The following is a 144,179-nucleotide window of genomic DNA, read 5'->3' on the forward strand; positions in this document are numbered from 1 at the left end:
ATCGCTCATCAAAAAAAGTTGTGTCAAATTGGGTGCGGGCGGAAAAAAAGACGCAGGTGACAAAAAAAATGCGTTTTGTGGATTTTTCACCGTTTCGCAAATTTTCAGCCAATCAAAACTGAAAGGCAATTACTGAAAGGCTTACCATAGAAGGACTGCCATGGCTGGACAGTTTTACAGGACCGGCTGCACATTCTTCAACTAGACATAGGCAGCAAGGGCCAGAAAATGCTAGAATAGAAGACTAGCAGAGAAGGCTAAATAAGAAGACTGGAAGAGAAGTCTAAATAAGAAGACTGGAAGAGAAGGCTAGAAGAAAAGGCTAAAACCTTTCCCTGAAGGCTGGAATAGGATGTAAGAAGAGAAGGCTAGAAGAAAGGGCAAACTGAAAATTAAGGCTAGAAGAGAAGACTAGAAAAGAAGGATAGAAGAAAAGGATAGAAAATAAAAGACTAGAAAACAGGCTAGAAGACTAGCAGAGAAGGATAAAGAAGTCTAAATGAGTAAATTGAAAAAGATGGCTTGAAAAGAAGAGTGGAAGAGAAGAGTGGAAGAGAAGGGTGGAAGAGAAGACTAGAAGAAAAGACTGAAAGGAAAGGCTAGAAGGAGAAGACAAGAAAAGAAGGCTAGAATAAAAATAAAAATGGTGTTTTTCATCTCTAATCACTTCTGAATGAATCATTCACATAAATATACACTGTGAACAGCCCATATCTCAGGTTCCTATATTCAGCTTGGGACACATGCCCAAAATAATAATATCTATTACACAGTAGTAAGCCTCTCTATAAACATCATTAAATGGTGACAGTTTCATAGCAAACATGCATTTAAATGGCCATGTAGTAGCACCACCTTGTGGATCTTCTGAGTTTTGCAACTTTCTTGTTAATACATGGGCCTATTTTTAGCAGCTTTTCAATTGTCCTTTACTATTTGTTTTGTATGTTTTTTGATTGATCAGCTTTCCTTACTTTTTCCAGGTTGCAAATAAAAATCCTGCCTGGTGGTTGGGGATCACTGACCCCAGCAACCAAAACTTTGTTGCATATCCTTATCCCATTTTTATGCCCACTATTATTTATCTCCTGGCCATCTCCCATGCTCACTATATTGCTGTAATTATTCCCTAGCAACCAGATAGCAGTTGCAATTCCAAGCCCGGCAGTTTTGCAGGACAAACACACACAAAAATAAACTATGGCAAATAGCCTTGGAATTCTGCAGTCTATATGAAACATTTTAAGGTGAACTACTTTATGAAAATAATTCCAGGCTTTACTGGGAGGTGCAAATAGAATAACATGTCATCATTACGGAGCTGGAATAAGTGTGACATGTTTGGCACCACAAGGTGCTTTATCATAGACATAAGCTCCTCTGTGATTAGCCAGCTCATGGTGTGAAACATGTCAGGATAATTCCCCTTCCCTTATGTCATGTACCAGTAAAACTTTGGATCGGATTCATGCTGAAATGGTGCAGCTGCAAAGTCTTCTTCCCACCCAGACTGCTGGCAGATTTCTAAAGAAGCAACAAATGGAGCTGCCCTGATCCTGCCCATTGAGCTCAAAGCTTCAGGAGCTACATAATCTGATTCCTATGGCCTGACAAATGGGATTTTCCTGTGCAATGGGGAAATCATACACTACTAAAATTGGGGGTCATTTATTTCAATGCTACAACATCACATCATATTTGTCAGTGGAGGGAACCTAAAAATGTATATAATAGTATTTGTACCCAGCCCTTACCCGAATTCTGTGTTTTGCAGTGGTGTATGAAATGGCCTCAGTGTTATAATAAAGAAAGGGCACAATGCCTGGGGCGAGTACAAGGCAAAAGTAAGGAACAAAAACACTGACCAAGTGCTGCAACCCAGAAGTGGCTCCTGTCTGGGGCCAGAATTTAGTTGAGAAACAGAACACAATGCAGAGCCCGCAGACAGCACCGGAAGCCTTGCGTTTTGAGAAGCTTTATATTTCTCTTGAACCCAAAGTCCTGCCGGTGACTAAGGAAAGTTAAGATGCATCTATTTGTGTCAATACTACGGCATAAACATTTATATGACATCCATTTCTTGGATGCTTGGTTCTGTAGTATAAAGAATAAAACAAACACTTAAAAGGTGCATAAATGCATCAAATGTTATTAACAGCAATCATAAATATCATCATTATTATTATAAAGCCACACAAAAAATTGTGAATGTGAGAGAACAAAGAGGATCATGTTGGGAGACACAGCGCTGCTCAGAAACATCACTTGGCTAAATGCCAGCATGGATAAGACTTGCCCAATTCATATCCCAGTCCCTTTCTGACTTTGGTGTTACAGTAACAGTACAGTGCCCATTTGTCATCCCCAGCAACTGCCACCGACAGAGTTCTCCATCCAGTAGTTCCATACTTGTATAGCACCAATGGCCATAAGGAAACCATAAATGCCTTTATTTAAAGCAATAGCATTGACTCTCAGTAGCTTGAAAAAGAGCCCCACATCAGCCGGAAACATTACACCTGTTGGAGTAGATGCCAATGAAGGCAATTGAAGGCATCGTTATGGCAACTGGTGCCCTATCATTGTTCCTATGGGGTTTTGGGATCTATAATGTTTGTGCTGCAGCTGTTTATGTGATCTAATAGCAGGGGCTATTTTTAATTACCAGATAGAGGTCAGCTAGTGATTTTTCTGGCCTAACAATCTGGCATGATCCAATGATTTGAAATGTACTTACAAACAGCAGCACTGAGTTGGTAGCAGCAGAAAAAATATTGGGCTGGGAAGGTAAAGAAATATCTGAGCAACAGATGTAACATCAGGAGTCTGTATAAAAACAGAAAGAACCGGCTGTAGCTCACCCTTTCTGTGTCCACCGGGTACCCACTTTCTCCAGGGTCAATTACTATGAAATGCAAAACACTGGTGCTAAACCATAATGTACTAGAATATGGTGCATTCCAGTTAAAGGAGCAGTAACAGCAGTAAATGAAAGGAACTCACAAATGATTTGCACATAAGCCATCAATTACAAAGCATGTGCAAGGTGCAAAATTTACACTTCAGCTACCATGTTTTACCCACAATGCAAGTGTAGTTGCAGGTGCCCAGCATCACCGGAGTTAATGTATGACTATGATTAATTAGAAGGGCCTGTACTTCGCACCTAAGGTTTTGAAAATAAATACTTACTATGTTTGTAGCTTTCACTCCTATTAATAACATTGGCACCAAGTACCATTTCTACCGGCCAGATGCCAACCGTATTTACGCCTTGTTCCTTATTCCGAAAATCTGGCTTTAAGAACCATCTGGTGCAAGGCCCAGTATAGGGGAACATGTACTTATGCAGGTACAGTTTTTAATAGCACTTGGATGGATGCTGTTTTGCACACTGCAGCTTGCATTAGTAAATTAATATAGTCTGCAGTTTTAAAAATTCAGCAATATTTCTAGAAAGCGTGATACAGGTATGGGACCTGTTATTCAGATTGCTCTGGACTTGTGGTTTTTTGGATAATTTGTCCTTCCGTAATTTGGATCTCCATCTACAAAAAAAATAATTTTAACATTAAATAAACCTAATAGGATTGTTTTGCCTCCGATAATTATATCTTAGTTGGGATCAAGTACAAGCTACTGCTTTATTATTACAGAGAAAAAGGAAATGTGTTTTCAAATGTTAAATTATTTTATTAAAATGGACTCTATGAGAGATGGCCTTCAAATAATTGGGATCCCATACCTGTATTTGTCTGTGTAATTGCCTGTGCTTGTTTTGAGGAGGAGATGAATGTGTGTTAGCTCACAGGGCAAGGTCACACAAGGCAGGTTTTAGTCTGCAGATAAGGCTGACAATCCGCCATGTGCTTAAAAATTCTTCTACTTGTGCCTGTACCTGGAAGCATTGAATCCGCCCGGGGTGCAGGCACATTCAGCTGATATCCGCCAACAAACGCCAAGTCTCATGTTAGTTAGTGTATAATGGGTGAGTGTGCCTGCACCCCGTGTGAATTCAATGCTTTGGGGTGCAGGCACAAGTAGAAGAATTTATTCTGAAGACTGACAACCTGCCTTGTTTCATACACACAAGAGACTGGGTGGCAGTTTGTTTAAACAACAGTTCATATATAAATGCACACAGGATACTCGGATACCAAATTACTGCAATCAAAACCAGGACTTTATATTAAAGGAAAACATTTTTATATATAGAGTAAAATGAAGCGGTATGTTAGTTCACATTAAAGAAGTAGGGCACTCAAACTCACTGGGGGGGGGGGGGGGGGGGGAAGGTGATAGGCACCTCCCAGTGTCTGAAATTGCTTGTGTTCTACCCAGGGCTGGTGCTCTGGTGGAAAGTACCATGGGCCAGAGCTTTTTTTAAGATACCGTAATCCCCAGCAAACATATAAAGTAAGTGACTTTATTTAATGGGGTTCCCTAACAAATTGGCTCCACCCAGTGAATCTGAGTGAATTCTCCATTAACAATTTCCAGTTTGGGTGTTACTGTTTCTTTAACCAACTCCAATTCCTTCATTCCGTTCATGGATTTTCCAGAAAACCTAAACTGTTGCTGTCAGGCCTCAAGCTATCAACTCATACAAATGACTTCCCATCACTTGCTGCGCCCCCTGGTGTGTGGTCAGTTTGGTACATGGTGCTACCCTCATTCACTGAGGGGAAAAATTCTTGCTGTGTTCGGTTGAGATCCTGTAGAATCTCCTTGATGCAGCTGTTTAAATCCAATCCTGTCCCCTCCTGGTGGCCAGCAAGGTTGGAGGGTTCAGCAGCTGCATCAGTTGCAAGTAGACTACTCATTATGGTTGCATCAGATGCATAGGGCAAAGGTTGAGCATGCAAGGAGTTTGAGTCAACTTTTTCTTTTGTTTCCCCTTTAGAGAGTATGACAGTGACCTCAGAGTCTGATGTGTCTGAGCTGCAAGAGGTCATTACTTCCGCATTGGTTGTTCCATGTTCTACTGAACCAGAACCAGAGGAATATCTGTCTAAGTCTTCATCTGTGTCAGAGTCAGGGGCTGTGTGGCGCCGAATGCGTGACACGGCTTCTCGCAGATCCTTAGCGAAGTAATTGTGCTTCTTTACATAAGGTTTTTCTGGGGACCTAGAAGGGGTTAGCAGTTTGCTTTGGCCCCTCTGTGCCTCATTTAGATCAGCAGATTCTGCAAGCTCAGGGACATTTACAGACTGCACATCACTGGGCCACTTTCTGTTATGTATCTGCCCAGAAGCAGCTGAGCAATGCCCAGTGTTCCCTCTCACAGAACTAAGGTGCTCGTCATGGAGACTTGGAAGCCTTGCACCCTCATATTGCACATGTTGCTTAGCAGGTTCTGAAGCTGAACCCACATTTTCCTTTGATGTCACTTTTTTCTCAGTTATCAGATTAGCATTTTCCATATTCACCCCATTTCTACGAATTGTGTCGGTTTCCTCTGTGTTGTGTGTGTCACAGTGCTTTATTGGGGATGCCTTGGGTTCCATCATAGCTGTTGTGTTCTCATTTACCTGAGGGGTGCCTTTGGGACTAGCTTTTATCTGAAATTCTACACTTGCTCTGTCAATCTCATCTCCTGCCATATTTCTTATATTGGTTTCTGGTGTCAGACTATGAGCATAATCGCCATAGCACATATCCCGTGCACTATTACACACCTGCTCAATGCCATTGAATGACAGTGGACAAACCTCTTGGGTCTCTCTATTACCTACAGTCTCAGAAGAAAGAGTCTCCTCATAGTTTTCAATATGATCTCCTTTTGTCATGTTGCATTTAGCAAGTGCCACTTGGCTCTTCTCGGCACAGGGTGCTTCCACTATAATTTTAGCTCTGTTTTCTCTTTCCACATGGCACTGAGTATCATTTAGCTCATCTGCAGACAGCCCCAAAATCCGTTTTGCTCTTTCCTGCATATTTGGAGCTTCTCTTTTAGTTGGCACAGAATGTCCAGGCACTGGGTCAGATCGATTCAATGTTATACCACAGTTGGTTTCACACTGTTCTGCCAAGTGGGATAATTTCCTGTTCCTATATGCTCCTTGAAAATCCAGAATGCCTTCTGTTCTCTGCCCTTGACAACCTTGCTGCTCAGTTAAAAATTTTACTTGCTGCATTTTTGGTGGGGGAATATACTGTGCCCTAACCACTACACAAGTAGCATCAATTACAAACAAACCATTGTTTTCCTTGGACCCTTGTGGTTGATTCTGATGTGGAACAGTCTCTGTTAATTGGACATTTCTGTCCCTGTGCTTACTGTCCTTGTATTGCCTCCGGAAATGCTGATCACGACCCCTTCCTGGTAAAGTACTTATTTGTCTAGGTTCTCTCCATTTGGGTAAATTTGTGTCTCCATCCCACACTCTTTGTTTGCTGGAGTGAACAGGATCCTTCCTATGCTGCATTGGGGTTTTCATGCCATCAGACACATCCTTCTTCCAGGGCAGAGTATAGCTATACCAGCTGTATGCACCCTTACTTGTCATGGGCCCAGGATAGTCTCTAGATCTTGATTGCTTACTAGATACAACTCTTAGGGTTCTTTCCTCCTTGGGCCCACAATCCTCTTCAGGCTGTATAGAAGGTTTATAGCCTGCTCCCCCTCTTTTACTTAGGTAATTGAATTTGTCACTTGTATAGCTGAATCCCAAATCCCTTGACATCTTTAAGCCATGTGATGGAATAGGGGGGCGGGATACATCAAAAAGTCCAGGATAATGTTGCTCCCCCTTAGTTACCTTATCTCTCATCATTTTTGTTGTACCCTTCCTTTCAGTCAATGTTTTCTCGCTTGTCCTTGGCAATAAATATTGCTGGGGTATGATCATTGTCCCATATGTCATTTCATCTGTGTGCAAACCAGAATTATATTTTTGAGCATCAGACAAAGTAGGAGTAAGTGGATAACCTTCACCTTCAACAATTTCATATATATGGTCACTAAATTCATTAGCTTTTAGGGGCAGTTGGCTGACCTGCCGCTGGGAGTGGAAACCACCCCACGTGTTATGGAACAGGGGAAGTTTCTCGTCCCACTTAATGTTTTGGTAAGCCTGTAGGTCTTGCTTTTGCTTGGTTGCTGCCCATTGACTGCCTTCATGTAGGTTCATGTGAGATGATATGGTTAATTTGGGGTTTTTTAAAGATTCTGCATTGCACAGTTGGACTTTATGGTCACCTTTCTCACATTTGTCCATACAAGCCACTGCAACACTGCCACGGACAGATTTATTTCCAGGAAGGGTATTTGAAATGTTTGTATTCCTACAGGTGGAGAGAATACGATGAGATGAATTGTATGAGGGGGGTGGGACATAAGGAGGGAGTTGTTTTTGATTTCTCTGAACCTGATTTTTTTTTGTAAACTGGATTTTGTAGAATTCATTACTTATTTTAGTGCCACCTTCTGTATATATGTTGTCTAAGGGCTCCTGGTACTTAGCAGCAGGTAAGTCTGAGGCTCCTTCTTTAGGCTGCTTTGGACTCTTGAACCACCACCTCTTCTTTTCTTGATTGTGCTTTCCTTCATGTTGTGCTGCTGCCTTTTCTTTGTCCAACTGTGGCTCAGAACCCCTTAGAGGTATTTTTGGAGTGTGAGAGGTCAATTGATTAAGTAAATGTTTTGGTTGCCAGGAGAAAGATTCAGTGTCATCCCGTTTGGCTACCTTTTTTTTCTCCCACGTAGAATAATCAGGTTCCCATTCTCTATATACACTGTAATCTTCCACGTGCTTGCCCATCAGTCCATCTGAAGAGGAAAGTTTCACTGAATCGGCTTGTGCTTCTCTAAGCATCTTCCGTCGTTTTCTATCCTGTTCCCTGGCTTGCTTTCTAATCATCCTGTGTGCATCCTCATACTCCCTCTCATCTCTTCCCACTGCCCTTATTTTCTGATCTGTTCCCAGTAATTTAGGGCCTCTGGCTCCTTGTGGCAGAGAGGAAGTCCAGTTTGTAGAGTCCTGAAGTATTGAACTTTGGGGAGGCTGGGAGACAGGCAGCGCCCTGTATGGATGTTTCATGGGTCCTCTCTCAACTGACCTTAAATGTAAAAAAAGATAAAAAATAATAATAAAATGTTACTATAATGTTCCCCTTTACCAGCAAGGAACACCAAAGGTATAATGTACATTACAGTAGAATAAAGCAGGTGTTTTTCTCACAAAATATATTGACCAATTGGGTATGATTTCTTTCTTGATGGTTCTGTGACATTTGCTCAGTATTTGGCATAACTATTCTGATTCCCAGTGCAGACCTGATGCTGATTGTGTTTAAATGATGTGCAGCCATTCTAGCTGGTTTTCAAGTATTTCTAATTTATTAAATGATCTGGAAATAATACCATGCCACAACTATACATGAACTTAATCTTTGGTTTATTAATTTAATGGCAGGAGTACCTGGGAATTGGCTTGGCCTTTTTGTATTTTGCTGGGAATTACTTATTGCAGCACAGAATCCTGAGCTGGGCCCTGGACTGATAATGTGACTGATAAGGGTATGTGCAAGGCCCTGGCCCTTCCAGAGAGGGCTGTCCCAGGAGATAATATCACGTATGTATGGAGGGGTGAAGAGAAATTTGGCAGGAAAATCTCCTTAAGGCAGAATTTTACCTTTAAATAAAGCTAGATCTATTGTGCCTCTTTTCAGAATAAAAATTTCTAATGGGTGTCACATTCACTGACCCCAACAACACACTACTTACTATGAGAATTTCATTTTATTATTCACAATACCTTGAAACTTCCTGATTGCTGCCTGGTTGTAAGGTAATGAAGCCCTAGCAGCAAGATATTGGTCTATAATCAAAGCCAGAAAACTGCAGCACAAACAATACAAATAAAGGATCATAAAAAAAAACAAATTCCAAACTGTCTTATAAAATAATTCTCTACATGATAGTAAAATATGTATGTATGTATAACCTTATTTATAAAGCGCCACAAGGGTACGCAGCGCTGTACAGTCTCACAGAATACAAAAATACACACAGGGAGGACAAGTGATATAATACATAAACACAATAAATACATATATGTATATATATAAGTGCCATGTGGTATGAGACACAGTAGGAAGGAGGTCCCTGCCCCGTAGAGCTTACAATCTAAGTGGTTGGGTAACATACAGGCACAAATTTCAAGGTAAGAGTGCACCAGATATGGGCATTTGCCCTTAAGCGCAGGACTTCTTAAAGAGAGTGGGTGAGTTTTCCCTACGGAGGGATTCAGGGATAGAGTTCCAAAGGTAAGGAGCAGCGAGATAGAAAGAGATAGAAAATATGAAATACATTGCCTTCATGTTGATACAGCAGTTACATGACATGGCACAGACCTAAGAATACAGGCTTCAGCAGGTCAGGACTGGGATTCAAAATAGGCCCTGGCATTACAAATACACAGAGGCCCAAACAGCCCCCACCAGCCCAATAAATAGTGACTGTCTATGGCATCTTACAGCAGCCCCTCTGGCATTTGCCAGAACCCACAGATTGCCAGTCTGGACCTGGGCTTTTAGTCTTAAAATAAGGTCAAATGCCATTGATTCAGTAGACCAAGAAGCGGGACTTCTACCTCAGACTCTTCACTTGTGAATCTTCCAGTCAGATTAACTTACCTCCCTGGAATTGTGCTGTATAGGCCTCTGTCCCTGTGTGGCCTCCTGGGTATTTCCATATCCTGAGTATAGGTTTTGTAGTCTGGCCCAGGCAAGGTCCTGTGCTTTCCATGGGAGTCAATGTATCTACGTGGTGCTGTGTTGTAGAACCAGGCACCGTCTTCATCCCTCCATCTGCGACCATCCATTCTAATGCCTAAAAGGAAAATGAGCCACAATCTAAACTTCACCACTTTTGAAATGCTCAATATATAATATCACAAAAAAACATAAATGAGAATAATTTACTTAACTAAATGATTTATTGACTAATCTGGTTATGGAATTTTTCAGTAACATATGTGTGTAATGACCAATTTACCCAAAGCTGCCTTTCCGTATGGGCAAAACACAATTGCCCAGGATCCACCAGGACATCGGAATCCACCATATCTTTTGAACAAAGCATCCCAGAAATGTAGACACTGTAGTCATATAGTTAACATATATGTAGAAAGACGAAGAAATGTGCCTTGTGTGCTTTAATAAAGATGGTGGGATCTTTGCTTTGGGACTACCAGTGTCTCAAAGCAGTCTTAGATTGACTGGTGGATTATTGCAATGCTGGGGTGCCTTTTTAGCAAGCAAGGGCACAAACAATAACGATTAATTAACCAACCAATATAAGCTAGAACCCTAGAATTGTCAAACTGCCATATAAGGATTATAGGGAGTCTTTCACCATTTTGTATGCTATACCTTAAACCAGGGGTCCCCAACCTTTTTTTATACCCATGAGTCACATTCAAATGTATAAAGGGAACAACAAAGTATTTATTATATTATCTATTTAAAAACATTCATTAGCTTTGTGAGTTTACATTTCCTTTAAAGGGGAACTCCAACCAAATAATGAAAATATGAAACCTTGCATAATGAAAACATGTATAGTTTCCAGTATACATTAAAAATGATCAGTTTCAGTAGTTTAAGTTAAGGGTAATTACAGAACATGGAAGGCGTTGCTGGAATTGATACTTTATTGTCTATATTGTATAGGAGTGAAAATGTGCCCTGCTTACACACCTACATGCCCTACCCCAGACACACAGGCTAGTGTCACTTGTATCAGGAATCAGCTGACCAGTAGCAGCAGCAGAACTATAGCTAGTGGGCCTCACAGCAACATCATTCTTGTTTCCCTAAACTTTGAGAACAAGAATTTTTATTAATGAAACTACTTAGTTAGTGCCCCACTGGGTCCCCTAGCAGTCGCAGGGTCTGCTTTCCCTGTAGATATTACCCTGCTGATCAGTATATTTGTGGGCTGTGTGAGGGGATTGGTGCTGCCAGAAGTAACCTATGCAGACATAGGAGTCTCCTTGATTATAATGCCCCAAGACCCTAGGACTGTGCCATCACCCTGCTTTATGCTGGTAACTAAGTACATATATATTTTTCCATATCCAAGCCCAGGGACTGGGAAGAGCAAATGGCATGACTCAAATAGATGCAGACCTTCTTAAAGGAACAGTAACACTACAAAACTAAAATGTATAAAAGTAATTACAATATATATGTACTCTTGCCCCACACTGTTGAAAATTGTGTGTTTGCCCCAGAAAGACGACTATAGTTAAAGAAAGCTGCTGTGTAGCCATGGCGGCAGTCATTCAAAGGAGAAAAGGCACAGGTCACATAGCAGCTTACAGATAAAACACCATTATATTCTACAGAGCTTACCGGTTATCCTTTTTTCCAATTTGAATGGCTGCCCCCATGGCTACACAGTAGCTTATTTATGTAAACTATAGTAGGGTTTGTGTAGCAAACACACAACTCTTTTGCCAAAATCGCCTGCACAGCGTGTGCCATCCCACCGGCGACTTACATTTTCGCAGGTGGGATGGTAGTTCGGGGAGATTAGTTGCCCGTGACTAATCTCCCCGTGTGCCAGAGCCCTTAGCAGTGCAGGACAACAGCACATGACACTTTAATTATTTTAAAGCGCTTTCATTTTTTGGTGATATCATTCCTTTAAATTCCTGCTTGGAAAATCAATACATCCAAGGCCTCCCAGTTACCCCAAACCCACCCTAAGCCCTATCTGCTTCTTTTCACAGCAGGAAGCTATGCAGATGAATTCAATGTTTATCTTCTAATATATATTTTTATGAAATTTCAGCTCCAGTTATAGGTTATGTAGGGAGCAGACATTGCAAGTTGTGTGAGGGCTGGTTGGTAACTATGCATAAGGTAACCTAGTAGCTTGGTTCATTGTTACAATAATAATTCCCTATGGCACTCTTAAATAATAGCATCCCCCACCATTTATGTGTCATGTATAATGTGAATAATGTGGCAGTTGCAAATCCCACGGTACTTTGTTATTACTCTTACACATACACCTTACACATACCTCCCAACATTTGAAAAATGTAAAGAGAATATAAACAGATAACTGCTTTCAATAGCAATTACATTCACAGATAACACTGAAAATGTGTAATGAATGTATATTAGGAATTACATTTTCTTTCATTATGTAAAAACAGTTTTTGTGGTGGAGATGCCCTTTAATATCAGTCATGACTACTAAAGTGCATGTTTTGGCTTCTAGTAAGGACAAAGTGAAAGTTTGGAGTTATGAGCGGTATGTATAACTAGTGGTGATTTGTGGAACAATAAAAGACTTTGCAATACACTGTATGCAGACTAACATGGTGCTTACTGAGAAAGCTGTGTCTCTGTATTTACTTTATGTGAATTCATAGCAGATTGGAAATGGCTGAAAGACCAGTTGCACAGAAAGCAGTGCTGCGGGCTGAAGCTTTTTACTACACTTTTTGCTTTCTTGCCGGAATGAAAATTTATCCCAGTGACTTTAATAGGTTAAACCAGGTCTAGAATGGTGCCATTTTAGAAAGTAGCTTGACACAAAGAAAAATACACCCCTTTATTAATATACCAATTAGCTCTTTGTAATGTATTAATACGTCACACGTTTTAAAACATTTTTTCCCAGAATAGTACATCCTGCTGCCCAGCCTGGCCACGTATCCCAATAAAAATACTACACTAAGGAGCACATTTACTAATCCACAAATCCGAATCACGAATGGGAAAAAATCGGATTGGAAACGAAAATTTCTGAAGATCGCAAATATCACGAAAATGCTTACGAAAAAATCGTATTAGTCACGAAAATATCGTATTGGCGATCTGAAAGTCACAAAATTTCCATACCGAACAATTGTAAACAGTGGTAAAACCTTTCCGATTTTTTCGTGCAAGCGTCCGAAAAAGTCGTGCAGCGTACGAAAAAGTCGTCCGGACGCCCGAAAAAAAAAGACGAAAATACGCTCAGAGCGTTCGCACGAACGCTCGAGCATTCGTGCCTTTGTAAATGTGCCCCTAAGGCACCTTATAACAAGCTCTCTGGCAATTGCTAGAATACCCAACCTGCCAGTCCAGGCCTGCTCAATGCACAGTTTCAGAATCACTGCTTTAAAGGGATACAAGCTCTGCTGTTCCATCATCTAACTTAGAATCTACCTTTCTAGTGAGTCACCACTGAATTACATTGGCTAAGGAGCATTGCCTCAGTGTGGATCAGCATGGACAGGATTGGGCAAAGTATTCATTTATGGACTTGGTTCAGCCCCACTGACACTGCTCCTATTGCAATAGACAATACACTGTTTAGCAAACATATAGTCAAGTCCAACTATAACAGGATTGGGTAAATAATCTTCACACAATTTGCCCACCAAGCACAAACGTTTACAAATTTACATTGAAAGACCCAGGGCCTAATTTCCTAACAGGGGCGATTCTACCATATTTGCACCTTCTGAATAACAATGAATTTGGGTGCTAAATATCACGCTGATTAATAATATTACATACAACTGCATGTGACAAAACACAAAAATGCATCATGTGGAAGAAAAATAGGCCTATGTTAAACACCCCTCAATTACACCTGAGCTTAAATGTAGCACTCAGGAACAGGTGTAACGTATAGGTCTCCCCTGCTTCTCTGCATGCTGCATCTTGTGCCCAACAAACAACTCAATGCATAGGCACAGGGCCACACTGACACTAGGTGCAGTACAATTTAGAGATTAGTGCTAAATGAATGGCATTTAAACACATATTGCTTTGAGTCTATTTTACACTCCAGTTAGTGCCAGTATGTTGCCCACCCACTCGCTTCCTACTGTGTCTCATACTACATTGCACTAAATCTGTGTATTTATACTTATTCACTGTATTTAATATAATACATGTCCTCCCTGTGTGTACTTCTGTACAGTGCTGCGAATCATCGTAGTTCTGTATAAATTTTAGTTATATATACATACAAAGGAAGCTGCCACATATTTTACACTGTGCTTTTGAATATGCAGGTATGGGACATGTATACAGAAAGTGTGGGTTTCTTAATTCGGATCTCCATACCTTAATTCTAATAAAAAAAACTCATGCACATTAAAAAAAGATTGTTTTGCCTGCAATAAGGATTCATTGTATTTTAGTTGGGATCAAGGACAAGGTTATGCATTTTTATTGCAGAGAAAAAGGAAACAATTTTTAAAAATGTGAATTATTTTATTAAAATGATGTCTATAGGAGATGGCCTTAATTTGAAGCTTTCTGTGTAATGGGTTTCCAGATAAAGGATCCAATACCTGTATAAATAAAACCCCATCAGAAACAGTCTCTATACTATTGGCTATTCTATTGTCTACTCTTCATGCCTTTGCAAGTGCACTTTGTTGCAGTGAGTAATAGTGCCCTTTTGCCCATAAACATCTGCATACAACTCCAGTGTATGTCTAATATTGCTGTAATATTTATTAAGCTAGTTTCATAAATAGGAAAACAGTAGAATTATAGTGAGCACTGTCCCTGGGATTGATGAGCAGAACCTGCCCCACACACACTCACCTGGAGACAGCAAGCAGCCCAGGATTCTCTGTCAGGCTCCAGTCTTCCTGTCCAAGGGAATTAAGTTAATACTACGACCCAGTGGCAGGTTATATTACTGCTGACAGCCCTCCTCCAACTTTAGGAATCTTCATTATGGCCTAATGTTTGAAAGAAAAACAGTAAGAGTGATTTTTTTTCATTATTCAGGTCACCACAGAGTGAGACTCCTCCGCGCACTTTTGTGAGGAGTCAACAACATATTAAAAGCCAGTACTGGAAATATAAATGTGCACCATTACAGCATCCCATCGATTTAACCAAGCAATTTTAACAATGCAAAAAATCATAGAAAAGCCACATTTGGACCCATATCAGATGATATACATTTATTTTGATACAGTCTAGCCGACACTGAGCCATATGATGGTGGCGAAACATTTAGATTTAGGAAATACGCTTACAATACAATGAGAAAACAAGAATGGTAAACGAACGTAAATTTTTAAAATTATTTATTATAGGATAAAAATCAAAACATTCTGACAATAGTGTCTTTTTAAGGCATTCATTATCATATACAATGTTACCATTTTTATAGTACACTGGAGCTGAACAACTAGAAGACCAGAGACTAGATTTACCAGAGGATAAGCAATTGTTTTGCCTGATAGGAGGTCACCGACAATTAAACCCAGGCCGCTGATTAAATGACAGAAGGTGGCCTATATATAAAGTGATAATAGTTTAAAAAGTATATACTGTACATCAAAAGCTTTTTGGAGATAGATGCAGCCAAATGAACAAATAACAGTGAATGCATGTGAAGCCCACATTTACCCCATGTTAGCCAATGGTTAAGTGCCTCTGAAAAGCTTTAGATCATGTTATAAATAAAATAATTTCCTTTTACTGCAATTTAATGGTCTTTGTGGATTCCTATTGTAAATTCCGGGTTTTTTGCTTCCCTAACTTGAGGGTCTGCGCATGCACCTGGACCATTGGAAGTTTTCAGCTATTGGTTCCCGTGTCCTGCCTTTAAGTTTAACACCAGCTGTTTCAACTGTAATGGTGAAGACAACCAGAGCTACTAGTAGCAGCTACTTGTCATGGCTACTAAAATACACAATGCTGGTCATTTACTGATAACTGTCTCTATGTGTGTTTTAGCAGAGGCAATTCTCAGTATTGTCTATGGCAGGGGATTTTCTGGTGTTTAGTAGCTGTGAAAAAGTAGCTGCTACTAGTGCTGTGTGTCTTCACCCTTAGGGAATAAAGAGTTGAACCAGAATTTTACACCCAGATGAGGTTGGTAATAGAGTATTTTGAGACAAATGGCACAAAAGCAGAACAGTAATATAGTAGCCTGTTCCCTTGTTCACTTTCCATACCAAATCCATATGGGCAGGTCGTGCCAACCCAAAGCTACTTGGTTATGGTTCTGTAGTCTTACCTGAACAGAGATTCTTCCTCCCAGTGCGCAGCCTTGCAGATATGTGCCCTCAGTCCCATAGTGTGTGTGTTTGTTTGTGTGTCTCACAAGCTTTGCGGAAATCCAGCCCCACACCAGGGCTTTTTATTTTTTTGCTAAGTTCACTGAGCAGAACAAACAGGGATTTTTGCAGTACAAGAGCAGTTCACACTCAGCAAAATTGTGCTGGCACCTCACCCCATCAGAGCAGAAAAAACAACTCCCTGCTTAATAAAACAGAGCACTAGAGTAGGAGGAGGGGTGTCATATTATATATATATATATATAAAAATATATGCTTATCGATATAATTACATCCAATGCTTGCCCTTAAAATTCTGCTAAAGCAAACTTAGAAGTTAATTATAATATAAGTGCATTTAATCAAACACTACTGTGCAGCCTACCTGGTAAAAAGGGTAATTAAAAGACATCTAAGTGCTGAAATATGCATGGATTCTTTTAATTAGCTTTACTATGACTGGCCTTAGGCCAACTGAGTCTATTTGAATTAGCGAACCTTGCACAAAGGGGGGCCCACATTACTTCTCTCTTGTCCAGATTTGAAAAGGAAAACCCTTCTTAAATGGTTGGAGCAGACAGCAAAATGTATAACTATATATCCAAAATCAATAGATCAGCACTCTACTATCTGCCAGCAAAAACAACGTATATTAAGTTAACATCTAATTATTGCTTTGACCAGTGATGTAAGGAGACCCCCTCCTAGTCTGGCTTTCCCTTTGCCCACCACCCCCTTCACAGACACTCTGCTAATAGTTCCCAGTTTCCTCCTGCAGGCAGTGGCATAACTAGGGGACCAGGCACCCTGGTACAAAAACCACACCTTAATTTTAGGGCTAAAATTATTCTGCTTTACCAGAACAAACAGCCCTCATTTTATTACTATTATTTAAACAGCCTATATACCTTCAGTTTTCATTTCCCCAATGTGTTTGCATAATGCAAATATTAAAGTTTATGGTGAATGTGACACTTTTCAGCTGGCGGAAAGGGCATGAAATGACCCCATGCCACCTCCTGTGGCAAAAGCTTGAGAAGTCTGTGCTTTGGGCTGAAAAGTACCAGTCAGGAGTTTTACATTCAAGTCACAGGATACCCCCCCCCCTGCCCCATATGCTTAAATACTGTATACTGTATATACTCGAGTATAAGCCTAGTTTTTCAGCACCCAAAATGTGCTGAAAAAGTCGCCCTCGGCTTATACTCGAGTTGGGTGCCATGGGTCCCTCCAGACTAGCACCCTCTGTCCTTTGTGTGCAAATCACACCCCAACCAGACCCTCCAGTGCCCTGGCCCACTCCCAAATTCATCTTCATCTACCATCCTGGATGAGTTTTTGAAAAGCAGAATATCCAGGGCTATTGTGATACTAATATCTACAGTTAGTATTACTGGTTGTATATATATATATAGTTTATGTATGCGAGTGTATAGATTGGTTAGTATAGGTTGTGTGCTGGGTTTACTCGGATGGGTTGAACTTGATGGACAATGGTCTTTTTTCAACCCTATGTAACTATGTAACTATCCTCACCTGTCCCATTCTGCACTTGTCATTGCACTTTATATTCTATATAAACCATAATTTTGAAGGATTTTAACTCTTGATTGAGCTAAGGGGGTAGTACTCTTAAGGTATCATTGTTGATACCATATAGTTTCCCACCCTAGGCTTATACTCGAGTAAATACGTTTTTCCAGCTTTCTTAGGTAAAATTAGGTACCTCGGCTTATATTCGGATCGGCTTATACTCGAGTATATACAGTATTTATTTTCCTTTTGCCTTAGTTTTTGTGAAAATGTAGAGGTTGCCATATGGACCAGTCTAATTAGCATGCAGGCTGAATGGATAGATTATGTACATACACGGAATGATCACCTTTACATTGTTTTGTTTGCTTAGACTGCAAGCCCAATTTACCTGAGAAGCAGGAAATGAAAAGGAACTGTGGGCTCTTCTTTACATCCTCATCTGCAAGTTGAATAATTTCTCAGGATGGTAAACTGAAGATGGATGTGTAATCTGCAGAATGTATGGATGCCCATAGACACTACATGGAATATGCATTCATTGCAAGTGTACAATACATTTAGTATCTATGATATTTTCTCTGTGTGCATTTTATATGTTATATTCAGTATATAATAGGTATGAATAGGTGAATATTCCTCTGCGTTTTTCATCAACTTTCCTTGTGGAGGGAAATATAAGGCTGGCTTGAAAGCAGTTTGATTAGTGCATTTCCTTCAGCATACAGTGCAGAAAACGGAAATCATTTGCATTGGTAATGTTGGTTAATCTCCTAGGTATTTACATGGAAGAATGCTTAGATTGTGTGAAATAAATAAATATATACATATAGGGTCACACATCTACTTCCAATTCATCTAGATCAGAGGTCCCCAACCTTTTATATGTGTGAGCCACATTCAAATGGGAAAAGTGTTGGGGAGCAACACAGGCATGGAAAAAGTTCCTGGGGGTGCAAATAAGAGCTATAATTGGCTATTTGGTAGCCCCTATGTGGACTGGCCAACATGGGACTCTGTTTGGCATTAAAATGGGTTTTTATGCAAACAAACTTGCCTCCAAGCCAGGAATTAAAATATAAACACCTACTTTGAGTGAGCAACATCCAAGGGGGGTGAGCAACATGGTTGGGGATCACAAATAGTGTACAAAAAACCTACATGCATATAAATGGGCCCAAATGCACTGTGCTTTTGCCTTCATTCACTAGCAGACACAGGGACAATACTTATAACTACTGATGGAAGTTGGACACGTTAAGTGCAACATAAACATGCTACCAGCATTGGGAAAACCCTGCATGTATTGTTATTCTGCATCTGATTCCAGAAGACCATCTCCAATGTAATGTCCACCTCCTGACTGCAAGGATACCCCATCATATTCACATTACTGCATCAGTTGTAGTATAAACATTCTTCTTGTATTAAAAATAAATAACATCCAAGAAAAAAAACAAACAAACAAGGAAGAACCAACAAATTTACGTGAATTTTATTCAAATTCTGTATAATTCATGGACATTTATTGTCCCAAATCTGAAAATCTGATGGACACAGGAATGTAATTAGGAAGTCTCAGTTACCCTGTACTGTGACAGGTACCTGGTATTAGAGGAATCTAATATTAGCTGCCCATAACAAATGCAGCATTAACAATGATTAAAAAACTAAATCCCATCTGGGAGAAGAAGTCATCTTCTGCTCAAGCAATGGAATTGTGGTGCTTGTTTTACATCCCTAGGCCTGAAGCTTGAACAGACAACCATCTACAAAAAAGTGATAATGTGGTACAAAAGTTACTCAGGATTTTCCTTTTCTGGAAAAAAATGAAACAGGCATCCTACTCTCTGTCATGACCATTAAACTGGGCATTTTAAGACAAATTCTTCCAAATTGCACGTTAACATGTACAGAGAGGGGAAGAATAGTGTGTTGCTGGGGTTCTTGTGCAGTGCATACATATTTAGGAGGGCTTAAGCCCTAAAATACTGAATGTGTGCAAAAATATCCTGTGTTCTATGTCATTTCATAGTGCTGTAGATCTCTTAGAGAGAGTCTATGCAAACAGTAATAATGTTCAGTCTGAGGATTGCTTAGAGGTGATATGTATGGAAACAGTATTGCTTTTATATATCCTGCTAGATGTCACACTCTAGTACTGCCAGGACTCTCGCAATGCGTTTAAGGACTTGCTGGTATATTGCAGCTTATTCAGTATTGCATGTAAATGCTGCGATTTGAAGGGCTTCATACAGATTAATTCAGTCTTTAAATTAAGCTCTTTTCACCTGAAAAATAAAGGAGAATATATACATATAATATTAGATAAATTACTCTTGAATGCCCCCCATCAACATAGAAACACTTACAGCAGCACCTGTGGAAAGACCTCTGGTTTGTGCAGTTCATACTTGCAAAGTAGAGGGGAGAGACTGCACACACTGTAGATTTTTGGCCGTATTTTTTACCTCATTTATTGTGGCAAAATAAATGGGGTAAGCTCCTTAGCCAAAAATCTGGGAATAGAACTGGTGATACCAATGGGCAAAAAATAGATACAATCTATAATACTGGGTGCATGTCCCCTTTATCAGTAAATGTGCATGTGAAGGGGACTGTCATCTCTGCAAAACAGAAGTCACATTATACGTCCTATTTCTATGAGCACAAAATTAAAACAAATCAGCAATCCACTGAGAATCCTGTGTACTGTGAGATGCTCCCTATCAAAAAGCCCAACAAGCTGTAGCAGGGAGGGGTTTGTTTTTACAAACAGTTTGTAGAATATGACTTTATATTCAATTTCTACTTCTGCCCTGATTAGTGCAAACGGATCCGCCAGCTTTGGTGGTTATTATGAGCAACTGCAGGTGCTCTTCTCTGTGTGTAAATGGACTAACATTGGGCATTAACATGGGCCCGCTCCACACTACGGAGCAAATGGGTAGGGCGCACAGTGTGTGTAACCTTACGAGTGAAGTGAGGTGCACATCCTCACAAACTTTGCGATGTTTTCACCCTTACAGCCCAGCAACAGTAACAGGTCCGCTCCTCTAAGCAACGGGAGGGACCATGCCTATGACAACTGAATCTGCCGCGTAAGTGGTAAGTTGTCCGTCTTTTTTTAAAAAATACACGCTAAGTATAGGACATGTAATAGTCTCGATCTGACAGAAGGGGTCCCGCTGGTATTGTGCGGGGATTAGGTACCGTGAATGTGTGACCGGACCATTATATTAATGTTTATTGGTTTTTTTGTACGGCCCAATATACGTGTACATGGCTTAGTATGGGAGTTGCAGTTTAGGGATACAGGGTATCTCTTTTCCCATTTCTTTTTCCGTTTTCCCCTTCTTTTGTCTATATGCTATATTATCTTTATGTGTTTATTCTCGGGTGTATATGCTTTCACATTTTTTCACTAAGTAACTTTATATATTTCTTGTTTTTGATGTACACATATGGGGGAGGACTCTGGCTGGCCTGAGTGACATCATCAGTCCAATTTTGGCGCCACATTTGGTTTATCAGTGGGTTTCTGTGTGTGCTTATTCACTTTGAGAAAGGCTGTGGAAGCAGCCGAAATGTTAGAATGACGTTGGAATAAACAAGCTTATTTTTTCATCACTAAGCCCTGAGAGTGCGGCATTCATTTCCTTGCATGTTATATATATATATATATATATATATATATATATTATAAGTAAATAATTCAAATTATGAAATTAAATAATTCAAATTAGAAAAAAATGGAAAATAGTATAGTATAATATCTACTCACCCCCAGCCGTCAAAACCAAACACTGCAATATGTCTGAAAGAGAGACAATCCCTTTGGCTACATCATTCTCATCAACCACAACCAGCCGGTGAACCTTAAAAATAAACAAGAAGGCAATGTGTAAGGTGAGTCTATGCTGCTGTTCATAGGAAGCAGAATGTACAGAAGGAACCTGTTGCATGCAGTAAGCCAGACAGTTATTTTCCTTTCTCTCTCAGTTGACATGATGAAGATGAAAGCAACCAGCTCAGGAGTGTAATTAGTTACTCTGGTCCGAGTTGTATAAAGCAAATGGGCTAATGATCTTGCTGCCTACTCTTTGCCTGGCTTTCTGGCTGCCTCTTTATGTCCTTATTCATAAACTATTAAAATGCATTTACATAGTTACAGCCATGCAGAAAGCACTTTGCATTACAGCATTACGTAACTATTCAGGGAAATCAGACAATAATACCTCTGCCTCTACTAGCCGGTTGATGATAGTTTCAAGCGTTTCATGCTGGTAACATTTCAGCACACCTTCAAAGTAATGGGAACGATGGCCCAGAGCTTTGGTCACTGTGATGTCAAGATTATTGTACGTCTTCTCAGCCGCCAGATTCTAAGACATTTAAAAGAAAATTACAGTAGAAGTCCAATTAGGACAATGCATTAGGCATTATATATTAGTGGGACCACAAAAAACGGGTAAATTGAGGAAAAATTAGGGTATGTAAAATTGAGCTTTCACTGTAGAAGTATATAGGTAGCTGGTATAAGGAATGCACTTTGGGAACATGGACATAAAGCCTGTGAGAATATTAGAAAAAAATAACAAGAAACAAACTCACAGGAGTCAATCATACACAGCATAACCTTGCTTATCACATACAAGAATATATATAGAGGGAGGGAGACATTGCAATATGTGGACAAAACAATCCCTGTTTTGTTTAAAGGGGATGGCAATTTTTAGTAGAAATCTCCAGCTCCATTCCTCTACTTCCTGATACAGCACAAAGCCCCATCCCCATTTTCCTGCTGAGCTCTCTTTATCTCTTTGACTACAGGATAGTCGAAGAGAAGAGCTTTTTGGGCATGCCTGACAGAGAAGAGGCTTTCTGGGAATGCACAGAGAAGCAGGAGCCAGATTGCAGCAGCATTTTTTTCTGTGCCTATTCATGGCTGCATGGCTCACGGATAGGGCTGCCATGTCACGGCCTGCCCGGGATCTCTGGACATAGAGGCAGGGCGTGACATGGCATTATAAAAATGCACTTATGAAAGTGCTTCACAAAAAGAAAGTCTATGTACTCAAATCATAATTCATATCTGTTGAAAACCACATACCAGCATTCCATGTTCAACAATACCTATAAATTGCTTTAAAATGTACAAAAAGTTTGCAACTTGACAGTGCAGTGAGTTATAGTTCAACGCCACAGTTAAATCAACAGGATTTTAGAATTGGATTAAATCACTGTATTGATGGATTGCTTGCACTTGCATCTTAATTGATTCAATGGTGGTGTTGAACTAGAACTCACTACACTGTCAAATTTTTTTGGGGGTACATAGATTTTCTGTTTGTGAATATAAGAAATAATGAGAGCTAAGCAGGAAGAGGGAACAGGGCTTCACGCTGTAACAGGAAGTAGAGGAAAGGAGCTGGAGATTTCAATTTATAAGTCAGAAACCAGATCAGACGGCATGCAGGATGTTGTTGTTTAGAGTAATTTTAAAGATTTTTTTTTTTTTTTTTTTTTAAAAAAAAGGTTATTTCTATACACAAAATGTCTCAATGTGCTTCATATATTTATTATAATGGATATGTGCAGAGAGTCTCTTGTCTTTGCGCACAACCTTCCCTTTTTGCTATAATTTATACAGGAGCAGTGACCAGTGCCACATTGAAATTCCCTTTACCCCCAGCTACAGTCAGGTGATCCCAGTGATGGCCAATAAAAGGGCAACCATTTAGAAATTTTAACCTTAAAAGCAAAGCAAGTCTCTGTGAAAAACGTACAATGAAGCAGTAGAATTCTTAATGAATCAGATGAAATTGAGTGTAGGACTGGCCAGACCGGGGATGGCTTTGAATATATTACAATATATGGAAAAACAATCCCTGTTTTGTTTAAAGGGAAGGGCATGTATTAGTAGCTTAATGCAAAAAATGCCTCAATGTCCTTAATATACTGATAATTTGATATTATTTTTAGATATTTATATACACACACGCACACACTTGCTTTTCACATATTAAACACAAAAGCAATAGCTTAAGTGGTACTCACAATGACATCAAACTTGGAATATATATCAACAACTCGTCCTGTAAGGGAAGAAAAAAGTGACTAAATTCCTGGCCAATACAGTATGGCAAGAGGGCAAGTGCTTGAATATAAGAACACTACTTAAAGATATGTGTTAAAATGTGGCTATGAATAGCAGATTCCTAAAATCCAAGAGACTTTGGGGATTGTTTAGTAAAATGAGTGCTACAACATCTGACTAGTTACTATAGGTAATGGCATTGTAGTACTTTATTGGGGTTTTAGCAAATCAGCCCCTATAGTAGAGTTTGACTCATGAACATGGGTTTGGGTTTGGCGAACCCCTGAACCCACTCTGAAGGATTTGTGCGAATCCCGAACCGAATCCAATCCTCATTAGCATATGGTTATTAATGCTAATTAGCATATACTAATTTATGCTAATTAGCATTCAGATTCGGGTCGGCCGGGACCGCAGATTCGGGCAAAACCGAATCCTTAAAAAAAAAAAAAAGCCTGGATTTGGCCGAATCTCGAACCGAATGCAGAATTCGGTGCATCCCTAGAAAAATTTGACGGGGTGGCTGAAAAACAAACATAGGAAGTTGCCAGGGGACTGGAAGGGACAAGAATATATTAGATGACACTCACTTGTGTGCTATGTCTTATACAGTGTCACCTGTTAAAGGAACAGTAACACCAAAAAATTCAAGTGTATGAAAGAAATTCCAATATAATGTACTGTTGCCCTGCATTGGTTCAACTGGTGAGTTTGCCTCAGAAACACTACTATGGTTTATATAAAGAATGCAGCTGTGTAGCCATGGGGGCAGCCATTCAAAGGAGAAAAGGCACAGGCACTTAGCAGATAACAGATAAAACACTATTGTATTCTACAGAGCTCATCCGTTATCTGCTATGTAACCTGTGCCTTTTCTCCTTTTTTCCAGCTTGAATGGCTGCCCCCGGGGCTACACAGCAGCTTGTTTATATAAACTATAGTAGTGTTACTGTAGCAAACACACAACTTTTACCAGTGCAGGGCAACAGTATATTATATTTCATTTACTTTAAAACTCTTTCATTTTTTGGTGTTACTGTTCCTTTAATGAGATAGTATACCCCCCCTCATATATCTTTGCAAAAAAAATGAGAACTATAAATAGGAGATTTTTCTTATTCTTATTTTAACAAAGAAGCATTAATGAAAAATTGGTCTGTTTTTCACTGAACTCACTCCCCCCTAGAGTCATTTGTTCAAAGTAAGATAAGGAGCCCTGAATAAACAAACACCTCCCTTCCCTAAGCAGCTCATTAAAAGGCTTTTCTGTGGACTGATAATTCATTTTACCAGTTTCTGATCTGCTTGGCAAAACCAGGAAACGGTTTATTTGTTAGAGAAATTTAGAAAGTGATGTTTCTTAATTATAAAAAGGCAAACAGTATTTTTAAGTACAAGCCCTATACTGTATATATTGAGCTTTTGTTAAATAAGGACGTATACCTCCCCTAAGCAATTTAACAGAGTTACAAATTAGGAAGCAAGGAGAGTTACGGTAAGGCCCCACAAGGCAGACTGTCAGCCGGCATATAAGCACAGACTGATAATTTGCCCATACACTTAAAAACGTTTTCAAATAGTGACTGCACACGGAAAAACTGAATCTGCCCAGGTGCAGGCACACGCAGTCGATATCCGCCAATTAATGCGAGACTTGGCGTATGTAGGCAGATATTGGCTGAGTGTGCCTGCACCCAGGTGGATTCATTGCTTCTGTGTTCAGGCACAATAATAAGATTTTTCAAGCGTAAGGGCATATGTGTCAGTGTGTGCTTATATGCAAGCTGACAATCCGTGGGGCCTTATCCTTACAATGATTTAATTAAGCAGAGTATATATGACATGCTACAGCATTTTTCCAGTTTTCTAAGTGCCCTGGGAGACAGGCATTTTCCTTTACACCTTATATTGTTCAATATCAATTACTTCTTTATTGCACCTATAGAGGAAGTGGATAATGCTAAATTCAGAACATTTGCTGGAACATTGTTGTACCTCATGTTAGCTACAAAGCAACAGGAGGAAATGACAGACTGTAACTTGTCTCTGAAATCCTTCACTAACCTGAGTCATCCACAACTGGTAAAGCAGACACCCGCCGTTGCACAAAGATGCCCAAAGCAACATATACAGGAGTGTCCGGGCGAACAAGGGCAATATTTTCATAAGTGCCAATGTGCAGATCTTTTAGGGATTTAGTCACAAAAGCAGGTTTCTCAACTTCAGACATCTTCTCATTGAAAATATAAAATAAGAAATTCTGATGAAATGAGGTCTGTGTGTAGAAGCCAAAGGAATAATACAAATAGAGCAAGACTTACAAAAAGCTTAAGGAATTTCAGGATGCGTTTGTGTGTCAGGATGTACAGAGTATTCCCTGAGTCAGGAGAGATTACAGGAAGACGGTGTATACGGTTCTTTATCAGTGATGAGACAGCATCAAACAGACTAAGGACAAAAGGAAGAAAAAGATAGACTTTTCTCAGTGCATTTACAATATTCCCTGCAATAGTCTTATGGCACATGGTAATTTAATAGTTAATATGAAACATTGCAATTAGGCTCTCAGATCACGGACCATCCCAGCAACAGTGTCTTGGCTCCTACCTGGCACTGGGTGAAATGCTAACCAAAGGCTTAAAGGAATCCTGCAAGTAGAGCTCTAGGGGAAACAAAAAAAAAAATCCAGATCAGAACATTAACAAAACAAAAGCCCTTGCAGACTGATCACTTCACAATGCAAATATATGATTGAACAACTCATTTGCAAGCCTAAAATGAACAGCCACTTGCTGTTATCTAATATGTTGGCTGTTATAGTGGGTCCTCTTGGTAAATGCAGGAATAAATACAGTACCTTCTTCATGAAGCCTAGCAGTACAACATGCCAGATATGTAAAATAAGTGAAAAGTGGAGGCCTATCCTGCATTCACTAAAAATTGTATTGCTCATGTGTATGCGCCTGTATCCAGACTCACCTCTCCATGTCTCAATTTTGTGTTCCTCCAGCTCATAAATCTGCACCTGGTTTGAAAAAATTAGATGAAACGAATAACTCCAACTTAGATTCCTTTGTACCTGTACTGAGAAGGGCGCATTAAACAGTGTTGCATTCTTTGAATTGCTAAAAGTTCTAGGTACCATCTTTAAGGAATTGTTCTCTCTACCTTCTGCTCTGTGAATTACATTACATTAACATTTATTTATAAAGCACCAACATATTCGAATTACCTATTTTCCTTACAATATGAACACAGAATTTCTTTCAAAATCATTTAATGTACACCTGTAAGCAAGTAATTTAAAGATCAATGTAAACCTGACAGAGTGTTCTTTAAAAAGTTTAATAAACATATAATAAATATTATAATATATCATATAATGTAAGTAATGCACTTGAGGATCTCTTACCACTGTAATGACAAAGAACAGATTGTAAAATATACCTAGATGCACCTTTTTTAACTCACCATTGGTGACTTGTAGTAGCGATGGAGAATATTGATGAAATCGGTTATGGTTAGCATACCTATATTAGGAAAGTTAAAAAGATGAAAGGTCAGATATAAAGGAGAACTAAAGAAGTAGGTTAGAAATACTGAACATTATGTTCTGGGCTCCTATACCAGCCCAAGATAACCTCAGCCCTTTATCATAGAAGATCTGTGCCCCTGAGGATGCCCCCAGTAGCTCCCCATCTTCTTTTCTGCTGATTCACTGCACATGCTCTGGGCTGCTGTCAGTTACTGAGCTTAGGAACCAACGCACAATATACTGTATATATACAATGTAAATGTCACAATATAGGCTGATTTGTAAATAATACAGATAATTAGTGCATGACAGCTCTAAAATCAGTGCAATTAGCATACAAATTTAATAATCAGCCCTGTAGCATCAGCTTATATTACAGGTGAACCACATTTTGTGCTTAATTATTTGCAACAACCCCTAAGCTTAGCTTCTCAACAGCCGCTCAGAGGACAAGATGGGGAGTTCCTGTGACAAGTTTGAAGCCCTGGATCATTGCTGCTATTGAGATGCTGAAACTTAAGGATGGTGCAGTAAGTTCAGTATATAAAATACAGCATTTTAAGTCATATTTATTTTTAGGGTTCAGTTTAGTTCTCCTTTAACCAGGAGCGCTGATTAAATGGTGAAAAGGTTACCAACACACAATAAAGAAACCGATGTGATATTTTATTTGAGGATAGCATATGCCAAATGTTCATCCAAAGAAGCTGTCTGTCTATAAGGTACAATTATTTACAAAGATTTATCATTCTGAGACTGCAGTATCCCATCAGGGTGATCTCTCATGAAGCATGTTAGTCACCCGCTCCAAAATGCCTGTCCACTGGCACAAATAGGAATTGCTGATGGAAAGGCCTTTGCGGTTTCCTCCTGCAGGCAACTTTGTGCAACCAAAGCAATTGCCTTTCCACTATGGACTCCTGTTGTTGCTGGTGGAAAGATCTATCGCTCTGCGAGGCATCAGCCTTAACAAAGACATGCTTACCAAACACTACAAGTAAGAATCCACCCTTCAGTTTACAGAAATATAGTTAAGTCTGTTAGGAAACAGAATGGAAGGTCATATGAGCAGAGCAACTTTCAGAGAGTTCTCAGTTTCCCTTCTGAACTCTCTCTCTAAGACCATACAGAGGAACTGACCAGTAGGTGGCACTGTTTGTTTGTTTTTTAACAAAACTTATTACAAGTTAAACAACAGCTTAATAGCTTTGAAACAACAAAACAAACCATGTAAATTAAAGAAGTGCTTAAAAAAAGCACCCTGATCAATGTTACATTCATTTTTAAAGGTTTACATATTCTTTAATATTACTAATAAATACACAGACCTACAAAACACATTTTAGTTGTAGAAATTACAGTTACACAGATGATATCCAACATGTACATTTGCTTGGCTAGGTATGATCAGCTGCTGCCGAGAGGTTAATGTGAGAGCTATAACTGAAAATAACAGAACACCTTTGTTTTATTTGGTGATTTGTGAACAAATCAAAAACTTAAGCCATTTTGTTGATTAAAGAATACTCTGCTTCCAAAAGAAAGACAGCTTAGTAGAAATGTTAGGATATTCATGTCTCATGCTAACATGATACTTTTATTAGACACTTACCTACAAAGCCTTGCTTTTTGCTATCCCAGAGTGGCGCAGCTCTTACTCCATTAGTGACTAAAGCAAAGAATGCTTTCTTCACCTGCAAATTTAAGAGAGGTTTGAATAATTAAAGCAATAGATTTGTGGCCTTTTTATTATTCAAGCTTCCTCATTACAAGGTTACAGATACTGGTATAGGATCTATTAACTTTGGATCACCATACCGTAATATCTGCAAAAAGCATTCAAACATTACAAATATTAAAAAGGCTTATTTTGCAACCAGTATGGATTTATGCAGCTTAGTTAGTATCAAGTACAAGGCACTGATTTATTATTACAGAGAATTATTATTATTACAGGAAAGAGATGGCCTTCCCAGCAGAAGCATTCTGCATAACAGGAAACCAAATAAGGGCTCCCATACCTGTATATGAATACACCGTTGTATCAGTCCTTTAGACACAGTTCCAAGTACATCTAGGGCAGCAAACAATTGTTTTCTTGCCCTAATTGACCCTGAAGCAGGACTTCCAGGAGCAACTAGGAGACCCTTACTGTCCTTCAAGCTGGGCCCCCTTAGCCGTCCCCCCAGTTTGGGAAGCATCCAGCTAAAGCCAAGGTCACAAAACACATGATACTGGTTCTACTGCAAGAAAAACAAAATGATCTCACCTGCAGGGATGTATCAAACACAACAAGCTTTGAGCTGATGGGAATGAGATCATAACATTTGTGATTCTTCATAAACCGCGTGTAAACTCCACTGTCTGATTCCAGAACTATGTATGAAATAGAGAAAAATTAAAAATAAATATGTACTACAATTAGAAAAGTTTCCATGGCCACCCTACTCTAGTTTTTGTATTGCTTACTACAAATGTACTTACCATCTGAAGCAGGCTCACATTTCTCCTGCATATTGCTTTCGATCATAACAGAACCCTAAAACATTAAGAGATATTACAATTCAGAAAAATGTAAACATATATTAAAAGAAGACTATAGAAACATTACTGTAGTTACTACCCTACTGCAATGTTCCCTGTGTGCTGGCCTAACATTTTAAGGTCAACACACACAGTAAATTGTGGTGCACACAATATGGCCCTAGGGGTAGTATTAATTGTACTTTGTCATATTTTTTTTTTTTTTTTTTTAATCTTAGCACTTTATTGTTTTGTTTTTCTAAATCAATTAAATTTGAATATCGACTGTTTGCTTATTTATTAAAGTGGTAAACTTGGGCGATTAAAAAAAACCTCAAATTCTTGAGTTTGAACCCGAATATAACCCATAATCTCGAATTACAAACTCAAATACAACAATATGGCTTGACTTTGCCTAGGACAACTCCCATTGACTTCTATAGAAACTCGTAAGCTAATAAATACCAGACATTTGCGTTTCTAACTCGAATTTCGAACTTAAGTGCAAAAAACCTCAAAATAAAAAAAAAACCAAACTCAACAGTTTAGAAATCACAGCATTAAAGTTTAAAAAATACATTTAAAAAGGAATAGTCCATGTGCACAAAAAAGGGCACAGACATCTTTTTCCTTTTTTTCTTATTCAGCAAAGAGTAATTACATCATAAATATCAGAAAATCTCAATGGCCAACCAACGAACACAAAAAAAGTTAAAAAAAAAACACAGCAAAAATATCCCATTCAACTAACAAATAAATAGCATGCATATTTGCACTTATTTCAAAGTACAAGGTTTAAAATAGAGTAACAATAAAAAGGGAGATACAAATAATAGTGTTTCATTATTGAGGCAAGATACTGATTTATGGAAATAAAATATCAATAGACTGAAGGCGCAAAAAGCATGACAGTACTGTGGGAGTAGAACTTACATTCTGGGGCTCATTTATTTTGAACCTGGCCAGTTACCCATGGCAACCATTTGACTATTTGTTCTACCTTCAGCTGGCTGAAGAAAAAAAAAAAAAGCTAATAACAGATTAGTTGATATGGCTTACTGCCCAGTGTTGATAAATGGCTCTCTATCAGTTTGGCCTGTTAAGTAAAGAACTGACTCCTTCATTTAAGGGAGTTGAAACTGAAGAACAACTGAAAATATTTTACTGAGGGAAACGAAAAAAATAGACACTTTTCATTGAGGTGAGGCAAAGCTAATGAGTACTCAGATGTCTGCTATATACCCTTTCTTGTAGGGTCCAGGAGATAGTAAAAAAAAAAAAAAAAAAACAGCAGGGCCACTTTAAAAAGAAGTATACATAGTAAACTGAGCCCCTTTAAATAAAACACAGCTATGTTGCATGCTCCCATAACCCTATACACCAGACTTGCTCTTTAACTGTCTAACTACCAGTGGACTCTACATTACAGACACCAAAGTTAGAAGTGGATAGTGTAAATTTGATGGTCAAAGCAATACCCACTTACAGCCATCAGGCAGTCAGAGGGTTAGGAAGTTAACTGTTCGTTTAGAGGGATGTCCTCATCTGATGGTCATTAGTATTCATTTCTCTGCCTAAAATAAGTTACTTCTCCCATGTTCTTAATATGACACTAGGGTGGATTACCTAGCAATCCATAGGGCAGAACATGAACAATTGTTGGATGAGACTCCAGTCCCTCAGTGGCATCAACAGATTGGAGCTAACTGTTGGCAGAATACATTGCATTCACATGGGGGACTGCCAAAATGGCCTCTCCAATTTCTCCAAAACAAATTTGGGTTATAGTTTAGCACAAATAATCAGAAGTATACGGCTGTGGATTCCAGGTGAGCCACCCCAACAGTATATCATAAGATCAACTCAGAGCACAGGAAGTTTAACTTTTGCATTACATAGCCATATTGCTCTCCATATAGTCTCACTATCTAGCAGTGCCATAAAGCATTTCACATAAAATATTACAGATCTTCCCATTAGTACTCTGTGTTTGTATGTATAAGGCATGGCGGTTACTTAGTTGATAAAATAAGTACAAACTGCTATTGTGTTGCCTCATGCTCAATCTCTTCAAACAAACACTTGGTTCTAATTCGGACAGGTAACCCACCACCCCTCCCTTTCCCAGGAGAAATCTCTCAAATGGTACCAGCTTTATAAAAAGAAAAAGCTCAGGGGACAAATAAGATAAAGAGAGACTGAAAATAAATAGCTGATAAGTAAAAAGTAAGTATCTAGGAATGTAAAGCAAAGAATGGTGAAGGTTTGGGGAATATATTAAGAAAACCATAGTTCCTTTTTTTCTAAATTGGTGTGAACATCTAACAGAAAAACAAAAAAACAGGAAAAAGGAAAGGAAAAGGAACCAGCTGGGCAGAGGGACAATGTAAATAGAGGAATGAATGAGGGCAGCCAGCACATTAGTTGTGCAACAGGACTACTTATGATACATTAATACTTGCAATACAGCACATGCTGGTGAGGTGTTTCTATAGAGAAAAAGGCAGGGGAATCTATTGCCTATGTACAGACTGATGGTGCATTCCAATGCAACTGTACATGCAGGAAAAGGTGATGTACTGTGTTAGCCAGTCAAAAAATGTTTACAGGGTAACCCTTTTGAAATAAAAAATAACAAAAGGGGTATAAAGGTGATACCTTTATTGGCTAACTAAGATAATCATAGCAAGCTTTCAGAACATTTTCAAGCTGATATAATGCAACTGTAGGCACGCTTGTACCAAAGGGCCATGGTCCAACAAATGGCCCGTTTATAAGCAGGAGAAGCACACATTATATACAATTATATATATATATATATATATATATATTATATATATCCATTTAATTAGCATTTGGACTTGTCACGTATGCAAGCGAAGAAACCGTTATTAAAGTGCAATTCTAACTATATAACTTCTCCACTACCAACTTGAGCTGATCGGTAAACCTAAGGATCAGACAGACCGATGACGCGGATAGTTGCAATTCATTTCCAACAGGACAGCAGCAAGCAGTACATTTCTGCTATTCTCTATTACACTTCCATGTTCTACTGCTCTAGCGTTTCCTCATAACCCTGGTGTTTTTACCAAAGCCCACAGGGATAAAGTGACAAGCATCCAGGCTGTGCCTAGCAACGCCAGAGCCGTAATATTACATGTAGCCTTTAAAGCACTACAAGACAGCTAGAGCTACGTTAATTTCTATTTAATACAATACATGTTTCAACTTTCATGCCGCTCACCGGTTCCATGGCGGCCTCCGCATCCGTGACTAATTTAGACCACTTCCGCCCTCTTTGTACGTTCGCTTCCGCCCACAGTGCGTCACGCTGCAGAGGAAATGCTCTTCTGAGTTTCCGCAGAAGCCATCTTTATTTGGGGCATCATAAAATGACCGTCCTTACTGTGTAGAACGCTATATTATGTTTATACAGTACTTACCGTACACACGATTTTCTTTTTACCATATAATACCGTCTATTTTTTTTTTTAGTGTATACAAAAGCAAATTATATATTTTCGTTCCTATATACCCTAATATAGCTTTATATGGATTAAAAAAACCACCCTGCGTGTACAATATATCTATATACATCGCAAATTTCATAATGAAAAATTGCCCATACTCTGAGGCTTCCCTCCATTGAAGACCAGCCCTGACATTTTCTATGCCCATTGTGTACTGATGTGCCCTGCCTATACTGGCCTCCTTGGGCCTACAGTAAAACTACATTATCCAGCATGCAGCCGGCAATTAACTTTTTAAATAAGGGACCAGTAAAATAAATTGTTAGCAGAAAATACAAAATAAAATTTGGTGTATTTTGAAATTGTGCAAAAGTAGCCCAAATTAGTAGACAGGCTAGAACTTTAATTTAGCATTTAAATAAAATTGGCCCAACTTGACTGAAACCCCACCAACCTGGTAAAACTCTGCAGGCCTGCAGATACGCCCATGCTAAAACTAGTATATTAGCAAATGAATGAATAAAAAATGCAACAGGCCATAATGTATTTAAAATGCATTTTATTTGTCCTTTAAAAACAAACCAAAAGAAGCAAATGAGACTTCTCTTACTTGCCCCCTTTCACATAAATTATATACATTTCAAAATTATATTCAATACAAAACATGCCACGTACAAGTTTTTATTTTCATTTTTTTTTTTAAAAAAAGGAATAATTTTATATTTTCTACCAAGGACAAATTTTCTGTACAGAATTCTCACCGCACAAATTACAGCTCCTCATAGAATTGTCAATAAAAAAATGGAAATGGCAAAAAAAAAAAAAAAAAAAAAAAAGGAAATATATATATATTTATAAAATGAAAACCGGATATTTGCAAGTGAAGACCAAAATTAAAATCAAACACAGCAAGTTTTTTTTGTTTTGTTTTTTTTTAATACAAGCAGAAAAAAAATCAAGTATTTCAAGCTTGGGTCTGGATTATATTTTTTATATATATATAAAAAATAAAACCTGTATAGGGTATACCTAAAAGCTACATTACTGTATTTATAGCTATGATAATCTAGAATCACTTTTCTGTTCGCTTCCACTGAAGAGCCCAGTGCTCTCCCAGAAGATTCACTGTTGAAAGATGCAGGGAAATGGAGAAAGAGGGCCATTTCGTTAGGAATTTGCAGGGTTTTCATAGTGTCCAGTGGTTTTCTTGCTAAAATGGTGCTGACTATGCGCACCATTCCGATTTTTTTTTTATTATTTCTTTTTTATTTTCTTACATTTATTTACACTTATCTTTCCTTTTATTTGTACAAGTTTGCAGCTTTTAAAACAGTTGTGGAAGCAGCTCGTGTTAAAAAGCAACAGCACTTAATTACCTCTCTTATTCACACTATTTTTGATTTTAAATGCCCTATTCTTGCCATCAATCTTTTTCTGTGCACTTCAAACATAATTGCTGTGTCTGTTATTAAAGTAACATCCACAGACATGTAGCTGTGGGACAAGGCAAGTTTCACACTGCTCTGGCACACACACACAAAAAAAAGGTTTCTTGCATTTAAAGCACTAGCAGGTTAAAACAAAAATCTAGCTTGGAAGCCAAAAGGATTGTGACCTACTCTATGCAGAACCAGTATGTGGACTGACCACACTTCCTAGGACTTTACTAGTGCTTAATCATCACTTATATACCTTTGATTTATTACTGGAAGTTCATAACTGAACATTTCAGGTATGCAAACCCCCAGGAATACCATGCCAGTCATAAGAATTGACCCTGTACTTCCCTCACACACAAGGCTTTAATACATAAATATAATTACATGTATAAATAAATAACTCCCTTTCACCTGTTCCCACCCAAGCACTGTGCTTTAAAAAAAAAAAAAAAAAAAAAAAAGGGAAGAAAAAATCTAAGAGAAAAGCAGCAGCTTTAGAATAATGCATGTGTGGAGAATATTGAAGGATGGGTGGGATAGACAGCAGTACATTAAAAAAAAAAAAAAAAAAGATTTAAAACAAAATATTCACCTCTTCAAAAATATATACTACTAGAATGTTCCGTAAATTGTATATTGGACTTTACAGCAATACCGTGTAGGGGAGTACTTTAATAAACACGCAGCTGCTACAAAGTATACAAAGGGTTCTTAAATTCACACATCCATACTGTTACACACACGCACATGCCTCTACCGTAATAGCATTTTCCTCTACCCCATAACACAGCAGGCTTTCTCACAACCTCTCAAGCTACATGTACTGAGAAGAAGGAGAATTTGGGCATAGAATAGGGGAGGAAATGTGTTGTGGAGGGAAAGCAGGTGGTTTGCAGAAAGCATGTCCCTTAGTGCACTTCTGCCTGCTCAAAGCACAATTCAACAGCCATGAGACAGGCCACAAAGCTTCAGAAAGGTATCAGTGGGAGAGCTTTTCATTGCACAACTTCAGGTTAGCTGTGCCACTGTTCATGAGGTGCTATCTATTATAGCTTGCCATGGGAGTGTCACATATACACAATATTATCCAACAGGCAGATGAGGTAGGTGCTGGCAGGTGCCTCCGGGATTGGGTAGCTGTGACAGGTAACAGTCTTTGAGACTGTCTATTGGCGCTCGCTGAAAGCATCTCTCCTGTGCTCTTTGTCTGCAGGCTCATGTGCTCTCTTGCGCTCCGATGGTCCAGTAGATTTAGGATTGTCAAACTGCTTGGTTAACTAAGAATTGATTCTTTTTTTTTTTTGTTTTACATTTCTGAACGTCTCAACTCGGAGAAGTCAACAGAATTTATTTAGGAAAAAAAAAAAGGTTCCTTACTCCATAGACCACTTGTAACTTCGATGAAGGAAGGATGCTACACGTACACATCTGCTTGTTCGTATTCAGTGAACGGTCCTCCATTGCTTTCTTCTGGTTTATCCCTTTCACCTCAGGAGAGGATATCAGACTGCTTGCAGTGCTCTCCTGACGTCACTGTACTTGCCTTACATTAAGAGGCAGAGGGTTACCTGAGTCCTGCAGCCATATCAAGGAAGGCTTAAATAGCAGAAATGGGGGTGAGGTGATGGCAGAGACACATATGAAGGTGTCCTGTGCTCTATCCCCAAAGGTTCTCTGCAGAAGGGCAGATGTGCAGGATGATGAGGCATTCAAAACATCTCACTTGTATTCAGTTCATCCATTTCCGGCAATTCCATGCTCCACAGTGACAAGGGATCTTGTGCTGATCATCCTCAAAGTCAAACTGGTAGTCATATGTAAGCTGCAAGAAGAAAAACTGGATTAAAAAAAAAAAAAAAAGATTACACAGGGTGATACCTTTTTTGTCCTGTCCTACAGTGAGTCAATCACTTGTATGATCCTCCTCTCACACACCTCCTCTCCTTTAGGAATCCGGCGACTGGAGATGATAATGATCTTATCCTCTTTGTCAAAAGTGACTACCTCAGCAACACAGTTGGGGGCACACGAATGGTTAATGTACCTTAAATTAAAGGAAAAGAACATTTAATATATTACAATTTACTCACTACCTTTCACCCTTAATCATTTGCACTCAATCCCATTAATACACTAGCCTTACCTGGCTGGCCCACCAGTAAGCGTGGCATCAATTACATGTTCATTATTGATTCGAAACATATAAATGCCTCGGTTCTAGGCAGAAAAAAAATAGAAAATCATAAATATATTCATTATGACATATCTAAATATACATATACATATCTAGATGTTTTGTGTTCTATCAGTTTTTGTGCGTACAGTTTTATTGTAAAACAAACAAACCAGCTGTGAATAAAAGTGGGACATGCTTCTTTATTACTTTTATATTGAATCTGCGACCAAAAAAGAATTTTAAAATACTTCTTTTGAAACATTAGGGGTGACCTTTTTCTCCCAATTCAAGCAGGGGATACTTTATAATCCAGAGGTCCCAGGTTCATTCGAAAAGCTGACAGACAAATACCATCCCCTTGGCTAACATTAGAATTGCTTCAATTACATTATTCGCTGGGGAAAATGCTTTTTGCATTTTCCCACGATTAAGACAGAATCGCTGTGAGTAATGCCATGTGTGTGTAAAGGTTCTAATGATAGTCAAGGAGATAGCATTTTTTAGGGACTGGTCACCTGCGGTAGAACAGGTTTAAGCACAGCCGACAAATCTTGCCATGTACCATTGCTCAAACAGGGCAAAACTTGGAAATTAATCTAAGGCTGTTGTCCCGTGAAGAGATTTTAGTCCCCTGCCATAGAGCTCTGCTACCGGGGGAAACTAATCTCTCCAAAGTGCCTTTCCACTGCCAACAATACGAATCACTGGTGAAAAGGCCTATGCATTGCTTCAGTTTTTCTAAGTCCTGCAAAGTTTCCTCCTGCAGGTAACTTCTTACAACTTCGAAAAACCAATTAATCACACCAATGTTGAAAAGGTGAGGGTTAACAGAACCTACTGATCTACTGATCAAAGATATTTTTGTTCTCATCAGTGAAGCATAAAAAGAAAACACCAGATCACAGAACACACTAAATCAGCTACTCATCTCTGCCACAGGACCTAGGAGTGGAGTTGCCTTAATGTCTTGCAAAGACTTTGCAGTGTATTAAATACCAATGAAAGCAAATGATTTTAAATACTAGGCAGATCAGTATTTGTTAATCCTCTCTGCTCACCTGTTCTTCATAGATCTTCTCACGTCTGTTTGCCACTTCATTCCTGATGATGGTGCCTATATACTCAATGACCATGGTGTGCTTCTCGAGGTCCTTTGAGGCGTACAACCCCAAGCCTTGGATCCGTGAGCGAGCTAGATACACATTGGTTTTCCACTCTGTTTTGAGCCGACGGTACTGGGATGATTTGGAGTGCACAAACTGCTTGCTGTAGGGTGTGTTTGTTTCCCCTGTAAAGGTGCTCTGGTAGGCTTTGGACATACTAGTACTGTTGAGAGTGTGTGGCCTGTAGAGAAAAAGTAAGTACAAATGTTAGATTCCTTAGCACAGCAAGAAAAAATACACACAAACAGTGCAGAATATGGCAAGAAAGCCTAGCATTAATACATGCTTTGCCGCGACTACAAAGCGCCAGAAAATACCCTGCTGTAGACAATTCACAAAGGGGAAGGGGGTGATAGAGGCAGGCTTTGTTTTCTCTATAGCTACAACTCAATCATGCTGTGCTCCTAAGCCAGACTGACTGATGCCACCACCACATCCAAACAAGAACACCAATTTCTTTTTTAATTAAAATGTAGCAAGTAGCTGAAGATTCAGTTCAGTTTTTCGTTTTTGTTTTTTTTTCTTCTTTATGATTTGCCTGTCTTTGCAGACAGAGGGCCTTAAAAGATAATGTCCCATGTGGAAATTAGTCACCTGTGGTAAACCTCTGCTACCACGGGCAACTAACCACCCTAAAAAGTCTTTCCACCATCAATAAAAATAACCACAGATGGAAAGGCCTACACATGACTTAGTTTCTCAGAAGCTGTGCAGTTTCCTCCTGCAGGCAACTACACACGACTTCAGAAAAATGAAGCTATGCAGGCGCCTTTCCAGCAGCGATTCCCTTTTTTTGCTGGTGGATAGGCTTTTCTGAGAAATTCGTCGCTCATAGTCGTGGCTGACTAATCTTCCCGTGCGACATTATTGACAGTCCTTCTTACATAGTTAGGAGGTAAAAGTATATTTACAATGAATCTAAGGGAATAAGGCCCCACAATGTCCAAAGTCAGGCCGGATGGTAACAAATGGTGCATAAAATGGGGTGTATACACAGACATCTCCGTGTGAAGCAACGTTCACTTTGAGGGCTATACTTTAAGTATACTGTAGATGTGTGTCTTAAAGAGGCCATACACAGGCAGATTTAAACTGCCAATTCCGGGTCCTTTAGACTGTTTCAGCAGCTTATCTGCCTGTGTATGGGCACCCCCGACCTGGCCTAAACTAAACAGATATCGATCGGGCAAGTTTGATTTTCCCAACATGTCTTGGGACTGCATTGGCTCGTTGATGTGGTCCTTGCTCTCACGGGTCCTATCCCCATCATTGTAATTCGACTGCTTGACTCCAATATCACCCACCTTAGGGGGAAAAGATCCACTTTGTTTGGCTAAATGAACGTATTGTGTATGGCCACCTTTAGTCCTATTCTCTGCACACATATAAACTGTGGTGCACACAAAGAATTGTGTGAGAAAACATGATTTTGTACTTATTTTGCACACACCTCTTTTAATAAGTATGCACAAAAGATTTTTTTGCGCACACAGCCAAGAAGAAATTAAAGCGAACATTGGTCCCATTCGCTGCAGTCTTTCTACAGTGTATTTCTTTCTAGTCATCAGCGCAGTGATCTGAAAATATGTCTAAAATAGGGATGGCTTTAACCCACAAAGTTAACGGTACTTAATTCTGCATATGCTTTGCTATGTGCAGGCCACAGTTGTTATATCTTATTATAAACTTCACTTACACTACATACATTATATCAATCTTGTTTCTCTCAGCTTTGCAAATATACAATCACAGCTGCAGTCTTTCTACAGTGTATTTCTTTCTAGTCATCAGCGCAGTGATCTGAAAATATGTCTAAAATAGGGATGGCTTTAACCCACAAAGTTAACGGTACTTTATTCTGCATATGCTTTGCTATGTGCAGGCCACAGTTGTTATATCTTATTATAAACTTCACTTACACTACATACATTATATCAATCTTGTTTCTCTCAGCTTTGCAAATATACAATCACAGCAAACAGGCAGCTGCCATTTTGTAACCACTGTTATTAAAACAAGCTTTGCATCATCCCAAAATCTTGTTTATGCTCCACAATCTGGCACCTGATACATGCAATGCAATGACTTCTAGGAAGTGCTGAATGGAAAGTGAAAGTAATTGCCTTCCCTACCTTTATGCTTGAGGCATAGAGTCAGGGCTAGCAATATGTGACTGAAAGCTCAGATTTTTTAAATACATTAACAGGTATGGATGTTTGGGCTTATGTTTAATTTGCTGGAGGAATATAGAAGCTGTACTACAGTATAGTATAACTGATGACTGGGGATGTTTTGTGACAGCATGATTTAGAAGTTCTGACAAACAGAACTGACTGTTGGCAAAAAAAAAAAAAAATGAATGTTAGTAAAAATTAGGACTGAAGACTCACCGTTTGTAATGGGTCATGATCTTTGGCTCAGATCTGGCACAGCCAGTTGGGTTGATCATGAGGGGCAGCTCCATTAAAGGATGTTTGCCATAACGAAAGAGATAGTTCTGGCAATTCTCCACTCCTGGCAACTAAAAGGCAAAAAAAAAAAAAAACAGAAAAATTAGCTCAACACACTGGTAACTTAAGATATTGCAAAAAGTAGTAAAAGGGTTACAACATCAATCCATACAAAACAAATACCAATCTAAAATGAAAGGAAGACTTACAGACTCAGCAATGCGCAACACTGCGTGCACGGTCAGCCCAAACATCTCTTCTCCCTTTAGATACTCTGGGAAAAGCCGAAGCATTCCAGTCTCTCTCCTCATTCGTGCTACAGGTTCAGCAACCCGATTCCAGAGAGCTAGAAGGTTAAGATTGTTGATTAAAGTATAAATATTTTTTGCAGGCATGCTGGTTCTGCAAATTACAAGTCATTAAAGCATATACAACTTCTAAATTCACTGATATTTACAGTTTTAATTCAAACTATTATACTGCCACCTTTATTTCCATTGTTAGCAATAGATTGCTCAGGGACAGGTGAAAGTTTTGGCCCAAATAAACTGCCCATTATCCTGTGAGAAGTTCTCACATTAAATCCCATCACCTTGCAATGCACCCTCACAGAATAGAGAGTTGCTAAAGACTCTAATCAGCAAGCGTGGATGGTCACTGCCCAATAGGAATAATGATAATGATATTATTTTGAGTATGCTTGAATTTGTATTGTGTATGTTACCAATGGGTGGACGTCATAGGGATGAAGTTGCATGAGCCAGCTCTGTCATTTAAACCTGCCTGCAGCAGAATAAATTGAGTTAACCAAAGAAGTACCAATAAACCTGCAGGACAGAGAGAATCAATTTATAGGATGAAATCAATCTTTCTGCTGCAGCTGCTGCTGCTATTAGACAGAGCCCCACTCATTTAGCCTGCCTAGTTCAATTATAGGAGAGTGTACAGAAACTGAAGGCAGCAGCTTGTGAGTGAGCGAGCAGAGCAGCAGGGTCAGACCACTGTGGACCTAGATGTGAAGAGCAAGGGGGTGAGGTGTGCACAGGCAGGGCACTGGATCTAGTATAGCCTTGGGCACAAATACTTGCTATAGCTTTGGTTAAAGAGGCCCAATTCCCGCCTGCCAACACTACAAAAAAAGAATGGTACTACTTTGCATATGGCTGATGGTAAGGAATTGTTCATGTATGCTGCTGAAAAAAAATGGCAAAAATGTCATTCGCGCTACTGCAGTAAAGGACATGTAAAGCCTACATTTACCTACAACGTATATCAGTTGGGCATGTCTCCCCCACCCAAATGGCATTATTTGTACTGCATATATCCCCTCCGTTTGCCAGCACCATCACACTTTCCTAAAGCAAATAGCAGCTTTCACCTGGTGGCCATTTTTCCTCTGATACATTTAAATCTGCAAACAGCATCCACACACACACACCCCCTTATTCAGCATATATTTCATCAAAAATACAGGCTCACATGGGCACAACTGTCACTGATAAAAGTTCTGCTTTGTTTGAGCACTGTAATGGTAAAGCTGAGCTCAGGAGAAAAAGAATGAAGCAGGCAGCTAGAGCTGAGTTTCTATGGGAACCAGCAATGCCATCTCTTTACTGGCTGCTAGACTGGGGGGGGCGTGTTTAGTTAACTGAGCTTAGAACAACTAAGCCTGCCCACAAGCCAACAGCCAAAGCAAATCCCTGAGGGAGGGGGCAGAGTGGGTTACAGGAGGAGAAGGAAATCTAAGTGATTAAGGGGATGCTGCAGCCTTACTATTAACCTCTGGACAACCAGTTCACGGATTACATTTTTGTGTGTGGGGTGTACATGTCCTTTAAGGCAATAAGTTTCAATGTATTGTAGCTTATCTTCAGGAAAGTAATATATGTGAAAATGACCAATTTCAATGACATATGAAGACTCTGCAGCTCTACCATTCCCTGAAAGCAGAAAGTTTTGACTGCAGGATCCACATAATAGCATAATGTAGAATCTATTAATAAACATATTTATAATGACATTTGCTGAAATGTAAAACACTACATTAAAAACTCCAGGATGTAAGTTTTTATTAATTTATGGCACTCACCTTGAGGGGATGAATCAGTGAGTATCACATCCTCATAGCCATACTCAATAACTTGGACTGTGAATTCGGGGCGTCCATTATTATCGCACACTCTGCACCGATAGCAGCAGCGACGATGACTATGTCGCATACTCCAATAAATTCGTGTTGACTCATATCCCACCGGGTAGAGGGCAGTCACACTATGGAAATCCTGCATCTGATGCGGAAGAAGCTGGCCAATGGCATGGAAAACAAGTCCTCCAACCCTAAACATGTGGATGCGATCTCCCCGTTGGATAATACTGGCAATTTGACTAATCTCATCTCTTTCTATGTATACTCGTCGGAAGACTGTGAAACAGCTCAACTCCTGCTCACATGGCCCCTTTAATTTGTGCATGGGACATAACATAGTCTTATCCTTAAAGAACATACACTTTGCACGGATGGCACATGCAAAATGATACACATTTGGGCAACGAAGGCGGTTGCAGCTATTGGTGGCTCCAGTTTTCTGGCACAAACTACACTTTGTAAGCAACCCTCGATGAAGGGCAACTTCCACATTTATTAGTGCGCCACCTTGTGTCTCATACACTTCTGTAGACCACAGTGCACAGTTAAGATGCACCCAAAGATCAAGGTCCAAATTAAGCAACCGACCCGGACCATCAGTAGGTCCATCACCTTCTTCATGGCAGAAGCAACATTTGCGTAGGTCTGGAGGTAAGGTTTCTGGCCTTAAAGTGGTCCCTAGTCTTTCTATTACCTCACATATTTCTTTTTCACAATGCCGAGAGACAATTTTCTGAAAGGTTATCAATATATGCAGTCGCTTCCAGCGAACGCCTTTCCATTTTTTTATTCGTGGCTTGGGTTCCTCAATTCCATCCTCTGGTGGTCGTGCACGTTGCTTAATTTTGGCCATGTCCTTACAGTCCTCTTTATCTGGAGACATAGTTGGAGGCATAGGTAATGGTTCAAGAGGCACTGGGGGATCGGGTTCAGCAGAAGGCTCTCCAGGGGTAGCAGGAGATGGAACAAAAGGAGATGGTGGAGGGGAAGATACTTCAGGTAGCACTGGAAGCTGTCTCACATCTAGGTTAGACACATTGTTCATGTAACAATGATGTGCAGAATTCTCAACCGCGTTCTCTTCCTAGAATTGGAAAAAAGATGTCATGGCCTCTATGCTTACTGCAAACACATTAACTTTAATACTAGAGCAACACATACCTGTGTTAACAAAGTAAGTATGTCTAGCTCATTCTTTAGCGTATAGCCTGGAAGCACCGCGTCAAGCTGTTTCAGCCAATCGGTACTGTTTTCCGCCTTCCCCAGTTGAGACCTTTCCTTCTCACCTAAAAATGAATAAAGAAGAGCTACATTAGTTCACAAAATACTTACAGCAGGTATAGGATCAATTATCTGAAATATTTGAGATCTAGGTATATCCACATAGAGGATCACTATTTACGAAGATTTTTTTTTAATATTTAATTTAGAAATTTCACATGGGGCTAGCCATGTTCTTTATTTCCCAGGCTGCCACAGCCATGTGACCTGTGTTCTGATAAACTTCAGTCACGCTTTCACAGCTCCCCGACACCTGTATTGCTTAAAAGTGGTATTTATCAGAATAAAACTCATTAGTAAAAAATCCAGGTCTGGCTCATGACTCCTTCAGTTACATGGGAGTAGGAGAAACAATGGGTTATCTGAAAGCGGTTTTAATGTGTAGCGCTGGCTCCTTCTGTTAGCTCAGAATCAGGCACAATGCACTGAGATGGCCTCCAATGCATAAATATTACAACTAAAAAAAAACAAAACACTTTTGTTGGTTCAAGAATAAAATATCAAAAGGTAGAGTGAATTATTTGCTATATAATTAGCGTAATTTAGAAATAAAAACTACACCGTAAAAATTGTGACAGAATCCCTTTAAAAACCTTCCATGTGCAACCAATCTATTGAGTACACAATGCTACGTAGCACCTGTTGCTTACCATCTGTGGAGGGATCTTCAGGCTTCTTTACCTGTACAGTACTTTTAAGACCCCTCTCTGGAAAAAGTACCTCATAGGAACTTGGTAACTTGATACTCAGCAAATCAGCAACTGCTGCAACAACACCGTTTAAACTCTATAGGGGAAGAGCACAAAAATCAACTGGTAAATAATGGATAAACCCTTAAGAATTGAAGTCTGCAGTGTTTTATAATGCAACTTGTACCTTAGCTGCTGCCGCTGCCGCTGACACTGTAAGCATAACAGACACTTCACTGCCCTTTGACTTCTCCCATGAAACAGTTCCCCCAGCAGAAGTCACAAGCGTCTTTCCAGAATGCTCTGGTATAGCTTCCAATGTCTCAGTAGGCTTCACATCTGGGAACACTGTTGCAAAATATAAAATAGGCGTTACTGGAAACAACTATAGCAAATGTATATCAGCTACATATATGCAGATCATCTGCTCATAATATCTTTCTCCTGCTCCTTTTATCAAACAAAAGATAATAGGTATACTAGCAGACAGGAAAATGCCTCCAGTTTATTAGTAAGTAGTAAGAAGCTTTTTTTAGTTTGGTTACTCAGGGGGTTATGCAATAAAAGTTTGCCCAGGTGCATTAACCAATAGCAACCAATCAGCAGGTAGGATTTACTGGTCACCTGTTTAATAGCCAGCATCTTATTGGCTGCTATAAGTATCTGATACTAGGCAATCTTAGTGTCTGAGGCACTTATAAAAAGGGACTAAAATTTCTGATCTCCTCCTTCATCAATCCTGTAGAGGTTACATAACTAGACTCTACCTGTACCTCTACAAATGAGGGTGGGTAGTAAGAAAGCTTTAAAATATATAAAATCATGAGACCACCCACAGATTTTCTTTTTTTAACACCAAAATAGAAAGGAAGCGCTTAAGCTGTGACATATGACTGCTCCACCCAGCAATTACCATAAGAATAAAGGGGTCATCCTCAAAAAAAAAAAAAAAAAAAAAAAGTTACGTTAAACAGAGCTATTACAAGATTTTATGCAGCTATATACACACGTAAACTGGAATCCAATTCTATTAGAAACTTCTGGGGAAAACCCTCTGAGCACTTAGAATTACCACATGCAACAGATTTCTGAAGAGGCACATATAAGCACTAACCTGGTATAGAGCAAAGAGGAATTAGAGGAATGACAGGAGACAAGGCTCTTTCTTCCTCTTCTTCCTTCACTTCACAGAGTGTAGGGAACCTTGGAGTTTCCTCTCCAAGGACACTCTCTGGGGACGAGGCTGGCACAATGCTATCTGGTACATCACTTTCCTCATCACTCTCCATCCTGTAAATATTTGCAAATGTAAGTGTCAAATAAACACATGCAAAACACAGGCATAAGAAAGGGTTGATAGAAGAATTAACTGATTTTGCAATAGATACATATGTACATGTTACAGTATTGTAAAATATAAGGATATTAGGATATTAAGGGCAGAGTGCTTTTATACAGGCCTTGGAACTCATATTTTACAATACGGGGTACATTATTATAATTCACATGTCATGTGACAGAAATTACATCACTAAGCACCAATTATAACTGATGACATTAACAAGCACCATTTATAAGGATATAATTTACAGGAAATTCATGGCTTGTGTTATATCTTTTATAGAAAGACAGACAGACAGATAGGATAGTAATGCCTGACTTTTTTTTTTTTTTTTGCAAGGCCAAAAATGCAACTTCAGGGTGCTGCAAACATGCAGATTCTATGTGTGCTGTTGTCTCGAGCTTGGGAACAACCACTGAGCGAAGGAATTTTAAAGCAAGCCCTTTACTCCTGACCAAAAAGTGCTAGTGGATACTAGGTGTAAGATAAATGCAAAAAAGGCAAAATGCTGCTTCCTGAAATACTGAAAGGTCATTTCTAGAGAAATGCAATGCACAGATTCCTTTTTAAATCCTTAGAAAATATGACTTTGCTTACTTACCGGACATCTTCACATTGATTGTGTGGGGGAGTAGGTAATGCTGCCAACAGGTCCAGGCTACGTTCAACTGTACCTTAACAGCAGAGATATTGTTCATGATGGAACATTTACAACAAGGATACAATAAAACACATTGCCCCAGAGTAAGGACAAACCTAACACCAACTGCAAAGGGTAGTCAATTTGCACAGTTTCAAGCAATATATAGCGAGATTCAGCAATAAAGAATAAATTAAAGTAGACCAAAAATGTAAATGTAAGCCGTTACATTTTGAAAAGCTCACCTTTCTTATCCTCGGTTTCTGCACTGCTTTCAGCTTCTTTCTTTGCATCACTCAGATCTTCTGCTGCTGTAACCCCATTAACCATTTTCTGCTGCACAGAGGGAGGTGGAGTGGGTGGCAGCGAGCTTGGAGGTGTAGGAGGGTTACTAAGATTATTCTTAAAAACAATAGAATAATGTATGAGCATGGTAGGAATAACATTTCCAAAAGGCATTCTGAAATCTTTACATATGTCTCTTTCATTTAACATTTGTTCTCAGTTCAGCAAAACAGAGCACATACCTTACTAAGCAGCTGTGTGTAGTAGTCTGGGATGCTCTCCAGGGCTCCACTGCCAAAAGATCCTTTAAGAGGGCATTTACCATTAACAGGGCTGCTGCTACCAAATGGAGCAAAAAGGCTGAAATTGGCTGTGATTGAAGGCTCCACAAGTGGTAACAGAGATAGTTCCTACAAAACAAAGAAAAAACTAGATTAAAAAAACAAACTATGACATATAAATACACTGCCTAGTTAAACTGAACAAGTTGCACAAATAAGTGTTGAAACGTTTGCAAGATTACTCAGCAAGTCCAGTTGCTTTAGTCTAATCCAGGGATCCCGAACCTTTTATACCCGTGAGCCACATGAATTTCAAATGAAAAAAAAGTTTTGAAGAGCAACACAAACATGAAAAATGTTTCTGGAGGTGCCAATGAGAGCTATAATTTGATAGCCCCTATGTTAAAAAAAGTCTCTGTTTGGCAATTACACTTAGTTTTTTGCACTTAAAGGGGTGGTTCACCTTTAAGTTAACTTTTAGTATGTTATAGAAAGGCCAATTCATAGCAACTTTTCATTTAGTCTACATTATTTTTTTTTTAGTTTTTAAATTATTTGCCTTCCTCTTCTAACTCTTTGCAGCTTTCAAATGGGGGATTTCTGACCCTGGCAGCCAAAAAAACTACTGCTCTGTGAGGCTACAATTTTATTGTTATTGTAACATTTAATAGCTTATTTTTCAATTCAGTTCCTCCCCTATTCATTTGCCAGTCTCTCATCCAAATCACTCCCTGGTTGCTAAGGTAACCAGATAGCTGCTGAAACTATAAACTGGAGAGCTGCTGAACAAAAAGTAAAATCGCTAACAAACTAAAAATGTAAAAAAAAAAAATGAAGACCAATTGCAAAAAAAAATTAGTTATTTTCTACACTGCTGGTTGAAGGCATTGTGGGAAATAGTTCTGGCTGGAAAAGAGCTGACATGCTACAATGTTTCAAAAGTCAAATCAAATGCATCACATTTTCCTTATCACAATGTTGCATCACTAAGGCAGCACTGCCCCCCCCTGCAAATATTTTTTTTGGGCCCTCCACTGGAAATGGCAGATGACCTGTGATGAGTAAAAACAAACTTGGGTCGCTGGCAACCTGCAGGTCATACATGGGCCCCCCTAAGACCACAGGGGTCTGCTTCCTTTCTAGTTATGCAACTGGACAGGGAAGACACTGATCCCATCAGCCCGAATGTAGATTAACTTGTGAGGATAAATTTTAGACTATCAATCAACACCACTGCAACCAGACCCTAGCAACAGAAAAGAACCCCCCCCCACCCCCGCAAAAAAAAAAAAAAAATACGAGAAGTACCTGCTTTAGCTGTTTCATAATGGCATCGGGAGATTTGATACTATCCTCTCTACGAATTTTTTTACGAGAGTTAGGTACCCTCTCATTTGTCTTCTGTGTCCTCTTAGGTTTAGGGACAGCCTTCTTTGCAGCAATGTCCTGTAATACACAATGTCCCACCATCAATCAAGCTCAGTACTTTCATTTTCAGGCAACACAAAACAATACAACATACATATGGCAAGAAACTAACCTCCTGATTCCGTGAAGCAGCTTTCAGTTTCTGTTCAAGAACAGTTAATTTGTTGTCAATATGACCATTTATATCTGAATGAAGAGGATCTGCTGAGCGTTGGGTAGCAAGCTGACATGTCTTGGCACGCAGCAATTTCTGAAGCAAGAGATGACCAGCCTCTGTTTTGGCCCCAAGGGATGTATTATCACAATTTGCCTCACTCTTCAAGTCCTGCTGAACAGATACTCCAAGCTCTATGGGCTCCTGTTTAAGGAACTTGGGAAAGTCAGCCATTTCCCCATTTTCTAAATGGGAATTTGGATTAGTCAATGATTTTGTGTTAGATTCTTTTCCAGCATCACTTTCTGTTATTTGGCCCGGTTTCTCTACCTGGCTATCAGAATGTATGTCTCCGGTTGCAGGAGATTGCTGACAACTTATGTCATTTGATGGTTCTGATTCTTTGGGCTGCTCTTTGGGCAAAAAGCTGGCGGTATTAGCAGGTTTTGCATCAGACTCATGCACACTACTTAACATGGGTGAGGCTGAAGAGGCCTCTATGGAGGATGAGGAATCTGGGTTCGGACCATCCCTGGATGGTGGTGAAAGATTACTAGAACAAAGTTTGACTGCAGCAAGATTATTCTCCGGCTTTATGATACCGCCATGCTCCTCTGAGGATTTATTCTTTGTAGTCTGTGAAGTTGGTACAGGCTGTGGGCATACAGCCGTAGACTCTTGTGTCTTTCTCTTTGGTTCCTGATGCTCTATTTGCAGGTGTGCTTGTTGACGCAACTGTTGCAAGTGCATTTGAATTTGCTGTTGTAGCTGAAGTTGCTTCTGGGGAGGTTGATTAAGCATCTGTTGTTTCAGCTGCAGAATCTGCTGCACCTGTTGAATCTGATGTGGCTGAAGTTGCTGTAGTTTTTGCTGCTGCAACTGTTGAGTTTGATTCTGCTTTAAATGCGGAGTATGTGGTGGATGAATGGACAGTGACTGCCTCATCTGTGATTGTTGTGGCATTTGTTGGTTTGTTTGCTGCTGTGCTGGCTGGCTGCTGAGAGTCTGATGCTTAACTTGGTTAGCTTGGTTTTGTATAGTCATCTGCGGAGGCTGGTTAAGCTGCAACTGAAGTTGCTGCAGTTGCTGTGACTGCTGCTGCAGCATTTGGGTTTTTATTTGTAGTTGCTGACACTGGGCATGGCCTACCTGCTGCTGTGACTCTAGTGCATGCAAGCCAGTCTGTGGGCCTAGAGGGTTTACTGGCTGTTGAGTATGCAAATGTACTTGTTGCACTTGAGCATTCTGGTGATGTTGAAATTGTCCATGTGCTTTATTATGCTGCTGAAAATTCTGAGGCTGCTGAATGTGTTGTTGTTGTAGCTGTTGAATCTGATGTTGAACATGTTGTTGGGAAGTCTGAGGTGTTTGAATAGATATTTGTTGCAAGACTTGCTGTGATTGTTGCAAATGCGGAGACTGACCCTGCAGTTGCACAGTCTGTATTTGCTGCACTTGCTGAAGCAATGGCATTTTTTGTTGCAGTTGCTGCTGTATTAACATATGAGATGGCAACTGTGACAATGTTGATGAGTGCTGCTGAAGCGGATTCTGCTGTGAGGGGCAGTGCTGTGTTTGCATAACCGGTTCTGTATGCTTAGGAAGTTCCTTTTGTTCAGCTTGTTCCATCTGTACAGCCTGATTTGTATCCAGTATCTGGGTCATCTGCTGTTCTTTTTGCTTTGGCTGATGCAATGGCGATGACTGAGTCAAATTCTGTTGCTCTATTTCTTGCTGCTGTATATGTTCTACTGGTGGTGACTGCTGTAGCTGCGGTATCTGATGTTGCTGTATTTGTTCTTGAGTCTGCTGCAGCTGCTGTGGAACCTGCTCCTTGCTCTGCTGTTGCTGGACCTGCTGCCGTGCCTGCTGCAGCTGCTGTTGCTGGACCTGCTTCTGGGCCTGTTGCTGAACCTGCTGCTGCTGCTGGGCCTGTTGCAGCTGTACCATTTGCTGAAGTTGCTGCTGCTGGGCCTGCTGCTGTTGTTGAATTTGCTGCTGGGCCTGCTGCTGCTGCAGCTGCTGTTGAATTTGCTGCTGGGCCTGTTGTTGCTGCTGCTGCTGCTGCAGCTGCTGTTGAATTTGCTGCTGGGCCTGCTGCTGCTGCAGCTGCTGTTGAATTTGTTGCTGGGCCTGCTGCTGCTGAACTTGCTGCTGGCCCTGTTGCTGAACTTGCTGCTGGGTCTGCTGCTGCTGCTGTTGAACTTGCTGCTGGGTCTGCTGCTGCAGTTGTTGAACTTGCTGTTGTGCCTGCTGCAGCTGTTGAGCATGCGGCATCTGCTGCCTCTGCTGAACTTGCTGCTGGGCCTGTTGCAGCAGCTGGCGCTGCTGAATTTGCTGCTGGGCTTGTTGTAGCAGCTGCTGCTGCTGGGCCTGTTGCAGCAACTGCTGCTGTGTCTGTTGTAGATGCTGAACTTGCTGCTGGGCCTGTTTCAGTTGCTGAGCCTGCTGCAGCTGCTGCTGTTGAGCTTGCTGCTGGGCCTGCTGCTGCTGTTGAACTTGCTGCTGGGCCTGCTGCAGCTGCTGCTGCTGTTGAACTTGCTGCTGGGCCTGTTGCAGCTGCTGCTGCTGTTGAACTTGCTGCTGGGCCTGTTGCAGCTGCTGCTGCTGTTGAACTTGCTGCTGGGCCTGTTGCAGCTGCTGCTGCTGTTGAACTTGCTGCTGGGCCTGTTGCAGCTGCTGCTGCTGTTGAACTTGCTGCTGGGCCTGTTGCAGCTGCTGCTGTTGAACTTGCTGCTGGGCCTGTTGCAGCTGCTGCTGCTGTTGAACTTGCTGCTGGGCCTGCTGCAGCTGCTGCTGCTGTTGAACTTGCTGATGGGCCTGCTGCAGCTGCTGCTGCTGTTGAACTTGCTGCTGGGCCTGTTGCAGCTGCTGCTGCTGTTGAACTTGCTGCTGGGCCTGTTGCAGCTGCTGCTGCTGTTGAACTTGCTGCTGGGCCTGTTGCAGCTGCTGCTGCTGTTGAACTTGCTGCTGGGCCTGTTGCAGCTGCTGCTGCTGCTGAGCTTGCTGCTGGGCCTGTTGCAGCTGCTGCTGAGCTTGCTGCTGGGCCTGTTGCAGCTGCTGCTGCTGTCCCTGCTGCAGGGCTTGTTGCAGTTGTTGTACCTGTTGCTGGGTCTGCTGCAGCTGTGGCTGTTGCTGCTGAACCTGTTGTTGTAGTTGCTGCTGTTGCTGAACCTGGTTCATCTGAACTTGCTGCTGTGTCTGCTGCAGCTGCAGATTTTGCTGAGCTTGTGGCTGAGCCACATGCAGTTGCTGAGGTTGAGAGAGTTGCAGCTGCTGAGGAATTTGAGGTGGAGTCTGTTGCAGCTGCTGAGACTGTTGCAATGGCTGCTGTGGACCTTGATGTGAAGACGAGTGCTGCTCAACCTGTTGCAGCTGTTGAATCTGTTGTTGAGCCTGCTGTAGTTGTAGCTGAAGCTGCAGTTGCAACTGTAATAGCTGCTGTACTTGCTGCTGAGCCTGCTGCAGATGCTGGGACTGACCTTGTTGCTGAGACTGCTGTAACTGTTGAACCTGCTTCTGAAAATGCTGCAGCTGATGCTGGACCTGTCGTTGTGCCAGCTGCAGCTGCTGCCCATGCCGCTGAGCCAGCTGAAGCTGTTGGGCTTGCCGCTGAGCCAGCTGAAGCTGTTGGGCTTGCCGCTGAGCTTGTTGTAGCAACTGTGGCTGAGTTTGTTGTAGCTGCTGATTTTGTTGCAATTTTGTCTGCTGTAGCTGCACAACCTGCTGTGTTTGTTGTATCTGTTGTGGAGCTGCTTGCAGTTGCTGTATCTGTTGTAAAACCTGCTTCTGTGTTTGCTGCAATTGCAGAGGGGTCTGCTGCACAGCCTGTGATAGCTGCTGTGGTGGCTGTAACTGTTGTGTTTGCTGCACCGGTTGCTGCTGCATTTGTGGTTGTGTCTGCTGACTCTGTTGCTGAGTCTGCTGCATTTGCTGTAAATGATGCTGTTGTGCTTGCTGCAGCTGTTGAATCTGATTTAACTGCTGTATCTGATGCTGTGGTGCCTGCTGAACTGACTGCTGTTGCATTTGCTGCTGAACAGGAACCTGTTGAATAGTATGAGTCTGCAATTGCTGTATTTGGTTTGGTTGTACCTGCTGCATCTGAAGAGACTGTACCTGTTGCATTTGTGTTGTTTGCAGCTGCTGCCCTTGCTGATTTTGCGTTTGGAGGCTCTGCTGAATTTGTGTTTGCTGATCCTGTTGCAACTGAGGTTGCTGCATTTGGTATGGATGATTACCTGACAATATCTGTTGACCCTGCACCTGTGGCATTTTATGCTGAGGTTGGGACTGGTGTCCCATATGTCTAAAATTTGAAATATTCTGTGAAATTTGTGTAGTTGTAGATTCCTGAGACTGAACAGCACCACAACCAGCCACCTGTGTTCCAGTTGAATGTTCTGGTATGGATTTCTGTAGGTTAACTTGGTGATTTTCCTCAGCATAATTTTGCTGAGCTTGTTCTGTAGCAGATGATGGTGTCTGACGAACATGAAACATTCCACTCAGTGGTGTTTGATCCCCAGATGATCCACTTGGAACTGGAGTGGGCTGTATGGTTGAATCTTGGAATGATGCTTGCCTGAGAGCTTGATTCTGAGTTTGTTGGTGTCGCTGAATGAGGATTGCCTGTAACTGTTGCTGTTGTTGTGCAGTCAAGTGCCTCAAATGAGGATTTTTTGCAATTATGGCCTGAAGCTGAGCTCTAATTTGATTCATGAGTGAAATGTTTGTCTGTCCTGCAAAACTAGGAGCATGTGTAATCAGCTGGCTACCAAGTGAGGGCCTCTGTTGAGTGACCAGATGTTGCCCAGCTACTTCCTTATTTATTTCATTCACTTGAGGCTGACCCTGAATGTGGCCTACAACTCTCTGCGCTTGTATTAAACTTTGTTGTTGCTCACCAGTCGTACTTTGCGGTGCATCAACAGAAGGTGGATGGAAGGTCTCTGGTGTAACATGATGAACATCATCAGTCTTCCCATGTGCACCAAGATTTTGTACTGCTTGTTGCGTTGGTGGAAGAGGCAAATTATGTTGCTGTCTCACAGGCTGCTGTACTGGACTTGTGACACAAAATGGAGATTGTACAGATTCCAGGTTTTCATTTGGCTGCTGCATATCTTCCATGGAGTCAGAATGTGGAGTATCAGGTTTTTGGCTAATTGAAATGGTTGAGCCATTGTTCCCCTGATCACAAGACGGTTTATCACCAGAATCTTGACTTACTGGACTGCATGTTGAGGTCTGCTGCAGACCAAGGTGTTGTTGCTGACTTTGTACCTCTTCGCCCTCTTGAACCAGCAAGTTTTCTCTCATATTACCATCCTTGGCATTCAGATTACTTTGAGGATGGCCAGTAATGGCTTGGGAGGTAGGTGGGATCTGTCCGATTAGCGTCTGCGGTACCAAATTACTAGCAGGAGGACCGACGCCAGCTTGCTGCTGTGTCTGGGATAAACTAAGCAAGTTCTGCTGTGGCTGGGACAAAAGTAGCCTCTGATTAATTATACCTTGTGAGTGAGCTACTGGAGAGGATCCCACAACTCTCTGCTGTTGCTGAGAGATTAAAATGTGTCGCTGCGGAGTGGGGTGCTGCTGTAACACAGAAGCTAGGGAATTCCCCACAACTGACTGTTGTGACTGAGAACCTGTCTGCTGTACCACCAATCCATGGGAATCTCCAACTAGTCCATGCTGTTTGCCCAACATTGCCTGAGGAACACTTCCTTGTGGTGACATCTGAAACCCCTGTTGCTGCAGCTTTTGAGCCAGCTGCATCCTCTGCTGTTGAACCTGTCTCTCCTGGATTGCCCTTTGATCAGGATTGAGGTTGTGAAGGGTTGATGCTGCTGGGTAAAAGCCACTGGAAGTTCCTGGAAGTGCTGTGTTACCAGCCTGGTGCTGCTGAGGTATGGGTTGAACATAGGAGGGGCCCTGTTGGGTTTGCATGGTTATGCTTGACTGAAGGTTACGAAGACTACTACTCTGTCCAACCAGCTGACTGTGTTGTATAGACCCTGCTTGTGGCATACCATGTCCTGCAATGAGTTGGCCAGGTGCCTTTGTTAGAACACGAGAGTTCTGATTAGGACTGACAGGAAGAACTCCACAATTTTGTTGCTGATGTTGCTGCTGTTTATTTCGATACTCTGCCATAAGATTTGTATGCTCTTTTTGTTGCTTACGAACCTATAGAGAAAAAAAAAAAAAAAACAATTTCACATAAATCAAGGATTTGTGCTACATTATCAGCATACAGAAAGGTTAAATATAGCTTTAGCAAAGTTGAACTGAACAAATGAGCAACAGAAGGTGCTGCACTATACAGAATACCACCACCACTTACTTGGTCAAGTTGCTTCTGGATCTTGCTTTGTTGTTCTGTGACCAGCTTTAGCTTTTCTGCATCGGCTTCTGGAAATTCACGACCAGCCTTCTTGGCTGTTCGCTGCTTAGCACACAAAGCTTTTCGGGACTTCCTATGAACACCAATTTGTTCCTCAAGGACTTTCAACTGCATCTGCAAGAGCTGCTGAGTGTGAAACAACCACTCTTCATACTGCCGTTGATCTGCTTCATCTATGTAGTTGAGAGGTCCATCAAAAAAGGAAAGGAAACAAAAAATTACACCAGATGAACAATCATTCTACTATGTAACATATGTTTATATAAAGGCCGAGAAACAGCTAAGGCGGAATTTAGTATAGGTCTTAATAAAATTGAGCATGGACATGTCGTAGATAGCAATACTCACTGATTACTCCCTGAACAAATGCAGGTGGATTGGGACGTGGCTGAGCTGTGTCCATGCTGCACCTTTCCTGGATATAAAATGGCAACAAAATAAGTTCTGAACTAAGAGTAAAATGAGATCATTTCACAAGTTTTTTTTTACCTCTCAGTTTTTACCTGTGCTACAGCTGCAGGTGTTTGGCTGCTAGATTCAGGTGCTCCAGGAACCCCTAGTCGTTGGGCAAGGAGGGAGACCTGTTGCCTGTTGTATGACAAAGCAGGAAAAGCGACAAAATGGTTTACAGATTGCAATATACTAAACAAAGTTATTATAGTGACATTAAAGTAATTATAATGACACTGAAGAAGACATGTACACTGCTATAATGTGACAAACAGTATTCATTATAAGACAATTATCAAAAGTCACTGTTGCTCAGGTACACAACAAGCCAGCTTTTCCAAATGACCCCACAACTGCTGCTTAGATCAAATTTCCATAATAGGTGTTAGTAGAAAAACAAAAACTATATAAATGCTCTCAGACAGCTTCTATCACCCGAAATCTAGAATTATGACAAACACACACAACTAGCACCAATACAGTATCTGCTTCACTGTTTTTTGTGCTACTGACAAAAACTGATGGAGACCACCCTAAAACAAATACTTTTCATACCCACAATAGCCATTTTGGTCCCATTACAAGATTTCAGTACAGAACAGAAAAAAAACAGGAAATGTGCAAGACCAATACATTCTCTTAAAGGAACAGTAACACCAAAAAAAGAAAAAAGTAATTCAAATATAAATTACTGGTGCCCTGCACTTGTAAAACTGGTATGTTTGCTTCAGGAACACTACTACAGTTTATAAAAATAAGCTGCTGTTTAACTTCTAGCTGCTATATAAGCTGCTATATAACCTGTGCCTTTTCTCCTTTTGAATGGCTGCCCCCTGGCTACACAGCAGGGTATTTATATGAATTGATATATTTTCATTTTTTGGTGTAACTGTTCCTTTAACTTCCTAATGATACAATACAATACAAGTCTACTAGAGCAGTTTAGAATTTAACTACAGAAATAAATGATGTCTCCTTCTCTGTTTTTTTCAGCTCTATGCAGGAGAAAGAGGCCAGTAAAGTAGAAAGTCAGCCGGGCGACCTTTGCTCTGTATTGACTGTAAACATCAGAGCAGGCATGCTAACACCTATAAAAAGACAACTAAAAGGGGTCAATTTAAACTTAAATTCACTCTAACAGGATTGCTGTATCTATTGACCTGTATAACAGTTATATGACAATGATACACCATTCGTTTTAGGCGGCTTTCAGGCCCCATTTGCATTCTATTTTGTTCCTTTTCAACCTGCAATTTAGCATATGGTGCTGCAGAACAACCCAGTAACAATCAAGGGAAAACCATTTTTGAAAACCACACCACCACTACCAATATCACACTATAATAAATTTATGGTAAACTTTTCAAGTATTGTCCAAAGACAATTTTATTTATACCTGTTCATAGCAGGGGTGACACCAATGCTCCCCTGTGCCATCACTTTCTTTATTCCCTTTAAGGCAACCATCTTTGCCTTTGCAATGGGATCCATGATGTCATCAGCTGCAAATTTGTCCAGATCTGTGAAAAAGAAACACGTCTGTCATAAATATATGTAGCAAGTTTGTTTGCTACAAAGTAACTCAATTTCAGTAAATAGATAAAACAAGTAAATTGTGAAAACTATAATAACCAATTTAGCTGTCTCAATAGCAGAAACTCAGGCATAAAGCAGCAACCCTTTTCTAAACTGCAGCAGCCATTTTAAGAGCATTGAGGTAGGAGCATTACTTGAAGTAAAACACAATGATGGGATTAACTTCCCCTTGAAAATTTGTGGATAGAAACATTTTGCAAAATAAAAAACAGTTAACTAAATGTTAATAAATCATGAATTATGGGAGTTACTTTTGGAAACAATATATATATGAAAACTCATGTACTGGCAAAAATCCATTCATAAACTTCAAAAATAACTAGGAGGGTGAAAAAAAAAATCGACTTTTTCTCAAAATTGCTTAGTAAAGGTGTCCCTGTGTGTACCATTGCCATAAATTACTTCACGCTACTTTTTTCCCTGAGACTGCACTCAGGGGTGCTTAGCTTTCCTCCACCAGAGGGGGTCAGTGTATCACTAGTGCAGAGTCCTCCATTGTGGCTTTGCGCCTCATGATTTGGTAGAAGGGGACACAGACAAGCCCCTACCCAAAGTATATGTAATTATATGTAAATCTAATTTTTAGAATTTCCCTTTAATTTTTTTTTTTTTTTTTGTGCCCTTATTTATATAGTAAGATTATACAGGATTCTCATCAGTTTTTGAAGTGTGGAGAAGAGGAAACCCATGCAGACATTGGGGAGAACCATATAAACTCCTGGCAGACAGCGCCCTGGTTGGAACCAAACCTAAGACCACAGTGCCACAAGGCAGGAGTGCTACCCACCATCCTAAACATTGTTTACCAAAAGCTCATGATAAAGGTCTGTTTCCTCCTTTATTAGCAAACTTATTTTGCTTGCCGCTCTATCTTAAGATGCCTCGGTCTGATACTCAATTGAGTTCCTAAACTATACCCATTTTAATTGGACAAAAGACGTTGAAGGCCAAATTTTTGTACATGTAAATCACCATTTTATCTAAATAAAAAAATTTCACTAGAAAGTTTCCGTTTTAAGTACAAAGGGTTCCCCCTTGGGATCATACAATTAACAGTGCACACAAGCAAAGCAAGGGCACACATACATGTTAGGTCACATCAGCCAATAAATGGACAAATTCTTTTACTCTGACACATTTTTGTTACAGTTAGAGCTGCATTATTTCCTGTCAGTTAATCTCTGAGGGAGCACATAGTCCATCACTAAATGGTGGCTCTAGGTCAGGGATCTCCAACCTTTCTTACCTGTGAGCCACAGTCGAACTTGGAGAGAAATGATAGCATCATAAAAGTTCATGGAGGTGCCAAATAAGGGCTAAGATTGGCTATTAGGGAGCCTCTATGCACACTATAAGCTTACAGAAGGCTTTATTTGGTAGTAAATCTTGTTTTTATTCAACCAAAACTTGCCCCCATGTCAGGGATTCAAAAATAACTACCTGGTTTGGGGCCACTGAGAGCAACAACCAAGGGGTTAGTGAGCAACATGTTGCCCCCGCGCCACTGGTTGGGGATCACTGCTCTAGGTAAACAATGTAGAAGAGCAAAATTTACTGATATTTTTATTCTAGTTTGATAAGATTCTTTAATATTAAGTAATCATTCTGAGGGTAAAGTTTTCTTTTCATAAACAATCCTGCAGCTAGCCAGTATGTAGCATAAGTGTACTCTTTTCTGTGACTGATGTGCACGTTGATTTTCATATGATCTTCACTTATGTAAGATTTTGTTTCTACATCTACTGTGCAAAAATAAGAAAAAATAAAACATGTAATGGTTGTACCTGTATCGGGAAATATGTTGTTTGTCAATTGCTGCTGCTGCTGCTGCATAACCAGCTGCTGTGGCTTCACTCCAATTTGCTGCCCGATCATAGGTTTTGGAGTGAGACCTTGAGTTTGGGATATACCAGTTTGCACCATGTGTTGACCCCCTAATAAGTGGGCTTGATTAGGAGTCCCTGCAAGAGAAGAATCCATGACAGTGCTGAGTGGTGCTCCAGCAATTCTCTGCTGTATTTGATGCTGTGGACTCAGAAGTTGGGAAGTTGCATTCATCGCCTGTCTCGGTACAAGTCCAAGTCCTACTAAATTTGCCTGGTGAGAATCTTGATGCTGTTGAATATGGGGTCCTGACTGAGCTGACAAAGTTGGATGAGTGATCATAGGGTGCTGTGGTACTCCCTCTGCATGTGGTCCTGACATTAGTTTTTTCTGCTGTTCTTTTTTCTCATGTTCCAGAAGGTCCTCTATAAGAAGGGGAAGTTCACTGGCTACTAGGGAGCTCTCCATTTTATCAAGATCATCACTAGGAGACTGCCTAGCACCCTGGAGACCAAGAGCACCATCATCTAACTCAAAATTTCCAAGTATTAGACTGCTCTGGCCTGCAACTGCAGTGTCTTGGTTTGAGAATACAGGAGCCCCTTGATTTGTAGCTTGAGTAGGGTTTACATTATGGGCAGTTCCCGACTTTACCAAACCAATGCCAAGCACATTTTTATCATTGCCATGGCTAGGTTCTATTTTAACAGACACTTGATTACTTGTACTAAACTGACAATTGCTAGACTTCATGCCACCATCTTCTGTTTTTGGTTTAAAATTACCACTGAAGGCAGGTTTTGTTTCAGCTGTAGATGGAATTTGGGCTACCTTTCCCCCTCCACTATGAGGTAATTCAAGTCCCAAGTCACCAGTCAATTTGTCTTTGGTTGTTTCCACAATTGCATTTACTGACACTTCCTGCTGAATTTTTTTGGGAAGGCAGTCTGTTTTGGCATCGCTGCTGTCAGGTTCCATCTTCATTAACGCTTCCTCCTCTGCTTTTTCATTTGCAGATTCAACAAGACGCAAGTGTTCATTGAAAATGTCCTTTTTGTCCCCAGTATCTAATTCAGGATCAGTGTAAGCTAGTAAGTCAAATTCATCACCATTTAGGAGATCATCCAGGTGCGGGTCATTGGTTTCAAGGTTATCAAGATTGCCTAAATCATCATCTGCTTTAGCCACGTCAAGACTTAAATTCGCCAAATCATCGTCTTCCAAATCTTTGTGTGTGTCAAAATCAACATCAAGTTCCGGGGGGTCATCACAATGAACTCTTCCACCCTCCACACCAGCAGATGTTCCCTCCTTTGCTCCTTCAGAAAGAGCTGGAGCTGGTGTTTGCAAATTGGACTGATGCTGTGTTATTTCAGGAATAGCTTCCACTTTTGCATGAAGTGGCTGTTGGACACCAACCATATGTGTTGCATGATGAGTCAAAGGGGTGGAAGTTAGTGATTTCTGAACTTGCAGCAATGGGTTTCTCATCACTGGCATTTGTATGGGGTTTCCATCAGTTCTAACAACCCCAGGTATCAAAGGAGGATTTCCCCCTTCACTTGCCAAATAAAAACGTGGTCTGGTTTGCGAGACTGGAGGGGAAAAAGTAGTACCAATGGGTAATTTTGGTGCATGATGCCGCAGCTCAATGTAAGGTGCTCCACCTACAGTAACTGAAGAGGAAGTAATCTGATCGCCTGGAAAAGGAAACCGCACAATTCCTCCACTAGTCAATGAAGGTGTTAATGAAGGGCGGTTTGGAGTCACAGACCTCTGAGATGCTACTGGCGACTGCCACACCTGTGCTTGATCAGGAAAGGGGCCTCTTGCATAAAAAGTTTGTGTTGTTTCAACAGATTGCCTAGAAGAGACGTGACAAAATTTGTACATTATTAGCTTTCAGATTTTTTTTTTTTTTTTAATTCAAAATTGGATGATTTTCTGTGTTACAGTGGTGCTTAAACTTGCTGACCCAACTTCACTTGGGATTCAGTCAGGTTACTGTCTGCATGAATAGTGAAATGTGGGCAGCTAGCAGACTACCAGACCAAGTGAGCAGAACCCGGAAGTTCTAGCAGTGGTACTGTTCAAAATAATTTCATTTACCAACACAAGAGAGTCCCCCTGGAAAAAAAGTCACACAAAAGAGTCCCTCTGAAACCCTCTGGAAACTACAAATGACATGGGAGGGAATCAGGATTTAGTTATATCATGTCTATACCAACACATTTATTTCAAAGGCCCCCTAAGTGATGGTTATATTTCAAGTTTATTTGTAGACTTCTAGCTGAAAATTAGATCTCAATGTCCCGAAACTGTAAAATAATAAATAATTGCAGTCCTTAAAATATGTTAACTGGCATATGCCTGGTCTTTATAAGTTTGTTTAGTACTGGCTACAATGCAGATTCTTTAGGAACTTTAGAAACAGACAAAATATACGATAAAATATATAAAAGCACCACAAAATGCTGATACAAGCTATGCAATACACAATAGATAAGGTATGCTGTAAGTTATGCATATTTATACAGTCAGAAAATTAGTAGAATTTAAAATCAAATGGCAAAAGAAATGTAAAATGTAAAAAAAAAAACAAAAAAAACACTTCTCCCATAAAAGTAAAATAAGAAATGGTCTTAATGATATCAACCCCAGTACTTATTCAAATGTGATTGGGAACTTTAAGTCAATGTATTTTTTTTTAGTTATAAAACTGGAGCCAGACTTGCTACCTTCCCATTGTTCTGATGATCAGCTGCTGGGGGGGGTTGGAGAAGGGAGGGAGTTGATATCACTCCAGCTTGCACAGCGGTGGTGCAAGTTTATAAGAGCACAAGTCACATGGCTGTGGCACTAGTCCCATATGAAATTTTAAAATTAAAAATTTTGTTTGTGCTTTGATTAAAAAAAACAAAAAAAACAGCTTCTAGAGCAGAATCCTGCAACTGAAACTAATGCATTAAAGAAAAAAAACAAAAACAAAAAAACAAACATGTTTTCACATGACAGCATTACTTTAAAATAATCTTGACTGTAAGCACCACTGGCATGAAGTGCTTAGTAAATAACGGTTGAGATAGTCATGAAGGTAGGAAGCAGACAGGAACAAAGCTTCTTTTTTTATGTTGGCTACAGGTATGAAAGTCTTACATTCTTTCAGTGTGATTTTTAAAACAAACACATACATTCGCATTATAAAGGAAAAACATTTAGAGGGAATGTGCAAAACACTTAGCACTACACACCTTCCAGAATTGTCAACAGTCCCAGGAGATGCATTAGGCAAAGGCATATTCAGTCGATCATCTTGGGGGAAAGACTGAGCAGAAGGTTTACTTGTACCAGGAGAGGCAGGTATAACTGAGAGACTCGCTTTTTCCTGCAATAAAAATGTGTTATTTTTTAGTTTCTTCTTCAAAGAGATTTCCCATTATAACTGTAGATGAAATGGATCAGTTATGGTACATTAACACTTAAATTTGTCTAAAAGCATCTAACAGTTCAAAAAGTAGCAGCTTTACAAGCACATGGAACTTAATTAAAGCTTCTACACAGAGGTTCTAACACACCTGTGCAGAGGGGTATATCCCAACTCGCCCCACAGTATCAAAGCTTTGCCCGCTCAGCTCAGCACTCCACCCTGGATGGGATGAACTCAGTGTAGCTGCAGCTGCCTCTTTCTCTTGACGCAAAGTGTTCCTCTGCATCTGTTGTCTGATTAAGAGCTCTCGTAATCTCTGTCTCTAAAGAAAAAAGGAATTGAAAATAAATAAAAGCAAAAGAGAATACAAAAGATGTTTAAATAACTATCACAACATAAAGCACAGAAAATTAAAAGTATTTAACTATCACGCCTATATTGTTTCCCCCAACAGAGGTGTGGGCTAATAGAGCCTGCAAAAAAAAAAAAAAAAAAAAAAAAAAAATATATATATATATATATATATATATATATATATATATATATATATATAATATTATAATGACGAGCCTGTGGTGATCAAAACGCGGGGTGCAAGGTAAAAGACCAGCAACACCGAGTTATGTTCCAAAAAACAATCAATTGTGTATTAAAAACGCATGAACAGCCAACGTTACGTTTCGGTCCCCATCGGGACCTTTCTCAAGGCTATATATATATATATATATATATATATATATATGCAGTGCTGGGCTACCTGCTCCAACTCGATCATTATGCGCATGTGTGTGACGTAGGAGGGCAATTTACATTCAGTGCTCCTACGCTCCTTCACATGCGCATAGTTAGCGATTGGGGAGAAAGTTCATTATGCACTTGCACGCCAACCAACATGGCCGCCTGCAGCGTGGGCTCTATTAACCAGCGCCTCTGGTGGAGGAAACAATATAAGGGTGATCGGTACCCTTTAAGAGCAACCTGGAATTTCAAAATCTTAAGATCAAAAAATTGAAAAAAAATTTAAAGCGGTAGTTCACCTTTGAATGAACTTTTAGCATTATGTAGACACTGATATCATGAGACAATATGCAATTGGTTTTCATTTTTATTTCTTAAAAGTTTTTCAGTTTTCTAATTAGGTGTTTTAGCAGCTATCTGGGTTGATAGGCTCTTACAGAGAGAACTGCAGCACAATGACCATCCTAAAAAAAAGAATGGCATTGTTTTAAAACCCAGGGCTTATATTCATATTTAAAGACCAAATTAGAGTAATTCCCAGTGAGCCATTAATTAATAGTGCACTTAAAAAAATGTGAGAATTTCTAAACATGTAGAATTTTTATAATTAATGCATTCTAAACACATTAAGATTAAACACTACAATTACATGCGTTAATATATTTTAAAATGTCTCAATAAGAATATGCATCAAACCTGTCTGTGTCTTTCCAGCTCTGTCTGGCTCATATTACTCAGCGCTGGATCAGGAGTGCTCTGAAGTTCTGGCCCTTCTTTGGGAGTTGTGCCAAGTGCATTTGCAGTTCCACTAAGGTCTTCCCTCTGCTTTTCTGCTGGAGAATTAAGGCCTTGACGTTGGCTAGGGGACTGAAATGTCTGTTCTTGAGGCAAAACTGAAGGAGGTCTGTGAGGTGATTGTGCATATACATCAGAAGTGCTGCTATTTCCAGATGAATGTGGGCTGTTGGCTGCATGGAAAGAGGGAGTGTTGCTGTTGGGAGAGGCATAACTCTGAGGCTTGTTGGGATGAAAGGTGTTCATTGAATGAGAAGAAGGAAGGTTAGGCTGGTGTGAGGGGGAACTTTTAACACTATCCCCAGGTGAATGGGGGAAAGTAAAACACAATTGATTCTGAGCATTTGGAAAAACACTGGCACCAGGAGAGCGAGAAAACATTGAATTCTGTTGCTGATTCACTGGTACTTTAGGGTGGACCTCCTGGGATGATTGGTAGCTTGATCCAACAGGAGAGGTATGCAGAAGTTGACTGGAAGGTTTAAACCCTTGTTCTGTAACCTGGGGTCGATTAGGTTTGTGAGATGGTGCAAAAGGGTCACGAGAATGAGGCCTAGAGGGAGGTTGTGAGTATGGGTCTGGAGACTGAAATCGTGGGGTCACTGGAGATTGGCAAAATGCTTCCGCAGAAAGTGGCCTAGGGGTCAGTGGGGACTGAGAACTGGCCTGAGACTGTGGGCTTGTTGGGACACGAGTAAAGGAATCTGAGGATATAGATCGGGGATTCAAAGTACAGCTTCCTTCTGATGACTGGGGCCGAGGAGTTAAGGGTGGCTGGGAGTAGGGATCTGTATATGAAACAGAAGATGATGATTGCCTGTACATGTCAGAGTGGTGCTGAGGTGATGTCACTTGTGCATACAAGTGTGGATCTCTGTGGGATGATGCAGGGCTATGAGGCTCAATCTGTGATGTCCGTGGAGTTAGAGGTGCTTTAAACACATCAAATTTCATCTCTGCTGTTCCATCAGCAGATCCAACACTGTGGGGATAACCAGGAGAACCAACATCTTCCTTTTTCACCTGATAAAGCATTCCATCAGAGTGTCTCTTGGGATCCCCATAGCGTGATGGAGACATCATTGGTTCACCAGGTTTGCTAGAGTTTTCAGATGACTGGCTTAATCGTGGACCAGGACTCCCTATCAATGACAGGTTATCAAGGGACCCAGCTGGGTAACGTGGTTTAATAAAGGGCTCTGGAGTAAGAGGTTGGTGATGGGTAGTGGCTTGGTGAGAGCTCTGGTAATCCAAGTTGTGAGTTGCTTGTTGTGCATTGGGTCCAGGGTGATTCTCAGTGCCAGACATAGTCTGGAAGGATCCACAAGAAACTGGAGACTGTCCTAAGGAAGACTGGTATCGAGGATCCAAAGAGTAAGCAGGAGAACTGTTCATGTGCTCCTGGGATGGTGAAGGGGGTGGCAACTTAAAGAAAACATCACCAGGTGACTCCACCCCTGGTGTGCCAGCTGGTGAAGGCTTTAAAAACAAGTCTGAGGAGGTAGACAAAACAGAGCCACTAGACAGAAAGGGATCTTGTGCAGTTGGAACACCAGTCCTAAAATCTGGGGTTGAACCAGGCTGAGATCCTGAATGGGGTGGGATTTGAAGCTGAAGCACTGGACGGTCTATTTTTCGTGCAACTTCTACTTTGGCCTGCTTGTTGATCTGATTTTCTGCCTGCTGTTCAGTCCAAAAAATTTAAAAAAAAATTGTAGGAAAATTACAATAAATAACTCTTGGATGTATGTTACATACACAGTTGTCCTCTAGAATACTATTCATAAAGACTCAGCTTCTATAAAGCGGACAGCACAAACAGTGGAGTTTTATTACAAGTTAAATTGCGTGTTTTAAAAAAACAAAAGCAAAAAAACGTATTTACAAATGCCCTATTTTAGAGAAGCTATCATTCTTTAGTTCATTAGAAAGCCATGCAACACCTATCATCCTGTGAAAGAACTAAGCCCATTGAATTTTAGACAACTTCTCTGTTCTCTGCGGTATACACTTGAGCCCCTTTACCCTATTCAGCTTGAATGACTGCCCCCATGGCTACGCAGCAGTATTATATCAGTGCAAATGGTAATAGCAAATCACGTAATTTAAGGATGGACAAAAAGAAGGAACGGCACACTTTAAAATACAGTCACTGATTCCCTAGGACTGCAATGCAAAACATATTTTTACTTTACTTTAACTGTTACAATGTCTTAAATTAATGCCCAAAATTAAGGTCCGAGTGGAAAAAGATTGTGGAATTCAAAGCTAGCTAGACCAAAAATAGCATTTAAAGGCTGACCAAGTAAACAAGACCATTCCAATGAATCGCAAATTGTCTTACCCTCTGAACCTTGCTTATTCGATGTGCGGCACGATTGTCTTTGGCCTTTTGCTGAGGGATTAAAGATGGAAACAACAAAATTACACCAGAGAACATTCTACAGACTAAAAATAGCTTATTTTGTAAAAATCTTAGCACCTACAGCTAACAAGACCAGTTACAGATGCGCTTAGTAGTATAGAAAAAAAATGTAGGGAATTGGTTATATTAAAATGTGTTTTTGTAACCAAAGACTTAGCTCCCTTCATGTAGGAGGCATGAATCAAAACAGATCTTCCCTGCAAAGTTAAAAATTGAAGACCCAGTTGTAAATTGTTTGGGAGGCCCGTTTCCCTATGACACTTCACCAGTGACGTTTTCATCTGCAAAAAGAACATGCTTTCAGAGACCCTTATTCAGTGTAAGGTTTATGCAATAGAGAATGCAGGCTTACACAGGGCAGAACTTACTTTGATAAAGGTCCTGCTTTAACTGAGCATTGTAATGGTTAAGCTGAGCTCAAGGCACGAGGTTAGGAGAAAACAAAAATAGGGCAGAAATCTAGAGTAGTGTTTCCCAGTGAACCAGCAATGCCACCTTTTCACTGGTGGCTAGACTGGGGGGGGAGCATGTTTAGTAATTTGAGATGAGACGTTTCACTGCCTCAATTTCAAAGTAAGCATGCTCAGTAGCCAAAAGTCAAATTCATTTAAGTAAACTGCTAAGGGGGGGGGGGGGGGGGGGGGGGGGGGGGGGGGGGGGGGGGGGGGGGGGGGGGGGGGGGGGGGGGGGGGGGTCAAGGGGTTAGAGTAGAAGTAGTAATCCAAAGTAGAGGATGTTGCAGCCTTACTATTAACCTCTGAGCAACTGGAGCAAGTTATTTGAAATCTTTAAAAAAAGCTTTAGACAGATTACATTTTTGTGAGGGGTTTACATGTCTTAAATTTTTGTTCTTCAGTCTTTTGTGGGACACAGGAATTGTGGGGTATAGCTTGCACCACTAGAAGGCAGGACACTACAGGAAAAAGTATCCTTCTCCCAAACCAATACCCCTCAACAAAGCATCAGTTTTTATAAGCAAATACAGGAACATAAAAACACCAGAGGTTAAAAAATAAATAAGCTCGATTTCCTAATGCCAACGAGGTGCTGACTGCCCGTATGGAGTATGCTTGAACATCAAGTGGCCGAGGTTTACTCCGAGCCGTGTATGCTATGCAAATGGTTTTTTTTAACCCACCTAGCAATGGTGTTTTGTTTACGCAGAGCCCGATGGAGTGACAGATAGAACCTTAGACTGGCGGATGTGTGTGGTTCTGCAAAGTAGTACTTTAGGGCAAAAACTGCATCCAAGGAGTGTAAGGCGGCCTTCTTTGGGTTTAGGAAGGAATATTATTATTAGGAATATTATTTCCCGATTAATGTGGAACTGAAAACCACTTTGGGAAGTACATATAAAACTGTATGGAGGTCTGCTCTGCCCTAGTTCTGATACACAACTCAAAGAGGAGATGGCCACCAGCAAAAGCAGTTTCCATGTAAGCCAGGAAAGGGAAATAGAGGCCAAAGGATCAAAGGATGATTCCTAAAGGGTCTGCAGGACCAAGTTAAGGTCCCAGGGAGGACACAGGGACTGAAATGGGAGAGTCTCAAGGAGTGGCATCTTGAATGAAGGTTTTGACATCGAGTATAAGCGTCAGGTGCAGCACAGAGGGCAGACACCTGAGCCTTGAAGGGTCCTAATGACAAGACCAAATCCAAGCCAGACTGTGCCAATTCCTGGACAGCTGGGATGAAAAGGTCCTGAAAGGTCAGAATGTGTGATTGACACCAATTCCAGTATTACTTCCATACCTTTAGCTAAAAAGATAGAGTTTTTTTAACTATGGTTGGGAATTTTTGTCAGGGAATCATAGACTCAATAGCCAAGCCAATAAATACAGGTTACAGGTTTCAATGGTTTCTTTAGGACAGGAATTCAGGTGTTAAAAGTGCCTGTGTGGCTGAAAGCCAATATTGTCCAGCTGTGAATGGGAAAAGATGTCAGCATCTGTGGCAGACCAGGAGAGGTGTAATGTATCTAGGATAAAGGTGTCCTGCCTCCAAATGGTACAAACTATAAACAAGCAGTTCGCCGCTGCCCCCCCCCCCCCCCCCACGCAGATTTGAGAGAGTAATAAAAGATGAGCAGTAAAGAAAATAATGAATGATTACATTCTACGTTGGTTTACTAATTAGCAGCTTACCATGATATTTTATAGAAATCAAACAGATCAGTCATATCAATATGCAGTAACTTTTCAACAATGTTTCAAAAATTTAATCGGGTTCTACCCCACCACCCCCTATGCTAGTTAAAAACAAGGTTGTAGGCAAGAATCCCTAACATAGTAAGAGTTCCAACAAAATCTTCTAACTGGCGAAGGAAAGGCTAAGTCACTTGAGGGTGCCAAAATGTTAGGCACCCCCAAGAAACACAGAAAAAGGAAGTGCTCGGTACAGGTACCCCGGGCTGGTGCAGTTTTCTCCTAACAGGGGCACCAGTACAAGGTAAGCAATTAAAGTCACTTGGGGGTGCCTAACATTTTGGCACCCCCAAGTGACTTAGCCTTTCCTTGTCCTTTAAGGATAACAGCCTTTTTTTTGCCCACTATAGCTAAAGCTATAATTTATTACCACATCATTACGCCAAAATTAACACAGTTCAGTGTTACACAAAAACTCACCAGATATGGTGCTTTATCGGGTGCTGGAACTTTTCTCCACAACTTCATGATCTGCTTGCACCTACTGGTCCAATCTAAAGAAAAGCAGCTCTGAATTAAAAACAAGTCTCCCGTCTTTTTATTTAGTTGGTGCCAGTGTAATGCAATAGTGAGAAACAATGAAAAGTGAAGATATCAATATTATTTTAAGAACTGTTAACAGCCAGTTTTAACTTAGTCAGAAATGTGCATTTAAAAAATGGAAGACAGTAAAGCACAAAGCATATACACTTTCACTCTACACAATTGTATACACTGGAGCTAGCAGCTTTTTAGAAACGTTATGTAATATAACAACATAAGCCTACTCCATCTTGGGGTCAAAATGCTTGGAAACATGGCTGAGCAGAAAATTGCATGCATCCCACTGCATGACACAATCTGCATCTGCATCTCCTTGACCCTTAGACAACTCGCAAATGACAGTCTCTACATCAGAGAAACACTGGTCTAACACAAAATTAACTAATTCATATTGTGAAATATATTTCTTACCCGGGTATTCCAGTTTGAGATTAGGGAAATTCTTGTTAGCATAAAGGACAGGTGATATGGTTGAAAGTTCACCCAGCTCTTCATCTTTCTCCCACCTTTGTAGGCTACGCTGGTTGTAGGACAGGCCATCAGCCTCTCCTTCAGCAGTAGGTGTAGTTGGAGTGGAGGCTGTAGGCCAAGAGCTCTCACTATCACAGTGTTCAGGGCTGAATACAGAATTCCTGCTCATAATGAAATAAATTAGTATAGCATTATAATCAAAAGAAATTCTAAAAAAATAAATGTGTACAAGTATATCAAAACAGACCAGGACTAATTTAACGCAATACACACTAAATTCTACATATAGAAACACTAATAACAACCAAATTGGCAAATTGAGAAACTCAAAAGCAAATATCCAATTGCGTTTGGAAACTGTGCAAGCCCATGGTACTGCCAGCCACTGATACTTTGGGTGTACACCTTAGTACACGTAAAAGTTCAGGGGAAAAAATCGTTTTATGATGTCATAACGAAAAGTTTATGTATACCTGTTCTCCAAGAATCCAGACTGTGAAAAAGACTCTACATAAGAAGTAGTAGGATGGGACACACCTATAAAAAATACATATAGATTTATTTGAAAAGGAAATGATGGTAAATGACAGTAAAATATATTTTTCATTGTTATTTTAGGAACAATTCACTAGCGAAAGCATGTGCAATGTGGGCAGTGATGTCACAAATGCTACGGACTATAAACCATTTTTAATTTTTAACAGTGGTGGGTATGGAACCAAACCACTTCAGCACAAACCACTTCACCACAATCAGCACTGCCAATTTATACCACCATGAGACCACAACCTTTTGAAGCTTACTACAAATGCAGCATTATTTTTAGGCCTTCATTAGTTCAGACTACTAGGCTACAGTGACCATGGAACAGCACTCATTAAGCACTAGGAAGTCTGGCTGCTGTAGCCCTGAAAGCAGAGGTTTGGGAAAAGGTTCTCTTGTCCCGGGATGGTTCGAAGGATATTAGATCTAAAATTCTACAAACTATATATAATGACCCAAATTTTTATGTGCACATTACATACTGAGAATATGAGTTTATCACTAAAGTTTACCTTGCAGAAAGGTCTGCGGGGACTGGCTAGTTGCTCCAGAAGTTGAACTATCCATCCTGCCACCAATGTTGTTTAAAGTCGGCTCCTGGTCTGTTGGCCCTAGCACATCCTTTAGCATTTGCTGTATGTCTGTGTTCTCCATCTTAGGAAGTTCTGCCATGTAAACAGAAAGAACATTTGTACCATGTGTTAGAATCTTATAGCCTTAGTGATAAAACAAAAATAAAAAGGTGAGAACATAGAGCATGACTGAAGTGAAGGGAAGAATGGATATAACACCTGCTAGCACTTATAGCAGAAGATCAAGGCAGCCTCTATAGATGTTATTCCAAGATGATATTAAAGACCTAAATAGAGACCATAAAGCACAGAATCTGTTTGAAAGTTAAGTTGCTAGCACTGAAACAACCTAGCCAATGTTCTCTTTAAGCCAACGGATCAAAACAGTGAGGCTGGCTTAATCTAGAGAGAAAGACAGTGTTGGAAGAGGAAGTCAGCCTGAAGGTCAGTTAAGAATGATGTAAGAAGAATGCCTATTAGCTCTTATAGAAACTCCTGGGAGGCAATTTTTACATTTGGGATGAACAATTATTCACAGTCTTCGGTATACTTCAAACCACAGGCTGGATGACTGATACAGCGATGCTTTCATATGAATCCAAAAGAAAATGTGTGTATAGATTAACTTGCTGTAATTGTTATCTAACTAAAAAGAGTGGCATGCAAAAGGCAGAGGGCATTTTGATCATTATTACTAGTAGTCTATCCTTGGAATGCATCCCATATAACAATAACAGCTACAGAAATGTACTTCATAAGACAAAAAAATCAAATGTTTGCTAAAGAATAACAGGAACAGCTGTATTAGTGCTAAGTCACTGTTAGGACTGCATGGGAAATGTTTATATATTTAAGTCTTCCCTTAGACCAACTTTTAATAAAAGCCCACGTAGCTGAGTAAGCAGGCATGGTCTTAAGAGTAATGGGTGAATTATGGCTTTTATAGGGGCACTTTGTTCATGCAATTTCCTGCATCTAATTTATTCTATTCTTGTACCCATGTGAACTCATTGTAGCGTTTTAGTTTCTTTTGTGGTATTTTATGCAACATGCTTTTTTTTTTTTAACTAACTATAGAGTGAATACTACATGCCAAATTTACAAAAACTGACTTACAATTCTGTGGGGGAGATGATCTGCAATCTGCAGTACCATTTGACTTGAAGGGACCGATGGGATACTGCCTCAGCATGACCCTCTCGGTACAGACCACAGAGTAGTTTGTTAATCAATGTGTTCACACATGGCAGAATGGGGGGAAAAGCCTCCGCATGGGATCACATGTAAATAATGGCTTTGTGCAATATGTACACTGTACATGAACAATGTATGTAAGCAAGACATTCACAGGGCAATCTCCAGCTCACAGACTGACCAAAGAGATATTGTGCAAGTGACTGAAAATGTACATGTAGTTTTTGTTGGCCTGTTTTTTACATTTTAGAGTTATCGCTAATGGCAATATTGCAGCAGTAGTTGGGCCAGTATGATTATTTGGCAATTTTAGTGACTGTTAAATAGTTACACAGAGAAAAATATATCTATATATATATAAACCACCATTCACAATGAAATAACATATGAAACCAACAGATATCGGGGGTTTGGCCCTTCGTGATATTACTTTTACCTCTCTCAACATTTGAAAAATGCAAGGAGGGACAAAATTGCCGAGCATTTTTTGACCACATCCCCTGAATACCACATTTTAGAAAATTAGGCAGGTTATTTAAAGTTTGAACACATTTCTGGGGGTTTTAGGGGTCTTGCTTTATGTGTTATTACAGTTTTGCTAAAAAAGGTGAAAGTCTGCAAGTCTCAGTTGCCCCAAGAGACCCGTTTAGCGTATTAGTTACAATTGTATCTCAGTGCAGGTGTAGCTTGTTAAGTTTTCTGGACTCTCTGCCAAAAGCTATCTATTTAATTAAGTTCGAGAAACATTGTATATTTTTTTTAGCGTTCAGTGCAGGAGATCAAAGGGAAATGAGGGACATTTAAGAAAGAATCCAGGACTTGCGGCCTGAGCTGTCAATATAGGGACTGTCCTGCAAAAGTGGGACAGCAAGGAGTTTGTATGCTGTCCTACTGTCTTGCATGGGTTTCCTGCGGGTACTCCGATTTCCCTAAATACTCCAAAAACATACAGGATAGTAAACTGGCTTCTGAGTGAGAGTGTGCATTGCGTGTAAGCTCCTATAGGTAAGGGACGGATATGAATGATAAATAATCTCTGTAAAGTGCTGCAGAAACATGTTGGTGCTATATAAATAAGAGGAAATAAATATTGCTGTACAATTAAAACATGTAACCCTTATGACATTGAGATCTCTCCAACCAATCCCCAAAAACACTCCATTTGATAATTTGTTCTTTGATAATAACGTTTGTTCCAGGCAAATGTTTTTATTTTGCACATATCCCACTGAATGATAATCTGTAATTGTATATAGCAGTGCTGTCCAACTCCTGTGGTACGGAGGTCCGTAATTTTTCTGGCCTACATGGTAGAGGGCTGATAATGCAAGTCAGTTTTGGCCACCCCCTATTTTAAACCACAAATATTAACACACATTAATTTTTAAGACCGTATCCACATAAATGGTGGTAGCACACCAAAAAAAGTCAAATGGTTGGTGCTCACTGTAGGGATATCACCCATCACACACTGTGAAAAAAGTTTATTGAGCCATATTAAAGGACATGTAAAGCCTAGATTTGCCTACAATGTATATCAATTGGGCACGTCTCCCCCAACCAAATGACATCATTTGTACTGCATATATCCCTTCCACTTGCTAGCACCATCACATTTTCCTAAAGCAAATCGCAGCTTTCACCCGTTGCCCACTTTTTCTCTGTTACATGATCAGTGACATTTAAATCTGCAAACAGCATACACACACACACACAGACCCTTATTCAGCACACATTTCATCAAGAATACAGGCTCACACAGGCAGAACTGTTTTTGATAAAAGTTCTGCTTTGTTTGAGCACTGTAATGGTAAAGCTGAGCTCAGGAGAGAAAGGAGAAGAAAATTGAAGCAGATAGCTAAAGCTGAGTTTCTATGGGAACCAGCAATGCAATCTCTTTACTGGCTGCTAGACTGGGGGGGCGTGTTTAGTAATCTGAGCTTAGAACAACTAAGCCTGCCCACAAGCCAACAGCCAAAGCAAATCCCTGAGGGAGGGGGCCGAGTGGGTTACAGGAGGAGAAGGAAATCTAAGTGATTAAGGGGATGCTGCAGCCTTGCTATAAACCTCTGGACAACCAGTGTAGCAGGCATTGAAAGATTTCAAAGAGGCTGTCACCGATTAAATTTGTGTGTGTGGGGTTTACATGTCCTTTAAGCCACTCCCTTAAATCCATATGAATGCTTCTCCCCTGTGGATAGCACAGCAACTCAGCACAAAATTAAACACAAAAGGGACCCCATAACTATGTCCAAATGCTACCAAACCCCCAGAACAAACCCCTGCCATGTTCACCCCCCACAGGAATAGGGCATGCAAAGTATGGCACACACAGGCTCCATGGGGCAGGCAAAGTATGGCACACAGGCAGCATAGGGAAGGCAAAGAATGGCACACAGGCAGCATAGGGCAGGCAAAGAATGGCACACAGGCAGCATAGGGCAGGCAAAGAATGGCACACAGGCAGCATAGGGCAGGCAAAGTATGGCACACAGGCAGCATAGGGCAGGCAAAGTATGGCACACAGGCAGCATATGGGACACACAGGAAGCATAGGGCAGGCTGAGTATGGCGCGCACACACAGGCAGCATAGGGCAGGCTTAGTATGGCACACACAGGCAGCATAGGGCAGGCAAAGTATGGCACACACAAGCAGCATATGGCAGGCAAAGTATGGCACACACAGGCAGCATAGGGCAGGCAAAGTGTGGCAGATACAGGAAGTTCTGAGGTGTGAACAATGGAAGGGCTTACAGGTGTAAAAATAAAAAATGCAAGGGCTTACTGTCTGAATCTGAGGTGTGAACAAGGCAGGGGGGGCAGTTAATTTGCAGCAGTCAGACAGATGGGGGTGGGGGGGGCAGCACTGGTATATAGTATTGCTAGCAGTACTACAATTAATGAGAAAACCATCAACTGTGCAATGCATGTACATCTATACAGATAGAGTGTGTCACATACAAGAGTTGTCCACAATCTGCAACCTAAAGAATATTGAGGTTTTTGGTAAAGTTTCAGTCCTTTCTGCTGTGCTCCCAGGGTAAACATTACAGCATGGTAATTTGCTGGTTTTGGCTTAAAGCTCAAATGATATAGGCATGCATGGGATACCAACACTTAAGTCATGGGGGCCTATAGATTAACCTACTAATTTAATAGGAAAAAAGAGAGTTACACTACTCCAATGTGGAGCAAATTAATAAGGCCTTAAGGTAAAAGTACAGCATATACAAGCTCACAAAAAAAATAAATCCCATCAATTTAGCAAACTGTATTATTACATCACAAGTGAGGAAACACTTAAAGGAACAGTAACACCAAAAAATGAAACTGCTTTAAAGTAATAAAAATATAATGCACTGTTGCCCTGCACTGGTAAAACTGGTGTGTTTGCTACAGTAACACTACTATAATTTATATAATAAGCTGCTGTGTAGCCACGGGGGCAGCCATTCAAGCTGGAAAAAAGGAGAAAAGGCACAGGTTACATAGCAGATAACAGATAAGTTCTGTAGAATACAATAGTGTTTTATCTGTTATCTGCTATGTGCCTGTGCCTTTTCTCCTTTGAATGGCTGCCTCCATGGCTACATAGCAGCTTATTTATATAAATTATAGTAGACTTTCTGAAGTAAACACACAACTTTTACCAGTGCAGGGCAGCAGCACATTATATTTTAGTTACTTTTATACACTTTCATTTTTTGGTGTTACTGTTCCTTTAAAAAACGTAACTTCATGTGATAATACAGTGATAAATAAGATTTTTAAAAAATGGAATTTAAGTATTGAGGAAATGTACACTAACACACTTAGTAATAAGAAACCGAGATTTAAAAAAAAAAAAGAAAAAAAAAAAGTCTGTAACAGACAAACAAAAGCAGTCCCACGTATGTGTACTTAAGAGAATCCCACTAAGACAAAAACATTCCACACACTGCTATACACATTTGGTAAGGTGCAGCATTACATTACAGCACACTGGAAAAAGGATGTAACGGAAGATTAACAATGAGATTTTAGAGAACTGATGTAGAAGAATAATCTATACTTTTTTATCCAACACACAACAGAGAAGCAGGGGTGGGGAAAAGGAGAGACCAACCCTCCATGGAGATTTTATCCAGATCCGACCCGAGGGCTCCCTCTGGGAGCAGAACTGTAATTCTCTCTTCCATGTGAGTAACTGCTGCAACATTCAGGACCTCTGCCTCGGATGCATCCTCTGCGGGGAGTGGAGTGCCATGTAAATCACTGAGGCGACTTTATTTTCAATTACTTTAAATTAAGGAAGAGCCGTTCAGGACTACTGTTCTATCCAAAAAGGCTTCACCCAGACGAGAACCCAAACGTCAAGCAAATTATAATTTCAGATTTCATTTGTTTTTACAAAAAAAAGTAGTAATAAATGTAGTTAAAGGAAGGGGAAAGACGCCAGGCAGAGGGGCAACTCAAGGCTTCCCACCACTGACTCTCTCAACGACCAAAGCATTTCTAGTCTTTTGCCCCACGGTTTTCCTTCACGGAAGTTCATTTCCTAATAAATGCTAAGGCATGGGACTGGATGTTACCAGAAGCAAAAAAAAAAAAACTATGTATTATTCTCACAATAAATGGGCTAATGTAAAAAAAAAAAAAAAACAAAAAAAAAAAAACAGCACACTAAAAAACATCTTATAACTAGAGACATTTCCCAACCTGATTTCTCTGCCTTCATTTCACTGCTGTCCGACTCTTCCACTGGTACTGCAGGAGTAGGTGCATTTACAGGCTCTGCTGAGGGAGCTGGAGAACAATTTTGTTTTAATTATTTTTTAATCTCCAAAACCCCTAAATGTCAGAACATTACTACTTTTTTAATATTTGTTTAAAATGGAAAGAGATACCTCGCAAAATACACCATAAATAAAAAAAATTACACAAGTGAAATTAAGTGGCCTTACCTGTGCTTTGCAATGATGTTTGAACAGAGCCCTGTGGTGGCAAGGTAGCACCCTGTGCTGGTTTTGGCTTGTGAGAAACTGGACGGGATGCCAAAAGGGCCTGCTTGCCAAGATCTATTAATTCCTTACCAAAAAAGGCTTCCTGTGTAAAAAATGGCATTATTTTAGAGGGACCAGAAAATCAAAAGGGCAGTAGAAAAGAAGTTAGTAGCTCGAAATATGCCAAGTAGCAAAATAAAAATATAACAAATGTTGATATGTATAGGAGTAACAACAACCCATTAATAACCCATTTTTAATGTTTAAACAAAAGTTGGACCAAAGGAGTGCTGGAACTGAAGTCCAAGCACCCACTACTACAAGAGTTCAACTGGCCTGGCATCTGCTAACATAAAACTAATTTGACTTTGAATCACTTTACACCATGCAGCTAGTTTATGAACAGCATGTAACTTAGGTTGACAATTTGAGTGAGCAAAGGTAATGACCAAGAAGTAACTTGGCCCTCTTTATACAATTTACAAAACCCAAATAAAATATAGCATACAAGGCAAAAAAAAAAAAAAAAAAAAAAAAAAAAAAGAAAGAATTATAGACAGTGTCTGACCTGGAGATATGCTGGAAACATATCCTCCAGTTTGCTCTTTTTTCTGCCTCTTCGCTTCTTTTTGTCATCAGATTCTGTAATTGTCGTTTCTGGACCAGTTTCTGTAGGGGTTTCAGGAGGGGCAGCTGCAAAAAAAGTTTTTTTATTTTAGTATGCAAAAAAAGGGGATCCTTTGTACATACTGTTGTCAATACATGGTAAAATAATTACATTAAACCAATAGTGCCACCTGGTGATCATTTAGCCTGACAGTCAAAAAAAAGAAATAAAGACAAAATTATTTTGATGTTGGTATGCTTAGAAAAGACCAGATTAGACAGATGACATTCTTAATGGTATTATCTAAACAAAGCAAGCAAGAAGGAGGTGTGGGAGTTGTACTGGTACTGACTTATGCAATTCCCCCACAAAGAGTTTATACCCATGTGTGGCTTAGCAGGCCTTTTCACAATTTGAAAACAATATTACTAAGAGAAAATCCTATTATGTATATACCATCATCTGGATGAACATCTTGATTTTGGCTCTCTCTGAAGGCCTCGAGAAAAGCTGCATGTCCCTTCTTTGTCCTCGTATGGGTTTTTCTCTGTCTGATCATAAAACCTCCAATACCTAGAGGAAGAAATATCATTATAAGACAATATTGTCCCCAGTTGTTTTGAGACCCTCCCACGAGGGAAAAAAAAAAAAAAAAACAGCATTTTGCCCCATAAAAAATATTAACCTGGCCTGTAGGGTTTTCTTTTCTTTTTTTTAACATCTTCAACATCTTCCATGCCTTTTACTGGTTCTGTCTCTGCACATGCTTCCCGTTCGGGGCTGCCCATTGCCTCTGTCTTTATATCACACTCCATGGGCTCCACATTGCAGTCTGGGATGAAAGAGCATGGGAATAAATATTTCTACATACATTTAGACTTCCAATAACAGTAACAAAGGTTAAAAAAAAAACATCAAGTTCAACCTTTTATGTATGTCTACATACAACCTACCAAACTGCTAGTTGATTCAGAGGAAGGCCTCCGAGATTTGCCTCAGAGGGTGAAATATTATCCTTTCTGATTCCAAGATGGCAATCGGACCAGTTGCTGGATAACAAACATTGAGGGGAAAAAAGCCCAACTTACGGTCAGATTTATGATCTTCACACTCAACTTCCCCTTCTTTGCGTTCTTCTGTCCCTACTGTGTCAGGGCCATCAATAAAAACCTCTCCTCCTGTGCATAACCGTGAACGTCGGGGCTTCTTTTTTTGAATTGGAGACAGAGAAAGACTTCTCAACACTGCCATGCCTGCTTCAGTTAACCAAACTCCATCGAAACGGAAGTACTGGGGTTCTGCAGAAGAAGCAGCTAGGGGTAAAAAAAAAGTTGTACTAGCAGGTATAGAGATCTAAATTACGGGAAAAAAAATCCAAGCACCAAGTATTCTGAATAACAGGTCCCATATCTGTAGTTTATAAATATTTTATATTTTAACTGCTATCTGACTGATAGGGATTATTTACCCTAGCAAACAGATTTTTTTAAAGTCAGGACCGAAACATAACACCACCTTTTTTTTTTTTTTTGCTTGACCCAAACAACCAGATAGCATTTTCAGTTAATATAAAAGGTGGTAAAAAATTCCCTTTAATTCATGAATCACCAATTATAATGGACATAAATGAACATGACTTTAATGCATGAGTCTGAATAGCTTGGTAATAAAGCATGACAGACTCCCAAATGAAAACTTACATTTTTAAGTTTTACAGGGGTAAATTTATGCTCTCCCCCCCCCACTTTTAAAAGGTCTACCATATCTTAACATGTTGCAGCATTGTTATACTTATTCTGGGATAGTTTAGCCTGGGGAATTTTACCACTTTCACTACCCTATGACTACAAGCCACATCCCTTTGGACTTTTAAAGGGACATGGTAGTTGATATGGAGGTGTGCTTCCTCTACACAGGGGGCCCCATGGAGGAAGGGGGGGGGGTCAAGTGTGACCAGACCATGATTGAGTGCATGTGTGGGGTGTTTGCTGGCAGCCCAGAAAAGTTATCCCATGACGGATAGTAGACTAAATAATCCAGGAGAAAGGAAATAGTTTATACTACTTTTTACCATTCTCATTAGACAAATAAGAAAATAAAATATTGGATTGTATAGCAAATCCATTATTATTCAGCATTTAAATATTAAAGGAACAGTAACACTAAAAAATAAAAATGTTTTAAAATAATTAAAATATAATGTACTGTTGCTCTGCACTGGTAAAAGTTGTGTGTTTGCTTCAGAAAGACTACTGTAGTTAATAGAAATAGCTGCTGTGTAGCCATGGGGGCAGCCATTTAAATTGAAAAAAGGAGAAAAGGCACAGGTTACATAAAAAGATAACAGATAACTGTGTAGAATACAATGGGAATCTATGCTACTTATCTGTTATCTGCTAGGAACCTGTGCCTTTTCTCCTTTTTTCAATTTAAATGGCTGCCCCCATGGCTACACAGCAGGGTATTTATATAAACTGTAGTAGGGTTTATGAAGCAAACACACAATTTTTACCAGTGCAGGGCAATAGTACATAATATATTAATTATTTTTATACACTTTCATTTTTTGGTGTTACTGTTCCTTTAAAAAAAAAAAAAAAACGTATTCATTTACCTGGTTCCTTAAGCTTTACTGGACTTTCTGGAATGACAATTGGAACTGAGGAAGAACAAACAGATTTTAAAACGAAAAATGTGAACACAAAAAAAAAAAATTATGATCCATGCAATCACATTAAAAATAGGTTACTCTGGACCCAACCCTTTGTCTGAACAGGATATACAAAAGGCTTACAGATGAAACTGGCTGCGCATGTGAAGATCTGCTTGTTTGGCAAGGTTCTTTTACTATGCCCATGTTGAGGTGGGCAACAGCAGGCTTATCCAATTGTTTGGACTTAATCCCACTTCCTGCAATGCACTATTATGATTTTTGGCCTTAAGGATTGCATCAACGTGCAGATGCAGTTCTCGATCTGGTGGAAAAAATCAAACCTGTCGACAGCCGGTCAATTTTCAGCCAGATATCAGTAGGGTAGGCCTGCCATATGAGCCTGCATATAAGATGCCAAGTCGGTCTAAAAGGGCTAATGCTGCATCTTAAAAATGCACACGTATGGCAAAAATATTGCAGATTAGTACTCAGAGACCTGGTGCATCATGCTTTATTAGCAATGGTCTTGGCACATATTCTACATGTATTTGGCTTTGGATCATGGGAATTCAGCAGCCAGCCCAGTAGCAGAGCAGACATATATAACAATATAATTCACCACTTACCCACTGGCTTAGGGATGAATGGCTGACATGATGAGCAGTCAAAGCCCTCATCTGCAGCCTGCTCAACCTCTTCTTCCGTGAACAAATTTTCACACACAGCATGTAGCCACCTATGGAAAGTAAAGACAAAGTGTTCTTGCAGGGAAACTTTAAAGCAGGTTGCATTTGAATTACCTTTCATTTGCTAGTTTTTGTGTCTGTACCTCTCGCAGTGACGACACTGGATAAGAAGATCTCCCTCCAAGTACTTAAGGTGACAAACAGGACAGCTTACCAGACTGGCACATGGTGCACAATGTGTATAGTTATTTTGCCACTCTGAACGAAATCCAGGAGTGACTGCACCACACTGCATGCAGCTCACACACCTGCAGGAAACATAAGGGAAGGCATAAGCCAACTATATTTTATAGTATATATATATATATATATAATTAATAAAGGCTTGTCTTCAGACTGTAGCACATGACTAAGGCCTTCTTAACCACTGCTTAACTAAGCTGCTGAATCGGCTATGCAAGTTCCATGTGCCCTGAAACTGAGTTACTGCTGGTACAAACAGTAACAGCCCTGTAAGGCTGGTCGTTAGACCAGGCTGTTTCTAAGCCTGGATTTATTCACAGGCCAAAAAACAGCCTGGTCTGACCGTAAATGCTCAGGTAGTTTCCATCATACTCAGTGGAGAGATGCATAAGTATTCCTTTACCATATGAGAAGGTATTTAATGAAACTACTCATTGTCTATAAGCCTGACACAGCAAAGAATTATATTTTGCCAAACTATCAACTGATACCTGGGGATAGAGTAAGGCAGTGAGGATCAAGTGCAAATCCTCAACTTATCACTTGTAAAATGTAAAAAAAAAAAAAACAAAAGAAACATTAAGTATTTTACAGCACACCCATAAAGACTCAGACATAAAACATAAGAATTAGATAAACAATGTTCCTTTCTCAAGCACATTTTTCCTTATGTTTTGCATATTATTGCCTTTAGGGGTAGATATAAAAATGGGACAACATTTCATGGGTGATATTTTCCCATATTAATTTCAATAAAAGCTTGTTGCGTCTTTCTTGGGGTGCCAATTTCTTTATCTACATTAAACGATGCACCCAGTTTCTCTCTGTAGGGCAATAGCCCAATTTTTCATTACAATTGCTTAACAAGTGTTTTCATTCAGCTCAGAGGCAGCAGTGAACAATTTTCCCTGAAACTTTGTCACGGGAGGGCATTTTGAATTAGATCAGAATGCTTGCTTTAGAACAGGTACAGTTGGCCCCAAATACATTATTTTCCCGCTTATGTCATATTACTCGTTCTATACATTAAGAGAAAAATTATCGTGAACTAAAACTTAGATTTCCATTATAATACAAACACTTACCATCTGCATTTCCAGCCACCCTTGGGCACTGTATGTAGTGGTGGATCTAGGCAATATGTGTGGTAACTGATATCACAGTCATCACAGAGCAGTAAGCGAGAAGGGTCTGTAGCTTTCCCACACACTTCACAGACAATGCACTCCACACATCGCCAGCCCTTTAGAAGCATCACCTTGGTGATCTATAAATGAGGTAAGTAATTCAACATTAAGTGCAACCAAGCTATAGACAAGAAGCACTACTAACAGAAGCAGAAATGAGGACCAGACTTGTGCACAAAAAAAAAAAAAAAAAGCTTGTCCAATGTATGTTCGGGGGTAGCTTCAGCAAAGTTGAGAAGTGAATACATAAACATTAAAGGGAAGTTAGAATCTAGATTCTTATATGGATGAATATCTTTATAAGTGCTACTTATGTACGCAGTGCTGTACAGTAGAATACAATATAAACAGGGGGTATTAAAATAGATAAATACAAAGTATTACAATAAGCACAAATAAATAAAAGATACAATTGTAATAAGTTAAGAGTCAAAGACACAAGAGGATGGACGTCCCTGCCTCGTAGAGCTTACAATCTATAAAGTTCTGCTACACCTTTAGCTAGTGTTTTATAGGGCTATATTTCTAGCATAAGCCTGTAACAAAGAGGGGATAGCTTCAGTTGCATTCATCAGAACAAACACTGCAGAATCCACAAGAAATGCATCCATGATTTAGTAATACTAACTTACTACACAAGAGCAAGTTAGTAGTCCATTACATGACAGACACATATGGGTAAAGCAGTGTAACTGTTTCAGGGGACAATAAAAATAGAACAAAAAATTCACAACCCACAAATTGTTTTATATACCTGATTTAATGGCTATAGGAAATGTATGATCATACCAGTAGCTTCTCTGGCCAAAACAACTCAAACCCTTTTTGGCAAAAAATGTGTACTAGTTCTGGTGTTGTTGGGCTTTTGTGGTTTAAGTATAGGGAAGGTAGCACTTCTTTAAAAAAAAAAAAAAAAAACAGCCTACATAACACTTTAGGCCTTATGCTGAATATAATTTTTGCTTAAATAAAAAAAAATGTATCAGCTAAACAGGAAAACTGAAGCAACTTTATGTTTCATCCTTCAGAGATACATAATTAGATCATCAGGGCAAAGATAGTCTCCCTCGTTAACGAATGGAATATAGACAAAACAGTCCCATCAAAGGGTGAAGGGGTTGGTGAATACTGGTAAACACTGAGCATAAAGAAGCATTTGTTAAATGTTTTTGGGTTAAGTGCCACCATAACTGGCATGGTCAGACATTTGACATTCAAGTAAATGAGAGATCAAGGGACTAATCTGAAGTTATACTGACACATGTATCAGGTATCTGTATGAGTATCAATTGATCCATATCTGTACTTACCCTGCTATTTACACAGTATGGATGATAACACTGAGAACACTGAGAACACGCTAGCAGATGCCCTTCTGAGCCTCGACCAAAGCTACCGCATACAACACACATGTCCTAAAGGAAGAAAAGGAGTTTAAGTCCATTGCCAAAAATGTAAAAAGTGTATATACATTAATAAATTGCTTTTTATAGTAAATGCCTACCTGCATGAGAACAAACTTATCAGTGTTGGAAAAAAGCACAACTGTGTTCTGCATGGTATCATCCTCTTCCTCCTCCTCCTCTTTGCTGGGAGAGCTCTCCACATCTACCACCTGATAAGGAAGAACAAAAAACATCATAATAAACTCTTGTCTTCATGAACAATTAAAGCATAAGTAAGCCTTTTATTTTAAAATACTCTAAAATTACTATAAAAAGCCCCCAGAATACCATAGCTCTCTCCCTGCTTGCAGATTAAATTTTGTTTCTCTATTACAAGCTGTTGAACAGCTGTTTTTAGTTACTTCCTTGTCTAGTGTGACGGTCCACCACCTTTTGCTTTTTAAACAATCCTCATAACTCCTTCTACGAAGAACTTTAAGGAAAAACTAAACCCTAAAAATAAATATGGCTAGAAATTACATTTTATATACAGAACCAATTGCACCAGCCTAAAGGTTCAGCATCTCTAAAGTAGTAATAATCCAAGCTTTCAAAGTTTTCACAGGGGGTCACCATACTAAAATCTGTTACTCATTGTGCTTTGAGCAGCTGTTGAGAAGCTAAGCTTAGGGGTCATTGCAAACTATCAAGCAGAAAATAACATTGGCCTGTCAGAGGGTGATGCTACAGGGCTGATAATTAAATTCTGATGCCAATTGTGTTGGTTTCAGAGCTGTCGTGTAGAAATAATCTGTATTATTTACTAATCATCCTTATATTGTGACACTTATATTCTATATATACAATACATTGTAAGTCAGTACCTATGCTCAGTAACCGACAGCCGTACAGAGTATGTGCAGTGAATCAGCAAAAAAGAAAATGGGGAGTTACTGGGGGCATCTACAGAGGCACAGATCTTCCCTGCTAAGGGGCTGTGGTTTCCTTGGGCTGGTACAGGACCCCTAAACATAGTTTACAACAGTGCTGTCCAACTGGCGGCCCGCGACCCCCCTCTGTGTTGCCCCCCACCTGTCTGGCTGCTTTGATGGCTTACCTTTGAGTAAGCATTAAATGGTATCAGTACTGAGATTAACTGGGCCCCTGCATGGTTCTCACCTCAGATTCAGGCTGTAATCCCTCTGTATTGTTTTAAAAATGTAATCCCCTGTGTTTTTCACACCTTTTAATACCTGCATTGTTCACACCTCAGGCTCAGCCTGTAATCACTCCTATTGTTCACTTCTTCACACCTCAGACATAGGTACTGTAGGCAGAGTATGGCACATACAGCCAGCATAGGTCAGGGAGGGTATGGCACACGCAGTCAGGGTAGGGCAGGCAGAGTATGGCACATACAGGCAGGGTAGGGAAGGCAGAGTATGACACACAGAGGCAGCATAGGGAAGGCAGAGTATGGCACACACAGGCAGGGTAGGACAGGCAGAGTATAGCACACACAGACAGCATAGGACAGGCAGAGTGCTGCCTGTGTGTGCCATACTCTGCTTGCCCTATGCTGCTTGTGGGAGGTGAACCTGGCAGGGGTTTGTTGTGGGAGTTTGTTAGCAGTTGGAAATAGCCATTAAATGGTCCCTAAGGTGTGTAATTATGTACTGGGGGTTGCTCTGCTATCCACAGGGGAGGAGGAGGCATATGGAATTTAAGGGTATATCTTAATATGACATAATTCTTTCACATATGAATGATGGTTGATATCCCCACAGTAAGGACCAAGCATTTGGGATTTTGCTGTGCTACCACCATTGTGATAAAATGGGTGTGGTTTGAAGTGGGTGTGGTTTCAAAAGGGGGAGTGGTCAAAACTGGCTTCCATTAGCGGCCCTCCACCATGTATGCTAGAGAAATTCCGGCCCTCGGCACTGTAGAAGTTGGACAGCACTGGTTTACAACATTTCTAGCCTAATTCTTTAGTTAATCTCTAGTTTTCCTTTAAAGTGCCTACTGTGCATGCCTGATTGTAAATAGAGAAAAGGCAGTAAGCATGCTCAGTAGGCACCACCATCAAAACACCTGGAGAAAATCACTGTACTCAAGATTGTCACGTCTACAGCCAAACAACAGTGTGTTAACTCTAGATCAGTGCTGTCCAACTGGCGGCCTGCATTGTTCACACCACAGGCTCAGACTTTAAACCCCACATTGTTCACCTTTTCACACCTCAGACAGACTGTAGGAATAGTGCCAGCATAGTGTCATTGTATGTACTGCCTGTGGGTATGGCACACACAGGCATCTAAGGGCAGGCAGAGTTTGGCACACACAGGTGGGGGTAGGGCAGGCATAGTATGGCATATACAGGCAGCATATGGCACACACAGGCTGGGTAGGGCAGGTAGATTTTGGCACACAGGCAGCATAGGGCACGCAGAGTATGGCACACACAGGCAGCATAGGACAAGCAGAGTATGGCACAGACAGCTAAACAGAAGCATAATTAGGATGAGTATGAAATTTGACAAATTCCTCAGTTTAAATAAATATCGAGTGATTTTACACTAATTTTCTCTGGCATTTGCCAATCTTCCAGAATCAAGGTCTGGTGTTGTTCATGGTAACTGATGCCAGTCTACTTTTTCTTACCGGAAGAGTCTCTATGGAAGAAGCTGTAGATTTTAGTCGAGATCTTCCTCTACCTCGACTAGTTCCAGAACCACTTCCCCCTCGGGGTCGTCTTCTTCCAGGAAAGCTGCTACTTCGACCCTTGAAGAAAATATATAAAACAAAATGAATAAAGCACCCATGGAAACATAAATCACAAGAACAGTCCTTTGCCTGCAGCAAACACTGTCGCAAACCCCAACCTAAAATTGCAGGTCAACGCAGCTGGGTGCCACTTCTGTTCAATCGTAGAAGCTTTGGGTCTCACCGCCAACATGGACCCTGCATGAGCATGCAAAGTTGAAGCTGCTTTCCGGATAGCCCCAAATGCACATGCTCAAGCAGGGTCTGTGTTAGTGGGTAAGACCCGAAACTTCTACAATTGAACAGAAGATGGCACCAGGTAAGCAGCTGCACTGCTCTGTATTTTTAGATTGGGGTTTGTGACAGAGGCAGTTTTTTAAGTTATAGAGTATGCGATAAGGGACAGGTATGGGGGGGAAGGGGGTTGAGGCAGGCCAGTTAAGGGGGCTTTTTATAACTGGGGGGTGTAGATCTCAAGTCAAATTTATGAATTCACCCACCAAGTGTTACTGCGATACAAAGCACTTACAGATAAAAACACAAATCTCCCATTCGTAGATGTCAGTAAGCCACTAAATGTATTAATACTTACTTGTTTAACCCTTGAGCGTCCTGGTGAGCTTTTTCGACGTGTCTTTTCAGCATCTAGTTTTCCCCCAGAGGGATCATAGAGCAGAGAATCATCGGTCTCTGTTATAGAGTCATTGCACAACCGCAAAGATCCATCCTCTTTATGCAAACACATCTCCATAGAGAGGGACCCGCCCTCAGGGTCAGGGGAACCTAGTGCATCAGAGCCATGATAGCTACCTGTGGTGTCCCCCTGGCTCAAATTAGAGATCTCATTTACAATGTCAGACTTTATAAGACCAGGCCTGAGTGGCCCTTGATCTTTGTTAACAGAGTAGTCCCCAAAATGTTCTTGACAAAATGTATTGTCATTATTCAACATCTCTGTATTAGGCTGGCAGGGAGGATCTTCGGACTCAATAGTCATTTCAGAGTCTGAAAGAGATGGTTGTTGAGAGCAGCTAGGTGTCTTTGAAGGACTCTGACAAGGCCCACTAGTTAGATGTACGGTGTCTGTAAACCTTATGTCAGAGCCTTCAATCACTGAGGCACATGCCTGGGATGTATCAGAAACTAAAGTAGGGGAAGCAGTCTTAATGCTGGAGCTAACAAGCGCTAAACCAGTCACTTCCTTTTGCACCTCATGAATCTCAGTCTCTGTATCTTCGGTTTCCATTTCTTCATCTTCTACAGTGACCAGCACAGGAGCCTCATCAAGTAAATCACAAGCATCAGACATGGTGTTTAGAGGTGGCAGTTCAGCTTCCAAAGGGGGTGGGCTTTTTTCCCTTAACGGCACGGTCATTATAGGAGGTGCCTCAGCAGCTTCATTGTCAGAAGTGGAAGGACCATCTTCTTCCGTTGTTACAATATCTAGAGAAATTGAAGACGAATATATTAAGTAAGCTATTGGTTCATAGTAAAAAATAAAATTAATAAAAATCTTTAAATACAAAAGTTTAAGACGTTGGCCTCACTGTGTATAGATTATATCAATCTATTTGACAGATAGTAAAAGGACTCCTGTTTAGCCAACTTTACTGCAAACTTCTCACCCTCCAATGACATCACTCATTAGAATTTGCTGCTTGCTCAGATGCTAATCAGAAGGCAGTGAAAAAGCTATAAGGGGTTCTTACAGGAACAGAGGAGCACTTACAACATAAATAAGATCATCTTACCCTCCAGAGACATAGAATCCGATATAGGCTCCATCAGTGTTTCAGATGAAACTTTCTTCTGAAGGGGATCCAGATTCATCTCTGACATCCCTACAAACATAGGACAATTGTAAACATTTTGCCTTCTTTTCCCAACTATTAACTTCTGCGCAGCTATGCAGCCACAGTGCAGAAAAGAATTAATTTACCTAGTGGTTTGGCTTCACATTCTGACAGCTCTGTGTTAGAGATCTCACTGCCATTTTCCTGCAGCAATTGCCTTTTATCAGTTAATGGGCTATTAGCACTGCACGGTGTAGAGTAATCAGCTTGTGCACAAACGGTTTGATGGACACTGTAAATAAATAAATAAATAAAAATAAGATCTGTAGCTCAGCTGTCATTAAAGGAGACATATCCTATAAAAATTAACAATGTACCAGGGAATTATACTCCTCTAGATATAGAAGGGTTGTGCTAAAAAAGTTGTGTTTCAGACTGATTTATTGAGAAATTCCACAAAAACCCCACTAGCCCCGCCCATCTGTTCCACTTCCTGCTGGCTGAATTCTCTGGATGAGCTGGGGAGCCGGCGGCCCTCCGTACCCTGCACTGTAGGATAGGAACCAATCAGCAGCTAGGCTGACCTGATAGGGAACTGAAGCCTGTCTGTGCTTGTGTGACTGCAGGGCTGTGATTGGCTCTCCCCCTCCTACTGTGCTTCTGGCAGGGACCGTTAGGACACGCCCACTCTCCATTTCAAACTTGGAAAGAGAAGTGAGAGGATCTATAGGGAGCTCCAATAAAGGGGCCATTGTTACAGATAGGGTTAATGTTTAGCCCAAAGGGAAACCAGCACCGGATATTATTCATAATTGCCTACAGGGTTAGGGGTTTCCCATTTATCCAATATGTCTCCTTTAATACAAGGTTTTCCTCATATATAACTAGGGATGCACTGAACCCACTTTTATGGGTTCAGCAGAGCCCCCAAACCCACCCTGATTCTGTTGAATCCCGAACCAAATCTATATCCTAATTAGGCTGAATTCGGCCTGAATCCTGAACCAAATCCAGGATTCAGTGCATCCTTCTATATAACATGTTGGCTATTTGTTATGGCATCCCTAACAGAATGGTACTTAATCTTTATCATGCAGCTACTTCAACAATATTTTTAATACTACACCACAAATGTGTAGTATTCTACATTTAATGTCCGCACCCTTTAATTAAGCACCCACAGTTATTTTTCAGCAGCAAATGCCAAGTTTCATATGCAAAGCTTTTTAAGGTCCTATAGAGAGCCATGAACAGCATTTGAGCTCTTCCTGAGTAAATCCACTGTATTTTGCAAGTTTTGTAAAAGCACCTACCCTGTAGAAGGTGAAGTCAGTACTTACTTGATACAATTGGGACACTTCTCCTTTGGCAGAGCGTGACTACACAAGACACAAGTTTCTGCCCGATTCCTCTTCTCTTGGCATTTTGAACACACTGAATAATTGTCATACCACTGACTGCCAGGTTCCATGTGTGCTGTCCGAGACCCACATATGCGACAAACACGGCAGGTCTGAGTAATGCAAAGACAAGCAAGTAGTAAAGGAAGAGAGCATTTGGAAAATAACTTGATATAAATACAAGATTACTCCTCCTTTTTTGAAGGAGGTTTAAGTTACCAAAATAGCAAGAGGCAAATTAGAAATTGGAAGCACTCTTAAATATCAAGAGGCAGATTTATCAAAATGTGGGTTTAGAGCTTTATACATACAAACTTACCCATGTTCTATTCATTCCCATGGCATTTTAAGAAGCGTATTTATCAATTGGTGAATTCTAACTTTTACCAATTGATAAATATGCATCTAAAAATGAATAGAACATGAGTGAGTTTTATGTATTAAGCTCGAAGTGTTAAACCATTAAACTTGCTTGTCATGGGGTGCAAGAAAGGACAGTCAGCTTGTTTTCCACGTTGCAAATGGCGGCCTATGCATGGAATATGGCCAACCATAGACAGGGCAAGTAATAGTGGTTCCCAAGGCTGTACTTGGGTAGCTGGCTACCTCGTCCTTACTGCCCGCACATTTCTTTCTTCCCTACCAATGTGTGTTCAAACATGATTTCAAACTAAAAGTCAAACTTAACATTTCTTAATTCACAATAGCAATGGACAGTACTCCAGATGAACTTAAAATGGGTTTAATTTGCAAAAGGGGCAAAGACCCATATTCCAAGTCAAAAGTTTGTCATATTTAAAATGACCTTTTATTACAAATGTACATAAGTACATAAGCGTATAAAAGTATATTAGCTCATACTAACCTTGCACTTCCATGAGTCAGTGGGCAAGCACTCAATAGCTGGTTTTAAACAAAAGGTGTGATATCCCTTGTCACAGGCATCACATACAAGCATCATTGTGTCTTCCCCTGGCTGCCTAAAATAGGGAAAGATATTAATTTTCATTACATTTCATTAGAAAATATAAATCAACGTAACTGACTAAACTGAGTTTTTGTAGAAATCCTGTGAGAGCAGTCACCATTGCTATATACAACGTAGCAGAAAATTGTAACTGCCAATTAGTTTCTTCTGTGCAAAGTTAGCCCCTTTTATTACATAACACCCTTTATGCCCTAGCCCACCTATTTGTGCCTGTATGTTATCTACACATTGGGTTGTAAGCGGTTTATGACAGGGAGCTCCTTCCTTGTGTCTCCTACTACATAGTAAACTAAATATATATAATATTAATAATTAGTATTTATGACTTATTTATACCACAAGCCTAAGTAAACAAAAGTTACAAAAGAAAGTTCTGCCTGGTAGCTAAATCTAAGTAATAAAGTTACACAAAATCTTTATTTACCTGCAGGTTTGGCACACTTTACATTCAGGACATTGCCAGCCTGAGCGTTTTAGTGGCGAGACTGTGATTTCCAGACAGGTGCCATGATAGTGCAGCCCGCAACTGGTGCAGAAGAGGAGGTCTATGAGGTCACCAGGCTTGTCGCACAGCACACAACGAGAGTCATCTAAGGTAAAAAGGAATACTGAAAATGGTTGGAAAAACATAAGAGGCATTTGCACGTTTTCAAGTCAAGCTGAGCTCAAGACAATGTGCCTCTGTTAGTTTTGACATAAGCCTATTCTTAGCTTTAATGGAGGCCCAGTAACAGCTGCTTATTTGTGATTTGCTACATGTTTTGGGCACTCCTCCTAGGACTAACCAATGAGCTTTTCTCCCCAAAATAAGAACTATACAGGTTAAAACAAACCCATTGCAATAGCTTCTCCAAGATGTTCAGTGCACAGCAGTTTTAAGGTCTTCATGGACTGGAAGGATCCACTCGCAGCTGCGCAGGGAAAATGGTACCGGCGCAAACACCCTGTCGAGTGGCACTGAATGGTAGCACCCATCCGATTACAGTATTCACATTTCTATAGGAAGAGAGAGCACAATTAAAGAACCACTTATCTACGGTTGAGAAAGTAAACAAATCCAAATGGTGGCAAACTCAGACCTGTGATATCCCTGAGTATACAGCTTTGTCCACATTGATCAGTCCAGTCCCTTCAACATGTATGACTCCTGCTGACCAAGATGCACACCAATGATGAGCCCAACAGTGTCCTGTGTGAAAAAAAGTAATGTACAATCAAGTTATACTCAGATTTCACACAAAGACCTATATATATTTCATGAGCACTTTATAAACTGATTTTTTACCTGTAGGTTCAAAAAGTTGTGTAGATGACACACCCTCTGCAAAGCCAATTAGAGTGGGGTCTGAAATCTGTGTGGAAGTTTCTTGCACCTGAATGGGGCCAGGAACCAACACTGGGTGATCTGGTGAAGGATCAAACCGCAGAAGTTCCCTCTGGCCCTGAGGGCTCCACTCTCCACAGTTGCAAAGAGCACAGCTCCTGTTTTTGGAATCACTAAGCAGAACAAGAAAATTAGTAAACACAGTTCCATACACATAGTCCCCAGGAAACTACAGACAATTGCTTCTTAAGAGAATTATGGAACATACATTCTAAAGCTATAACAGTCTACCCAGCTAACCTCTTTTCACGAGGTCCAAGGTGAATGAGTATTTGATAGACTGCCTAACCATAGCACAATATCAATTTTTATTTCATATAAAGCTGCATACAGAGAAGACATAACCAAAGAAACATGCGCAATGTGATGGACCAACCAAATTCCAAATATCTATGTAAGGAATCAACACTGTGTGATCTGTGTTTGGCATCATCATGAAAAGCTCTGAAACCTGGAGAACCTTGGAAGTTATCTTTGATAGTTTTCTTTGAAAGTCAATGCTTTTTACTGCAAGGCCAGGGCTTAGTGTGTAAAGGTGGCCTTAAGATCCACTCGCTTGGCGAGGTCACCAAGCGAGCGGATCTTCTCGCGATATCCCCACCTATGGGTGGGCAATATCTAGAGAATATAGGCCCTGGGGCCAAACGATCGAATTATAGCGGCGCTAATGGGCACAGTCTGTTCAACAAGCCGATGCAGTCCCCGATCCGACTAAATCTTTTAACCTGTCCAATCAATATCTGACCGATTTCAGGCCAGATATCGCTCGGGCAGGCCCCTCATTGCTGCCCCTACACGGGTCAATAAGCTGGCAAATCGGTCTAAAGGTGGCCACACACGTGGCGATCTGGCGATGTACTGTAAAAGTTTCTGTTTTAGTAGCTAGTTTGGATACAAAAATCAGGGCTGAAATATACTTATGATACCTGAGGACATCTTCTAAATCATTATTCTCTTCACCCAAACTGAAAAAAGCAGCCCCACACTAAGTAATAAGACTGGCCAGAGACTGACACAAGATTAGTGAATTGGTCCATTCACTTGCATGGCCATATTGCATTAGAAGCCCTTGTGTGGTATGTGTTATTTATTGAAAACTCACTTAAAATGTTATTTAGTACCTGATGCATTGTGGGACTGAAGATTCCTCGTCCACATCAGTTGGGTTTGGTTGCACGGGTTGGATGGGCTCATCCCCTTCTGCTTCACAAGCCCCATCAGAAGCATTTTCATCAGCTGAAATAGAGGACAAGAAATGACAAAGCATTAGTGGAGACATTATACAATGATTTTTAGACAACTGTGTTTGAGCCCCTGACAACTCTGTGGCCATGCCCAACCCCAAATTGGCTCATTAAGTTGTAGATGCAGATGTATGAAAACTCTAGAAAGTATACAAGACATTAAAAGTGCATTTACCCACCAAATGCAGATAAAACAATGAGCAGTTTTATAAAAATAAATAAATTAAAATAATGTAGATTACAAAATGGATTGTTTCACTGCATGTATTTTATCTAACATTTTAAGTCCCATTTAAGCAAGAGGAGGAAAATAATTCAAAGAGCCAAGATCCAAAGGCTTCAAAGGTGATTTGTTGCTGCAGGCATCTTGCCCTCAAACAGGGCCCATCTTCCTGTACACAATAATAATATACCAGAGAAGGCCTGAATGAGTATTACATACGGTTGCAAGTTAATTTTTTTAGCACATACAAATTTAATATTCAGCGTTCTAAAGCTTGCAGTTTCTCTCCTCTTTCTATTTTAATTGTTTTGCACATACTAGGCACAAGATAAAGAACACAGCTGTGAGCCATTTGAAGGCTTGTTAACCCACAAAGTGCAGGAGCATACCGGATGCTTCAGATTCTTTGTCCTCACTGGATGCTTTTTGTTCATCCATTCCTTTTCCAAATCTGTGATCCTCCCGTCCTGGGAGACCTGTCAAAAAGAGCCATAGCATAAGAATCACTAATAAATATTTAGATAATGTTAGGTTGTCATTCACTCTCGCTTTCTCTCCATTTTTGGCTGTGGATGTGCCACATTCATTGTTTTATTAATTATGTAGTATTTTAGAAGCAACCACACCGGAGTTTTTTCTCAAATGTTAAAAGGCCAATGTACCCACAGTATACCCACCATGTACAACATATGTTCATAGGACTTGTACTAAAGATAATACACCAATTTCAATTAATTCCCAGAGCTACATGGGAAAATCAGAGAAACTGAAGCTACTCCATGTTCTTTAGGGGCCATGACACAAGGGGAGATTAGTCGCGCCGCGACAAATCTCCGTTGTCGCGGGTGACTAATCTCCCCGCAATGCCATCCCACCGGCTGGAATGTAAATCGCTGCTGATATGGCATACGCGGTGCCGCGATTTGCAGAAGTTGCGAAGTTTCCTCTCAAGGCAACTTTGGCAAATCGCAGTGCCGCGTATGCCATCCCACTGTTGATTTACATTCTCGCCGGTGGGACGGCATTGCGGGGAGATTAGTCGCCCCCACAGCAATGAAGATTTGTCACGGCGCAACCAAACTCCCCCGTGTGTCACGGCCCTTAAAATCCTGGTACTTGTGTGGTACATAACCAGATTACCAGTTCAGTTAAACCCCTGGCATATTCGACTTCTGCTAACATATACAGTAACAACAAAGAGTTGGGGGGGGCAGTTTATACAAAGCTTAGTTACCTAATTCATTTAAATACAGGTGAGGTAGTAATGTCTTATTTTACTCATGTTGAAAAATGGTGTATATAAGCGTTTATTTAAATTGTACTACCAAAGGCAAAGTAAAAGGTATTTTTGGGAGATTTGTTGGATCTAAGCAAGTACAGCGTATTTTAGCAATCCAGCTAAATCATAGAACACTACCATCTTTCACATTTCCCTGTGATAAAGCCATGTATAGTCACCTTAAGTCAGAAATACTGGAGTCTAAGCAATCTGACAAAAAAAACAAAAAAAAAACTCCCCCCCGAGTGCCAGCTGGCTTGGGCACAGCTGCTTCAAAATGAACTGGTAACGCATCAGGTAGATATAACTTGCCTTTCAGACATTCAAATCTGATACATTACTATTAAAGCCAAAAATATTTCAAACCACATCAGAAGTCTAAACTGTCTATATGGAGAACATGCAAAGACTATATATTTCTAATAATACTGAGAAGGGTGTTAAGGTGGAGTGGGCATTAGCGGGTCTTTCGTGAATTAGACAAAAGTATAGGGATAAATTGGTTGTCGGTGATAGAGTCAGGTGTTTGAGCAGACATAGGGCCCCTTCTGAGTGACTGAATCTTGGAGGAAATGCCACAGAATTTAAAGGGTTGACCACTCAAAAACCTGTTTAAAAGGAACAGTAACACCAAAATATGAAAGTGTTTTAAAGTAATTAAAATGTACTGTTGCCCTGCACTGGTAAAACTGGTGTATTTGCTACAGAACGCTCCTATAGTTTATATAAATAAGCTGCTGTGTAGCCATGGGGGCAGCCATTCAAGCTGGAAAAAAGGAGAAAAGGCACAGGCTACATAGCAGATAACAAATAAACTCTGTAGAATACAATGGCATTTTATCTGTTATCTGCTAAGTAACCTGTGCCTTTTCTCATTCGAATGGCTGCCCCCATGGCTACACAGCAGCTTTGCTTATATAAACTATAATAGTCTCTCTGAGGCAAACACACCAGTTATACCAGTGCAGGGTAACAGTGCATTATATTGTAATTACTTTAATACGCTTTCATATTTTGATGTTACTGTTCCTTTAATATAGCAAAAGAAAATTCAAAAAGGTTTTCTGGCACAACTAAGTGGCAACAATACGTGGCAATTATTTAATGGTATTTGTAAATTAAATTGCTATTGATAGCAGTATATATATGGCTGTTGAGACTCTCTGCGTTCCTTTTTCTGACTCCTGATACAATATAGCAAACAGAGGAGAACTGGCTTCCTCTACATTTTGTCAAGAGTCAGTTAATATTGGCTGGCCATAGCCATTAACATTAACATATGAAACAAATGACTTTAAAACCACTGAAAAATTGTAATTTACAGTAACGTACATTAGAAAGTTGCTTAAAATTACATTTTATTTCAATATGCAAATCAATAACTGGGTGGAGATCTACTTTAAGAGTGCTCTTTAGAACCCAAAAGTTTTTTTTTTTTTTGTTTTAATTATACATTATTACTGATAAAACACACTCATTGGTTTGACTTAACATAGTTGTACCCACTGGCATTACTATAAGTATAGAAGACCCCGCAGGCATTAAAGGACAATGAAAGGTTAATATAAATTAAAAGTAAGTCTAAAGGCATTCTTTTTAAGTACTTACTGCATATCTAAATTCCCAGATCCCTGCTTGCTTCTCTGAGATATGGTGCTGGCAGCCTACAGCAGTGTGAAGACTACAGTGACATCACTGAAATGTCTCTACCAAAAATGTATATCACGGTTTTTTTCAAAATTATATCGGTGTCACGGTATTTGACGGTATTTTTTTTTTCCATGCATGATTAGGTGTTTACCCCATTTCCTAATAAATTAGAGAATAATTACTGCAGTATTGAAAATCAGAGTCAGGCAAGCGAAGGATCGGCAACAGAAAGTCGTAAGGTAAATCAGGCAGGCTTAGTTTCCCAGGCAAGGCCGCAGACAACATAGCACAGGAGGAGGCGTTCGATAGCTTTAAATACCCCCCACTCATGCGCAGAACCTGCGCTGTCAGCGCGTCACGAACGTGCGCGCTTTGACATATACGTGCGCTTTGACGCACGCACACCTGGACGTGCGTGCGCAACGTCCCGCGGACAACGGGATGCGCGCATGCAAGGAGGTGCGCGAGACCGGCCCGCTCGGGTGAGTACCCTGACACCCCGGTATTGCGGTATCTGAAAAATGAATATAGTTTTTAAAAAAAACACTGCACTGGTTCCAAAATAAGATGGTGTGGAGGGACGGGGAACGAGAGAATTGCAGCAACTTCTAAAAAGTTCTGAATGGAAAGTGAAAGTAACTGTCTGCCCCACCTCTATGCCTAAGACATAGAGGCAGGGCAGGCAATTTATGATGGACAGCTGGAAATTTTAAATTCCTTTATAATGGGTATGAATGTGCTAATAAAAAACGGAATGTGGATTTCATGTTTAATTTGAAAAGGAATTTTATTTTTATGCCTGGGTGACAGGCAACCTTAGCTGATGCTGGTTTTGTAAAGAAAAAGCTACACACATTCTAAAGAATAGTATAATTTAGACAGCTAGGACAGATCAGGCGATTTTCAGCATATGAGCCTTCCAGACATCAGATTTGGCATGTTTATTAGGAGCTACACGGCCACCTTCTCTTAGCTCATCAGTCCATAGCAGTGGCCTATGGATAGTGATAGCAACATCTCGCTAACCCAGCAGCAACTATGGAAGAACAAAATCTGGGACATTTGGAAAGGTCTCTGAACTGACAATTCCTCATCCACCTTCAGTCATTAACCACAAAAAGCTTTTTATGGAGACTTTTCTGCAATGATAATGACAGCACTACATAGATATGGATCGTAATAATAATAATAATAATAATAATAATAATAATCAACTGTAGCTTGCTCCAGACAGGATAAATTAAAAGCATCAAACCGAGTAAGAGTAAGAATTGCAGACATCTAACCAGTTACCACAATTGGCTGCTGTATGCAGAGAATTTCCCATTGCCTTGAATGGTAGGGATGGCAGGCCCTATGGTAATCGGAGAGCAGTATGACGGTCAAAATGCTGTGTGTATAAAATCCTAAAAAGTATATGGAGGCAATATGTTCCAAAAGTGTAGCAGTTTATCTACAATATAGTGACAAGCACACAGAAATGCCTTGTTTCAATGATGTCTGGAGCCATTGCAGTAACGCTGTTTTCTAACTGGACTGCATGTTCCACCTAATGCAAAAATGAAATACTGCAGCTATTACAGCTAAACAAAAAAAAACTGATTTATGAGCATTCTTACCATGCTGTTTTTGACATTTTTTTAAAAAACTGAGCTAAATGTCCCATGTCAAAATTATGAAAATAAATGTAGTTGCTCTATATGCATATAAGCTTATTGCCTTTTATTCAAATATGCAATTTTAGCTGTAGCTTGGCACTAGTGACTGCTGCATATCTAACCACTTGCCGAAGAGAATGGTTTGTTATTTTTTGCATACAGAAAATGAAACAACTTTCACTTTGTAACTTCCTAGTTCTACAGAGTTACCGCTTGCATCAGCAGTTGATAAAATAAAATTACCAGTCCATAAATAAAACCACTGTATAATGAGCTTCTTTTCTGAAATCTTAACAAATCAGCAGCTAAGGGAAGGGAAGTGTTTGTAACATTTCATTTTTTGTTTAGAGGGAGAGTGGGGGTAAATTCAGGGAAAAACAAAACATTCTCAAACAAAGCTGACAGAGCAGACCATATGAATTTATACACAACTATGAAAAGTTTAAAAATATGTCTTAACAGAAAAATTAGGCTCAAAAGGACCAAAATCTGCAGGTGGGTACATTTCCACAATAAAAACAGGGACCTATTCTCTTTATTAATGTCATGGTAATGTCAGCTGTCAGTTTACAAAGATGCAAAAGGGTATTTTGTAGTCAGTTTCCACTGTGTGCAGCTTTTTATACAGTACTACAGTTTGGTATATGTTCAAGATCAAGGGATAAACAGAGAAAAATTATTAGGAAAGCTTGATTTCATTTATTTACATATTTTATAGGTTTAGTGGATTAAGGTATGCTGCCCATATTAACCTATCCTTTCCTTTTCAGGTTAAGTATTAGATTATTGCAGGATGCCGTGCTGTAAAATCACTACATCTTTTGAGAAACTGCAGATTCTTAAGGTGGCCATACATGGTTTGTTTGGCCCTAGGGCCAATGAAGGGGATAAGAAAAGTCGGAGTGAGGGCCGCATCAATGAGATGATGCGGCCCCCAATCTGATGAAAAATTAAGCTTGTCCGATCGACACCTGGCAATTTTTGCCCAGATATCAGTTGGGGAGGCCTGTAGGAGGGAGTCATACACTCATACACAGATAAGCTGCCAAATCGGTCTTAAGAATAAATAGTATTAATTTTGTCTTTAAACAAATGTCATTATGTGCCATTTCAAGACAAAACAGTCACACCAGCTAGCCAAAACTCCATGGTCTGCATTTGGTAATAGATGGATGGAATGATCAGATAATCATCATTAAACAAACTTTCACTGTGAATGCCTTTATTTTGAAGGGTTGGGTTAAATGTGAAAGTAAACAAAGAAACCGATAGCCATCGGTTAATATTTGTATGATGTTGCAGCCAACACAACAAATATATGATAAAAGTCTCTTCACATATTGTTAGCCAATCATGGATGAATCAATCATTAAAACGATTGGTTAGCCAATATGATCGTTTGCAGGATGGCGACAAAATCTGCTAGTGTATAGCTAGTATATGGTTTGTGTGAATCCACAAACAACTATGTACCCCAGACATAAAAATCTGCCCTGTACCTTTGTTCTGGCAGCTAGAGGTAGAAGAGCCCATGACGATGACCATGACTAATATTTCATTAGATCAAAATAACAATCCTATACTAATTGTGATGGCTGCATGCAGAGAGACAGATTAAGCACAGGCACTGGCTTCAATTATATAATAAGAGTATAGGTGGCCATGGACACGCACAAATATTGGTGGACATGCACAAATATTATTGTACCAAACTAAGTTTCGTACAATAATCAGTGTGTGTATGGCGGAAGGCGAGACAACCAATAGTCCAGCCGGCAGGACTACAAATTTTGAAGGTGCCTGAACATCTAAACATTATTGCTGAATCGTTAGATAGGGGTAAAGGATTGCTTTGGTTTTACCTGCATATCTAATGAATCAGCTCTTTAATAGAGTGGACGAACAATCTTTCCTACGACCAATGGTGGCAATGCCGTCTCATGTACACAGGGATAGGCCGATTCTACACCAGTGGAGAATACGCTGTGCCCTGGCCCTAAATTTCAATTTTGTTTTCATATGGAGCACCACAAACAGTATCTTTTTCAATGGATTTTTATGTACTTTTTTTTTCTCTATAAAGTAAGTTTTAAAATTAAATCAATTCCAATTCCAGAGCGGACCTTCTGATATGCAACAATTGTTGATACATTTGCTACAAATACTCCTCAGCAGCTTCATCTCCAACTGAGAATGCTCCTTAAAGGAGAAGGAAAGGCTAATAAAGAGTTAATCCCAAGCTGCAGGCATACCTTCAGTTGTCTCAATAGTGCCCTTAAGTCTCCCCATACTTCACCCGTTCAGAAGATCAGAAGCCAAACAGAAAAAAAAATAACGCTGAGCTGGGTAAAAAAGATTCCCATAATGCATCGCTCCTTCAAGACTTAGCGACTTGTTACTGCAGGCGGCGCATGCGCACAGGGCAGGAGCGTCCGGTTGCCATGGCGACGCAGCATCGCCGAACTCTGTGACAAGCAGGTGGGGGAAGCGGGGGGGCAGGTGCTGCGAGCGGCGGAGGGTTTGTGGCAGGAGCGGGGGGAGTTTGTGGAGCTTGGGGGGTTTGTGGCAGGAGTGGGGAGCTGCAGAATCTTTGTGACAGGAGCGGGGAGCTGGCTGGTGCTTTTCAGCCCATACAGACACGCTGGACAAGATGGCGGCACTGTTCACTGAAACAAGTATGTAAGTTCTAGTATGTGTATCTCTGTAAATCTTTCATTAGGCAAGCCAGGAATATAGTGTTTTTACACAGCAATAGTAGTACTATTTAATAGTGTGCTTAATAGATTTTGACTTTCCTTCTCCTTTAAAGTTTTAACTGGGAAATTTTATGACAATTGTATGAAATGTGTCAAATGTTAACAGTTTAGAGAATTGGTGACCTGGTTTACAGAATTTTCATGAAAGGAAAAACATTGAAATTGAAATTAAAAGTTCAGTGAAGAACTGCACCATGAATTTTTGTTTTACAATAAGATCGGGTTCTACAGATCCATTTCAGCCTGCGAGTAGATAACACTGCTGGAAATTCTTAAGGATTCCCTAGTTCTGTGTTTCTAATTTATCAACATTTTTTTGACTGCCAGGAAAATATTTACTATTTATCAAATGCAATACCTGTGCCAGTTCTTAAGAAATTCTCTTACTGCTTTGAGCGGGGGGGGCAGGTGCTGCGAGCGGCGGAGTGCCATTCTGATCTATTCAGTGGTAGTGCTCAGCATCAGTTCTGCGCATTATTACCAATGCATACCAGATGTGGGTGGGGGGACTTCATACAGTAATTTTCCCCCCAATTCATTCCAGCACAAAAATAGTTAACTTGCTTAACTCTTGAAAGAGCTGTACACATTGGTAGGACTCATAAAAGTGCAGTATAACCATCCATGCTGGCCATCCATAAGGCCAGATCTGCAACAATAGTATCATTTCAGAAAGACTCAAAACACTGTGTGCATATCTCATGTTCTCATAAAGCAGATTAAGGCTAGTGCTCCAAGTGGAGATTAGTCGCCCGCACAAGCCAAGATTTATCGCAGGCGACTAATCTCCCTAAAACGCATTCCCACCAGTAATAACCTGAACTGCCGATGGGAAAGCATTTGCATTGCTAAGCCACCCGAAGTTTCCTTTTTGAGGAAAGTTCAGGCAATTTAGCAATGCGTGTGCTTTTCCACCGGCGGTTCGCATTATTGCTGGTGGGATGGCTATCGGGGAGATTAGTCGCCTATGGTAGCAGTGATTTATCTCCCCATGGGGCATTAGTCTATAGCAGATTGGACTGCACCTAGAAGACATCACAAAAAAAAAAAAATTCAAATAAAAATGCTTCAGTCCACTGCTATTTATGATGTAAATCACAGATAAAATGCATTTTCCACTTTACGTTTCCTTTCAGCCATGCAAAACCTACCAAATACATCAACATTGACTCAGTCTTGACCCTTAGGTAAATCATAATGTGAAAGTACCAAATAGGGCTTGACAGGTCTCTGCATCTGCAACCAAAACAAATGATATTCCGATACATGCACAGCCTGAAAATAAAACAACTACATACATATTCAACCAAGTTAAAGTGGTCATAACATGTTGAGGGCCTGGATCAAGCTATCCAGTGTGGGCCCCCCAATTTGATGGAATTGTCAATAACCAAGCAATTCTGCAAAAGCACGGCCCTCTCTAATGTCCTTCTCAAACACAGAGACCATGGAAGATACCCCTATATGCTACTCCCAGAGGATGGTTTTAATTCTAATTGCCAAGGAAGAATTCATGTTCTTCAGAACCACAGCATGTGCACACAGTGACAGATTTTTAACAAATACCTAATGGCATCTGAGTATCTGAACACAGATTAACAGATGCAGTCCCTAAATGGAAAGATAAACAATTAAATGTAGTAATAAAATTTTTGCCTCACAGAACAGTCTTTTGAAAGTTGAGTGAGACAGAAGCCGGCATATTATCTAAAAACTATATAAAAAAAAAAAGCTAATTTAAAAGTTGCTACACATAGGATGTTCTATAACATACAAAGTTACTTTAAGGACTACCCTTTTAAGCAAAATCTTTCCCAGATTCATACAGTTTTGCAAGACTGTTGGGATATCAAGGATAGATCTAAAAAGTCAGCACAAAAGGTCATTAAATTCTGACAAATAACAGAAATAAAAGTGATATTCAGGTAATTTCAAAGTTGGCAAGAACATGGATATTTATTATGTGTAAAAGAAGGCAAACAAATACAATGTGAATGTCAGGAATTAGCTCTAGCATATTTATCAGGCTGTATACTGGTTAGCTCAATGTGAAATTACAGCATAAAAAAGCTGTGGCAGCTTGAAAGATGCTGTGGATAAACCAGCAAACTGCTTTTTTGCCATATTTTATAACGTTTCTTACAACACCATATCTGAGGTGGTATAAAATAATGGTGTAAAAACTACAGAGATTTGGCAGAGTAAATACTTCCCAGTGGAGGATTTAACTGATCACAATGGAAGGTGTACAATCACTCAAAAAAAAAAAAAAAATACACTGCTTCATAAGCACCCTATCTATTTTACACCCCCCTTGATAAATAGGCCCTATACAGCTGTAGGATATGGATTACAGCAGAATAGGTCAGATATAAACCATTACAATTACATCAACAGGAAAAAGGAGGGAAAGGCAATATAATTTTAAACTTAATAGAATTAAAGTATTGGCGTGGATCCATGATGAGAATAATACTGTTGGTCCGTAGGCCAGAGAACCTACATGATCACAGAACATAAATACAAAAGATAATAAAGGACCACATGGGAGACCAGCAAATGAACTTCCCTTTTTTGACAACGCAAGTAGAAAAAGTCTATTATAGAAGTTATGGCTACAGAAAGAACATTGTAGCACTATCAGCCATGAGAAGGAAAGGAATTATAAAATGTATCAACACTTGAAAGGTAAATCAGTCTAATGCAAAAATGCTACATGCTAACAAACAATACAGGTACAACCCCCCCCACCCAAGAGTAGTACCCTTTAGAATAGAAATGCCCAATCTGTGACCCTCTAGGTGGTCCTGAACAAGACTATTTTGATGTTTTTTCAGGGTGTTCTATTGCCAGTGGGAAGAAACCCCTAGAAATATTAACTAAGAAATGGGAATATGTTATGTTGGGACTTTATGGTTAAAGTCACTTACTGCACTGCTGACTGCAACTAGGGTGAATGAATGCCATCTGTTCAGGTTGGTATGTATTTCCACAAACATTACTATTATAGATATGCACGATCAAGTGTCCAAGAAAAATCTGGGCTAGAAGGCAATCTCATTTTAATGGGTAAATGCAATTTGGATTTCCATTCTATTTATCCCCTGTAAAAGTGCACTAAAACATATGGCATGTTATTCTAGGGAAAGAGTTAGATAATTAGTGCCTGGTAGAAGCTTGTAATCACATTTAGGCATAGCCTATCTCAGCCAAGACAACAACATGAGCATTTGCCATCACATTCTCTACTCAGTAATAGGTCCCCTAGAACAATAGCAGGGGTTGCTCAGGTCTGGATAGCCCATACAGTAATGGACTTATGTAGCTGCTACCTCAGAGCAGACGTTATACATGCCTGGAAATACAGCAAACTGGCACTGGCTATGAACGTGTAGGTCACTGGGGAACAAATAAGTACAGTAGCCAAAGACTGCGGCAACAATAACCGATACAAGCCGTGTGTGTGTGTGTGTGATTAGAGCACCGGCCACTGAACAAAGATTTCCAAATAGGGTTTAGGCCTGTGTGTTTACAGATAGGCCTTTCCCAGGGAGCCTCCGGCTGCTGAGAATTCTGCTCTCCCCAAACAGCAACATGATAGTGGGGGACGCAGTGTAGTAAGTGCTGGGGGTGGCGGGGCGCAAGGCATGGAGACAGCATGGAGCAGCGGCTCTGGATAAGAACAGGCCACACACGGGGGCTCAGCGTTGCCTACACGGGGTACAGCGGGAGAGCTCAGGTTGCCGGCAGGCCAGGGTTACAGGGGCCGCACAAAGCCACATCTGAGCCAGCAGGCCAACCTGAGCCACCGCCTCCTCCATAGCTCTGCCCGGGTCCCACCCCGCTCTCCCGCGCTCACCTTTACAATTGCCGGGGCAGCCAGGACCCCCACCGGGGTAGCATTTCACCCCCGTCACCCGATACAGAGTCCGGGAAATAGAGGCAGGGGGAACCTGGGCACCCCGAGCTGTGGTCCCGGCCTCTTTCAGTCCATGCCCTGGCTTAGTTCACTCTGGTGTCTCCTAAGTCGTTCTTCTTCTTGTCGCTTTTCCCTCTCTAGGCCTCTTAGCTACCACTTAGCTCAGGGAATAGCCGCCATCTTCCCTGCCCGGAGAAAAAGTAGTCCAGCTGAGCCGGGAGGATATCTCTGATGCGAGCGCTCAGGCCGCAGGCCCTACTTGCAGCGTTTGAAGAGAAGTCCGGGTAAACAGACAACAAATATCCGATTTCTGCGGCCTAGCGACGCTCACCAGATATTCCGTACCGGGCTTTTACAGCCGCAAACACCACCGGGGATTTATTAGCGCTGCGGCGGCAGCGGAGGAGGAGGGATACGCGCGACCGCTCGGGATGTGACTCTGCAGTGACGCGGCTCCGCACAGGATGCTTCCGCCAGGAGATTAACTACTTCACTGCCGCGCCACTCTCGATGAAAGCACGTGGGAGGGAAAGGTGTCCTCAGGAGGGGTTGGGGCAATACTGCCGCTGGATGTAGTAGCGATAGGAGGCCTCGCCACAAAGCGCTCCCCAACAGATACGCACACTTAAACGCCTCACGTTCTACCTACATTTCCGGAGTCTGCTTGGAATTAAGGTTACCGGGCTATAGGAAGGCTGGGCTGGTGAAACCGAATGCAGTTAGCGGGACTCTGTGCTGCCTCTAATTCTGTTCTGCTGGTTTTGCGCCGGGTTTGTGGGCGCCGAGGAGCCTTGTGTTGCAAGTGTATTGTATTCTTTTGTTTTTATTCCCGGCGTTCCAGGCTGGGGAACGTACTTACATTTACACTCCTAGTAATTGCACCCAATGCTTCGCTCGGCGGAGGTCTCAGCCACACTCACCTGGGCAGGACGCGACTGCCAGACGTACGACAAAAACGCCAGTCAAAACATGGAAAGAATTTGATTAAATCGGCTGCTTTTCTCTCTTCTACTAACTCGCATATCTCCTTAGCAAGGGCAGTATTCGCCAGTATGGGGGCCCCCTAATCTAAGGAGCCGCCCTCCCCTACGAGTTACATTCGAATAGAGACCCCACTTCTGCCAAAGACTGCGCTCAATACCAATATAAATGCTAAGATAAGAAGCAGTGCTTCATAGAATTCCTCATGCATCACTCCATCACTAATTAACTTTGCCTTTTCCCAACATCAGCGTGTCATGAGATCCCAAGAGTTGTCTCTGAAGCCTCTTTAGGATAACATTAAACTTTATTCCAAATTGGAAGGCAGAATAAGCTTTATTAGAGTTATTTTACATCTGCAATGAAAGCACCCACCCAAACAGCTCTGAATAAGGAGGTTTTGAAAAATGTCAAGTGTGCATTTGTATTGGCTTCTGGTTTGCTCTTGGGCTTCTTAGCTTGGCCTCTTGACTTGGGTTACAGGTTGCAGCAGCCAATTTGGGTTTTAAACTGTGTTCATTTGGCTCCTGGGCCCTTTTTCCCTGATGGTGCCATGTGTCAACTGAACTGAAAGTTCACTGTGGCTCCTCACATGATCTCAACAAAACTGGCAACCCCTGAATGTGGGCTTTGCACTGTAGTGAGTTTAACTTGAGTAATTAGCAGAATGGTTGGGAGAAGGAGCTAGACATTGGGGGAGGAACCTGAACCATGCTAATTTGAAATAATGTAATGACATGAGAACTTCTATGCATTATTAAATAAACATAAAATTATTAATGTATATTTCATTGTGATACCGATGTTATGGTTATTTGGCACACAATGTCTGTTACTATGTTATTTACATAGAGCCAAAAAATATTTTACAGCTTCTTACAGAAATAAGACATTGACACAAATCCCTGTTTCAGCGGAGCTTACAGCGAGAGCAGCAAAACACAACAACCCAGTAAAAAAAATAGCCACAAAGCATATAAAAAAAGAAAAAGAATTGATGTTTGTCTCAAAATGCCACTGTGGCATCATTATAACCATCCATTTCAGAGTGAACTGCCCATTGTAATATAAAAAGTCATGAATAAGGTACTGCTGATTTTGCAGCCCCTTGTTTATGGCCTGTAAAACCCACAAAGTTTATGGCCTTTTAAAGGAGACATTTCATATAAAAATTAAAACTGTACCAGTGAATTATAATCCTCTAAATATAGAAGGATTGTGCTTAAAAAAAATTTAAAAAAAAAAAAAAAAAAGTTGTTTCTGACTGATTTATTGGGCAATTCCACCAAAACCCCACTAGTCCCACCCATCTGTTCCACTTCCTGCTGGCTGAATTCTCTGAAGGTGCAGGGGAGCCGGTGGCTCTCAATACACTGCACTGTAGGATAGGAACCAATCATCAGCTAGGCTGACCTGATAGGGAACTGAAGCCTGTCTTTGCTTGTGTGAGTGCAGGGCTGTGATTGGCTATCCCCCAACTGCTGTGCTTCTGGCAGGGACTGTTAGGACACACCCACCCCTCATGTGAAACTTGATAGCATCTATAGGGAGCTCCAGTAAAGGGGCATTTTTTACAGACCGTATTCAATTTTAAACCAAGTGAAACCAGCACCATATATTATTCATAATTGGCTACAAAATTATGGTTTTTCCTATTTATCCAATATGTCTCCTTTAAAATCTACTCAAAAAGGGCCCTCCTGTATTCCACAGGAATGTGTTGAGGGGGTGCAGATGGTTTAGTTGGCAGATAGAGGTGTAGGATCTGTTATTTGGAATTCTTGTGATCTAAACGTTTTCATATACAGGTTTATTCTGTCATTTGGAAAAGATGTGTGCAAAGGTGACCATACAAAGATGTGGGCAAAAAAAAAAAATAGATACCGTACTAGGGGCTGATTGGCTGATTCATCAAAGTACGAATTTGAATCCCTAAATAGGTAAAGTCTGGATTAGATACGATAATTTATGATTGCAAATATCACCTAAAAATCTTATTAGTCACGATAATATCGTATTGGTGATCTGAAAGTCATGAAATTTTCGTATCCGAACGATCGTAAACAGCGGGAAAACATTTCTGACTTTGATCCTTCTGTGCATGATTTTGGAAGCCTCCCATAGGACTCAATGGCACTCTGCAGCTCCAACCCGGCCCAAGGAAAGTCTCCCATAGGGCTCAATGGCACTCTGCAGCTCCAACCCGGCCCAAGGAAAGTCTCCCATAGGGCTCAATGGCACTCTGCAGCTCCAACCTGGCCCAAGGAAAGTCTCCCATAGGGCTCAATGGCACTCTGCAGCTCCAACCTGGCCCAAGGAAAGTCTGCCATAGGGCTCAATGGCACTCTGCAGCTCCAACCTGGCCCAAGGAAAGTCACGATACCGAAGCTTGAATGAATCCAAAACTTACGTACTTGGTGCGACAAATGCGATTTTGTTGCACGTTTTGTTGCAAAGTAAGAAAAAGTTGTGCAAATTAACAAAAAAGTCGCAAAAAATAAGCAATCGTACTTTGATAAATGAGCCCCTTTAGAGATGTTTCTCCACTTCCTTTCGGCTCACAGATTAAATTTTCCATCAGGACGAATAATCCTCAATCGACAAGGTTCACATGATTATCGTTCTGTATGGCCCTCTCAACTGGCCATAAATACTTGGCCAAATTGTCTGACCGAATTTTGGCATGTATGGGCAAATGTAAGCTACTCTAAATATTTATACGAGAATAAGGCCAGAGATCTATTGGGCAAGTTTAAAAATCCTGTCGGGCAAGACCCACATTAGTGCATTGATGCAGTTCTTGCCTGACTTGTCTCCCTAGGCCTGCAGTATAATCCAAATGTTGGCCCAATGTGTAGATGGTTAAAACAGGATAATATCTAATCAGTTGGTAAAGTCTCACAATGTCTGGTCAGGATACAAATAAAGGCAAATGTTTAGCAATTACAATTAGTGAAGCAGATACCATTATTCCTAGAACTAAATTACAAAGAAAGAATAGGGTATTAATACCACATATAATGACATTTTATTAACCATTATGGCCAGGTACATGGCTCTTAATGACAAAGCGTTTGTGTGAGTTGCCACAAAATGCCACAAACTGAGTAAGACAAAATACATAAAACATGGAGCTTAGCGTAAGTTTGTTACTAGTTTAAGCATATGATAAAAGATTAGGTGAAACAGTTAGTTTGTAGCCAATACTTGAACTGTGCTTTTGACCTTCAGAGAGGTGTTTAGTTTCACAAGGAGAGAACGTTTCAATCCAGAGCAGAATGTGTAACTCTTTGCTGTGATGTGGGGTGTGAGGCTGTAAATGAAAATTCACTATATCTTACTGTGACTGTGGGTATCAGAGGTGGAGAGGTCATCAGCCCTTTCCCAGCAGCTTTACCATAGTGTGATCCACGTGCAAACATTTTCCTGGGTATTAATCTCACTGGAAATCACTGAGGATTTCCCAAGTACATCTCTTTCCAGGGCACAGAATAATATATGCATCGGCCCTGTGCTTGAATGCCATATAGAGGGGTCAGTTTCATCTGGGGACCAGATCCCAGATTATCTGTCTAACTGAAAATGTAATTTGCCACAATGCTGTCACTAGCCGCATGGGGTATCAGCAGATGAGAAAATGAAGAGGAGCCACAGGCCCTTCGGAGTTCCTGCATTTGCAAATGTTTTACAGCTCGAATGAATGATACAATAGCACAGGGAATCTGTGTATATCTCCAGCTGGCCATTTCAGCCCCAAGCCAGTAGGTCAGATAGTGTGGCTGGTCGACCTGTGCATGGCCAATTTGAGAGTGATATACCAAAATTGTGAGTTTGGAAATGGGAATTGTGTGATGTGAGCTTACGTTTTGGAAGGTAAAGCCATATGGTAGACTGTGGGCAGCTTTTTTATTTTAATAAATGTTTTTTTTTTTTTAGTTAAAGTGGAGATTTTACAAATACCGGTATGGGATCCCTTATCCGGAAACCTGTTATACAGAAAGTTCCAAATTACGGAAAGGCCATCTCCCATAGACTCTATTATAAGCAAATAATTTTAAAAAATAATTTCCTTTTTCTCTGTAATAATAAAACAGTACCTTGTACTTGATCCCATCTAAGATTTAATTAATCCTTATTGGAGACAAAACAATCCTATTGGGTTTAATCAATATTTAAATGATTTTTAGTAAACTCAAGTTATGGAGATTCAAATTAAGGTAAGATCCATTATCTGGAAAACCCCAGGTCCAGAGCATTCTGGATAACAGGTCCCATACATGTACATGTACCCCTTACCCGGAAACTCATTATCCAGAAAGTTCTGAATTACGGAAGGGCCATCTCTCCATAATCAAATAATTCACATTTTTAAAAATGATTTCCTTTTTCTCTTTAATAATAAAACAGTACCTTGTACTTGATCCCAACTAAGATATAATTCGTCCTTATCGGAGGCAAAACAATCCTATCGGGTTTATTTGACGTTTAAATGATGTTTTAGCAGACCCTTTACATATTCATCTTTTGCAACCCATTTCTATAAATGCATTATGTCTTTCTATTTGTTATAATATTGTTGCAAACTAGGGATGCGCCGAATCCAGGATTTGGTTTGGGATTCTGCCAAGATTCAGCAGGATTCGGCCAAATCTATGGTCCTGGCCGAACCAAATCTGAATCCTAAAAATCACTTGACTTTTTGCCACATAAACATGGAAGTTGAAAATTTTTCCAAAGTTTTCCAACATTTAACCCTTCCAAAACCTAATTAGCATATGCTAATTCAGTTCGGTATTTGATAAATCCTTTACAAAGGATTCGGGGGTTGGGCTGAGTCCCAAAAAGTGGATCGGTGCATCCCTTTTGCAAACTGCTGCCTAACTCACAAGTGGCCAGACTGTTTACTACACTGATGATTTCTATAACTATGTAACTGTAGGTGACAGCTGCCATGTTTGCTTGCTGTGACAGATAAACATAGGCCTAATTTGGCAACCTAAGCATTACATTGAACTACAGCCCTTACTGATACATAATTCAATTAATCAAATTATACACAATAGAAAATAAAAGCAAAGGTGTTGGTAAATGAGAACCTTTTTCTTGAGACTAAGAAAGAGCAACATCTGGTGGTGAAATAAAAGATTGCACAAATGTACTGAATGCTTTCAAGAACTCCAAAGCCAGCACTTTAATATAATGAATATTCAGTGTGCATAAAAAGTGTTTGCCTTCTTTGTTGTCTACATACAAGAAATATAATCAAACAATAGAATAAAATCTTTTTATAAATAAGTTATATTTAAAATTAAAACAAGACTTGACAACGTCAGTAAACTATAAGGCTTATGTCAGACAAGGCATCTGGCGTATACTTTCGGCAAGCGGAAAAAGTGATTGCTAAAAAACTGCCATATGCCCCTACCTGTGCCTGTGCGGAATAAATGAGATACGCTCCGGTGCAGGCACATGTAGCCAAAATATGCATAAAAACGCAAGCGAATGCAAAGTCTCGCTTTTTTATGCATATTTCAGCTACATGTGCCTGCACCCGACTGTATTCCATTCATTCAGGTGCAGGCACAGGTAGGGGGCGTAGGGCGCTATTAAATATGCGCCAGACGCCTCGTCTGACATTAGCCTTAATGTATGCATGGTGGCTTATTACTGAATTCTTAGGCAAGCACAGAGGGGACTGCAAATTATTAAAATTATAATATATAGTCTGTGTAGTAGGCAATCTACAGCCCCTAGTAAAAATTAGGAGATGACAGAAATTTTGAATGTTATATGTTCTGTTTCCAAAGAGGCGCTGCACACATACTGTAGATACAGCCCAGACTTTTTATACTTTAGTGTAGGTAGTTACTACACCTTTATACATATTGTATACATATTTATACATATTTTATCCCAAAGTTAAAGGGGTCATTTACTAACATAAATTGCAACTGCAGTCATGCTTAAAGGAACACAAATAGTTGTGTGTATTGACACTATTTATTAAAAGTACTTGGGTCTTAACACGTTTCTTGCACTTCTTTCACATTGCACTTGGCATAATTGTGTCTGCCCTGCGCCTCTGTTGAATCAAATGCCTGTTGACGCTGGACAACCATGGAGTAATTTCAGGGTTCCCTCAGAATGCTGCATCTGTAGGCACATATAGAATCCTGCATTAATGCCATTTAAATTCAGAAAGCCGGCAGTTACTCTTATCTCCTCTATGAATATTTTAGCTGCAAGTACAGTTACATTTGGGAATACATTTGCATCAGACACAAGCAGGGCAGCCATCAGAAACGTTGGAGCCCCACACAAGTTATTTATAGGGAGGCCCCCCATGACACAAACACACAGTACCAAAATTTGGCCTAGCTCTATAATAAACAGTTCATATACAGAGTTCCATTGATTAATGTGCTAATAATTCAGCCAGTTCATTGCAGGTCAGTAGAGTTTGCCCTAAGTTTAACCCATTCCCACCTACCTGCCCCTGCTCTGCGCTGTCATTGTATATGGAAGTTACTTATGTTTTTACATAAGTTATGTTAACTGTGTTAGTATAGGGGCCCGTGATCTTGCTGTGGGGCCAAATAACTAGTCAGTAGTAATTCATAAAAATAGTAAAAATAATTGATGTGCTAATAAGTCAGTATTTTAATTGGGGGGTCAGTGAAGTTTATAGTTAAGTTAAGTAAGTTTCTTTGAATCTTTGAAAGTAATTTAAGTTGTTGCATAAGTTACAGATATTGCGCCCAATGATGTTGCTGTGGGACCCAGTAACCAGTCATTCCCCTGCTGAAATGTCCATAATCATGATATACTTCAGTAAATAGCTCCCAATATAAACAGCTGTTGTTACTCTATAATATGAATTGTTAAAATGAATAATTAATGTGCTAATAATTTCAGAGTTTGCTTCTTGCTCCCTCAGGTTTTTAAAGGGACATGCATGCGCAGTTGGTTGCGCAGTTGTTGTTCAGCATTCCAGAAAAGGCTACTGCTGTGGCACTTGGTTGGTTTTTTGTTTGGGCTTCGGCTATCCCCTTGAATCTTCTTCAGCTCCTGATTTTCCCCTTCGAACTTCTGGTTTGACTCGCACGTTCCTGGACTACGCTCCCTTCTTCATCCTGGTCGGCTTATTCACTCTCCTGGTAACTACCTGGTTTTCTTCTGAATGGTTTTGTGAGTCAATCTTGCTTTTAAAGATTTGCCTATTCTGTCCGTTCCTACAAACAAAAGTTTAAAACGCTGGTTGTTTCAGTATAAAGACTGTTAACTCTTGCTGCCTTTCTATCTGCCAACTCAGTACAAAGATTGTTAACCCTTGCTGCCTGTGCCATACTCTATCTGCCAACTCCATACAAAGACTGTTAAGCCTTGCTGTCTGTGCCTATCCTATCTGAAACTCAGTACAAAGACTGTTAACCCTTGCCTAATCTATCTGCAAACTCAGTACAAAGACTGTTAACCCTTGCTGCTTGTGCCTACTCTATCTGCAAACTCAGTACAAAGACTGTTAACCCTTGCCTAATCTATCTGCAAACTCAGTACAAAGACTGTTAACCCTTGCTGCTTGTGCCTACTCTATCTGCAAACAGTACAAAGACTGTTAACCCTTGCTGCTTGTGCCTATTCTATCTAAAAACTCAGTACAAAGACTGTTAACCCTTGCTGCTTGTGCCTACTCTATCTGCAAACTCAGTACAAAGATTGTTAACCCTTGCTTCTTGTGCCTACTCTATCTGCAAACTCACTACAAAGACTGTTAACCCTTGCCTAATCTATCTGCAAACTCAGTACAAAGACTGTTAACCCTTGCTGTCTGTGCCTATCCTATCCGCAACTCAGTACAAAGATTGTTAACCCTTGCTGCTTGTGCCATACTCTAAATGACAACTCAGTACAAAGACAAGTCATTGCTAAGCCTTACTGGCTGTGTTACTCTATCTGCAAACTCAGCACAAGACTGCTAACCTAGCTGGCTGTTCAAAGTAGTTAGGTGTTGATGGATCATTTCTCACACTTTAAAAGCACAGTGTTCTCCTTTCCTTTGATTTGTTTTTCCATTATTGAATCATTCCCACACAATCATAATTATACTTACCTTCTGAGCTCCTGCTGTACTGGTACCTGAAAGAACAAATTGGTCATTAATACCTCATTATTTCTAAGGACAATATTCCCACTAACAGAATAACTTCCCTGTATGTTTCTGCTGTCTTGTTATCCGGAAAAGAGAAACTTATTAGAGGTGCTTCAAAATCCATATCCCTGTTGCTGTTTGTCACAGGATTCATGATATTAAACACAAATTATCCATTGGAACCTAACAGTCAGTATTTTAAATTAATTGGGGGGGTCAGTGGAGTTTGTCATTGCAAAGCTTCTCTGCATTGTCTTTTGCTTCATACACAGGTTACTTAAAGGGGACCTGTCACCCCAAGAAATAATTCCAAATTGCTTTCCATTGTGTTTGTCAAGCAAAATAAACTTTACTTACACTATATAAATTATTTTAATCTTGTTTCCTTCAGCCTTGGAATTCATAATCACGGCAAGAAGGCAGGCACCATTTTGTGTGGAGACTGTTAGTAAGGCAGGCTTTGTATCACCCTAAAATCTTGTTACTGTGCCAGAATGGGCGACCTGATGCCCAGGCCCATGCACTGGCTACACAAATAGATGGTGATAAGGGAGGGGGAATGTGAGGAGGGCAGTGACATTTAAGAAGTTCTGAATGGAAAGTGAGACTAACTGTCTGCAGGGCAGGCAATATATGATTAACAGCTGGGGTTTTTAAATGCTTTTTTATGGGTATGGATTTGTTAAAAAAATGAATTTAGGTTTCATGTTTAATTAGAAAAAGACTTTTATAATACAGCTTTTTATGTTTGGGTGACAGGTACCTTTTAAGTTCTAGGCAAGGTACGTAGCTTTCTAAGCAGTTCTTGCAGAAGTTGTGTAAATTGCGTAAAATGTGGCAATCTGTGGCAATGTGGCAATCTGGATGTGAAATTGCACTTTGCCCACTGTACTTGAATTGTATCTTGCCTTTCATATAGATTGGCTGGAAACAAAAATGTGCAACAAAAGGACTTTGCAAAGTAAACTTTTTCCAAATGTTTTGCATTAGCAGAAATAGCTCCTTTATAAGATATTAATTTAAAGTATGTGCTTATCAACTGCCCGTGTTTAGCTGAGATGCAGAATTAACAGCAAGGAGGGAGAACCGTAGAGATGGCTTAAACCACCCCCACCCATCTTCGCTGAGCACCCTGATATATACACGGACAAACAAGGTCATAGAAACAACATATGGGGCCTAATATTAAAGGGAAGCTTGGGCTCCAAAAAATGCTCAGAGCATAAGGCAGTGCCCACTTTGGCACTCTCCCTTTAGCCATAATTACTGGATTATGCCACAATGATCTCTACAGAAAATGAATAGAGGTGTGCTAGTATAATAACGACAGAAAATGGATAATGAGCATAATAACCACAAATGTGTTTGTATAATCACTACAGAAAATGGATGAGCATATTACCACAGTTATTCCAATACAATCAATACAAAAAAATGGATGAGCATATTACCCAAGACAATCTAGTACACTCACTACAGAAAGTGGATGAGCATGTTACCCTAGACATTTCAGTGCAATCTCTACAGAAAGCGGATGAGCATATTACCCTAGATTTGCCAGTATAATCACAGCAGAAAATAATAAGCATATTAACCCCAGACATTCAAGTAAGAACACTGTAGAAATAGTCAATGAGAACTTTATTAACCCCAGACATGCCGGTAAGATTACTGCACAAATGGACAGATTAAATTGCATAACTCAAAATCCAAGTGTCAGGAGTAGTACTGAGAAATTAGTTAATATATAATAGTGTTAAAAAAGTGTTAATTGTTAATATATAATAGTGTTAAAAAAGTGTTAATTGTTATTGTTGTTTTAAAACATTTATCAATAAATATCAGGCAGTCAAAAAGAAGTATTTTCTGTTCAGAGTTTTTAAGACTTTCACAAGATGAAGTGAAACTTCACTTTTTATAACTGGCATTTAACTTTTATTTATTTGCCCTGGAAATTATAATGCAATTATTTTCAAAATAAAAAATCTAATTTGTAGTTCATGTGCAAGAGGTACTTAAAAAGAAAATATAGGTACAAAATATAGAGTACAAAAGGCACATAAACAGTATCTAAACTTTTTTTTTTTTTTTTGCACAGTCATACCTGATTCCACTTAACTTGAATGAAACCATGGTAGCTCCCACAAGCTTTTTCCTTAGATTCTTTATTCTGAAAGAGTAATGCAACCCCAACCCTCACCTTATTCCTTTGTGAAGTGATGAATTCTGGTATGTGAATTTGCTCTACTTTCCCTAGTGAGGGTGCACAGATTCTCTGGAGAGCAGTGGGACTTCAAGTCCCAGAATCCATCACTTCACAATGCAATAAGGTAAGGGCAGGGAGTGCATTACAGTGAGAGTCTGGAGGGTAGGGAACTAGCAAACACACAGACATTATATATATCTGGAAGTTCAGTTTATGCACCATTTATACATAACCACAACATAACCACAACAATGTTGACTGAATGTCAATATTGTTCTCTAAAATGTTTTGTGTCAGACTAGCCACTAGATGGAACTATTTTATTAAAGTCTGAAATTGCATTCACTTGCCAGAGAAGCTAATGTGGAGACTCCTAAGAATGTTCATAACTGTGCAAAGAAACCTTGTTTGCACCCGGAAGCATTAAATCCACCCAGGTGCAAACGCCACAAATGAGCTTTCTGCATCTGTCTACTGGGATCCCTATGGGTGACACACTAGTGTGTCTGCATAAGGGCTCGAACTCACAAGCGTTTTTTTATGCGTGCGTTTGAGATGCAGGTTTGAGCGCATCTAAACATCTAAATGCATTTGAAAATTGATTCCATTAAACTCTGCCTGGTTTTACTCACGGCCATTCAGAGTTGCATTTTACTCCATTCATGTTTCATCCTGTTTTTCTAGACGCAACATGCTGCATTTTTTTGCGCTTGACAAGCGTTCATAAATTCAGTAGAATAGAGGGTTGCATTTGGAACTGTCAAAAACGTACTTAACTGTATATAAAACAAAACCCATATAACCGCAATATGTGGGGATTTTTTTGCACTCAGCACGCGTTTGCAAACGCATATTAAAAAACGCTCTTACCTAATAATCTTTTTTTTTTTCACAAATTAGCTTCTGTGTTGGTAAATCATTTACAAGTTATGGTGCATGTTTTTCCTCGCATTTGTGTTGGAATTACATCACATCCAGTGCTTTGTTCTTGTACTTGCATTTGTAATATTTTGTCTTTGTCCCTTTTTTTAGGTTTTAAAATTACACCATACAAATTGTGTGACTTTTCAGGTCTTTTTCATAATAATCATTGTGGGATTTATGTCTCTTTTTCACGTGCTTTGCGCATTCCCTTGTGCTTTGTGGGTGTTTGGTATATTCTGTGCCCATAACATCATTGTTCATTTTTTTAGTAATTTGCAACTGCTCAGAGCTAAAAATTGAATAAACGATTATTATTGGGAAGACTAGAAATCAGGAAGTTAGAAAGTGGAGGAGATAAGGGCCACAAAACAGGAAGTGTTTCTGTACAAAAAGGGTGGTGATTGTATAGAATGTGCATCCTGTACAGATAACAAGGTACAGTCAGTAGGGTATTGCAACAATAGTTTAGCGCCACTGATATCTTGAAAACACCATGGCTTTATTTAGTGTGGCTTTATATACAAACACACTGTATATAAAACTAACTGATAGTAAATTACCTGCACTACACAATTGCATGAGCTTCAACAACAGAAATCTTAGTAGTTTAGATTTATAATACTGCGATTAAAAGAGCTGCGATGTAAACAAACTCCTTGGTATTTTGGGATTATCCTACAGATACTTAATATAAGCCCAAGTGATGTTTTGGTATAAGTTAATCAAGTCTCACATTTTTATGTCACTAGAATGTACATCTTTAATATCTTAAAGTTAATATAGACTGATTTGTTATCTTTAACATGTTTATTATCTTCCTCAAAGCCTATAAACAAACTTCCTAATTTTCAGACAATTCTTAATTGGAGGGAATTTTCACCCTTTGATTAATAAACCCAAATGCAATACAATAGGGTTGGACCTCCTGAAGGGGCTTGGACAGTGGGGGCTCAGCCCTAAAGGGATTCTGTCATGATTTTTATTGTGTACTTCTTATCTCTAAATTACACTGTTTACATAACAATGAAGCAATGAAGAGTATGACCATGTGAAATTTCAAAATTAATTTCCCATGACGGTATGTCTTTAAGGTGGCCATGCACATGTAGGTTTGCGTGTAAAAAAAAACAGCATGTGCAACAATTTTTTTGATGTTATTTTAAGCGTTTCACAATGTTTTTGCCGTTTCTCGAATCTTTTCAAAGATTCGCAAATTTTTTGGTGAATTGAAATGGGACAGATTTGCTTATCACTACTTACTGCTGTTATTTATTTGCCAATCTCATTGACACCTGTAATTTTGTCATCTAAGCACCGCCCCACACATGCACAGTTTCCAAATTGTTTAACGATTGAAATCTCTCCATCCCATCAATGTACAAATTTCATCATTTTAGAATGAACATTTTTAAACCTGTCCAATCAGTTTTCTGACTGATGATGGATAAATGATTGCTAGATGTACAATCGTTCGGTGCACCCCAACTTTACGATAATTCAACTAATTTGTCAGATCACACTAAAAATTAATTTGTCGCGGGGCGACTAATCTCTCCGTCTGCCACTGCCCTAAATGTCCCATGTGGAGATTAGTTGCCCGCAATAAAGTTCTGCTACTGTGGGCAACTAATCTCCCTGAAAAATAAAGGAAATCACTGGTGGAAAGGCCTATGCGTCACTTTGGCTTTCTGAAGTCACACAAAGTTTCTTTCTGGAGGCAACTTCGCTTGACCGAAAGCGATGCATGGCCTTTTCACCAGTGACTTTCTTTATTGCCAGTGGAAAGGCTTTTCAGGTTGATTAGTCGCTTGCGGTTGCAGAGCTTTATTGGAGAGGACTAATCCCCCCATGGGACATTACCATAAAAGCCCAGTATTAATGGAAATGACGGTTATATAAAAACTTCTTTTAGATATCCACAAATTATTCACTGAGTGTTGCAAGAGTTCTGCTAGTGGTTTACTATGACTGGAAAAAATCGGCCACAGAAAAAGGAAATCCAAACATCGATAGTCAGCACCATGCTCTACACCGATAGTGCTCACTTCTACTGGTCATATTTGTTATATGACTAGACTAGTGGTTACAGTATTTTGCAATAGTTATAGTAGGGCTGAGTCTGAACTGAAGAATTAATGAGGTTGCTTCTCTGATAAATGTAGACTGGTCTTATTTATAATGTGTGGATCTTTCACCATTATGTGCGCACTAACTGCCTCCTAGCAATCTCCAAATGGATGAATCAACGCCACCTCAAACTGAACAAAAAAAAAAATAATTTTTTCCACCTAAACCTGGTCCTACTCACCCCGTTACTGTCTCAATTAATAAGCACACTCATTACCCCTGTCAATAAGGTTGCCACCTTTCTGACGATATTTAACTTGCAGCTGGGGAGCGGGCAAAAAAGGGGCAGCATGATAACATCAAATGGATGGGGAGATGCAGCATAGTGACCAGAGCTATGACATGGTGAGTGCCGGAGGGAGGGTTATGGAACCCATCCAGGAAGAGATAAGGTAAGTTCTAGGCAGATTGGAGTGGATCAGGGGCAAGACAGAGGCCAGTATTAAGAGTATTACAAATTTACCATAAACTACATTACCAGTAAATGTGTAAAACTGGCCTTGGCAGGTGTTTTACCAGCTAGGCTGGTAAAATACAGGTCAGATGGCAGCCTCACCTGTGAACATGTGGCATGTTGTCTGGGAGTAATCTTTGACCAAATTAAGGGAAGAAGTACACGTAGCGGAATGCCCACCTCCCTCCACCTGGGTTTTGCGCACAGGTGAAGGAATGCGGATCTGCTTCCATTCCCTTTTTTTTTTAGCAAAAATCCATTTTATTTCTTTTTTATTTAATAGGCTGAACAAACTGCCTTCCCTTCAACCTAAAACAAACCATTTTATGCCTATAACAGACAAAGTCGTGTTTACATCAGAACAGTAAGAAATGTGTTTTGCCACATTAGTTTCCTTTTGCCAACGTATATACAGAATATGTTCCTGGATGCATTTTTTTTTACCATCCAAGATGTTTGTCCCACATACAATTTACAATTTATATACTATTTATTGGAATAACCTCTTTTGGTCACAGGGGAAATGAATGTATTACAAGTCAAGTTTAGACATAATTGCAGGCTAAACACCATGTTGATGTACCTTTATTGTGTTGATGTTATATGTATTTGTACACATATTATTTTGAAAAAGGCGAAACAAACTCTCTGCACATAGTGCCCTGGCTGAAATCAAACCTAAAGCCTGCACTGCAGTCAGCAATGCTAAACACTGCTCCTTATGGTCTGTACAAAGACAACAATAAAAATATTGTATGTATATAGTCAAGGAAAAAAATACTGGCACCTGTAAAACCTGTATTATTTTCTTGGCAGGTATTCCTTTAAAAGGCTAATAATCTCACCATCATATATAGTGTGTGTTTATAATGTGTGATAAGTAAACCTAGTAACAATATACAACAGTATTAATAAGAGCAGCTTCATGTTTTTAGAGATAAAAAATAAAACCTCATTTTAGAAAGAGACTGAAATAGGGTTAAAGGCCACCAGCTTACAGAACCATCTGTCACTACTATATTGCCATGGTATCAGCGGCTGAAAGCATTTTTAGTAAAGACAGTATTTCTCCTGACAACACTGACTGACTGCATGTTTGCTGTCCAATAAAATAATTTTATCTAACCTTTGCTAAAATATAACCTGGAATTGTCAACTTAAATGGTATACTGGGTTAAAAAATTGCAGCTAAAGGTAAGAGTTTCTCCATATAAACTAAGATCTAGTCTGCAAGCATGTGGATGGTGGATTTGCTGAAGGTTTATGTGCAACATGTCGTTATCAGTGATACATGTTCTGCAGGATTGGAGTTGCCCCTGAATATTAGGAAGCCTGTGACTCCCTTCAGAGACAGGATTCCCAGCTTTTGACTGTTTCAAGAACCAGACTAGGAGGGGGGGTTGAAGACATCTTGGGCAAAGCAGTGACATATGGGTGCATGTTTGTGACATGCAGGGTTAGAGCTGTGACATCAGAGATGTGTATTGGCAAGGAGAGTTGTGAACAGTGTTGTCACTAGTGATGAGTGAATCTGTACCATTTCGCTTACCCAAAAAAAAATCACAACTTTTTTGCAGCAAAACCTGGCAAAAATTTTGACCATCACTAGTTGCCACCTAGCCAGTTTTGATAAAGCCAGCTTGGTTTTCTAGGCCTGTCCATATCTGTCCAGATTTCAAAATTAGGAAATCAGGGCAGGACTCTTCATTGAATTATGTAGTAATCAGCTAATCACTGCATCATAGCCCCCCCCCCTTACATCAGAAGTACACCTAATAAACATCATCATCCTGCCTCCATATGTCACCCCCCCCCCACACACACACACACATCACTCAACCCACTCAATTCAAAAGGTGGCAATCCTAATTGTGAGCTGTACAGCCCAATGAAAAACCAAACTGTTCAGTTCAAAATCTAATAGGTGAGCAGAAAAATTACATCAGAGATTACAACCCCCAGGGCTCTAGATTTTATTGAACTGCAGTTTTCTTAACTCACTGGCTGCTGGTGGAATGCTGAGGGTTACAGGCAGGCCCAGAATAGCAACCTGTAGATTCTGGCAAATAAGTAAAGGGTTGCGTGCCAGGCATTATTATTATTATTTTTTTTTATAATATTAGTCTGAACCTGATTGCAGACCAACAACTGAAGGTCTTCTTGTTGGGAATCCCTGATGTAGATACTGAAAAATACTGCTCAGCACCACACAAGATTATACACACAATTACATTCACATCCCATCACTCTGCACGGGCAGTGTTGGACTGAGATGCCAGGGGCCCACCAGGAAACATTGGACCATAGGCCCACTTTCTAAACTATTATTCCTTCTCTCCTCCCTCAGCCTCTTTATTATCCAAGTCCCTTTTCTTAATCCTTCCATCTTTTTTTCCCATACAAAAATAGGGAATGACCATGCAATTGGCCAAATAGTTAGGAGCAGGAGGACCCCCTGACACCTGGGCCCACCGGGAGTTTTCCTGGTATCCTGGTGGGCCAGTCCGACACTGTGCACGGGTAGTCACTGTATACACATTCCTGACAAAACTTCAAGAAATCCTTTTATTGCACAGACTCCAGCTTAGCTCTACAGTTTGGGAACCACTGTTTAGTAATAAATCAAATATTAGCTGGATGCCAGAGAAAGATGGGGACATCTTTGAAGGCATGGCTCTTCATAGTTAAAGTGTTTTGGTGGCTTTGGGTTAATACAGAGGATTGAAACATGAACAGCATTTCTAGAATTGAACAGAAAGCATATATATATATATATATATATATATATATATTAGTCAGTGTTCAACCCACAGACATATTTTGTGGCTATGCACAGCCAAAGCAAGCAAGTCACTTCCTTTCTAAAATGAAAGAAAGTTTTTCAACAAGTGCCCCTGTTAGTGACTTCTAGTTTTCTTCAGCAATCCAACATGGACACAATACTATCATTCACAAACAATGCTTTTTCCAAAGTAACAGGTATATTGAAGAGTAGCTATATTCAAACACAATGTGAATTATTTAAATAACAAATATCTGATACTGTGCCATCAATTTATTAAAAGTATCTAACAATCTTTGTTACCAGAATTTACAATACAAAACCAATGCCACATGGGAATTGGTTCAATTTAAAGCAGCACAGTAAAATCAAAACAAAATGGTAAAAACAAAAACATTCATATATAATTCTACCATGCCTAAAAAGCACTGTGTAAATATATATATTGTATATTATAACAGATATACTTTCATGGATGGTTTTATGTTTTCAAATTTGCAAAATATGTATAAAATGTTAAATCTATTTAAATGTAAATAAAAGCAGGGAAATCACTAGATTAAAAAATATGAAAGGTTTATTAGAGTGTATGTATATTCAAGTATGCATGTGTATGTATGCTATGAAGAAGCTAAGTATTTCTAACAGACCTCAATATATTACCATCAAACTGTGATACGAACTAGATGTACCAGCCTGTTACAGAAGCAGAATACTACTGGCAAGGCAAGCAGCATAGGGGCTCACAGTTGGGAATAGAGGCAAATATGCAAACAAGACCAGTACAGAGCCAAGAAAGGTATGCTATTTATCATTCTATTTGGGTGACCCTCTGCTATTCATTTTACACTCTTGTTCAAACCACATCCTGGTTGCTAGGGTAAGTGGAACTGGAGAGCTGCACATGTTAAAGGAACAGTAACACCAAAAAATGAAAGAGCTTTAAATTAATAAAAATATAATGCACTGTTGCCCTGCACTGGTAAAACTGGTGTGTTTGCTACAGTAACACTACTATAATTTATATAATAAGCTGCTGTGTAGCCATGGGGGCAGCCATTCAAGCTGGAAAAAAGGAGAAAAGGCACAGGTTACATAGCAGATAACAGATAAGTTCTGTAGAATACAATAGTGCTTTAGCTGTTATCTGCTATGTGCCTGTGCCTGTACTTTTATACACTTTCATTTTTTGGTGTTACTGTTCCTTTAAAGAGACTGCAAAATGTTTTACAAATATCTATGTCTACAAAATGCTAAAGTTGTTTTTAAGCTGAAAAAAGAACAAAATATGGAAAATAAGCTCTACTTAGAAACAATATCAATAATTGCCCTTTTGCAAAGCATCTGATTAGCACACTGACAGGCTTCATTTTAACTTTCCATTTTATTAATCTGAGGTATGGCTGAAAAGCAACAGCAAGTCAAGTTTCACGGTTATAAGAAAAAAAAAAAATAAAGCATCACAAGTATCACAAAATATAAATACAAAAAATATGAAATTCATTATAGGAACAAATCAAAGCAAGAAAAAAATCAGTTTTGTGCCAAAAAATATTAATAATAACTTACACATTTACATTCTTTCTGTCAGCTAAATGTTTTCTTCTGACCATACACTGCTGGCCAGAATAAGGAAAGGCACATAAATAGTCAAATATAAAGCCATTTAGCTTCTTACTAAACAGCAAGTAAACTTGTCCACACATAGGCCAGGGGCCACATGGGCAGCTAGATTGCCTGCTCTGGCGAAGGCCTTGCTAAAAAGGCAAAGGAAAGCTAGCTGCAATAGGCAAGATGCTTGTTGGCAGGATGAGCCGTTAGGTCCCAGTTAGGTTTACTGCAACTGGCTACACCAAACTCTCCTGGTGCAATCCATTGCTGTTAGCCTAAACAATATCTGTCATTGCATCCACAGCCAACAATAGAAACTTCCAACAGGCAGGTCTCCAAACAAGACGTGTGTGGTTTAGGGAGTGCCAACTGCATCATAATATTGTGAATTTCTCATTCACACCTCTAGCTATAACCTTAAGGACCTGCCAAGCAAATCAGACATCTAGTGTAAACAGTTCATAAATGCTTCTGCCCTTTTAATCTTGAAAGGAACAGAGACACTGCAGCATTTTCAGGGATTACAATCAAAAGCCCTGACATTCTGAAAAAAGTTCATTCCCTCTTCACATTACTGCAATGGCAACCCCTCATCATCAGAGAGAGGTACTAATGAAAATAAGTATATAAATACTCTAATTCCCTCCCTTCCCTACCCCCACCCCTTAACAAATACAAGTTGTTTTTTTTTTTTACAAATAAACATAAATAGGCCCTGTAACAGGTTACACAGTCCAAAAAATCAATATATATGTACATAGCAACAGCACTGCTGCAAAGTTTGTGCAAACTGCATTATATGCATCCATAAAAAGGGCTCGATATTGTAAATTCAACTGCTGTTGCAGTCTGTGCTCGTCCATGACATAGCTACAGATTTGAAAACCAAAAAGTGAGATTAATCAGTTCAAGACTTGATAAATCATATTCCATACTGAAAGTATCAAAACGTAGGGAAGGTGTCATCTGACCCAGCAAAGGAAACATCATGTAATCTTCTGCCGTGCCAAAAAGGATTGCATTGATTGGTGCATAGGTCTGCTGCTGTAACATCACTGGGCAGAGGGATGTCACAACCACCAGGCTTCACACTTAGTTCTGCTGCTCCTCCAATCAGATGGTGCAGGAGGATAAAATTAATTTCACATGACACAGCATTTTTTCTCTTCACCAAAGGATCGCTCAACGCGGTCGATTTCCTCGATCATTTTAGTAAAGATCAGCTTACTCCTCTATAAAAACAGACAAAAAAACAGAAATTAAGTTGTGTATGAGAAATACATTGCAAATGTGCAATGAGCAGCAATAATTTTAAGGGCATCTAAGCTAAGTTGAAGGGGGTTTATTAAATTATTTTTTTTTTTTACACACCAATTCTAGCTGCATTCAGCCAAAGGAATGATTATTTAGAAACGAAAATGCTCTTTCCACTTCTATGGCCTCTTCACGCACAGAAACCTACATACACATATTATATAGTCTGCCATACACAGGAAGATTTTAGCTCCCAATATGGGTTCAGGCTGATCCGGCAGCTTATCCGCCCATGTATTGGCACCCCTGACGTGCCTGCCCGACCAACATCTCGCCTAAAACTAGCCAGGTCTCGATGGGGCAGGTTTAATTTTCCCACCAGATTAGGGACAGCATCAGTTTGTTTATGTGGCCCTTGGTTATAAGGCGCCTACGCCTAAGAAAGCATGTAAATAGTTACCAATTTACCTCAGGGTCTTTTGCTGAAACTTCCAGGAATGCAGCTCCCCAAGACTCTGCTAGTTTTTTCCCATCTTCTGGTTTCACTTCACGGCTACTCAAAAATAGGTTAAGAAAAAAAAAGTTACAAAAAAAACTTCTCAGATCAGAACTCAAAGCAAAACATCAGCAGTACTAGTAATTCAGCTATACCATGTGACATGCCATGTAGTTTAGTAATCAAAAGAGTTGATTCACTTGTATTGGCTTTACAGTGACCCTATTTTTTGCAACACAGTAGCCATAGGAGTTATTAAAGGGGTGGTTCACCTATAAGTGAACTTTGAAGATAATGTAGACATTCAAATTATATGACAATTTGCAATTGTTTTTCATATGGTTTCTTAATTATGCATGAGTACAGTTTATCCTAGTGATCAAGCAGTGGTTTAAATGAGAGACTGGCATATGAATATCAGAGGGACTGAATAGAAAGATAAAGAATAGAAAAGATTGTTTTGGCTGCTGGGGTCAGTTCCCTCCTCCCATATGATAGCTGGAAAGAGGCAGAAGAAGAAAGACTAATAATTCAGAAACTACAAAAAAAAATGAAAATGAGGACAAACTGAAAAGTTGCTAAGAATAACACATTCTATAACACAGTAAAATGTAACTTGACACAGCAGGATCAAAGACAATGGCGACCAAAGGGTGACCTGTATTGTTGGCAGCGCACTGATGTGGAAAAATGCATCATACATAGCCTATATGCACTAGCTGCTTACACCTCAGGACAGACCTTAGACACTTGAAAAACAAAAATCATCACTATAACCAAAACACGAGTGGGATTTTACTGAAAAATATATCAAAAACTAAATTAAATATTCAAAATAATTGAGTAATTTGAAAGCATACCAGTGAGTTGGCAGATCATTCTTATTCCCAACAAGGACTATAGGCATGCTGTAAAGAAAAAAGGAAAACATTAAAAATATTAAATTAGCAAACATATCTATATAAAATTCATGAAGTTTTCATGATATAAAATTTTACCAATCACCTAAAGCTATATTTGTTCAGGTGCAGATGCAGAAACACATTGCTTCAAGGAAACTTGTTGCTTCAAGGCATTTGGCTTCACAAGGGCAAACTGTGATGTTGGGGAAGTACTTAGTAAAGGTGGCCATACACGAGGCGATTTCGCTCGTTGTGCGATGAACGATTATATCGACAAACGATCGTATGGCGATCGAGTTCCCATACGATATGCCATCCACGGGCAACGATAATTCGGGAAAGATTTTGTCGCATCATTATCGTAAAATACCTACGATCGTACATCTACGTACGATCGATGTCGTTGACTTCCGCTGCTGGCAATCGTGACATGCGCAGAGAACAATCGTTGAAAGACAAATGTCTGACACTCACACCAACTGGCAGATTTTATCGTTAAACGACCAAAATTTTTAAACCTGGCCGATCGATTTTGGGGACGATAATGTCGGCTCGTTTAGTGGGCCGACGATCGTTCGTACACCACCAACTATACGATAACTTAACGATAGCATCGGATCGTTCGGGAATCGGTCGTTTGTAAGTAAAAAATCGGTCCGTGTATGGCCACCTTAAGTCTTACATGTATGGAGAAGTCACCAAAATACACATCTTTGTCTGGGAGATTAGTCACCCACAGTTACATCCTGGCTCCTGCAGTCAACATGCCTTTCTACCAGCAATAAAGTTAATCATCGGTGGGAAGGCATATACAACACTCCAAAGTTGTGTAAAGTTTTCTTTGATTTTTGTATATAATCTATATGTTCGATAGTGATGTGTGGGTCAACCTACACCTGACTCTAACCCGCCTGATTCACATCCACACCCAACCCTAACCCTGCGAGTCTCGGCATTTATAAACCAAAGTCTGACGTGCCCCTTTCTGATGTCAAAAAATGGGCGGGACATTCAGGTGAGGATCTATAAATAGTGAGTTCTCAGGGCTGAAGGGGGGCATAGTATGATCGCAGGCAGGAAGGGAGCATGGAACCCATCCAAAAGCTGTATGGATGTTGGCCTGAACCCACCTGACCCATGGGTAAGCCCAGGGCTGCTCCTGCCATGAGCCAAATTTTTGTCTTTTAAAACAAAATCTCTACTGGGTAACCTATGGCTACTGCGGGTTTCAGGCTGGCTCACACATCACTAAATGTTCGATATATACCATCTTTATTTGAACAGTGCTGTAAAATATGTCAGTACTTATGGTATAATTAGGAAACTAGGGGATGTTAAAAAAAAAAATATCAATACTTACAGGCACTTCCCTCTCCTGTCCACAAGAATGCTATGAATGGCACGTGCTATCTGAAAGCTGAGAGTAAAGAATTTTAATTAAAATCAAGAACTACATCAAACACCTTTTTAAAAATGCTGGGAGTTATAGATGCATATTTATTAACAGTAATTATCAAAAGAGCTAAAAGAAAATGATCTTGTAATTCACAATTTGTTTATATTTATATTATAGTTTGTTTTTAAAATTTTCTTTTGCTAACAGCTTAACAGAGTAGGAGTAACTATGTTTGACAACCCTGTATCACACTTGTCTATCTGGCAATTACCTTCAGTCATCAGTAGGTGGCGCACTCTCTCAATATATAACAGTCAAAAAAAAAAAAAAAAGAGCTTACCTTCTGGAGCATGCCACTGAGTATACTACAATGTATCCATGGATCCCAAAAATAAATGACTGAGGCAACAAAGAGTATTCGTCCTTAAAACAAAAAATGACAAAGGTTAGTTTGCTGTTGAACAATAGGATGTGAAAAAGCTCCTAAAAGTGGAAAACAACTCACCTGCCCTGCTGTGTCCACCACATCCAACTCAAACTCATCACTCCCCATAACAAAGGTCTTGCTCCAAGCTGCAGGGAGAGGGAATTCATTACTATGGGGGTAGAATATACAGGCAGCCAGTCAGGGATCTCAGCACAGACTTTCACTTACTGTTTTCAATGGTAGGCTCATAGTCCTTAGGAAAATCTCCTTTAATAAACTGAAGTGCAAGGGAAGATTTGCCTTGAAGAAACAAAATGAAAATATTAAAAGAATGCATTACACACATATAAAAGAAGTAATGACAAGCCCTGCGTCATATCTACTGCTACTATCAGCACCACTGCATTATCTTTCAAGTCATCTGGTAACACCCATGAGAATGAACAGCCAAATCACAGGGATTAAAGAACAAGCTGAGCAGAAAATCCACTTTACACAGATAACTCAGTGAGCTCCTTCCCCCCCACCCAAGTGATTGTGGAGCTGATAGAGTGTGTGAAACAGGACTGGCAGCTGTGTTTGGCCAGGTGCACTTAGCATGGAGATAGCCCTACTGAATCACTGCCTCATACACGTTGCGCAGAGTCATCAGGAAACAGAGCCATGTGCCTGGAACAATCCTGCTAGTACCCCACCCCCACCCATTAACAAAACATGTCAGCCGAGCCCATCCACAGAAACCCCCCCTCCCCCCTGCTCAGGGAAGCACTACTACACACCATCGTCACCACAACACACACACACTGGCCGCCGGTCAACCAAATCGCGCAGGAAATGCTATTACATAATACATTTTTGTATTGCTTTCTGCCTATCTGATGCACAATACAAAAGAATTGATGTCAAATCTCTAGTTACCCCACTATCTCCTTATAGCCTCACACTCCGACCCTGGTAGATCACCAGCAGTTCCCTCCCTAGTGTAACACTAGCACATCCACAGTAGTACTCCCACATCGCACTGCACGCAGTGTTACTTTTTATTCATTTAATTAGACACACAAATGCCAATATACTGGATAACAAGACTTTGGTTCCGCAGGGGACAGTGGGAACTGTAGTTCCCGGGTTCCCCATAAACTGTGATGTTCATCTTTGCAATGTAACTTATCCCCACCCGTAGGTGCCAGCTCCACAGCATGCAACTGTCTGTACTGCACCAAATAGAGGGGTAGCACTTACCTACTGAAGGGTACCCCAACATCACAATCTTGCGGTGTTTGACAGGCGCCATGACGATTAAGAACAAAACAAAATCCGAAATACGGACTTCCACCCTATGGAAACCAAAAATCCCAAAACAAATGCCTGCACTCTGCGACCCCTTGGAATATAGCCAAATCCTCCGCACACAGATCAAATACACGGGTTGTAGCAGGCTAGCCCCGCCCGCCTATGCTGTACGCCAATCAGTGGAGTGGAAAATTGGGTACGTGATCTGGATTGGCCAGGTTTCCCCCGCGAGTTCCAATGAAAGGCAAGCAGACGCTAAGGCGCGTTTATTCATTGTTTGGGTTGCGACGGAGGAATGTGGAGAATTCGGCTCTTCTGATTGGCGCTTTCTATTTCGGAGTGGGTTGGGCTTAGCACGCAGGAAACATGGAAACAAACTCACGTGTTGCCTTCTCTGGCTCCCGGTAGCTGCTAGGGGTGCGACACACGGGCAAGCCCTTCTCTGGCTCCCGGTAGCTGCTAGGGGTGCGACACACGGGCAAGCCCTTCTCTGGCTCCCGGTAGCTGCTAGGGGTGCGACACACGGGCAAGCCCTTCTCTGGCTCCCGGTAGCTGCTAGGGGTGCGACACACGGGCAAGCCCTTCTCTGGCTCCCGGTAGTTGCTAGGGGTGCGACACACGGGCAAGCCCTTCTCTGGCTCCCGGTAGTTGCTAGGGGTGCGACACACGGGCAAGCCCTTCTCTGGCTCCCGGTAGCTGCTAGGGGTGCGACACACGGGCAAGCCCTTCTCTGGCTCCCGGTAGCTGCTAGGGGTGCGACACACGGGCAAGCCCTTCTCTGGCTCCCGGTAGCTACTAGGGGTGCGACACACGGGCAAGCAAGTATTTAGGTTCGTAAAAGAAAACGCCGTGAGCAGCTGCTGACTTATAGCACAGGGAATCCTTGGTCTTTGTCCAAAACCAGAAGCGACCGTGTATTTATTTGTGAGGCCAAAGGGGAAATTCTCTCTTGAATTAAGGGGCATTCTGGAACCTGTGCTATATAGCCTTAAATAGTTATCATTTACTCTCTCCATTTGTTTCACATCAGCTCAGTTGTTTGTAAATAAAACAAATACAATTATTTCAAAATTAGAATATACTCCTTTAATCTGTGGGTGTTACCCTGCCAAAGTGTGGTAATTTACAGCAATTAATGCATGCGGTTATTTTCTAAACTGGATTTGGCTGATTAAAGCTAATTGGCTGCCGGTGATTGGCAGCACAGGTGATCTGTACCGACTGTGTTAGTAATTAAGGCCTGGTACGTCTTCAATGATGCTGTCTCATTAAAGTGTTTATAATTTGTAGAAACCCATTTTTGGCTTCTGATCTGAGCCATAGGCTATGGAAAAAAAGGTCAGTAAGGTCTATGGTGACTTTAAAGCAAGTTCTATGTGTCTTATCCTCCCCCTCATTGTCCACTTTAGATTGAGTAATGTACCTGGGCAGTTGGGCTACTAGTGTGTAGGACTGTCTGTATGCATGGACACTAAACTATAGAAAAAAAAAAAACAGGAGGAAGGAGAACCAAAATTCAGTTTTTGTGGTTAATGTTGCTTTGCAACAGCTTTTGCTGTGATTTAGCCTGACGGTGAGAATTAATGTTTTATAAAGAAGTTGAAAATGTTTTGTTGTATCATTCAAGAGATATTTTAAAGCTCTGGCATTTGAGGATGTAGAGTGTGTGCTTCTAATTAGAAATTAATGGAATTTCCAGTAAGCAGACACATATGGGGGGAGGGGATAGTTGGAATGTTTGAACTAGTTCATTGTCCCACTACTTTGGGACCAGGGTCTCCTTAGCTGTCAGGGGTCTATTATGAGCAATGACTTCTCAAGCAAGGGCCAGCCTTTAGTTCCACTGCTGGATAAACGCATCTTTATATTTTGCTCCTGGCTAATAAAATCTGGATACAAGTCTCCATTTTGTATTTTTTTGGAATGCCATGAAACTATAGTAGGTTGTTCCAAATAATAGTTTATCACATGGAAGCCTTTCTGGTATAGATCCCTTTACCCTGTAAAGGTCCAGTATCCTCCTTCTTGGTAGGTCTTATTAGGGTCACGGTGCACAGAAAATGTACTTCTCTTTCACCCTGTTTTAAGCTTGTTGCTATTGACCCAACACACCAAATTCTACATATGTTTGGTGACTGTCTAATATGAGCATGTGCACATAAACATGTTTTAAATATGTTGTCACTTTTTTTTTTTATCTTATTACTTGTGTAATTGTCTTTAGAGAATCCATACTTAATGAGCATGGTTTTAAGACTACTCAACAAATCTGCTTGAACTATTACTGCACCAGAAGGAGTGTCTAGAAGATCCAGAGAATACCCCATGAAAATTGTTTCTAGTGCCTAACCAGCCAAAACATCTTTAGCTCAAATCTGGCTTTGACTTTTTTTTTTTAATCTGTGTATACTTCCCTCTAACTGATAACTAGTTAAGGCAAACCCTGTGTTTTTTGGTCCATTCTGCAAATTTATTTAACACTCAAGCAGCAAAATGCCTAGAATTACACCTTATGCCGTTGCTCTAAGACTGTCCTGATAAGAGGTAATTCTGTAAATTACATATCATCTCCCCATAAAGTTAAACATGCCACACCATTTCCTATGTAAATTACTTCCCTTCTAGTCCATTCTTTTAGTAAAGATTAAAACACCCTTTGCCATTGTTGCCTTTCAGTAAGGAGCTCCTATTTTGTAGTTTCCTGGCAGTGAAAAAGAAGTTACAGGACAGATCTATAAGTATCTGTCTTGTCAGTAAATGTAGTGGGTGTAGAAGGTTTAAGCATTTACACAGCTGACAGTGATCATAGCTGTAAGGTGAGATGGTCTGATCACATACTGTAAAATCTTTAGCAAAAGGTTACTTCCATGGAGGTTCCAAGGAGTATGTTTTCTTTTTATTGTATTGGTGGTCTGTATCAGTATTTCACAGGCCACATTTCTTTGTTGCACAAATCCCTTAATTTACAAAATATCTTAATTGTATATCTTTATTTTGATAAAATAGGTAAAAAAATTATTGTCTAGACCAGTGATCCCCAACCAGTGGCTTGTGAGCAACATGTTGCTCACCAACTCCTTTGATATTGCTCTCATTGTCCCCAAACCAGGGAGTTATTTTTGAATTCCTGACTTGGTGGCATGTTTTGATTGAATAAAAACAAGATTTACTACTAAATAAAGCCTCCTGATAGTAGCCTCATATAAGCTGATAGTGTGCATAGAGGTTGCCAAATAGACAAACTCAGCCCTTATTTGTCACCTCCATTGACTTTTATGGTGCTTGTTTTGCTCTCCAAGTCTTTTTACATTTGACTGTGGCTCACAGGTAAGAATATGGTGTCCCAAGGGTACATACTCTACTAGCTTAAAAACTATATTCAGAAACAAAGTACTTTTATAGAGATTTACTGAAACCACAATTTTTGGATTAGAATCTTTCCCAAAAAGGTTCAGGTGGACAGGATCCTAATTTACATACATACATATTAGCTCAATCAATTAAACTGTACAATCTGTAAATACAAATGTGAAACATTGACTAGTTCAGACTTAAAGGAACAGTAACACCAAAAAATGAAAGAGCTTTAAAGTAATAAAAATATAATGCACTGTTGCCCTGCACTGGTAAAACTGGTGTGTTTGCTACAGTAACACTACTATAATTTATATAATAAGCTGCTGTGTAGCCACGGGGGCAGCCATTCAAGCTGGAAAAAAGGAGAAAAGGCACAGGTTACATTGCAGATAACAGATAAGTTCTGTAGAATACAATAGTGTTTTATCTGTTATCTGCTTTGTGCCTGTGGCTTTTCTCCTTTGAATGGCTGCCTCCATGGCTACATAGCAGCTTATTTATATAAATTATAGTAGACTTTCTGAAGTAAACACACAACTTTAACCAGTGCAGGGCAGCCGCACATTATATTTTAGTTACTTTTATACACTTTCATTTTTTGGTATTACTGTTCCTTTAAAAAAAAAAAAGTCACATTACATTGAGGTACAGATTTGTTTTTGCTGAATGCTAAGAATCTATCATAATTCAAATCTTGCAAAAAGTTATTGTATTTGACCAAATTTGTTTCCAAACTAAAGCTAATGTCCCACAGAGAGATTAGTTGATGCGATTTTTTTAAAAAGCAAGTTACAGCAAGTCGCTTGTTTTGTCTCTTCATAGAGAAGAATATAAATCGGCAATACCTAAACTGACGATACTACTTCAAATTACTTATCGTTCTGAATCACTTGAGCGATTTAACAAAGAAAGCAATGTCATTCAAAACTATTGGAATCGCTGAAAGTAAAACCCACTGAGCGGGAAGTCGCTGCGATTTCCCCAATGCTCTGAATGTAATTTCGCATTGTGGGCGGGAATATGACACCTGGATTTGTGGGAAATAGAATCACTCCGTTGTGGAAATCTCTAGTAATCGCTTGTTAGAAAAAGACGAGCGACTTGACGCTTGAACATGCTTTTTAAAAATCGCAGCGACTAAATCTTCTTGTGGGACATTAGTCTAAGGGCAATGCTCTGTTACTGAATCACTTTTGGGCTTTGGAATTGGTCATTGTTTCTGAATTATCAAGAAACTGTGTACATACTGAATAGTTTGTTGCTATCTTCCTTAAACACAGCAGGGCTGCCTGCTATCTAAGGAGGTGGAGAGTAAATACAGTTTGCAGAATTGGGGCTTGGACTAAAATGTTTGATACTGGCATGTTTTCTTTAAATGCCTTCATTTCTAGGAAGTTGCAGAATTGCAGTGAGGCAGAACTCCTACTACCCTGTTTTCAAAGCCATTGTTCTGTATGTTTCCACTCATTGTAAAGGCAATTAAAGACCCCACATCAAGCTATACATATGCTCAAATGGACATTTTCACAAAAGCTAGCACATTCACAGGGGGTACATCATGGGCTTGAGGTCTATTGGTTACAAACTAAGCTTTATTGGAAGCACATGCTGTGCCATTTAAAGTTTTATTTGTATGTGACTTGCTAAATATTTAAAAAAAACTGCGATAACATGCTTTCCTAGGCTGCAGGCAATCATGCTACTTTGTTTTTCCTTATCAGGATGCTGAAGCCTGGCTTCCCAGTAATGACAGTAAATGTTATCCAGTGAAACCTATATTTTACTTACCCTGTTTCCACTCATTTTACACTGTACTTTTGTGTGAGTGTTCCCTACAGATGACATTACTAAGCAATGTTTTTGTGATTTGTAATACTTACATTATTTGTCATTCCCATTAAGAACTTTGACACTTGACTCAGGCCTGCTTTTCAGCATCTGTTTCATGTGGAACTTCACAAACAGGATAAAAAAAGCAGTAGTATGACTGGCTCCATTACAAGATGGTAATAAATGGAATTGGACCTTATAACAAAACATCCCAAACTTCAGAAAAATTCAAAATCCACTTTGTGTGCTTTAATTTTGCAAGTGCAACTGTGATTAACAAGAGTTTTGTCTTCCTCCAACTGCTCTGGGTAACACTTCTTTGACTTTCAGGTGGCTTTTGTCCTTTACGTAAATGGGGATGATATTGAGTACATACCACAGGGATCCCAGTCCTGAGACATTGCCCAGGGGTTAGAGAGCTGCTACATAGGCTGTGGAAAACAATGAGCTCTTACCTCCCACAGTGACAGCACCATCAGAGCCTCTTGCGCTATCAGTATGGGGGAGGAACAGCCGCATTGGAATTAGAGCAACCTTCACATGGTAGGCATTTCCCTCTCTAAATTACAAAGTGGTATAGTTGGCATAATGTGAATATATTTCTGTTATGATTGCAATCTTGCATCTTGGCTTAAATATAACAGGTATGTAATTTAGTGACTATGGACTTGGTTTTTATGTCTAAAAATACATAACGTTGTGATGGAAAATAAGTGTGTATATAGAACAAGTCTAGGATGTGTTATACAAACAGTGCTTTTCAAGAAAATGTTATGAAAATGTGAAAATGAATAATATACTATCTAATAATAATTACACATATTGGGAAACAAATTATGGAGTTGGTTTACTAACATGGGCTCAATAGCATTAGTTCAGTTACAGCCAAATGGCAGGTAGCATTAATCGGGCTACTACAAGTTAAAAAATGGAAGAAAATATCTCATTGGCTGCTGCTGGAAACAACACCGGTTATCTTTACCGCCTGTATTAGTGTATCGGTTTCTATGTCTTAAAATTGGATGTTCGTATCGTAGGATAATGTTTGCTAGTGTTCGCTTTAATGCCAAAGTTTGTTCTTCTGTAAACTTCAGTGTGGGCTCTACTGTTTAAAACTGACGTGGTACTTACACATTTATATCTAAACTCATGTTAATAAGTAAGGTGTAACCTTGCATCTATTATCTAGGTCCCTAAAGGGACATTTGGACTCCAATTAGCAAGGGCCACACAGACCCCTATCTTAAAGGAACAGTAACATCAAAAAATTAAAGTGTTTTAAAGTAATTAAAATATAATGTGCTGTTGCTCTGCAAAAAACTGGTGTTTTTGCTACAGAAAAGCTACAATATAAATAAGCTGCTTTGTAGCCATGGGGGCAGCCATTCAAGCTGGAAAAAAGCAGAAAAGGCACAGGTTACATAGCAGATAACTAGTAGATAAGCCCCATATAATGGGGGTTTGTCTGTTATCTGCTAAGTAACCTGTGCCTTTTCTCCTTTGAATGGCTGCCCCCATGGCTACACAGCAGCTTACTTATATAAACTATAGTAGTCTTTCTGAGACAAACACACTAGTTGTAGCAATGCAGGGCAACAGTATATTATATTATTACTTTTATACACTTTTTTGGTGTTACTGTTCCTTTAAGCTTATCGTCTGCTTAAAGCACAAATGGAAATTAATATAAGGTCCTAAACATTTTAGGGCTCTGGCACACGGGGAGATTAGTCGCCTGCGACAAATCTCCTTGTTCGCGGGCGACTAATCTCCCCAAAATGCCATCCCACCGGCGAAAATGTAAATCGCCGGTGGGATGGCATATACGGCCGTGCGATTTCACTGAAATCACGGAAGTTTCCTCGCAAGGCAACTTCCACGATTTCACTGAAATCACGCCGCCGCATATGCCATCCCACCGGCGATTTACATTTTCGCCGGTGGGATGTGCCAGAGCCCTTAAAGATTTATCTAGATTTATTTATCTATATTCAATTATTACACCTGTAACTAAGTTTGTGCGTTTGTAGAGTTAACACCAAATGACGGATAAAAAGTCTTATCTGACAGGACTAAATGCTCAAAAAAACATTTTGCTTGCTTTTTTTATATGTGCACCAGATATACTTGATATCCCCTAAACATCTGCAAAAAGATAAAGGATTGTTGATCCATATAAACCAACTCCACACACTCACAAAGGGCACTTGTGTTTGCACCCACGGGGATTAATGATCCTGCTGTCCTTGAAACAAGTCAGTTGGGAGTCCAGGGGAGCACAGTAGATTTTGGGCTTGTTTGCTACATTTTATTTATAAATGTCTTGTAGTCTGCTAGTTTTGTCACTGCCACCTGCCAAAGATTAGAGTTCTCACTGAAAATCCTGAGAGCTCCTAAATTGTTGTTTTGGCTTGATCTTTTGGCTTTTGACTTTTTGTCTGAATTCTGACTATGCTTACCACTGCCTCCCCAGATCTTTTGCCTGGATAAGTCTACAAGTATCTTTACACTTTGGATGCAATAAATCGGACTTTCTGTACACAGCTTCCTCCTTGGTCCTAACTTCTCCTTACCAGTAAGGTCCTATAGAAGAACAACACTCTGGCCCTCTCTTAGGCAAAGCAACGCTACGGGAGGAAACTAGAGTCACAGCTCCAACAGAGTGACTCTAGGAGCCTCTGGCGGGGCTTAAGGTTAATAACTGACTACAAGGCACCAACATCTGGTATGAAGATTGCGAACGGGACCCTGGCAGATGAGCTGAACACATTCTATGCTCGCTTCGAGTCTGCAGCTAAAGTCGGTAGCGATGCTAATGCATATGGTATAATGCATACTGACGACTCTGGCTGCAGAAAGGAAGAATCTGTCAGCACCGGTAACACGTTCATCATCTCCGAGTATGATGTGAGAAGAGCTTTCAAGAGAGTGAACCCCAGGAAAGCGGCAGGACCAGATGGCATATCAGGTAGAGTCCTTAGAGCCTGTGCAGATCAATTGGCACCTGTATTCACAGAGATATTCAACATTTCCTTATCTCAGTCAGTGATTCCCACATGCTTTAAGGAGTCTATTATTGTCCCTGTTCCAAAGAAACCCCTTCCTACGTCCCTCAATGACTATCGTCCTGTAGCCCTCACCTCAGTAGTGATGAAGTGCTTTGAACTTCTGGTCAGGGACTTCATCATTTCTTCATTACCCAACTCACTGGATCCACTGCAGTTTGCATACCGCTCGAACCGCTCTACGGATGATGCCATCTCTCATCTTCTCCACACAAGGCTATCTCACCTGGACACTAGGGGGGGGAATTATGTGAAAATGCTCTTCATTGACTACAGCTCAGCATTTAATACCATAATTCCCTCCACACTCATCACTAAACTGGAGTACTTAGGTCTGAGCCCATCTCTGTGTCAGTGGATCTTCGATTTCCTAACTGGAAGACCACAGGCAGTAAGGATGGGGGGTCAGGTCTCAGCCTCCCTTACTCTCAACACTGGTGCCCCTCAAGGCTGTGTTCTAAGCCCCCTGTTGTACTCTCTGTACACCTTCGACTGCGTAGCCACCACAAACTCCACATCCATCACTAAGTTCGCTGATGATACTGTTGTGGTGGGCCTGATCTCTGATAATGACGAGACGGCCTACCTGGAGGAGGTTGGAAATCTGGTGAACTGGTGCCAGAGGAATAATCTTCTTCTGAATGTCAGTAAGACAAAGGAGTTGATAGTGGATTTTAGTACTAAGCAGGTGAGGAATTACCAGACCCCCATCATCAACAAGAGCCCAGTGGAGAGAGTAGATAGCTTTCGATACCTCGGTGTTCACATCACACAGGACCTGTCATGGTCATGTCACATCAATACCGTGGTGAGAAAGGCGAGGCAGCGTCTCTACCATCTTAGACGCCTGAGAGGCTTCAGGCTGCCCTCTAGGGTGCTTAGGAACTTCTACTCCTGCACCATAGAGAGCATCCTGACGGGAAACATCTCAACCTGGTTCGGGAACAGTAACATGAAGGACAGACAAGCCCTACAGAGGGTAGTACGATTAGCTGAACGTATCATCTGTATCAAGCTCCCTGACCTTCAATCGATCTACAATAAACGTTGCTGGACCAAGGCCAGGAAGATAATGAAAGACCTCAGTCATCCTGACAATGGACTGTTCTGTCTATTGCGGTCAGGAAGGTGCTTCCGCTCACTGAAAGCCAATACAGAGAGATTGAAAAGGAGCTTCTTCCCGCAGGCCATACGAGCTCTCAATCATAACAACATCACATGGATCTAGGAACCATTGGGAGCTTCTGTCAAGGATTAAGTCTTTTTTATTTTGCACACGTGGGACAATTGCACATTGCACTTTTCGCACACTGCGAAGTTGAACTGTAACTCTTGCACATTATCATGCCAACTATTTGGCCATGGTTCTACATTGCACTACATACATTTCAATTATTGCATTATTGTGTTCATTTATTTTATTCTTTTTATTCTTAACTTCTTATATTCTATATTATTCTAATTTGAGGTCATTAATAGTAGTCGTCTAAGCATTTCACTGCATATCATAATTGTATGACTGTGTATGTGACAAATAAAATTTGAATTTGAATTTGAATTCTGCCAATGTAACAGAGCACAGGACAGCTTGTTATTCAGGTCCTGACTGGGATACAAAATAGGCCCTAGCATTTCAAGTAAGCAGAAGCTCAATAAATAGCGACTGTTTATGGCAGTGATCCCCAACCAGTGGCTTGGGAGCAACATGTTGCTCACTACCCCTTTTGATGTTGCTCCCAGAGTCCTCAAAATAGGTGCCCATTTTTACTTTTCTGGCTTGAAGGCAAGTTTTGGAAGCGCAGAGCCTCCTGCAGGCTAGCAGTCCACATGGGGATACCAAATAGCACAGTCCTTATTTGGCATCCCCAAAAACTTTTTTTCATGCTTGTGTGGCTTACCGACACTTTTTACATCTGAGTGTGGCTCACAAGTAAAAAAAGGTTGGTGATCCCTGGTGTATGGTATCTAACAGCAGATGTTTTGGCAGAATCAAAAGATTGCCAGTCATTGGCAGTAAAGCTGAAATTTTCCGTTACTGTGATTGAAAGTTACTCTAAAAAATCTATAATATTTGTATAGTTCATTTTACCTAATTATTTATTGACTAACCAGTCCTTGATTGAAATGCGAAATCTGAGACATTTTATTCAATGCCAACGTTGCAGCAATAAGAATATGAAGTATTTTAGTATAAATAATTATATACCAGCTTTGCACATAGTTCTGATATGGGCATGTTTTTCCCAGGCAAATTTGCGCTAGTCAAATTATCATCTGAGATCAGGAAATGACTAGGCCATTGCAGGGCATTTTACCTTTTGCTGCTCTAGTGGTATTGTGGCCTGCAGCCTAGATTGATGGATAGAGTCTTATCTGTTGTTCATTTGGGATGGTACCCAATCAGTGAACCACCGCATAAAGTACATGATCAACAAACTGATACACATTTTAAAATTATATTTAACCTTGTTCCATATGGTTTTTATTGGTACAATGTATGACCAAAAACCTAACCATAATATACTGGCATTTTATTTGGAATCATTATCCTTCTGTCCAGTTCCTATTGGTGAAATGCAGCCTCCAGCATGCTGCAACATCAACTGAAGGCTGATTATTTACAGCTTCTCTGGTTAAAACTTTTGGTTAACTAATACACTTGATGTAAACATATTATTAGTTTGTCACCTAGTAGACCCTATTCCCAAGCCACAATGAGGATCACCTGTCATCATTTTTGACTTGCCTTGCCTGTGCTTGGGAATAATCAGATCTGGTATGCAGGGATTGTGGGCTAGTTAAAGATGTAAAGATTACTTTATTTTCAGCTAGGGTCATGGAGGTTTCTCTTCTCAACGGAGGGTCAAATGTCTCAATGCCTTGAGATGTCCCTGATCTGACAAAAATCAAACCTGCCCGATCAACATGTGCCCAATTTTAGGCCAGATATCAGTCGGCCATCAGGGGTCCCCATACATGGATAGATAAGCTGCCAAATTGGCACCTTAAAAGTCTAATTTGTTTTTATATTTATTATGGCCAGTCAGAGGCCATAATAATAAGTAGAAGCAGAATATCACCCTTTCATTTGACAAGGATAGCTTTACAGATCTCATTAAAAACTCTAAGCTATCACCGGGAAACCAATCAATCAGAGGATGTGATGTCAACAAACCTCCTAATTAATCAGCACTTTGCCTGTGAAATAGACTTGTGACTTATTTGTCACTCTAACAATGCCATTGTGTGCACATCCATGTTTATCTGAGGGTGCTTTTACCAAATGGAAGCAGATATATGTTACTGACTAGTACAAAAAGAAAGAACATTGATACTCTGGCAAAAAGGAAATAATGGAGATAAAAGGTATAATATGTTAATATGCATTTTTGCAAATCTATAATTATTTAACTTCTACATTATCTTGATCTACAGCTCAAAGCCTCCTCCAGCATTTGGACTATTGATCAGCCCTGCCTTAAGCTCATTTAAATGTTTTTTTATCTAATGCAGGGCTGGTTGTGGTAGGGCAGAAGGTGAATTTGGTGAAGGTGAATTTGCCCAGGGCCCCAAGAATACACGTATTACTTACATACAGATATTTTCTGTATGTTTGTTAGGGGTTTTCAGCCTGCGCACCTCCAGTTGTTTGAATGCAGCTCTCTTAAACCAACAGGCAAAGTGCTTTTAAATGGTTCTCATAGAGGCTTGGCAATTTTTGCCCATTTTTGCATCATGTAATGAGTATGACAGGGGTCATAAATATCTCTAGCAGGCCTCTACTTGGCTAGCCATAATTTAATATTTATATATTAAATAATGGCTATCCAGCTGGACGTCTGCAAGAAATATTTATGGCCCTTGTCATACCGAGTATCTACATCTACCTATTCATATGACATCATTTTATTATAATCTGCCCCCCAATAATGTGAAATGGATGAATAATAAAATTTTAACATTAAGAGCAAATGGCTGTCACCAGGGTGATATCCAGCTCAATGGGTTACAAAACAGTCAGAAAGGTCCCCATAAGTGGCAATTGCAAAGACTCAAGCCATGCAATACTTGCTTAAAAATATAGCAGTCAGCATTTCTGAGTAACCATTGCTTGACCAACGGGTATAGGTGATTGCTATTGAAATAAACAAGGAATGATTTGTCCCCACTGTGAAGGTAGAAATCACAACTGGGATAACAAAATGCCCAAATGTGCCTTGGCCTAAGGAAATTCTGTCCCAAAATAAGAAAGTTTTCCACTTTAAACAAAACAGTGATTGCCCACTAAAAGAAGTCTTGCCAGAAATTGCAGCTAAAATTAAACCCTTATACATTTAAATGCTAGAATTTAAAATGAATCAGATTACAGTGAGTGTTCGAAGGGGCAGACAAGGGGTGGCTTTGAATAAAGGTCCCCATACACGGGCCGATAGTAGCTGCCGATATAGGTCCCTTGGACCGATTCGGCAGCTTATCGGCCTGTGTAGGGGCAGAAGCGAGGGGACTGCCCGACCGATATCTGGCCTAAAATTGGCCAGATATCGATTGGCCAGGTTAGAAAATTCAGTCGGATCGGGGACCGCATCGGCTCGTTGATGCGGTCCCCGAACCGACTGCCCCATTGACGCCAATATAATTCGATTGTTTGGCCCTACACGCTCCCCGATATCGCCCATCCATTGGTGGGGATATCGGGTGAAGATCTGCTTGCTTGGCGATCTCAACGTGTATGGGGGCCTTAAGTTGGCCTGCTTGAATATACTACAATATATGGGCAAACCATTTGTTTTGTTTTGTTATGTATTGATATATTTAATTTATTTTACTGTATGTGTAGAGCAGATAATTCCTGACACATGCATTAATGGGAGGTGTTTGTCACATCCTCAAAGCAAAGAACCCATCACTTCCTCAAAAACACACGCATTGCCCGTTCACTTTAGTTGTTGCTACCAACACTGACTTTATGAGAGGAACAACCTAAAGATAAATGGCACCCTATGTAAAATATTGAAGTGAGTGATTCTTAATAATTAGAAAAATACTGCATCTTGTTTCTACTATATAATAATTCCCTTTAAGGGCACACTCCTCTCTCACTAAACTGTTACATATTCATAGATTATGATATATACAGAATAAAATGATGAATATACACATGTATATTCATCATTTTATTCTGTATATATCATAATCTAATGTTGAATTGCACAAGATTTCACAGGTAGACAGCTCATAGATAAAAATCATATTTGTGGTAATGACTGCTTTGATTTCCAGAATAGTTACAAATAGAGAAAAGAACCTATTGAGTTGTCTTTGCTCCTTGAATGGTGAGTGGTAGCATTTATTTGCAAACTCTCAAGATGAGCTTACCCTAAAGCCTTGGAATGACTGATTTACAGTGCAGTATGTAACAAAAGGCCACATGTATAGCAAGGCATCTTCTAAGCAGCCCTTTGTTAAACTATGGATTGCAGAAATACATTATTTCCCACACTGAAGGGTTCTCTTTAATATATTTTTGTGATTTTACATAATAGAAGACAATAAAATATAGAAAACATGCCCACTTTTATACGTGAGCTATTGCATTTGGGATTATGTAGAAAAATGCTTCAACAATGTCTGCACCATCAGAAGTTAATATAAATATTTTTTTTATACAGATATACCTGATTTTACACAGAGAATGAAGCCATGTAACCAATGGCCTAACAATCCAGAAAGCTGTGAAGGTGTAGGCCTCCATAAGGTCTGCAGTGTTATTTAATTGGTAATCGAGAAAGTTTGGTGGATAAATGTAAGCTTCTCATACCTTTCTCTCTGTTCAATCAATTTATCCTATGAGGCAGTAAAACATGAGGTAGTGTAAATTGTTTTGCTCGTACAAAATGCTGGGCAGTTGGGGTTTTCTGGGGTTAGGGGCCTTTCGGTCATTTAAAGTACAATACCTTAAGGCTACTAAAATGTGTGAATATTGGGAAAAAAAGCTAATTAGATTTTAGATTTGTTTTGCCATCAACATTGATTTATCCTAGCTTGGCAGACATAATTCAAATACCAAGTACTGTAACAGAGAAAAAACAAATCAGTGAAAAAATAAGAATTATTTATTTAATAATACTTTAGGAAATGGCAGTGCCATAGTTTAGAGCTTTCTAGATCATGGATTTCTGGATAAAAGATACCATAGCTGTCATTTATACTTTGCATTATTCTGAAACTCGAGCATATTAGGGCTCT

The 144,179-nt window shown here is 40.1% G+C and overlaps 4 protein-coding genes across 10 annotated transcripts; all 4 read right to left on the reverse strand.

Moving 5' to 3' along the window:
- Nucleotides 1-3,870: 3,870 nt before the first annotated feature.
- On the reverse strand, nt 3,871-16,195 carry ddn (dendrin). The gene is made up of 4 exons (XM_004912360.4): nt 16,004-16,195; nt 14,572-14,711; nt 9,640-9,835; nt 3,871-8,061 (listed from the first exon to the last, which is right to left on the reverse strand). Exons 3-4 carry the CDS (start codon nt 9,825-9,827, stop codon nt 4,602-4,604), a joined length of 3,648 nt encoding a protein of 1,215 aa, XP_004912417.2. The 5' UTR covers nt 9,828-9,835; nt 14,572-14,711; nt 16,004-16,195; the 3' UTR covers nt 3,871-4,601.
- A 2,854-nt stretch (nt 16,196-19,049) lies between these two features.
- prkag1 (protein kinase, AMP-activated, gamma 1 non-catalytic subunit) lies at nt 19,050-32,997 on the reverse strand. 2 transcript variants are annotated; one of them, NM_001103036.1, is given in 13 exon segments: nt 19,050-19,867; nt 21,361-21,454; nt 21,815-21,961; nt 23,637-23,674; nt 25,741-25,906; nt 25,998-26,124; nt 26,284-26,338; nt 26,656-26,701; nt 27,148-27,206; nt 28,824-28,905; nt 29,481-29,587; nt 29,696-29,750; nt 32,982-32,997. In NM_001103036.1, coding segments are annotated over 13 exon segments (1,005 nt in total). In that variant the 5' UTR covers nt 32,991-32,997; the 3' UTR covers nt 19,050-19,847.
- Nucleotides 32,998-33,749: 752 nt separating this feature from the next.
- Nucleotides 33,750-106,889, reverse strand: kmt2d (lysine methyltransferase 2D). 6 transcript variants are annotated; one of them, XM_031897155.1, is made up of 55 exons: nt 104,620-106,889; nt 93,807-93,893; nt 93,072-93,186; nt 91,852-92,063; nt 91,646-91,755; nt 91,400-91,562; nt 90,991-91,156; nt 90,444-90,558; nt 89,519-89,691; nt 88,325-88,470; nt 88,137-88,226; nt 86,978-87,828; nt 86,284-86,403; nt 83,739-83,849; nt 83,545-83,649; nt 82,133-82,314; nt 80,948-81,112; nt 80,745-80,854; nt 80,080-80,124; nt 78,554-78,763; nt 78,151-78,297; nt 77,922-78,038; nt 77,427-77,551; nt 76,820-76,961; nt 76,575-76,661; nt 75,982-76,101; nt 70,622-70,774; nt 70,040-70,103; nt 69,507-69,727; nt 68,973-69,046; nt 66,268-66,318; nt 63,825-65,606; nt 62,539-62,712; nt 62,215-62,348; nt 58,924-60,827; nt 56,940-57,063; nt 55,597-55,681; nt 55,442-55,508; nt 55,034-55,266; nt 48,640-54,876; nt 48,408-48,545; nt 47,061-47,228; nt 46,779-46,935; nt 46,495-46,561; nt 45,666-45,841; nt 44,739-44,899; nt 44,513-44,648; nt 43,743-43,867; nt 42,525-43,665; nt 40,645-40,781; nt 40,376-40,506; nt 37,881-38,166; nt 36,790-36,863; nt 36,582-36,690; nt 33,750-36,468 (listed from the first exon to the last, which is right to left on the reverse strand). In XM_031897155.1, exons 2-55 carry the CDS (start codon nt 93,853-93,855, stop codon nt 36,376-36,378), a joined length of 18,378 nt encoding a protein of 6,125 aa, XP_031753015.1. In that variant the 5' UTR covers nt 93,856-93,893; nt 104,620-106,889; the 3' UTR covers nt 33,750-36,375. The 6 variants fall into 6 exon arrangements, with proteins under 6 accessions (XP_031753015.1, XP_031753013.1, XP_031753011.1 ...); XM_031897153.1 differs by having other exon boundaries at nt 46,495-46,567; XM_031897151.1 differs by having other exon boundaries at nt 46,495-46,567; nt 63,825-65,603; nt 78,554-78,778.
- A 16,778-nt stretch (nt 106,890-123,667) lies between these two features.
- rhebl1 (RHEB like 1) lies at nt 123,668-129,754 on the reverse strand. Its single transcript, NM_203606.2, is given in 8 exon segments — nt 123,668-125,145; nt 125,636-125,720; nt 126,524-126,571; nt 127,926-127,982; nt 128,302-128,384; nt 128,467-128,534; nt 128,617-128,688; nt 129,631-129,754. Coding segments are annotated over 8 exon segments (555 nt in total). The 5' UTR covers nt 129,683-129,754; the 3' UTR covers nt 123,668-125,055.
- Nucleotides 129,755-144,179: the final 14,425 nt, after the last annotated feature.

Source organism: Xenopus tropicalis, chromosome 2 (assembly GCF_000004195.4).
Source record: "Xenopus tropicalis strain Nigerian chromosome 2, UCB_Xtro_10.0, whole genome shotgun sequence".
In the NCBI taxonomy this organism is placed as follows: Eukaryota; Metazoa; Chordata; class Amphibia; order Anura; family Pipidae; genus Xenopus; species Xenopus tropicalis.

Bases quoted from the DNA above. Each gene is read 5' to 3' on its own strand.
- ddn (XM_004912360.4), bottom strand. From the start codon at position 9,827: ATGGATGGTCGCAGATGGAGGGATGAAGACGGTGCCTGGTTCTACAAC. The intron at 8,062-9,639 runs GTAAGTTAATCT...TTTACATTTAAG, and splicing joins TACAGCACAATTCCAGGGAG to GTCAGTTGAGAGAGGACCCA.
- prkag1 (XM_012956318.3), bottom strand. From the start codon at position 29,741: ATGATCGAAAGCAATATGCAGGAGAAATGTGAGCCTGCTTCAGATG. The intron at 26,702-27,147 runs GTGAGTTAAAAA...TTTTCAAACCAG, and splicing joins GCTACTACAAGTCACCAATG to GTGCAGATTTATGAGCTGGA. The intron at 21,455-21,814 runs GTATTATTGTCT...TTTATTTTTAAG, and splicing joins ACCGGCTAGTAGAGGCAGAG to GTTCACCGGCTGGTTGTGGT.
- kmt2d (XM_018091677.2), bottom strand. From the start codon at position 93,855: ATGGATGAACAAAAAGCATCCAGTGAGGACAAAGAATCTGAAGCATCC. The intron at 88,227-88,324 runs GTAAATTAATTC...CTATGTTTGTAG, and splicing joins ATGTGAAGCCAAACCACTAG to GGATGTCAGAGATGAATCTG. The intron at 48,546-48,639 runs GTTAGTTTCTTG...TGTGTATTACAG, and splicing joins CTGCTTCACGGAATCAGGAG to GACATTGCTGCAAAGAAGGC.